Source organism: Poeciliopsis prolifica, unplaced genomic scaffold (assembly GCF_027474105.1).
Source record: "Poeciliopsis prolifica strain line A6 unplaced genomic scaffold, Auburn_PproV2 SCAFFOLD063, whole genome shotgun sequence".
NCBI classification, from domain to species: Eukaryota; Metazoa; Chordata; class Actinopteri; order Cyprinodontiformes; family Poeciliidae; genus Poeciliopsis; species Poeciliopsis prolifica.
Genome location: NW_026562438.1, coordinates 142,958 through 255,986, shown reverse-complemented (window position 1 = coordinate 255,986; position 113,029 = coordinate 142,958). Strand labels below are relative to the sequence as shown.

At 38.5% G+C, this 113,029-nt stretch overlaps 5 protein-coding genes, 1 long non-coding RNA gene and 3 pseudogenes across 8 annotated transcripts; 5 read left to right on the top strand and 4 right to left on the bottom strand.

Annotated features, from left to right (window-relative positions):
• Positions 1 to 9,526: 9,526 nt before the first annotated feature.
• On the top strand, positions 9,527 to 15,114 carry LOC129379995 (C-type lectin domain family 17, member A-like). The gene is made up of 3 exons (XM_055060960.1): positions 9,527 to 9,691; positions 9,791 to 9,906; positions 14,877 to 15,114. The coding sequence occupies exons 1-3, from the start codon at positions 9,527 to 9,529 to the stop codon at positions 15,016 to 15,018; spliced, it is 423 nt and encodes a 140-aa protein (XP_054916935.1). The 3' UTR covers positions 15,019 to 15,114.
• A 9,658-nt stretch (positions 15,115 to 24,772) lies between these two features.
• LOC129379994 (C-type lectin domain family 17, member A-like) lies at positions 24,773 to 30,268 on the top strand. Its single transcript, XM_055060959.1, has 3 exons — positions 24,773 to 24,937; positions 25,037 to 25,152; positions 30,121 to 30,268. Exons 1-3 carry the CDS (start codon positions 24,773 to 24,775, stop codon positions 30,260 to 30,262), a joined length of 423 nt encoding a protein of 140 aa, XP_054916934.1. The 3' UTR covers positions 30,263 to 30,268.
• A 3,067-nt stretch (positions 30,269 to 33,335) lies between these two features.
• On the top strand, positions 33,336 to 40,302 carry LOC129351044 (C-type lectin domain family 17, member A-like). Its single transcript, XM_055019812.1, has 8 exons — positions 33,336 to 33,384; positions 34,062 to 34,167; positions 35,682 to 35,752; positions 36,036 to 36,149; positions 38,033 to 38,158; positions 38,693 to 38,847; positions 38,959 to 39,074; positions 40,122 to 40,302. Coding segments are annotated over exons 2-8 (675 nt in total). The 5' UTR covers positions 33,336 to 33,384; positions 34,062 to 34,165; the 3' UTR covers positions 40,213 to 40,302.
• Positions 40,303 to 44,081: 3,779 nt separating this feature from the next.
• LOC129380034 (CD209 antigen-like) lies at positions 44,082 to 50,793 on the bottom strand (annotated as a pseudogene).
• Positions 50,794 to 55,266: 4,473 nt separating this feature from the next.
• LOC129379961 (CD209 antigen-like) lies at positions 55,267 to 65,182 on the bottom strand (annotated as a pseudogene).
• LOC129379993 (uncharacterized) lies at positions 64,629 to 83,296 on the bottom strand (annotated as a pseudogene).
• Positions 83,297 to 84,002: 706 nt separating this feature from the next.
• LOC129351049 (natural killer cells antigen CD94-like) lies at positions 84,003 to 89,275 on the bottom strand. 3 transcript variants are annotated; one of them, XM_055019820.1, is made up of 7 exons: positions 89,129 to 89,275; positions 87,571 to 87,653; positions 86,800 to 86,889; positions 86,548 to 86,733; positions 86,300 to 86,460; positions 85,071 to 85,189; positions 84,003 to 84,506 (listed from the first exon to the last, which is right to left on the bottom strand). In XM_055019820.1, exons 1-7 carry the CDS (start codon positions 89,194 to 89,196, stop codon positions 84,359 to 84,361), a joined length of 855 nt encoding a protein of 284 aa, XP_054875795.1. In that variant the 5' UTR covers positions 89,197 to 89,275; the 3' UTR covers positions 84,003 to 84,358. The 3 variants fall into 3 exon arrangements, with proteins under 3 accessions (XP_054875795.1, XP_054875794.1, XP_054875793.1); XM_055019819.1 differs by lacking the exon at positions 87,571 to 87,653 and having other exon boundaries at positions 89,127 to 89,275; XM_055019818.1 differs by lacking the exon at positions 87,571 to 87,653 and having other exon boundaries at positions 86,548 to 86,889; positions 89,127 to 89,275.
• Positions 89,276 to 97,892: 8,617 nt separating this feature from the next.
• LOC129351019 (snaclec mucrocetin subunit beta-like) lies at positions 97,893 to 102,354 on the top strand. Its single transcript, XM_055019783.1, has 6 exons — positions 97,893 to 97,991; positions 99,685 to 99,780; positions 99,901 to 100,053; positions 100,837 to 100,991; positions 101,068 to 101,165; positions 101,230 to 102,354. The coding sequence occupies exons 1-6, from the start codon at positions 97,934 to 97,936 to the stop codon at positions 101,390 to 101,392; spliced, it is 723 nt and encodes a 240-aa protein (XP_054875758.1). The 5' UTR covers positions 97,893 to 97,933; the 3' UTR covers positions 101,393 to 102,354.
• Positions 102,355 to 103,371: 1,017 nt separating this feature from the next.
• LOC129351040 (uncharacterized) lies at positions 103,372 to 105,665 on the top strand. The gene is made up of 3 exons (XR_008604682.1): positions 103,372 to 103,479; positions 104,641 to 104,721; positions 105,452 to 105,665. It is a non-coding gene; the product is annotated as an uncharacterized LOC129351040 (long non-coding RNA).
• Positions 105,666 to 113,029: the final 7,364 nt, after the last annotated feature.

Genomic DNA, 113,029 nt, shown 5'->3' with positions numbered 1-113,029 from the left:
AGACGATCTCACTGGGTCCAAAAGGACTGACCCACTTACAGGGTTAATTACTGTGCATTCATTTAGGGCAGCTGTGCCCTAAATGAATGCACAGATGCACTGTTGCTTTGTGCGTCTGTGTTTCTGAGGTTTGTGTTGCCGCCCATGACATGGCCAGAGAGGAAGCAACGACGCAATAATAATGGCAACGGTACTTGCTTTAGCATTTATAAGTATTTATAGTAATAGTAATGATATATTTTATTTAAAATGCTCTTTCAGGGCACATAAGGTCACCTCACAAAAAAAATTAATTTAAAAGAAAAAATTCCAAATAAAGAAAATAAAAACCCAAGTGAAATGCCTGTTTGAACAGCAGCGCATTCAGCCACCAGCTGAAAAGTTGTAAGGAAAAATATAAAAACATTCTGTTGATTAAATCCCTCTATTGATCCATTATGTTGCATGGAAAAAGCTTAAATATCAGTGTTAGGGAGACGATGTGATGTCATAATTGAGGCGTCTTGTATTTTGGAGATGCTGAGTTGGCAAAACTATAGCAACGGCAGTTAGCATTTAAGCTTGTGACAGAAAACAGTTACTTCTAATCTACAAAAATATATTTAAATACAATCAACGTCAGTAAAAAATTGTTTGTGACTTTAGAAACATTTTTGACAATGGTGTCTATCGATTACTGGTGAACTTGATCCACCTTTAAAAACAGAAATCAGCTCCTTCAGTGGTCCATGATAGCATAAAGAGCTAGCAGACTCCGGGCCGGTTTCCCCGTCAGGACCGCTGTACTGACCAACGGATCACTCCGCCTCCATACAGCGTTCTGTTTAACAGCGGACCGCTGTACCGACCAGCGGATCACTCCGCCTCCATACAGCGTTCTGTTTAACAGCGGACTCATTGGCTCTTTTCACACGGTTCTCCTGTCTGTTGGTCGCAGTCGGGGCTTTACAGCAAAATTCTCGAGCGGAATATAAATTGTCAAATTAAAGACAAAAGAATAAATGATAGAAATTGTTCACCGATAATCCGATTGTTTCGAACGGCTCTTTACTATGAACACAGGAACCGAGGACGAAAGTCGTTCTTTAGTTTTGCAATATATACTACACACACTGCAGTAGCTATGATTATTCTAAATAAATTATTTTTGATCGGCAAATAAGTAAAATATAAAGCACACGGAGTGCATGGTGAGGAGGGAGCAGCTTTTTTTCATTTCTATCTCGAGTTGATATTTTAGGCCTCCTGCATTTTCTGTATTTGTCCCTTGCACGTTTTTCAGCTGTTACAACTCTAATCCATTGTTAACATGTCACAACGTGTGTGTTATTAAATTCAGTGGAAGGTGATATGAGACAGCAAGGCCACCTAAACTAGAATGAAAAACAGGGAACTAACTGGAAGGGTGAGTCAGCAGCTTCAAAAACCAGCCGCAAAAAAATGTCAATAATTTATTTCTTTATAATTTAATGAATTCATGTTTAAAAATGCAGTCAGCTCTAAATAGCATGGTTAGAAACTAACTAATTCAAAACAAGTTTAATGCTTAAGAAAATATCTTAATACGTTTGATTATACTTTGAAGAAGGCTTTTTAAAGTTTTAATGTTTCACTGAAACTCTTGAACCAATCACCAAGAAATGTATTGTTTTGATAGCAGATAGACTCCATGTCTGCATAGCAGTTGAGGGAGTGCGGGCCTGTCTATCTGCAAAATCCTCTTTATAAATTTATGTAAGTTCACCTTATCGTAAAATGTCTACCCAAAATGTTCATGCTAGATCCAATATTTCATATGCACAAAGGTTAATGTCTCTATAGTTATGCTAACTAGACTTATATTCTCAACAATAGAGAAACGTTATCTAGAAAAGCTTCTCTATATATCTCTAAACTGTATCTAGAAAAGCTTGTCTAGATAAACTATCTAGAGAAGCTTTTTCCACATTTCCCACTCAAAGGACTGTTGGCCTCAGTTATTTCAACATCAAACATTGTAGATTTAAAAATCAATGGAATACCAACCTGGATTTTTACTCAAAATTATATGACTTATTTATCGTTAAACTTTATTTAAACAGATGATATAAATTGTTCTCCACTCATTAAAATAACATTTTCGAATTAGCCGCGATTTCTGACTGCAAAATGTCTTTGCAGATGAGGGACAGATACTTTGCTCTATTTTGTCGGAGTGGAGTGACATCTAGTGTTTGTAAATACGTGTTGCATTTCGATACATTTAAATGCACACCTAAATGGAAATGTACTTAAACATTTGCCTTTAGGTATGATAATAAATGTGACTTTATTACTAGAAAATAAGTATGCAAGTAAAATGTACTGCCACCTGCAGGTGGGAATTGGCATCACTTCAAACCAGTGACTTGACTATTTTATATGTATAAAACTAAAATATAAACAAATGTATCTTCTAACGACTCGTATGAAACTTAAATATTCACAAATTTAGTGAATTTGTAATTAGTAATTAACTACTAGGTGGTGCAAAGGTTGGAATGTATATAACTGTTAGAAATATTAAAAAAGCCTGTGAAAATCTATGAAATAATTAAATAAAATATAAACAAACGGAGACCATAGAGCATGCGCTCTGTGAGCTCTCATGATCTATTTTATTTATTCGCGGATTAAATAAATATAATTCTAAATTAAATAGAGTAATAGCCACTGCAGTGTGTTAAGACTTCCTAAAACAAAAACTACTGCTCTCACTGAGACTCGAGTCCTCTGTTCATAGTGTAAAACCTTTTAAAGAATCTAATTGTTAGTAAACGATCTCATTGCTTTTCTTCGCGTTTTGTAATTTACGCGACTGTTTCTGTTCCGCTGGAGAAATCTCGCTGTCTGCGGTTGTAACCTAACAAACGGCTTGAAAAGAGCACCTACGATGTGCACATCCGCCTGGAGTGCGCAGCGGTCCGCTGTTTGATAGAACACTGGCTGGAGGCGGAGGGATCCGCTCGTCAGTGCAGCGGTCCTGACTGCGAATCCGTCCCGGAGGCCTCGGCTGTCGGGGGTCGGTGAAGAAGCTGATTTCTGCTTTCACAGGTATGTCCAGTTGGCAACTTATAGGTACCACTGTTAAAAGTGTTTGTAAGTCCAGGATAGTTTGTTTCATTTTAACTTACGTTGACACAATTGTGAGTTTTCATGCAAACGGCAGTCAACAGTTACGACCCAATTCCTCTACAAATGTGCTAACGTTTAGCATTTCGAGTAACAGTAGTTCGCATTCAGACTGGCGACAGTTAACAGTGTCATGTAGGCTTGCCAACTGACCCGTATTAGCCGTCACATCCCGTATTTTAAACCAAATTGAAGTCCTCTGTACCGGACGCTGTTTGTCGTGTTTGACTGCAATTTGTGTTGACAAGCACTAGATGGCGCTCCGCTCCTTACAAACCGAGACATCGATAAATATATGAAGTCAAAAGCGCGGGCAGCTGTGCTTCATCTGCCAAAGGCTTTTCCTATCAAAGTCATAGCTAATTCAGACACATTTACTTTGACGATAAATTTGTAGAAATCTGCAAACTAAATTAGTTTCTATAACTGCAAAATGAAATGGGTTAAACATGTTCGTGGCTAAACGAGAGTCTGAACTTCTCTGAAGGTTTAGAATATCACTGCCTTTGATTAATACCAGTTATTGTTAATCAAATGCAACTCTCAACAGGTGGTTGTTAAGCCTTGATGTAAATGAACTCAATGTTTCAACTGTTGTACAGTTTTCAGGAAGTTTGTTCCAGATTGGTGGCGCATAGAAGCTGGATGCTGCCCCTCCATTTTTGGTCCAGGGGATGCAGAGCAGACCAGAACCAGAAGATCTTTAATGTATTTTGATGCTAAATCATTCAGTACTTTAAAAACTAACAAAATTATTTTAAAGTCTATTCTCTTAGCTACAGGGAGCCTTTGTCAGGGCTTTGTAGCTGGGGTGATGTGCTCTATCTTCCTGGTTTTAGTCAGAACATCAGCAGCAGCGTTCTAGATCAGCTTCATCTGGAGGATTGATTTTATTTATTTCTAAACAGACCCTTTCAGTAATCAGTGTGAAATGCATGGGGGAATTTCTCTAAATCTTTCTGCAACATTAGTCCTTTAACCCTGGAAATGTTCTTTGCATAGGTTGAAATCCCGAGGGCCTTGGTGAGTGCGGACCCCCTCAATCTAGGAAAAGTCTAGAACCCCCGCGGAAAAAAATCATACAAGAAACCTTGTATTTAAACAATATTAATATGAAAACGTAAAAAACAAAGAACGAAACAAATCTGACATTCACCAAAGAAAAAAATATTTTTTTTATGTCCCCCCCTCCTGCAACTCTTAGAGTAATGGTTTAGTCCAAAGTGTAGGAGGAGCAACAAAAGCCCTGTGGCACAGGGTCAGTCAGTCATTGAAGTCAAGAGGTAGTTGTGGCTCTGCAGCACAAACAAAAATCCCTCCAGTCAGTAAATACTGAAAGCAAAAGACATGCAAGACCTTTAGCTTGTTTTCACTGCTGAAGAGAAAGAAATGCATTAATAACAAAAATCAGACTGCAGTTTGTTATTTCATTACTTTGGCTGAATCATGTTAAACTGCCTTGTGATGCCTTGGAAAGCAAAACTGGCTACATTGCTTTGATAAGCATATGCAGATATCAACTATATTTAGCTCTCCAACTCTTCCATTAATGAGAAGAGTTTGAAACGGGGGAGCTAAGCGCTGCAAGTAGCCGACAGCTCAGTGTGGGGAGCAGAAAGCAGAGAGAGAAACAGAAATGTATGCCTTTAGTTCTTACCATCTTCAACACAGAGCCTCTAAAACCACACAGGTACACAAAAAAATCTGAATATTTTTCTATAAAAACCTTGGTGCTTTGAGCATTAAGTTTAAGTTATGATACTTCCCAGATATTCATTATTTTACAGACTTTTAGATTAAGTAAATAACATAAATTGTATTGCGAGCCACTACAATAAATCAATATTTATGAGGAATTTTATCAAATGGAGTTACTCATTAAAACTTTTTATCGTGAACCTTAAATTTTTGTAAAGGTGCAGCAGAAATTAGATCTGCGACACTGAATCAAACCCAGACTGTAACTTTGCCGACCCTCATCTCCAAATTGTTCTTTAAAACATTCTCTGTTTATTGAAAATAATGAAATGGGATTTCCTCCCTTGGTTCTTCAGGTGATAGAAGGCTGACTTTGTAATTATCTTTATGTTCTGATGCTGCATCAAATCCTGATGTCTCTTAAAAAGTGGAAGAGGAACCCACCTGCTTTCCTGTGAGCTACAGCTGAGATCGTTCAAGGAGACATTGGACATTTTCTAACGTCTCCATCATTTTCTCTGTAAAGGATGGAGGACAAAGTGGACGAAGAAATTTATTCTACAGTCACCGACATCCAAGACGAACCTTCTCCTCAAAGTAAGTAACTCTAGATATGTTTTATGAGGACTGAAAAGTAGCAGTGCTACCCACGTTGTGTTCGTTTTTCTTTTTACATCACAGATGAGCTTTAATGTCTTTGAATCATCCCAGAGCTCTCTCAGCAAATCAAGTTTAAGACAATTTAAGACCTTCATATGATGAAAACATAAACATGGAGAAGCTATTCTGCTGTGGCATAATAAAAGAACGTAAATACGATTTGGAGAATGGACTTATATTAAACTTATATACCTTATCAAGTTCATTGTTTCTTTCAGGTAAAGAAGAAGAAGATGATGAAGAAGAAGTGCAACAAGCACTCACCAAGTCTCGTCTGTATTTGGTGGGCGGTGTGATTTTATGTGGCATGGTAGCTGCAACAGCTGTCTACAGTGAGTTTCACATTACCACATCCATCCATCCATTCACTGATCTCCAGCTGCGTTCCGGGCGAGAGGCGGGGTACATCCTGGACAGGTCGCCAGTCTGTCGCACCACATTACCACAGTATACTTTGATTATCTTCGTATATGACGAGCTTTTAGGATCTCATCCTTGCTTTTCATTGTTTTAATCCTTTTTTTAATCCTTTCTCATCCTTAAATGTAAAATGATTTCTACATCTTAATCTTATAAATAGCAGTTTTTGGTCTTTGAATTACCGTATTTTGCAGACTATAAGTCGCTCCAGAGTATAAGTCGAACCAGCATTAAAATGCATAATAAAGAAGAAATTACATAAGTCACACCAGAGTATAAGTCGCATTTTTGAGGGGAATTTATTTGATAAAATCCAACAATAAGAACAGACATGTCATCTTGAAAGGCAGTAAAAATAGAATAGGGGCAACAACAGGCGAAATAATTGTACGTTATGCTAATGTTACATGACAAACAACGACCTGAGAACATACCTGGTATGTTAACATATTAAGAGTTATTCAGATAACTAAAGCATACATAACATGCTGACAAGTTTACCAAATCATCCGTGTCACTCCAAATCACAAAACACAATGAAATCTTCATCCTCGGTGTTGTTTTTAAACAACTCTGCTAACTCCAAAGGTAGAATAACAGTCCTGGAGCGCCCTCATGCGGTTAAGTGTGAAAATAACGTGATATCAAATAATAATGTGTTAATTTCCACACATAAGTCGCTCCGGGGTATAAGTCGCACCCCCGGCCAAACTATGAAAAAAACTGCAGCTTATAGTCCGGAAAATACGGTACTCATGTCATACAACATATTTTCCACTAAGTTCCTTTTTAAACAGTTTTTTAAGCTGGTTTATATTTGTACTTTGTTGAACTGCTCATTCAATCAGTTCCATAGATCTTCTCTATACTCTGATAAACAAAAACTCTTTGGTTGTTCTGGTCGCTGGCAGAGTAATGATTATCAGATTCATTCATGCTCACACCTGGTTTCACAAGGCCGCCTTTGTGAATTCCTTCTCATTTTCACAACACACCCGTTCTGGTGCTTTGGGCACAGTTAAACGATTTCAGCTCGCCAAGACAACAGAACCGCATTCGTTCTACCGGGATCTGATCGACCCACTGAATTAGATCAGGCCTCAATGCCTTTCGTTCAATATGGTGTATATATGTAAAGAAGCAAAAAAAATAGTAATAATACAAAGACAAGAAGACAGAAGAGAAAATTAATTAAAATAAAAGTAAAACAAATAAAAGAAGAATTAAAACCACCCATGCAAGATACTCTTGATTTTGACCCAAAACTACACACTCCTCCAAATTTTTCCAAAGTACAGGGTACTTTATTTGGAAAATGATGTCTACCCTATCTGGAGTTTTAACCAACCCCCGGACCCATCCCATCTAAATGTAATCTATTAACCATGGGTTCGTATTGATTCTGATGTTGTCAGATACTCAATCCCCCAAGCACTATAGTCTGGCTGCATGACATTAGACCCAAACACCACACACTATTTCTGAATTTCTCCAGGGTACAACCCGTTTTCCCACGGGGCTTTTTTTTGTGACTTGATCAGTTTCTGCCCAGAGTTTCAACTGTCCCAAAACAACTTAATTACTATCCATGGGTTCTCAACAATGCTTTTGCCAATAATCTTGTAAACCATATACTTTTTACCATTTTAATTTTCTCCAAAACAATACGACAAAGTGAATGTCCCTCTTTCAAAACCTTTCAAAATCTTGGAGGCCAGAAACAAACTTTCCGGCCAGCAATTGAGCTTTGCAGTTTGATATTTTGAAAGCAAACCGGCAGCAGAAATAAAACTTTCTGCCCACCATTTTAGTTGTGCATACACTGTCACCACGGTCTGGGATCTTCCGTGAGGAGGGGTCCTGATCTCAGAAGCCCAAAAACTAGCTTAGATGAGCCCCCAATTGTTGTAGTGCAAACATTTTTATCTCTGTGCACCGTTCAGCTTTGTTTACCAGTTTTGGGACCCCACCGGAACCCCTGGGTGTAAATTACCTTGAGAAATAATGAGATTTGTTTCTGTATAAAACAGGCTTTTAATGCAGAAAAGGATCAAATGTTACAAGTCATAAAAATGACACAGATGGAGTGACATCTGTCTCCAACGTTTATTGAAGATGTTGCTGCTATCAAACTACAGAAATGGCTGACTTAGGGAGAAGAATGCTATGTGACCTGGAGGGGACGGAGCATGAAATGTCTCACTCACATTTATAAAGGCCATATTAAAACAAGTTGCTTTAAAACGCGCTACGAAGTCTGTGGAGCTACAATAACGAGGAATTCAGACCAAAGCATTGCAGTTCTACTTTACATAAGCCGTAAGTCAAGGGTGCCCAAAGTCATCCTCGGGGCCGTCATCTAGCTTGTCTTAGCTCTCTCTGGTTTTACGTACCTGGATCCAACGATGGCTCATTAGAAGGCCTAAGAAGGACATGCACCTGCTGAAACGGTTGTTGCCACCATCAGGTAGAGAACTAAAACCTGCAGGATGCCGGACCGACTTTGGGCACTCCTGCCATAAGTGAATGATTTACATGGGAAAAAAAAGATTTAAAACCACTTCAAGTGGAGGAGTTTAAGGATCTTTGTGTCTTGTTCATGATGGATGGTTAGAAAATCAGCACAATTATTTCAAAACTTCCGACATAAAAACCTTGCTCAGGCATTAAATACTATAATTAGCATAAAAATCTGAGGACACAGAAATGTTGCATACAAACGCTAGTGATTCAAACCCTGAACCTTATGCTGCAAAGAAACAGTTCTACCGCCGTGCAGCCCCAAAAGTAAGAATGTGAAGAAATATTTAATAATTTCACTGTTCTTTGGTAAACTGAGAATACTGTCTGATATCCTGAAAAGATCTGAGAGAGAAACTGAAAGTGTGGTTTCTCCTCTGATACTGAGAGTCACTGACTTTCTGACTATTTTTGTGTGCTTTTATAGTGAGTATAAAGTCGACTGCGCTACAGGAAAGTATCGATGATCTTACAACAGACACACAGAACCTGATGGAGAGAGGATGACGTTGAAGGAAGACATCGAGCATCTGATAGAAGAGAGAGACAGGTTAAACAATTTCTAGATTGCCTTGAACCGTTTTTGACTATTTGTGTTATTTTTAAAATATGGTTCTAATTTTCAGTTATAAGTAGCTGTTCAAAACATTCCTAACCATTATAATCACAGGTCAGTCCTGATGTCTGACAGTAAGGTGAGCCGGGGATTTGGCTGGCTGGAGAAAAATGTACCCATTAGCAACAAGTTTAGAGTAAAGTCTTGATTTCAGAGAATATTGTTGTTTTTGAGAGAACCGAGAACAGAGCCCTGTGGTACGCCACTCTAACCAGAATGGTAGTTTAACTTAATCACTTTCCATTATTGATCTGCACTCTACCTTTGAAGTCTTTGATCAGTTTTGACGAGTGAAACTTTAAATATAGACACTGGGATTTTTATGCTATTTTTGTATAGCATAAAATAGCATGCTATTTTATGCATGCTATATATTCTTTCATGCTATATCAGAAAGAATAATATTCTTTCTGATATTATTTGACCAAAGTTTCATTTCCTTCTGCTCTCTCCCCTTGTCGAATGGAACCAGCTTGTGACTCATGTCCAGCTGACTGGATTCCCTACAACAACAAATGCTACCTGTTTTACGACAGGCCACCTCGTTGGAAGACCTGGGAAGAAAGTCGAAGGATCTGTCAGATTAGACGATCAGATTTGGTTGTAATTGATGATCTGGAGAAGCAGGTAAAATCTAACACTAGAAATCTAAAGCTTATCCCAAAGTTTTTGGAAAATTTGTTGCTTGAAGAAGATTTACGACAATCTAGAAAAATTTGTTCACAGAAATTTGTCGCCAAACACATCAAATACTACTATGATAAAGACCATGGATACTGGATGGGGTTGCAAGAAATTAACAAGACCTGGATCTGGGTTGATGGACGTGTAGACACTCTTGGGTAAGAACTATTATCTAAAAATATACAACCTTAGTAAAATATAAAATGTTTTACAAGTTTGTAGAAGAGTTAAATATACCATACTTTCCAGACTATAAATCGCAGGGTTTTTTTATAGTTTGGCCGGGGTGCGACTTATGTGTGAAATTATTAACACATTATACCACATGTATTCACACTGAACCGCATGAAGCCGCGCGAGGCCTGTGTTAATAATTTCAACATTGGCGGTGTCATGAAGTGGTGTGGAGGAGGTGGTGAGGCAGACACTGGGGGCCCAGGTAAGGTAAGGTGGTGAAGATTTAATCACAAAAAACAGTCCAAAACAACAGTCAACAAACAAGTCCGCGGCCAAGGCAGCAAGGCTGAGCTGAAGCCAGGGCTCGCACCGGTAGCAACTGGTCAAATAGGCGAACAGCACAAGCAAAACATGGACGTCAAACAATGACAAAAACCCGGCGAGGAACAAAGGACACGGGTGGGACTAAATACACTGAGGGTAATCAAGGGAACAAGACACACCTGGGAGTAATCAAGGGGAAGACAGGACAACGAGGAGAACTCAGGACACGGAGAAACTCAAATAAACACAACAGGCGGTAACTAATTCATAAAAACCGAGAAGGGCTTAGCAAAAATGGCACTGTTGGAACTATTTATTCTTTATCCATTTCAATTTCGTTTATTCTTAAACTTCTATTTTTTGTATTATTTACAGAGTTTATTTGCAGGTTAATAATTGTTGATTTTATTATTATTTTTTTATATGTCATTTATCTTATTTATTCTTTTTGTAGTCAGATGGGAAGTAAAGTGGGTCGGTCCGCTTTCTAAAATGTAGGGCTTGGTAAAGGACCAGCAGGCATTTGGGTTTAGGGCCTATGGTTTTTACCAGAGCAAGAGAAATAGATAGGACAGAGGTCGGCAACCCAACATGTTGAAAGAGCCATATTGGACCCAAAAAACGAAAAGCAAATCTGTTTGGAGCCGCAAAAAAGTAAAAGCCATATATAAGGCTTTTATATAAGGCAAAACAGGCTCTAGGTGTTTATATTAGCGTATTATCAAAATGACTAAGTGTATACAAAATTAGTATTCATGATTAAATGTTTATTTTCCCTGTAGTGCGTCCTGGAAGGAATGACGCATCACGTGACTCTTCTGTTGTACGATGGTGCTTTATGTTAACCTTCTGTTACAACATGAATGCATTTACAAAATTAAAGAAACACAATAAAGAAATCAGATTCTTGATATTATTTTTATTATGAAGAGCGACAGGGAAAGTGTCATTATTTTCCCTTTTTGGATCACAGAAAATCTGCCCCCAGTTTGCATAACGACGATCGCTCTTTGTGAATAATCACCGTTAAGCGTGTGATCAAAAAAACAACAAACGGAGTGTAATAAAACGGCAGCCTTTTGAAAACGTAAAGTATATAAAATCAATAGAGTTCAATTTATGTGCAAATGCCAAGCAAATCAGTGCAATAGTAACACACAGCAGCCATGAGCAACCCGACCTGAGCAACGACACAAAATAATGAAAAAAACAACACTAAATGTATACTGATGAAAATTACTGGATTGCTTATTGATGTATGTTTTCAGTTTTTTTTTTTTTTTTTTCCAAGTTTCGGCTTTCATTGAGGTGCGCTCCAGTTAGTTATTTGACAACTTGTCGCTGCAGAGTGAACATTCAGGCAATCCTTCCACACTGGCAACGAATGCAGAGGATTCGGTCCAAGAATTGTATCATTGAATGTTTCTTCTACACATTTTATAGCATTGGAAATCGTTAAGAATGATTGTGTCGTGTTTGTCCTCCTACAGAAACCATAATAAACCAAAAAATATATTTCCCAGCCCCATCTTTTCCCATTTTCAAACATTTTTGATGAAGCTCCAAAGAGCCACTAGGGCGGCACTAAAGAGCCACATGCGGCTCCGGAGCCGCGGGTTGCCGACCCCTGAGATAGAAAAACAAAGAGAAGTTTGAATGTTGTAATTGCTTGCTGAAAAGGAAAATATAAGCAACCAAGACAGTCAACAAGTTTGGACATTAAACTTCCTTTGGCTGCGTGAAGAATCTTGACTCCAGTGTTGTATAGTGGCTGATGAAAGTTTTTATTGGTTTGGTTTGACAACAATCGCCACTAGACACACCAAAAGGTAAATTATATTCTGCAGATTACAAGCTGCAAGTAGTAAAATATGCAGCCGAAAACAGTAATCGAGCAGCAACAAGAAAGTTTGGAGTTGGCGAGAAACTTGTAAGGGACTGGCAAAAACCAGAAGTTATTCTTACTGAAATGAAGAAAACAAAAAAAAAAAACAATCGCAAGCTAAAGCTAGGTGGCTCATGGGTGCTTGAACAATATGCTGTCATGCTGCAGGAGGACCTTCTTAATGTTATCACTCAGCAGTCTGAGATTCACTGTCCATCGCTGGGCGTCACTCAGCTTAGGGCTGACACCAAGTAAAGCAAAGATTGTAATGCGAGTTTAGCTTTATTCTACTCCTCATTTTGAACCCTAATCAGTCCAATTAGTCATTTGTTTATGTGTGTCGCAGTCTTGTGTGATTATGGTTATGTAAGCAGCAATGTGCATGTAAGCAGATAAATGACATAGATGACTCATAATCCATAACACTATTTTTGTTGCTTAATATAGCTAAGAGCAAACTGCAGCTGGGTTTTCTTGTGCCTTTGGGTCAGTGGTGCTGAAGGTGATTGAGTTCAGGCATGGAGACCTTCAGTCCTCAGTCTGTCCTCACTGTGGGACCTGAACCCTCTGGCTGATGCCACCAAGCCTTGCTGCTGGTCTTTTGCAGTCAGTCGATGGTTTTTGACCAGCTGCCTCCTTGGGAATGTGGGTGAGGGCCGTCATTGTTACATCAGGAAGATCAAGATAAAACAGCTGGTTTACAAAGGCAGGCCCATCTGAAGACATCTGTTCAGAGGGACGAATCATTTTAACCCTTTAACTGGCCACTCAACCATATGGTTTAGCACATTTTGGGTCTCTATCTCCATATGAGGAGTGCCTAAGTTAGCTTAACCTCATTGAGCCATCTCTGTCGCTTGGTTGAGGTACGATATGCTAAAGAAATCCACTACAGGGCTCTGCTTCTTTAAATAGTATTCTTCTACCCCTCTCCAACCAGGAAGTCAGAAACACAAAAAATCTGTCACAAATATTGACTGGTTGTGGTAAAACTTTGAAAGGCAAGAATAGTTTTCTGGCATATTATAGTGTTCTAGACATTATTAAACAGAATTATGTTACTTGATACCACCTAAAAAGCTAAATTAAAGGTCTAATAATTTTTTCAAAATATGCTTGACCAAACGGTTGATTTGTCACTTGATGCTAAATGTAGCAAATCAAGGTAATTTAGTTAACTTTTTTTTTTTGGTATAAAATCAAAAGTCATTTTCATCTATTGGTGTAAATAGGAAACAATAAGTGTTATTACAATGTTATACACTAAGAATAATTATAACATCATCCATCCATCCATTTTCTGGTTACCCTTCTACCTAACGCGGTCGGGAGTTGCTGGTGCTTCTCCAGCTGCGTTCCGAGCGAGAGGCGGGGTCATCTGGACAGGTCACCAGTCTGTCGCAGGGCACACAAACACAAACAGGACAAACAACCACACACACACACACACACACACACACACACACACACACACACACACACACACACACACACACACACATCTAGGGAGAATCTGGAAAGCCCAATCAACCTGACAGTCATGTTTTTGGATTGTGGGAGGAAGCCGGAGAACCCGGAGAGAATCCATGCACGCACAGGGAGAACATGCAAACTTTGTGCAGAAAGACCCCGGGCCGGGAATCGAACCCAGGACCTTCTTGCTGTATAACATCATCTTACAAAATAATTTTTGTAATAATTTCTTCCTTTGGGAGCAAAAGTGGTGCCAACACTCTGCAAAACGATAAAAGAGCCCCAGATGTCTGTTGTCTTTTGTGACAACTTCTTTACAAGTTTCAACTTGGTTCAGTACCTGCACACTGCCCTTGGTGTCAAGTGTATCGGCACCGTATGACCGAACTGCACTGGTGGAGCTCCATTGATGACAAAGTCCTGATGCAAAGGGGTCGTGGGACCTGTGACTTTAGGGCTGCTGAAGGGGTTCCTCCAGTGAAGTGGTTGGATAACAAATGGGTCATCTTGCTTAGTAAAGCCTATGGGATCATGCCCTTTTCAACAGTGAAACACTGAAAAACTGTTGCACTTTAGTACAGAAAAAATCAAGATGGGAAAACTAAAAATGCAATATTTCCTTGTTCGATGCAATGTTTTCCTTGGTTGAAATTAAAACTAGTGTTGTGTAGCATTTTGACAAACATAAACTGTATCCAATGCCCCAGACATTTTGTTGTTGTTAATTTCTTTATAAATTTGCATTTTATTTTAATTTATCTACTGTACTAGGTATTTTTATTACATCATGTACTTAAACCTTTAAGTGACATCTCAACCATTTGGTAGAGATCAATATTTTAAAAACCACAGGGTCTGTTGAAAAAAAAAATATTGATTGTGTTTATGAGTCACCCAAGGGTAAAAGAAATACAAAGAAAAATTTTCACAGGTTTTTTCTTGGTGTGGTTGTAATACTGTCATTGAAAGTAGAATTTCATGTTGAATTTGGATCAAATACATTTGTTAGATTAATTCTACTTAAGTAGATAATTTGTTAAAAACTTATAAAAGTTTCTCAACAGTTTTAGATGCAATTGTGAAAACAATAACATCTAAATCTGTAAAGTACATACAACTCTTAATTTAATACTAGTCTGGCTTCTTTTTTAAATACTTCTTATTGGTATAGAGACAAAACATGTAGATGCTGCCAGTTATCAGTTTGATGTTAGTGGGCTGCTGTGTGATTTTATTTTATGTTCTGAGGTTAATGTTTCTGTTTTCAAGGTTCTGGATAAAGGAGAACTTCACCATTCTGCAACCAAAAGTTCTGGTGGTTCCAAGACTAAATCCCTCAGAGAGCTGGAAGAAAGAAATGAATGAGTTTCAGAACAAATTCATCTGTGAGCGTGACGCTCGCAAGCCTTAATGTAACTGACTGTTCTCTTAATGTTTCATGCAGGAATATCAATTGTGTCATGTGTATATACAATGCATTTCATCATGACTTTCATCAAATGCTGGTCATGTGATGTCGTCATTCTTATTGTTTATTCTTATTGTTTTTGAACTCTCACTTGATGAACCTTACAGCTGCTTTCCACTTCTCATTGGACACACTGAAACTAGGAGGGCTTTGTCAAGAAAATCCGAGATCATCCTCTTCCCCATGCTGGAGATTTTAGTTAACAGTAACAATAAATAAAGTTACCTTTAAAATAAGTCACACAAATTACATCTAGACCCAACAGTAGGCCCAGACTGCAATATAAAAAATCTGGTTGTGTATGTTGTTTTTATCTCCTGCAAACTCAGCTTTCATTATACTTATTTTTTCTATCTAATCATAAGAAATTATAGTCAGAGAGAGAGATGAGACAGGAAGAGCAGGTTTCCTGGAAAAAGAGGAAGTAAGTTCCAGCTTGCAGCTGTAAAAAAATAGCTGAGACCAGTCCTTGTTTAAAAGCATAAACGTTTTAAAGGATAAAATCTAAACATTTTGAGTAATTAGATAAGATTTAAAGTAAAGTACTTATATTAATATTGGTTTACTTATAACAATATTTACACTTGTGGGAAAACTTACAAGTAAAACAAGTAACTGTAACTTTGGTATCAAATAAGAAAAGAGTAATAAGTTGTGATTATCATAAAATTATAAATTAATGCTAAATTAAGAAACTAAAAGGTTTATGAATGTGATTTTAACATTGAACTTGAAATGGTGTAAAACATGTAACTGCTATTAAAGATCACTGATGATGTGTTGGAGGTGGACAGTAGGTGAAAGGTCAGGGGTCAAATGGGCACTAATGGGAAAGCAGAGATGACCAAGACCTTATTAGGAGATAGCTTGTTGAACAACTTAAACATGTCAGAGACATGGGAGGAAGATTGAGCAACCCTGAGACATTAGCCAAGACCTCAGGACAAAATGTCTCTAAGACAGTGATGGATATGAGTTTATCTGTCCAAACAGTTACCCAATAAAGCACAGCAACAGTGTTAGCCAATGAAAATGCACTGAAAGCGGGTATAAACCCTATATAAGGGGAGAGCAAAAGAGGAATCTTTGGTTGGATCCTACAGGCAGCTTCGAGTCAAGACCGAGATGGACAAAGAACTCTGCAGCTGAAGAAGAGCCGGGGCCACAGGGACGAAGACTGGCCTGCGCACGGGACCAACCCATCAGCCCCGCAACATGTGGCTTCAAATCGGACTTCTCTCATCAGCTGGGTTCAGACCCCAAGGACAAAGATGAAGACCAAGATGAAGATCAAGACAAAGACCAAGTCCTGTGTGACCTCATCATCCATGCAGAGATGACAGCTCATCAGACCAACAGAGATCCCTGCCTTCATCAATCAACCTCCTCTTCCTCCTGCTACAACACCTTCTTCATCATCGATCCAGTTCTGGGGTTCGAGACATCAAACTCCGTCCGTCTCTCTAAAAGGTTCCCTTTTTAGTTCTTAGTATCAGCGTTAGGGAAAGATAGGCTAGATGATTTATTTTACTTATTTGATTATTTCTGCTACTGAATTAAGCTGTACTGACCCTTGCAAAATTGCTTTACTAATAGAATATTTAGCATAAAGGAAATCTAAAAGATGTTGTGGACATTCAATTAATGAGTCGCCTCAAAGTTCTTTGATGGTAGTAAAATAGCTGTGATGTTTGATTCTGGGGAGGTAAAGTAGGTAATGTTTTATAGGTTGCTTTAGCCCAAATTTAAAACAACATCCTTGGGACTCGCCCGAGTCACTAAAACCAACCTGATTCAGTAACAAGTGCAAGTCGTATAAAAGAGAAGGAGCGACCGTTAACAGATGTGCTCTGTGGAACTAGTTGGCTGTATGCTGCTCAGTCTGGCTAATTCACAGGGGGAAGAAGGGTGGCACATCTGGAAGTAGGCCGTTAGTAGTCAGGCGAATCCTTTCTGGAAACCAGCTTAAACAGAGTTTACTTCAGTTCTGATAGGGTAAATCCCAGCAGATTTAGGAAACTCAATTTACCCGTTAGATGGAGAGCTGGTAGCACACATCTCCCCTCTCAGAAGAGGAAGTAGTGACTGAGAGAATAGAGAGTGAAGGGGTGGGGGGCCTGTGTGGATCATAGGATGCGTCTTACAGCTTGAAGAAAACTTAAATATGAACAAATGTATCTTCTAACTACCCGTATGAAACTTAAATATTCACAAATTTAGTGAATTTGTAATTAGTAATTAACTACTAGGTGGTGCAAAGGTTGGAATGTATATAACTGTTAGAAATATTAAAAAAGCCTGTGAAAATCTATGAAATAATTAAATAAAATATAAACAAATGTATCTTCTAACGACTCGTATGGAACTTAAATATTCACAAATTTAGCTGATAATTTGGCAACCTTTGCACCACTTTAGGTGGTGCAAGTATACTTAAACATTTGCCTTTAGGTATGATAATAAATGTGACTTTATTACTCGAAAATAAGTATGCAAGTAAAATGTACTGCCACCTGCAGGTGGGAAGTGGCATCACTTCAAACCAGTGACTTGACTATTTTTATATGTATAAAACTAAAATATAAACAAATGTATCTTCTAACGACTCGTATGAAACTTAAATATTCACAAATTTAGTGAATTTGTAATTAGTAATTAACTACTAGGTGGTGCAAAGGTTGGAATGTATATAACTGTTAGAAATATTAAAAAAGCCTGTGAAAATCTATGAAATAATTAAATAAAATATAAACAAACGGAGACCATAGAGCATGCGCTCTGTGAGCTCTCATGATCTATTTTATTTATTCGCGGATTAAATAAATATAATTCTAAATTAAATAGAGTAATAGCCACTGCAGTGTGTTAAGACTTCCTAAAACAAAAACTACTGCTCTCACTGAGACTCGAGTCCTCTGTTCATAGTGTAAAACCTTTTAAAGAATCTAATTGTTAGTAAACGATCTCATTGCTTTTCTTCGCGTTTTGTAATTTACGCGACTGTTTCTGTTCCGCTGGAGAAATCTCGCTGTCTGCGGTTGTAACCTAACAACGGCTTGAAAAGAGCACCTACGATGTGCACATCCGCCTGGAGTGCGCAGCGGTCCGCTGTTTGATAGAACACTGGCTGGAGGCGGAGGGATCCGCTCGTCAGTGCAGCGGTCCTGACTGCGAATCCGTCCCGGAGGCCTCGGCTGTCGGGGGTCGGTGAAGAAGCTGATTTCTGCTTTCACAGGTATGTCCAGTTGGCAACTTATAGGTACCACTGTTAAAAGTGTTTGTAAGTCCAGGATAGTTTGTTTCATTTTAACTTACGTTGACACAATTGTGAGTTTTCATGCAAACGGCAGTCAACAGTTACGACCCAATTCCTCTACAAATGTGCTAACGTTTAGCATTTCGAGTAACAGTAGTTCGCATTCAGACTGGCGACAGTTAACAGTGTCATGTAGGCTTGCCAACTGACCCGTATTAGCCGTCACATCCCGTATTTTAAACCAAATTGAAGTCCTCTGTACCGGACGCTGTTTGTCGTGTTTGACTGCAATTTGTGTTGACAAGCACTAGATGGCGCTCCGCTCCTTACAAACCGAGACATCGATAAATATATGAAGTCAAAAGCGCGGGCAGCTGTGCTTCATCTGCCAAAGGCTTTTCCTATCAAAGTCATAGCTAATTCAGACACATTTACTTTGACGATAAATTTGTAGAAATCTGCAAACTAAATTAGTTTCTATAACTGCAAAATGAAATGGGTTAAACATGTTCGTGGCTAAACGAGAGTCTGAACTTCTCTGAAGGTTTAGAATATCACTGCCTTTGATTAATACCAGTTATTGTTAATCAAATGCAACTCTCAACAGGTGGTTGTTAAGCCTTGATGTAAATGAACTCAATGTTTCAACTGTTGTACAGTTTTCAGGAAGTTTGTTCCAGATTGGTGGCGCATAGAAGCTGGATGCTGCCCCTCCATTTTTGGTCCAGGGGATGCAGAGCAGACCAGAACCAGAAGATCTTTAATGTATTTTGATGCTAAATCATTCAGTACTTTAAAAACTAACAAAATTATTTTAAAGTCTATTCTCTTAGCTACAGGGAGCCTTTGTCAGGGCTTTGTAGCTGGGGTGATGTGCTCTATCTTCCTGGTTTTAGTCAGAACATCAGCAGCAGCGTTCTAGATCAGCTTCATCTGGAGGATTGATTTTATTATTTCTAAACAGACCCTTTCAGTAATCAGTGTGAAATGCATGGGGAATTTCTCTAAATCTTTCTGCAACATTAGTCCTTTAACCCTGGAAATGTTCTTTGCATAGGTTGAAATCCCGAGGGCCTTGGTGAGTGCGGACCCCCTCAATCTAGGAAAAGTCTAGAACCCCCGGAAAAAAATCATACAAGAAACCTTGTATTTAAACAATATTAATATGAAAACGTAAAAAACAAAGAACGAAACAAATCTGACATTCACCAAAGAAAAAAATATTTTTTTATGTCCCCCCCTCCTGCAACTCTTAGAGTAATGGTTTAGTCCAAAGTGTAGGAGGAGCAACAAAAGCCCTGTGGCACAGGGTCAGTCAGTCATTGAAGTCAAGAGGTAGTTGTGGCTCTGCAGCACAAACAAAAATCCCTCCAGTCAGTAAATACTGAAAGCAAAAGACATGCAAGACCTTTAGCTTGTTTTCACTGCTGAAGAGAAAGAAATGCATTAATAACAAAAATCAGACTGCAGTTTGTTATTTCATTACTTTGGCTGAATCATGTTAAACTGCCTTGTGATGCCTTGGAAAGCAAAACTGGCTACATTGCTTTGATAAGCATATGCAGATATCAACTATATTTAGCTCTCCAACTCTTCCATTAATGAGAAGAGTTTGAAACGGGGGAGCTAAGCGCTGCAAGTAGCCGACAGCTCAGTGTGTGGGAGCAGAAAGCAGAGAGAGAAACAGAAATGTATGCCTTTAGTTCTTACCATCTTCAACACAGAGCCTCTAAAACCACACAGGTACACACAAAAAAATCTGAATATTTTTCTATAAAACCTTGGTGCTTTGAGCATTAAGTTTAAGTTATGATACTTCCCAGATATTCATTATTTTACAGACTTTTAGATTAAGTAAATAACATAAATTGTATTGCGAGCCACTACAATAAATCAATATTTATGAGGAATTTTATCAAATGGAGTTACTCATTAAAACTTTTTATCGTGAACCTTAAATTTTTGTAAAGGTGCAGCAGAAATTAGATCTGCGACACTGAATCAAACCCAGACTGTAACTTTGCCGACCCTCATCTCCAAATTGTTCTTTAAAACATTCTCTGTTTATTGAAAATAATGAAATGGGATTTCCTCCCTTGGTTCTTCAGGTGATAGAAGGCTGACTTTGTAATTATCTTTATGTTCTGATGCTGCATCAAATCCTGATGTCTCTTAAAAAGTGGAAGAGGAACCCACCTGCTTTCCTGTGAGCTACAGCTGAGATCGTTCAAGGAGACATTGGACATTTTCTAACGTCTCCATCATTTTCTCTGTAAAGGATGGAGGACAAAGTGGACGAAGAAATTTATTCTACAGTCACCGACATCCAAGACGAACCTTCTCCTCAAAGTAAGTAACTCTAGATATGTTTTATGAGGACTGAAAAGTAGCAGTGCTACCCACGTTGTGTTCGTTTTTCTTTTTACATCACAGATGAGCTTTAATGTCTTTGAATCATCCCAGAGCTCTCTCAGCAAATCAAGTTTAAGACAATTTAAAGACCTTCATATGATGAAAACATAAAACATGGAGAAGCTATTCTGCTGTGGCATAATAAAGAACGTAAATACGATTTGGAGAATGGACTTATATTAAACTTATATACCTTATCAAGTTCATTGTTTCTTTCAGGTAAAGAAGAAGAAGATGATGAAGAAGAAGTGCAACAAGCACTCACCAAGTCTCGTCTGTATTTGGTGGGCGGTGTGATTTTATGTGGCATGGTAGCTGCAACAGCTGTCTACAGTGAGTTTCACATTACCACATCCATCCATCCATTCACTGATCTCCAGCTGCGTTCCGGGCGAGAGGCGGGGTACATCCTGGACAGGTCGCCAGTCTGTCGCACCACATTACCACAGTATACTTTGATTATCTTCCTATATGACGAGCTTTTAGGATCTCATCCTTGCTTTTCATTGTTTTAATCCTTTTTTTAATCCTTTCTCATCCTTAAATGTAAAATGATTTCTACATCTTAATCTTATAAATAGCAGTTTTTGGTCTTTGAATTACCGTATTTTGCAGACTATAAGTCGCTCCAGAGTATAAGTCGAACCAGCATTAAAATGCATAATAAAGAAGAAAATTACATAAGTCACACCAGAGTATAAGTCGCATTTTTGAGGGGAATTTATTTGATAAAATCCAACAATAAGAACAGACATGTCATCTTGAAAGGCAGTAAAAATAGAATAGGGGCAACAACAGGCGGAATAATTGTACGTTATGCTAATGTTACATGACAAACAACGACCTGAGAACATACCTGGTATGTTAACATATTAAGAGTTATTCAGATAACTAAAGCATACATAACATGCTGACAAGTTTACCAAATCATCCGTGTCACTCCAAATCACAAAACACAATGAAATCTTCATCCTCGGTGTTGTTTTTAAACAACTCTGCTAACTCCAAAGGTAGAATAACAGTCCTGGAGCGCCCTCATGCGGTTAAGTGTGAAAATAACGTGATATCAAATAATAATGTGTTAATTTCCACACATAAGTCGCTCCGGGGTATAAGTCGCACCCCCGGCCAAACTATGAAAAAAACTGCAGCTTATAGTCCGGAAAATACGGTACTCATGTCATACAACATATTTTCCACTAAGTTCCTTTTTAAACAGTTTTTTAAGCTGGTTTATATTTGTACTTTGTTGAACTGCTCATTCAATCAGTTCCATAGATCTTCTCTATACTCTGATAAACAAAAACTCTTTGGTTGTTCTGGTCGCTGGCAGAGTAATGATTATCAGATTCATTCATGCTCACACCTGGTTTCACAAGGCCGCCTTTGTGAATTCCTTCTCATTTTCACAACACACCCGTTCTGGTGCTTTGGGCACAGTTAAACGATTTCAGCTCGCCAAGACAACAGAACCGCATTCGTTCTACCGGGATCTGATCGACCCACTGAATTAGATCAGGCCTCAATGCCTTTCGTTCAATATGGTGTATATATGTAAAGAAGCAAAAAAAATAGTAATAATACAAAGACAAGAAGACAGAAGAGAAAATTAATTAAAATAAAAGTAAAACAAATAAAAGAAGAATTAAAACCACCCATGCAAGATACTCTTGATTTTGACCCAAAACTACACACTCCTCCAAATTTTTCCAAAGTACAGGGTACTTTATTTTGGAAAATGATGTCTACCCTATCTGGAGTTTTAACCAACCCCCGGACCCATCCCATCTAAATGTAATCTATTAACCATGGGTTCGTATTGATTCTGATGTTGTCAGATACTCAATCCCCCAAGCACTATAGTCTGGCTGCATGACATTAGACCCAAACACCACACACTATTTCTGAATTTCTCCAGGGTACAACCCGTTTTCCCACGGGGCTTTTTTTTGTGACTTGATCAGTTTCTGCCCAGAGTTTCAACTGTCCCAAAACAACTTAATTACTATCCATGGGTTCTCAACAATGCTTTTGCCAATAATCTTGTAAACCATATACTTTTTACCATTTTAATTTTCTCCAAAACAATACGACAAAGTGAATGTCCCTCTTTCAAAACCTTTCAAAATCTTGGAGGCCAGAAACAAACTTTTCCGGCCAGCAATTGAGCTTTGCAGTTTGATATTTTGAAAGCAAACCGGCAGCAGAAATAAAACTTTCTGCCCACCATTTTAGTTGTGCATACACTGTCACCACGGTCTGGGATCTTCCGTGAGGAGGGGTCCTGATCTCAGAAGCCCAAAAACTAGCTTAGATGAGCCCCCAATTGTTGTAGTGCAAACATTTTTATCTCTGTGCACCGTTCAGCTTTGTTTACCAGTTTTGGGACCCCACCGGACCCCTGGGTGTAAATTACCTTGAGAAATAATGAGATTTGTTTCTGTATAAAACAGGCTTTTAATGCAGAAAAGGATCAAATGTTACAAGTCATAAAAATGACACAGATGGAGTGACATCTGTCTCCAACGTTTATTGAAGATGTTGCTGCTATCAAACTACAGAAATGGCTGACTTAGGGAGAAGAATGCTATGTGACCTGGAGGGGACGGAGCATGAAATGTCTCACTCACATTTATAAAGGCCATATTAAAACAAGTTGCTTTAAAACGCGCTACGAAGTCTGTGGAGCTACAATAACGAGGAATTCAGACCAAAGCATTGCAGTTCTACTTTACATAAGCCGTAAGTCAAGGGTGCCCAAAGTCATCCTCGGGGGCCGTCATCTAGCTTGTCTTAGCTCTCTCTGGTTTTACGTACCTGGATCCAACGATGGCTCATTAGAAGGCCTAAGAAGGACATGCACCTGCTGAAACGGTTGTTGCCACCATCAGGTAGAGAACTAAAACCTGCAGGATGCCGGACCGACTTTGGGCACTCCTGCCATAAGTGAATGATTTACATGGGAAAAAAAAGATTTAAAACCACTTCAAGTGGAGGAGTTTAAGGATCTTTGTGTCTTGTTCATGATGGATGGTTAGAAAATCAGCACAATTATTTCAAAACTTCCGACATAAAAACCTTGCTCAGGCATTAAATACTATAATTAGCATAAAAATCTGAGGACACAGAAATGTTGCATACAAACTCTAGTGATTCAAACCCTGAACCTTATTGCTGCAAAGAAACAGTTCTACCGCCGTGCAGCCCCAAAAGTAAGAATGTGAAAGAAATATTTAATAATTTCACTGTTCTTTGGTGGTAAACTGAGAATACTGTCTGATATCCTGAAAAGATCTGAGAGAGAAACTGAAAGTGTGGTTTCTCCTCTGATACTGAGAGTCACTGACTTTCTGACTATTTTGTGTGCTTTTATAGTGAGTATAAAGTCGACTGCGCTACAGGAAAGTATCGATGATCTTACAACAGACACACAGAACCTGATGGAGAGAAGGATGACGTTGAAGGAAGACATCGAGCATCTGATAGAAGAGAGAGACAGGTTAAACAATTTCTAGATTGCCTTTGAACCGTTTGACTATTTGTGTTATTTTTAAAATATGGTTCTAATTTTCAGTTATAAGTAGCTGTTCAAAACATTCCTAACCATTATAATCACAGGTTCAGTCCTGATGTCTGACAGTAAGGTGAGCCGGGGATTTGGCTGGGCTGGAGAAAAATGTACCCATTAGCAACAAGTTTAGAGTAAAGTCTTGATTTCAGAGAATATTGTTGTTTTTGAGAGAACCGAGAACAGAGCCCTGTGGTACGCCACTTCTAACCAGAATGGTAGTTTAACTTAATCACTTTCCATTATTGATCTGCACTCTACCTTTGAAGTCTTTGATCAGTTTTGACGAGTGAAACTTTAAATATAGACACTGGGATTTTTATGCTATTTTTGTATAGCATAAAATAGCATGCTATTTTATGCATGCTATATATTCTTTCATGCTATATCAGAAAGAATAATATTCTTTCTGATATTATTTGACCAAAGTTTCATTTCCTTCTGCTCTCTCCCCTTGTCGAATGGAACCAGCTTGTGACTCATGTCCAGCTGACTGGATTCCCTACAACAACAAATGCTACCTGTTTTACGACAGGCCACCTCGTTGGAAGACCTGGGAAGAAAGTCGAAGGATCTGTCAGATTAGACGATCAGATTTGGTTGTAATTGATGATCTGGAGAAGCAGGTAAAATCTAACACTAGAAATCTAAAGCTTATCCCAAAGTTTTTGGAAAATTTGTTGCTTGAAGAAGATTTACGACAATCTAGAAAAATTTGTTCACAGAAATTTGTCGCCAAACACATCAAATACTACTATGATAAAGACCATGGATACTGGATGGGGTTGCAAGAAATTAACAAGACCTGGATCTGGGTTGATGGACGTGTAGACACTCTTGGGTAAGAACTATTATCTAAAAATATACAACCTTAGTAAAATATAAAAATGTTTTACAAGTTTGTAGAAGAGTTAAATATACCATACTTTCCAGACTATAAATCGCAGGGTTTTTTTATAGTTTGGCCGGGGTGCGACTTATGTGTGAAATTATTAACACATTATACCACATGGTATTCACACTGAACCGCATGAAGCCGCGCGAGGCCTGTGTTAATAATTTCAACATTGGCGGTGTCATGAAGTGGTGTGGAGGAGGTGGTGAGGCAGACACTGGGGGCCCAGGTAAGGTAAGGTGGTGAAGATTTAATCACAAAAAACAGTCCAAAACAACAGTCAACAAACAAGTCCGCGGCCAGGCAGCAAGGCTGAGCTGAAGCCAGGGCTCGCACCGGTAGCAACTGGTCAAATAGGCGAACAGCACAAGCAAACAACATGGACGTCAAACAATGACAAAAACCCGGCGAGGAACAAAGGACACGGGTGGGACTAAATACACTGAGGGTAATCAAGGGAACAAGACACACCTGGGAGTAATCAAGGGGAAGACAGGACAACGAGGAGAAACTCAGGACACGGAGAAACTCAAATAAACACAACAGGCGGTAACTAATTCATAAAAACCGAGAAGGGCTTAGCAAAAATGGCACTGTTGGAACTATTTATTCTTTATCCATTTCAATTTCGTTTATTCTTAAACTTCTATTTTTTGTATTATTTACAGAGTTTATTTGCAGGTTAATAATTGTTGATTTTATTATTTTTTTTATATGTCATTTATCTTATTTATTCTTTTTGTAGTCAGATGGGAAGTAAAGTGGGTCGGTCCGCTTTCTAAAATGTAGGGCTTGGTAAAGGACCAGCAGGCATTTGGGTTTAGGGCCTATGGTTTTTACCAGAGCAAGAGAAATAGATAGGACAGAGGTCGGCAACCCAACATGTTGAAAGAGCCATATTGGACCCAAAAAACGAAAAGCAAATCTGTTTGGAGCCGCAAAAAAGTAAAAGCCATATATAAGGCTTTTATATAAGGCAAAACAGGCTCTAGGTGTTTATATTAGCGTATTATCAAAATGACTAAGTGTATACAAAATTAGTATTCATGATTAAATGTTTATTTTCCCTGTAGTGCGTCCTGGAAGGAATGACGCATCACGTGACTCTTTCTGTTGTACGATGGTGCTTTATGTTAACCTTCTGTTACAACATGAATGCATTTACAAAATTAAAGAAACACAATAAAGAAATCAGATTCTTGATATTATTTTTATTATGAAGAGCGACAGGGAAAGTGTCATTATTTTCCCTTTTTGGATCACAGAAAATCTGCCCCAGTTTGCATAACGACGATCGCTCTTTGTGAATAATCACCGTTAAGCGTGTGATCAAAAAAACAACAAACGGAGTGTAATAAAACGGCAGCCTTTTGAAAACGTAAAGTATATAAAATCAATAGAGTTCAATTTTGTGCAAATGCCAAGCAAATCAGTGCAATAGTAAACACAGCAGCCATGAGCAACCCGACCTGAGCAACGACACAAAATAATGAAAAAAACAACACTAAATGTATACTGATGAAAATTACTGGATTGCTTATTGATGTATGTTTTCAGTTTTTTTTTTTTTTCCAAGTTTCGGCTTTCATTGAGGTGCGCTCCAGTTAGTTATTTGACAACTTGTCGCTGCAGAGTGAACATTCAGGCAATCCTTCCACACTGGCAACGAATGCAGAGGATTCGGTCCAAGAATTGTATCATTGAATGTTTCTTCTACACATTTTATAGCATTGGAAATCGTTAAGAATGATTGTGTCGTGTTTGTCCTCCTACAGAAACCATAATAAACCAAAAAATATATTTCCCAGCCCCATCTTTTCCCATTTTCAAACATTTTTGATGAAGCTCCAAAGAGCCACTAGGGCGGCACTAAAGAGCCACATGCGGCTCCGGAGCCGCGGGTTGCCGACCCCTGAGATAGAAAAACAAAGAGAAGTTTGAATGTTGTAATTGCTTGCTGAAAAGGAAAATAAGCAACCAAGACAGTCAACAAGTTTGGACATTAAACTTCCTTTGGCTGCGTGAAGAATCTTGACTCCAGTGTTGTATAGTGGCTGATGAAAGTTTTTATTGGATGTTTGGTTTGACAAACAATCGCCACTAGCACACCAAAAGGTAAATTATATTCTGCAGATTACAAGCTGCAAGTAGTAAAATATGCAGCCGAAAACAGTAATCGAGCAGCAACAAGAAAGTTTGGAGTTGGCGAGAAACTTGTAAGGGACTGGCAAAAACCAGAAGTTATTCTTACTGAAATGAAGAAAACAAAAAAAAAAAAACAATCGCAAGCTAAAAGCTAGGTGGCTCATGGGTGCTTGAACAATATGCTGTCATGCTGCAGGAGGACCTTCTTAATGTTATCACTCAGCAGTCTGAGATTCACTGTCCATCGCTGGGCGTCACTCAGCTTAGGGCTGACACCAAGTAAAGCAAAGATTGTAATGCGAGTTTAGCTTTTATTCTACTCCTCATTTTGAACCCTAATCAGTCCAATTAGTCATTTTGTTTATGTGTGTCGCCAGTCTTGTGTGATTATGGTTATGTAAGCAGCAATGTGCATGTAAGCAGATAAATGACATAGATGACTCATAATCCATAACACTATTTTTGTTGCTTAATATAGCTAAGAGCAAACTGCAGCTGGGTTTTCTTGTGCCTTTGGGTCAGTGGTGCTGAAGGTGATTGAGTTCAGGCATGGAGACCTTCAGTCCTCAGTCTGTCCTCACTGTGGGACCTGAACCTCTGGCTGATGCCACCAAGCCTTGCTGCTGGTCTTTTGCAGTCAGTCGATGGTTTTTGACCAGCTGCCTCCTTGGGAATGTGGGTGAGGGCCGTCATTGTTACATCAGGAAGATCAAGATAAAACAGCTGGTTTACAAAGGCAGGCCCATCTGAAGACATCTGTTCAGAGGGACGAATCATTTTAACCCTTTAACTGGCCACTCAACCATATGGTTTAGCACATTTTGGGTCTCTATCTCCATATGAGGAGTGCCTAAGTTAGCTTAACCTCATTGAGCCATCTCTGTCGCTTGGTTGAGGTACGATATGCTAAAGAAATCCACTACAGGGCTCTGCTTCTTTAAATAGTATTCTTCTACCCCTCTCCAACCAGGAAGTCAGAAACACAAAAAATCTGTCACAAATATTGACTGGTTGTGGTAAAACTTTGAAAGGCAAGAATAGTTTTCTGGCATATTATAGTGTTCTAGACATTATTAAACAGAATTATGTTACTTGATACCACCTAAAAAGCTAAATTAAAGGTCTAATAATTTTTTCAAAATATGCTTGACCAAACGGTTGATTTGTCACTTGATGCTAAATGTAGCAAATCAAGGTAATTTAGTTAACTTTTTTTTTTTGGTATAAAATCAAAAGTCATTTTCATCTATTGGTGTAAATAGGAAACAATAAGTGTTATTACAATGTTATACACTAAGAATAATTATAACATCATCCATCCATCCATTTTTGGTTACCCTTTACCTAACGCGGTCGGGAGTTGCTGGTGCTTCTCCAGCTGCGTTCCGAGCGAGAGGCGGGGTCATCTGGACAGGTCACCAGTCTGTCGCAGGGCAACACAAACACAAACAGGACAAACAACCACACACACACACACACACACACACACACACACACACACACACACACACACACACACACACACACACACATCTAGGGAGAATCTGGAAAGCCCAATCAACCTGACAGTCATGTTTTTGGATTGTGGAAGGAAGCCGGAGAACCCGGAGAGAATCCATGCACGCACAGGGAGAACATGCAAACTTTGTGCAGAAAGACCCCGGGCCGGGAATCGAACCCAGGACCTTTTGCTGTATAACATCATCTTACAAAATAATTTTTGTAATAATTTCTTCCTTTGGGAGCAAAAGTGGTGCCAACACTCTGCAAACGATAAAAGAGCCCCAGATGTCTGTTGTCTTTTGTGACAACTTCTTTACAAGTTTCAACTTGGTTCAGTACCTGCACACTGCCCTTGGTGTCAAGTGTATCGGCACCGTATGACCGAACTGCACTGGTGGAGCTCCATTGATGACAAAGTCCTGATGCAAAGGGGTCGTGGGACCTGTGACTTTAGGGCTGCTGAAGGGGTTCCTCCAGTGAAGTGGTTGGATAACAAATGGGTCATCTTGCTTAGTAAAGCCTATGGGATCATGCCCTTTTCAACAGTGAAACACTGAAAAACTGTTGCACTTTAGTACAGAAAAAATCAAGATGGGAAAACTAAAAATGCAATATTTCCTTGTTCGATGCAATGTTTTCCTTGGTTGAAATTAAAACTAGTGTTGTGTAGCATTTTGACAAACATAAACTGTATCCAATGCCCCAGACATTTTGTTGTTGTTAATTTCTTTATAAATTTGCATTATTTTAATTATCTACTGTACTAGGTTTTTTATTACATCATGTACTTAAACCTTTAAGTGACATCTCAACCATTTGGTAGAGATCAATATTTTAAAAACCACAGGGTCTGTTGAAAAAAAAAATATTGATTGTGTTTATGAGTCACCCAAGGGTAAAAGAAATACAAAGAAAAAATTTCACAGGTTTTTTTCTTGGTGTGGTTGTTAATACTGTCATTGAAAGTAGAATTTCATGTTGAATTTGGATCAAATACATTTGTTAGATTAATTCTACTTAAGTAGATAATTTGTTAAAAACTTATAAAAGTTTCTCAACAGTTTTAGATGCAATTGTGAAAACAATAACATCTAAATCTGTAAAGTACATACAACTCTTAATTTAATACTAGTCTGGCTTCTTTTTTAAATACTTCTTATTGGTATAGAGACAAAACATGTAGATGCTGCCAGTTATCAGTTTGATGTTAGTGGGCTGCTGTGTGATTTTATTTTATGTTCTGAGGTTAATGTTTCTGTTTTCAAGGTTCTGGATAAAGGAGAACTTCACCATTCTGCAACCAAAAGTTCTGGTGGTTCCAAGACTAAATCCCTCAGAGAGCTGGAAGAAAGAAATGAATGAGTTTCAGAACAAATTCATCTGTGAGCGTGACGCTCGCAAGCCTTAATGTAACTGACTGTTTCTCTTAATGTTTCATGCAGGAATATCAATTGTGTCATGTGTATATACAATGCATTTCATCATGACTTTCATCAAATGCTGGTCATGTGATGTCGTCATTCTTATTGTTTATTCTTATTGTTTTTGAACTCTCACTTGATGAACCTTACAGCTGCTTTCCACTTCTCATTGGACACACTGAAACTAGGAGGGCTTTGTCAAGAAAATCCGAGATCATCCTCTTCCCCATGCTGGAGATTTTAGTTAACAGTAACAATAAATAAAGTTACCTTTAAATAAGTCACACAAATTACATCTAGACCCAACAGTAGGCCCAGACTGCAATATAAAAAATCTGGTTGTGTATGTTGTTTTTATCTCCTGCAAACTCAGCTTTCATTATACTTATTTTTTCTATCTAATCATAAGAAATTATAGTCAGAGAGAGAGATGAGACAGGAAGAGCAGGTTTCCTGGAAAAAGAGGAAGTAAGTTCCAGCTTGCAGCTGTAAAAAAATAGCTGAGACCAGTCCTTGTTTAAAAGCATAAACGTTTTAAAGGATAAAATCTAAACATTTTGAGTAATTAGATAAGATTTAAAGTAAAGTACTTATATTAATATTGGTTTACTTATAACAAATTTACACTTGTGGGAAAACTTACAAGTAAAAAACAAGTAACTGTAACTTTGGTATCAAATAAGAAAAGAGTAATAAGTTGTGATTATCATAAAATTATAAATTAATGCTAAATTAAAGAAACTAAAAGGTTTATGAATGTGATTTTAACATTGAACTTGAAATGGTGTAAAACATGTAAACTGCTATTAAAGATCACTGATGATGTGTTGGAGGTGGACAGTAGGTGAAAGGTCAGGGGTCAAATGGGCACTAATGGGAAAGCAGAGATGACCAAGACCTTATTAGGAGATAGCTTGTTGAACAACTTAAACATGTCAGAGACATGGGAGGAAGATTGAGCAACCCTGAGACATTAGCCAAGACCTCAGGACAAAATGTCTCTAAGACAGTGATGGATATGAGTTTATCTGTCCAAACAGTTACCCAATAAAGCACAGCAACAGTGTTAGCCAATGAAAATGCACTGAAAGCGGGTATAAACCCTATATAAGGGGAGAGCAAAAGAGGAATCTTTGGTTGGATCCTCCAGGCAGCTTCGAGTCAAGACCGAGATGGACAAAGAACTCTGCAGCTGAAGAAGAGCCGGGGCCACAGAGCCGAAGACTGTCCTGTGCACGGGGACCAACCCATCAGTCCCGCAACATGTGGCTTCAAATCGGACTTCTCTCATCAGCTGGGTTCAGACCCCAAGGACAAAGATGAAGACCAAGATGAAGATCAAGACAAAGACCCAAGTCCTGTGTGACCTCATCATCGATGCAGAGATGAAAGCTCATCAGACCAACAGAGATCCCTGCCTTCATCAATCAACCTCCTCTTCCTCCTGCTACAACACCTTCATCATCGATCCAGTTCTGGGGTTCGAGACACCAAACTCCGTCCGTCTCTCTAAAAGGTTCCCTTTTTAGTTCTTAGTATCAGCGTTAGGGAAAGATAGGTTAGATGATTTATTTTACTTATTTGATTATTTCTGCTACTGAATTAAGCACTACTGACCCTTGCAAAATTGCTTTACTAATAGAATATTTAGCATAAAGGAAATCTAAAAGATGTTGTGGACATTCAATTAATGAGTCGCCTCAAAGTTCTTTGATGGTAGTAAAATAGCTGTGTTTGATTCTGGGGAGGTAAAGTAGGTAATGTTTTATAGGTTGCTTTAGCCCAAATTTAAAACAACATCCTTGGGACTCGCCCGAGTCACTAAAACCAACCTGATTCAGTAACAAGTGCAAGTCGTATAAAAGAGAAGGAGACCGTTAACAGATGTGCTCTGTGGAACTAGTTGGCTGTATGCTGCTCAGTCTGGCTAATTCACAGGGGGAAGAAGGGTGGCACATCTGGAAGTAGGCCGTTAGTAGTCAGGCGAATCCTTTCTGGAAACCAGCTTAAACAGAGTTTACTTCAGTTCTGATAGGGTAAATCCCAGCAGATTTAGGAAACTCAATTTACCCGTTAGATGGAGAGCTGGTAGCACACATCTCCCCTCTCAGAAGAGGAAGTAGTGACTGAGAGAATAGAGAGTGAAGGGGTGGGGGGCCTGTGTGGATCATAGGATGCGTCTTACAGCTTGAAGAAAACTTAAATATAAACAAATGTATCTTCTAACGACTCGTATGGAACTTAAATATTCACAAATTTAGCTGATAATTTGGCAACCTTTGCACCACTTTAGGTGGTGCAAGTATACTTAAACATTTGCCTTTAGGTATGATAATAAATGTGACTTTATTACTCGAAAATAAGTATGCAAGTAAAATGTACTGCCACCTGCAGGTGGGAAGTGGCATCACTTCAAACCAGTGACTTGACTATTTTTATATGTATAAAACTAAAATATAAACAAATGTATCTTCTAACGACTCGTATGAAACTTAAATATTCACAAATTTAGTGAATTTGTAATTAGTAATTAACTACTAGGTGGTGCAAAGGTTGGAATGTATATAAACTGTTAGAAATATTAAAAAAGCCTGTGAAAATCTATGAAATAATTAAATAAAATATAAACAAACGGAGACCATAGAGCATGCGCTCTGTGAGCTCTCATGATCTATTTTATTTATTCGCGGATTAAATAAATATAATTCTAAATTAAATAGAGTAATATCCACTGCAGTGTGTGAAGACTTCCTAAAACAAAAACTACTGCTCTCACTGAGACTCGAGTCCTCTGTTCATAGTGTAAAACCTTTTAAAGAATCTAATTGTTAGTAAACGATCTCATTGCTTTTCTTCGCGTTTTGTAATTTACGCGACTGTTTCTGTTCCGCTGGAGAAATCTCGCTGTCTGCGGTTGTAACCTAACAACGGCTTGAAAAGAGCACCTACGATGTGCACATCCGCCTGGATGCGCAGCGGTCCGCTGTTTGATAGAACACTGGCTGGAGGCGGAGGGATCCGCTCGTCAGTGCAGCGGTCCTGACGGCGAATCCGTCCGGAGGCCTCGGCTGTCGGGGGTCGGTGAAGAAGCTGATTTCTGCTTTCACAGGTATGTCCAGTTGGCAACTTATAGGTACCACTGTTAAAAGTGTTTGTAAGTCCAGGATAGTTTGTTTCATTTTAACTTACGTTGACACAATTGTGAGTTTTCATGCAAACGGCAGTCAACAGTTACGACCCAATTCCTCTACAAATGTGCTAACGTTTAGCATTTCGAGTAACAGTAGTTCGCATTCAGACTGGCGACAGTTAACAGTGTCATGTAGGCTTGCCAACTGACCCGTATTAGCCGTCACATCCCGTATTTTAAACCAAATTGAAGTCCTCTGTACCGGACGCTGTTTGTCGTGTTTGACTGCAATTTGTGTTGACAAGCACTAGATGGCGCTCCGCTCCTTACAAACCGAGACATCGATAAATATATGAAGTCAAAAGCGCGGGCAGCTGCTTCATCTGCCAAAGGCTTTCCTATCAAAGTCATAGCTAATTCAGACACATTTACTTTGACGATGAATTTGTAGAAATCTGCAAACTAAATTAGTTTCTATAACTGCAAAATGAAATGGGTTAAACATGTTCGTGGCTAAACGAGAGTCTGAACTTCTCTGAAGGTTTAGAATATCACTGCCTTTGATTAATACCAGTTATTGTTAATCAAATGCAACTCTCAACAGGTGGTTGTTAAGCCTTGATGTAAATGAACTCAATGTTTCAACTGTTGTACAGTTTTCAGGAAGTTTGTTCCAGATTGGTGGCGCATAGAAGCTGGATGCTGCCCCTCCATTTTTGGTCCAGGGGATGCAGAGCAGACCAGAACCAGAAGATCTTTAATGTATTTTGATGCTAAATCATTCAGTACTTTAAAAACTAACAAAATTATTTTAAAGTCTATTCTCTTAGCTACAGGGAGCCTTTGTCAGGGCTTTGTAGCTGGGGTGATGTGCTCTATCTTCCTGGTTTTAGTCAGAACATCAGCAGCAGCGTTCTAGATCAGCTTCATCTGGAGGATTGATTTTATTTATTTCTAAACAGACCCTTTCAGTAATCAGTGTGAAATGCATGGGGGAATTTCTCTAAATCTTTCTGCAACATTAGTCCTTTAACCCTGGAAATGTTCTTTGCATAGGTTGAAATCCCGAGGGCCTTGGTGAGTCCGGACCCCCTCAATCTAGGAAAAGTCTAGAACCCCCGCGGAAAAAAATCATACAAGAAACCTTGTATTTAAACAATATTAATATGAAAACGTAAAAAACAAAGAACGAAACAAATCTGACATTCACCAAAGAAAAAAATATTTTTTTATGTCCCCCCTCCTGCAACTCTTAGAGTAATGGTTTAGTCCAAAGTGTAGGAGGAGCAACAAAAGCCCTGTGGCACAGGGTCAGTCAGTCATTGAAGTCAAGAGGTAGTTGTGGCTCTGCAGCACAAAACAAAAATCCCTCCAGTCAGTAAATACTGAAAGCAAAAGACATGCAAGACCTTTAGCTTGTTTTCACTGCTGAAGAGAAAGAAATGCATTAATAACAAAAATCAGACTGCAGTTTGTTATTTCATTACTTTGGCTGAATCATGTTAAACTGCCTTGTGATGCCTTGGAAAGCAAAACTGGCTACATTGCTTTGATAAGCATATGCAGATATCAACTATATTTAGCTCTCCAACTCTTCCATTAATGAGAAGAGTTTGAAACGGGGGAGAAGCGCTGCAAGTAGCCGACAGCTCAGTGTGTGGGAGCAGAAAGCAGAGAGAGAAACAGAAATGTATGCCTTTAGTTCTTACCATCTTCAACACAGAGCCTCTAAAACCACACAGGTACACAAAAAAATCTGAATATTTTTCTATAAAAACCTTGGTGCTTTGAGCATTAAGTTTAAGTTATGATACTTCCCAGATATTCATTATTTTACAGACTTTTAGATTAAGTAAATAACATAAATTGTATTGCGAGCCACTACAATAAATCAATATTTATGAGGAATTTTATCAAATGGAGTTACTCATTAAAACTTTTTATCGTGAACCTTAAATTTTTGTAAAGGTGCAGCAGAAATTAGATCTGCGACACTGAATCAAACCCAGACTGTAACTTTGCCGACCCTCATCTCCAAATTGTTCTTTAAAACATTCTCTGTTTATTGAAAATAATGAAATGGGATTTCCTCCCTTGGTTCTTCAGGTGATAGAAGGCTGACTTTGTAATTATCTTTATGTTCTGATGCTGCATCAAATCCTGATGTCTCTTAAAAAGTGGAAGAGGAACCCACCTGCTTTCCTGTGAGCTACAGCTGAGATCGTTCAAGGAGACATTGGACATTTTCTAACGTCTCCATCATTTTCTCTGTAAAGGATGGAGGACAAAGTGGACGAAGAAATTTATTCTACAGTCACCGACATCCAAGACGAACCTTCTCCTCAAAGTAAGTAACTCTAGATATGTTTTATGAGGACTGAAAAGTAGCAGTGCTACCCACGTTGTGTTCGTTTTTCTTTTTACATCACAGATGAGCTTTAATGTCTTTGAATCATCCCAGAGCTCTCTCAGCAAATCAAGTTTAAGACAATTTAAAGACCTTCATATGATGAAAACATAAAACATGGAGAAGCTATTCTGCTGTGGCATAATAAAAGAACGTAAATACGATTTGGAGAATGGACTTATATTAAACTTATATACCTTATCAAGTTCATTGTTTCTTTCAGGTAAAGAAGAAGAAGATGATGAACCAGAAGAGCAACAAGCACTCACCAAGTCTCGTCTGTATTTGGTGGGTTTGGGGATTTTTATTGGCCTGATTGCTGGAACACTCATTTACAGTAAGTTTAATTTCAACACGATATATATTTTTCTCTATGAAGAGGAGGTGGCGGGACATTGAGTCCGAGTGGACAATGTTCTGTGCCTCCATTGTCCAGGTGGTTCACCAGAGCTGTGGCTGCAAGGTTGTCGGTGCCTGTCGCGGCGGCAACCCTCAAACTCATTGGTGGACACTTTCGGTGAGGGAAGCTGTCAGGCTGAAGAAGGAGTCCTATCGGGCCTTTTTGGCCTCTGAGACTCAGAAAGCTGTTGATGGGTATCGGCGGGCGAAGTGGCATGCAGCTCGGGTGGTTGCTGAGGCAAAAATTTGAGTGTGGGAAGAGTTTTGAGAGGCCATGGAAAAAGACTTCCGCACAGCTTCAATGCGATTCTGGTCCACCATCCAGCGTCTCAGGAAGGGAAGCAGTGCAGTACTAACACTGTTTGTAGTGGGGATGGTGTGCTGCTGACCTTGACTCAGGACGTTGTGGACCGGTGGGCAGAGTACTTTGAAGACCTCCTCAATCCCACCAACATGCCTTCCATTGAGGAAGCTGAGTCTGGGGACTCTGGGTCGGGCTCTCCAATCTCTGGGGATGAGGTTGCCGAGGTGGTTAAAAGGTCCTTGGTGGCCGAGCCCTGGAGGTGGATAAGATTCGCCCAGAGTTTCTTAAGGCTCTGGATGTTGTAGGGTTGTGTTGGTTGACACGACTCTGCAATATCTCATGGACATCAGGGGCAGTTCCCCTGGATTGGCAGACTGGGTTGGAGGTCCCCCTATTTTAAAAGGGGGAGCGGAGGGTGTGCTTCAATTATAGGGGGCCACACTCTTAAGCCTCTCTGGCAAGGGCTATTTGGGGGTCCTGGAGAGGAGGTTCTGTCGGACAGTCGAACCTCGAATTCAGGAAGAGCAGTGTGGTTTTCATCCTGGCCAAGGAACACATTATCTGACGATCCAGGACCGCAACAAAAGGTTGGGGACCACTGGTTAAAAGCATTAAGATACAAGTGTCTAACAGTAGGAGGTATATTTGGTTTTGGGGCCCTCTACTTCTGCTAATAATGTGGACTGCTGCTATCAACAGTGAGATGATTAGTTCATCCACACACCTGATATTAACTTACTGCATCTCTGACATTGCTGTTTACATTACATCCTATATGCATGTGTCATGTAGGAGACATTAATCAGTCTATTAGCAGCTCCAGAAATTTTCTGGATAAAAATCACATTACTAAGACACATTAAAACAAGCTTTTATCTTGGGTTTTTCTTTTTCCTCTTTCTTTTCTCTGTCCCTGATGGATTTTGACCTTTTTGTGACATTGTTCAGCCAACTTATCTTCCACTGGTGCTTTGGCGGTTTGAATGAGCAATGCTCCTTGTAGCTCATATTACCAGTGAAGCATAACCTACCTGAGCAAGAGCAACTGGAAACAATGATCAAATATGTGTTATTGTAAAAAACAATCACAACTTTACAATGAAATTGTGTGTTTCTGTTAATATAGTCCCATAGAAATTACTTGAAAAATAAATCAGTTCCACTTGAGTGCACCCTAGTGGCCGTAAGCAGTCACTTCATTTGCCTTGGGCCGTTCTGGTAGGAGGAGTTATGAAGGTTGATGAAAAGTCAGGGACACTGAAGTGTCACCAAGAATCAATTTGACTTAATGCTGCTCAGCTTGAAACCTGTCAAAGTGTTCAAGTTTAATATGGCAGATGTAAAGTTGTGAAGAGGACGAAGTCTGGTTTGTGAACCTCAGGATCTCATCTTCTCATAGAGGAGGGCTTAAATCTTAAATAGGTTTACTGTTCTTTGGTTCTAAACTGAGAATACTGTTGGATATCTTGAAAAGATCTGAGAGAGAAACTGACTGACTAATTTGTGTTTTTCTTTAGTGAGTGTAAGGATGGTCACGGTGCTGGAAAATATCAATCACCTTACAACAAAAAGAATGCAGCTTATTTCGGAAACTAAGACGATGGAGGAAGAGATCGTCGAACTCAACCAAGAGATTGACAAAAGTGATTTGATTTTTAGATTACCTTTGGAACTCTTTATTTTCTGTTATCATCAATTCTTAACAATTTTCAAGAATTACAGTGGTTTGCAAAAGTATTCACAGCTCATAATGTGCTCAAGATTCAAATTAAATTTCAATGAATTCAATTTATTTATGTTCATTTATTCCATATATGGAATAGTTTAAGGCGTATGAATACTTCTGAAAACCACTTTACCTGATCATTATTATGTATTATATGGTGCAGAAGAACACTTGTTTAACAAGAAACTGGTTCAGTAAGATTGATTTATTAGCAACAGCGTTACAGCAAACTTTAGATTCTGGATAATTAATTTTTTTGAGCAAGCATAGAGCCAATTCTAACTAGAATAGTAGCTTCATTTAATCAGCTTTCAATATTGATCTGCATTCTACCTTTGTAATCTTTGCTTGAGAAATTTTGATGATTGAAACATTAAAAATGTACACTTTATTTCCATTTGATATTATTTTCCCCTTCTTTCTTCTCTTTCTTCTTGTCTAATGGATCCAGAGTGTGAACCATGCCCGAATAAATGGATTCTCTTCAAGAACAAATGCTACCTCTTTTACGACAGTCCACCACCTTGGAAGACCTGGGAAGAAAGTCAAAGGTTCTGTCAGAACAAACGAACACGTTTGCTTACAATTGGTAGTCTGGAGGAGCAGGTAAAATTTTAACGCCAACTGTAGTAGCTTAACGCTAATCTGGAAGTTTCTCAAAAGCTGAGGGTTTAAAATAAGAAAATTTATGACGATGTACAAAAAATCTATTCACAGGAATTTGTCAGCAAACACATAAAGTATTACCATGATGAATACCATGGGTACTGGATAGGATTACAACATGTTAGCAACTCCTGGACCTGGATTACTGGAAATGTAGACACTCTTGGGTAAGAACTATTCTCTAAAAATATACATGTTGAAATAGAAATATAAATATATTTGACACACTTGTAGAAGAGTTAAATAAACTGACTTCTCCAGGACTTCTTCTAAACCAAACCTTGGTGGACTATGAGATATGTTTGGGTTCATTGTTCTGTTTGGACGTCCAATGATGTCAAAGCTTACTGGGTTTCCTCAAGCTTCATCCGTCCTCAGACAGCAGGACAGTTTCTCCCAGGATATCCTGATTGACTCCATCTTGACCTCCACACTCTGCAAGTTTCCAGAGGAAGGGAAGCGGCCCCAGAGCATCATTGGGTCCCCGCCGTGCTTCACAGTGGGCAGGGTGTTCTTTTCAGCATGAGCTTCAGACGTCTGATCAGACTCAAGAAGTTCAGAAAAACAAAACCGTTCTTCATCCTCCTAATATAGCTAAGAGCAAACTGCATCTGGGTTTTCTTGTGCCTTTGGGTCAGTGGTGCTGAAGGTGATTGAGTTCAGGCATGGAGACCTTCAGTCCTCAGTCTGTCCTCTCTGTGGGACCTGAACCCTCTGGCTGATGCCACCAAGCCTTGCTGCTGGTCTTTTGCAGTCAGTCGATGGTTTTTGACCAGCTGCCTCCTTGGGAATGTGGGTGAGGGCCGTCATTGTTACATCAGGAAGATCAAGATAAAACAGCTGGTTTACAAAGGCAGGCCCATCTGAAGACATCTGTTCAGAGGGACGAATCATTTTAATACTGTCATTGAAAGTAGGATTTCATGTTGAATTTGGATCAAATACATTTGTTAGATTAATTCTACTTAAGTAGATAATTTGTTAAAAACTTATAAAAGTTTCTCAACAGTTTTAGATGCAATTGTGAAAACAAAGACATCTAAATCTGTAAAGTACATACAACTCTTAATTTAATACTAGTCTGGCTTCTTTTTTAAATACTTCTTATTGGTATAGAGACAAAACATGTAGATGCTGCCAGTTATCAGTTTGATGTTAGTGAGCTGCTGTGTGATTTTATTTTATGTTCTGAGGTTCATGTTTCTGTTTTAAAGGTTCTGGATGAAGGAGAACTTCACCATTCTGCAATCAAAAGCTCTGGTGGTTCCAGGAAAAATCCCTCACAGAGCTGGAAGAAAGAAATGAATGAGTTTCAGAACAAATTCATTTGTGAGCGTGACCCTCGCAAGCCTTAATGTAACTGACTGTTCTCTTAAAGATTTGTGCAGGAATATCAGCTGTGTCATTAATTTCTGTATACAAGGTATTACATCATTATTCTAGTAATCTGATGGTCATTTTATATTATCTTATTCTAAGTGGAGAGAGAAAACATGACTAATGAAAATCCTTTCAACACAGATGAATCATTTATGCAAAATCTCAAACATTAAAATGAAAATCGAGGCTTAATATGAAACAGAAATGCAGAATAACAACTGCCAGCATCAGAGTGAAAAAGTCTTTCCAAAGAGCAGAGAAGTGGCATAGCTAAATGTTAAATACATTTAAATTTATCTAAAATGAAACATAAACCTGAATTCATGAGTTGCTAAACAATTTGGACATTTAAACCACCTAAATGACCAAAAACACATGAAATTAGATGCAAAATACATTTAAGTTAAAACTGGAAAAGTAAAATAAGTTTAATGAAGCTTCAAAAACAAACTAATAACTAATTCAATTCAGACAAAATGTCACCTCAAGGCACTTTACAAAAAAATAATTTCAGTTCAGTCATAAGAAACATTGCAGTTGATTCAAGTTCTCAATGCAGGAAGTGATTTAAAAGGTTCCTAAGGAAACCCAGTGGACTGCATTGAGTCAACGACCAGCAACCTCTCACTCTGAGCATGTACATGGCGACAGTGGAGAGGAAAAGCTCCCTTTAACAGGAAGAAACGTCCAGCAGAACCAGAACCAGGCTCAGTACAGTCTGGAAGTCTGAGGTGACAGAGCAGGATGCAAAAGAAACGGAAGAACTAATTATTTTTGATGTTCATAGAAATAAAAAAGCTAGGCTTTATTTTTTTAAAAAGAGCAAAACAGTTTTCATACTGAAGGTATATAAACGGATACATTGAGACATAAATTAGTAGATTAGGTTGATGGAAGATGAAGTTTATGGAATATTTTATTCACAGCACAGATTAAACAGACTAAGCTGCATTTCATATGCAGCTTACACTAACAGGATTAATTAAATTGTAAGTTTTGTTTTGGTGTCTCAAAGATTCAAGTCAGGAACTCCACATTACATGTGACCTGTGGGACTTTCTCATTAGTGGCTGTCACTCCAGAATGAATGAATGATGAGTTGTGCCTTTACACTGAGGTTTAAACTAATTTAACGGTGTGTGTAACTGTGTTTTCTGCTAAGCTCATGCTGCTAATAACTGTTTTTGTATGATCATGGTTCATCAAGTTGATAGAGAAACTTGGAGGCTGAATGTGTAAAGATGAAGAAAAGTAAGTTTTTTTTCTGTTTGAACAGGATGTAAATCTGCAACCTAAGAATATAAGTATAATAACTTTAAGAGTTCAGATTACAAAAAGGCATGGTAGGTTTTGTATTTGGGAGAAATCAGAAATTATTTCATAAAGTGTCAACAAATAGTTTTCCTTTGATTTTTATTTTCTTTTTGTTTTAGACTACATTCAGCTCAATTAAAGAATGTTTTGGACCTTAAAGCTTCTTCTTTTCATCCTGACATTGATATGAGCGTCCTCTTATCAATGTGCAAAACCTTTCTTCTGCATACCTGCCGATGCCATTGAGATGATATTCACACAGTTGTGTTAAGTCTTCGTTTCTTTTTCTGCCATGTCCTCCAGGCATTCAGGGCTCTTATAAATGGTTGAACTGTAACACAGACCATAGATACAAACCTGTAGCATTCATTTACTGAGTATGATAATGCAATTAAATCTTATTTAATGCATTCAAAGAAAAATTAAATGTAAAGTACATTTGGGATTTAATTAGGAAGTTTATTTTGCAAAAGTTTAAAGAATCATCTTGATAGTTTGATTGTTGTGTTACCATGGCTATCATGGCATAGTCTTTGTGTTTGAGCTGGGTTTGTTCACAAATACATCGCAGCAAATAATAACCAATAACCAGTGACTTATTTTAAATTCAGCCAATTAACCTGGACTCCCTATCACAAACTTCACCAAATGTATGTGTAAACATGTTAGTGATGCTGAGGATTTTAGTAAGAGGGACAGGGGCCTAAATCATGATTCTGCCCAGGGCCCCATATTACCTTGGGCCGCCCCTGCATGAGCTGGAATCTACCTGGAATCCCCGGGTGCCCCTATGCCACTCCACTGATGTTTTTGGGACCTTTAGATTTGTTAATCATGGCATGTTTGGTTTTATGCTGCTGTTTTAATAATTGCTACAGTATTTTTGTGATATTTTGTGGGCTCCAAATGCAATGGGCCTAATATTCCTTTAACAGTTGAGGTTCTGCAGTAACTTCTATTACTGCAGAACCGCTCACCTCCAGCCAGATCCCGTCGGTAGTGTCTTTAAACCGCCTTTAGAAACGTAAAGGTGAAGTAGAGCAAACTGTGAGCAGGTTGTAATGGGGCTTTGAAAATATCCGATTTTAACTCCAGAACTCATAACGTAGAACGTCTACATTTTTAGTTGGAATTTGTTTTTATTGGCTCTTTTCTGAACTTAATGGTTGCAGTTTCAGTCTGAGGCTCGTGGACCGCCTCGCTCGCCCTCTTGCTGCTGCAGCGTAATCCTCCCCAGCTGGGTCACTGTGTTGGTTCCTTGGGTTGTCCTCACCGTCCATGTTGTCCACAGGTACAACCAGCATTAGACACATCAGTGTGGTGTCTTCTTATCTCACTGCTCTGAAGAATCTCCACAGGAGACCGAACCGACAGGGGTCACCAAGGTCAGCTTCGTGACCCCTACTGAACAGACCAAATGTCCAACAGGAAACCAAACATTGGTCCCTGAATGGAAAGGTTTCCTCAGTCATCAGTTCAAAGACTTAAAAACACATAAAACATGTTGAGTCCTGTCGCTTCACTAAAACTAAACCATTACCTGAAGAGGATATGAGGCCCAGGAACCTCTCCGACCCGTTTCTTCTGGAATTGGGTCGGATGTCGTCTTTAGAATCCAACAAATCAGCTTTGTGGTCGATCTGCTCGTAAAACTATAGGCCATCATTTCCAGTTCAACTCTGACAATAATGTCAAACACAGGACTAGCAGAGGCTAGTGTTAGCTCATGCTAAAAGACAAATCATGTTCATGCCAAACAACAATACAAAGCACACAAGACTGCAGATTTGTGACAAACCATGAGGACGGAGCCTTCCTTCAGTCCAGGTATTGTGGTAAATCCTGTCTGTTCGGTTGGTAGTTTAGAGGAATCCTTCCTAAGCTGATTGGTGCAAACTACAACTTTCTTTGGCAACATCACATTGACCTTGATGGCAAAAATACAATGAAGCTTTGTAGCTCTGTGAACCTTTTCCAGCAGCCATTGTACAGCGGTAGCTTGGAATGAAGTGGGCGGAGCTCCATTTGGGTTGCCAGGTGAGCGACTGGGTTTGGCTTGGGGTTGCTAGCTATGAAATTATGACGCATCAATTTAAAGGTTTTTGAAACAGTTTCAAAAACGACATATGAAACACTTTTCCCAAAAAACTGCTGGGTGTTTTGTTTTATTTTTGCCCTTATATTGTCTCTGGGAACAGGAGATGACCAAATGGAAAGATGGAAACATGCTAAATGTGAACTTTGCATAGTAGGAGACGTTCAATAAAATCAAGAATATAATGGACATCCCTGACCGTCTCTTCATGACTGCTTGGTCTTGGAAAAACAACATCTAACCCTGGCAGTGCAACACAGACGGTTTCAATAAGTGAGAGTTCATAAACAATGAGAATGAAGAGACAAAACGACCAGCAGATTATTAAGGTGGTGATGACTTGTATATAGAAATTCATGGCACATTTTGAAACTTTAGAGAACAGTTAGTTGGACCTCAGTCGAGCGTTATGCTCACAAATGAATTTGTTCTGAAACTCATTCATTGCTTTCTTCCAGCTCTCTGAGGGATTTTTTCCTGGAACCACCAGAGCTTTTGGTTGCGGAATGGTGAAGTTCTCCTTCATCCAGAACCTTTAAAACAGAAACATGAACCTCAGAACATAAAATAAAATCACACAGCAGCTCACTAACATCAGACTGATAACTGGCAGCATCTACATGTTTTGTCTCTATACCAGCAGCAAGGCTTGTGGCATCAGCCAGAGGGTTCAGGTCCCACAGAGAGAGACTGAGGACTGAAGGTCTCCATGCCTGAACTCAATCACCTTCAGCACCACTGACCCAAAGGCACAAGAAACCCAGATGCAGTTTGCTCTTAGCTATATTAGGATGAAGAACGGTTTTGTTTTTCTGAACTTCTTGAGTCTGATCAGACGTCTGAAGCTCATGCTGAAAAGAACACCCTGCCCACTGTGAAGCACGGCAGGGACCCAATGATGCTCTGGGGCCGCTTCCCTTCCTCTGGAAACTTGCAGAGTGTGGAGGTCAAGATGGAGTCAATCAGGATATCCTGGAGAAACTGTCCTGCTGTCTGAGGACGGATGAAGCTTGAGGAAACCCAGTAAGCTTTGACATCATTGGACGTCCAAACAGAACAATGAACCCAAACATATCTCACAGTCCACCAAGGTTTGGTTTAGAAGAAGTCCTGGAGAAGTCAATTTATTTAACTCTTCTACAAGTGTGTCAATATATTATATTTCTACTTCAACATGTATATTTTTAGAGAATAGTTCTTACCCAAGAGTGTCTACATTTCCAGTAATCCAGGTCCAGGTGTGTTAACTTCTTGTAATCCCATCCAGTATCCATGGTATTCATCATGGTAATACTTGATGTTTACTGACAAATTCCTGTGAACAGATTTTTTTTGATTTACTTCAAGTCATCAATTTTACAGAAACTTCCAGATTGGCTCTAAGCTGCTCCATGTGGCGTTAGATTTTACCTGCTCCTGCAGATCATCAATAACAACCAAATCTGCTCCTCTTTCCTTACAGATCGTTCGACTTTGTTCCCAGGTCTTCCAAGGAGCTGGTTTGTCGTAAAACATGTAGCATTTTTTTTGAAGAAAATCCATTCAGCTGTGCAGGGCTTACATACTGGATCCATTAGACAAGAGGAAATATCAGAAAGAAGTGAAACATTAGTAAAATAACTCCAAAAAGAACAAAACATAAATGTATAAAAGATATCCCAGTGTCTATATTTAATGTTTCACTCGTCAAAATTGATCAAAGATTTCAAAGAGTGCAGATCAATAATGGAAAGTGATTAAGTTAAGCTACCATTCTGGTTAGAAGTGGTACCACAGGGCTCTGTGCTCGGTTCTCTCAAAAACAACAGTATTCTCTGAAATCAAGACTTTATTCTAAACTTGTTGCTACTGAATCAGTTTTTCTCCAGCCCAGCAAAGGCCCTGGCTCACCTTACTGTCAGACCAGCACTGAACCTGTGACTATTAGGTTAGGTATGTTTTGAACAGCTATTTATAACTGAAGATAATAACATTTAAAAAAATAACACAATGACTAATCCAGAGTTTCAAAGGTAATGTGTAAATCTAATCACTTTTGTTGAGGCAGTTGTCTTTAACTGAAAAGGTGTCAAACGTCTGGATGAATTCCAGAGTCTCCTTCATCTCGTCTCTCTCTTGGCTCAGCTTGTCTTTCTCCTGAATGAGCCTTTCAATCTCTTGGGTTGATTGATTTCTTGCGTGGCTCAGCTCATCTTTCTCTTTGTATAACTGGTTCAGCTCATCTCTCTTTTGGCTCAGCTCCTCCGTCTGTCGGCTCAGCTCCTCCATCTCTTGTCTCAGCAGCGCTCTGTCTCCGTTCACTAGCTTCAGCGTAGATCTCATGCGGCTCAGCTCCTCCTTCTTTCGAAATAGCTCCTCTCCCGCTTTGCTCACTCGGCTCATCTCCTGGTTCTTTATTGTTCTTCTTTGCTCAGTTAATTTCTTTTTTTCTGTTGTAAGATAATCGATATGTTCCTGATGCATGTTAACCTTTACACTCACTATAAAAACACACAAATTAGTCAGAAAGTCAGTGAATCTATGTCTATCAGAGGAACATCAACATTTTAAATTTTTCTCTCAGATCTTTTCAGAATATATAGAAAGGTAAACTGATTTAATATTTTATTAACTCGCTTATTTTTGGGGGCTGCACGGTGGTGGAACTGTTGCCTTGCAGCAATAAGGTTCAGGGTTTGAATCCTTGGAGTCTATATGCATAAAGTTTACCAATGGACACTCTTGCCCATGTACCAGTAGAAATACGACACCAACCTGCCCAACAACCCTGCACTGACAGCCAAGTTTAGACAGTGGATGTTTCATTTCGTAATACTATGTATTGTACAATTTTACATTTATTATTCCAATTTTATTGCTTGTATGTCTGAAATCTTCACTTTAATTGGGCTGATTTTCACCAAGGTCCTTAAACTCCTCCACTTCAGGCAGAGACTACCGCCACCTCAGAGGGCAAAGGTCAGACTCATGGCCTCAGACTTAGAGGAGTTTACTGGAACCATGGGCTGAAGAAACCAGCAGAGACACATCGTCATTGAAAAAGATGAGATCCTGAGGTTCACCAACCAGACAGCGTCCTCTCCACAACTTTAGATCTTCCATATTAAACTTTAACACCTTTATGGGTTTCAAGCTGAGCAGCATTAAGTTAAGTTGATTCTTGGTGACACTGCAGTGTCCCTGACTTTTAATCAATGTTCATAACTCTGCCTGCTGGTAGACTCTTGTATCTGATGCTTTAAACCTCTAAAAACATGTTATAAAAGAAGATAATTAAAATATATTGGGTTGAAATTAAACTCACTGTAGACAGCTGTTCCAGCTACCAGGATACAAAAAATCCCCAAACCCGCCAAATACAGACGAGACTGAAGGGGTGATGGCGCTTCTTCTTCTTTTTGTTGTTGTTGTTCTTCTTCACCTGAAAGAAACAATAAACTTGATAAGGTATAGAAGTTATAATTCATCAGAAGGCCTGGATACTGGTAGAGGGGTATGAGTTATTTTCTTAGTCCCAGTTTAACAGGACAGGAAAATATGGAAAATCAGCTGTGACTGGTTTAGGTAAACACAGAGCAGACCGGACGGCCGATCTGCCTCTGAGCTGCACAACAGCGGAGAGAAGACGACTCCCTCTGGATTGTACTGAACAGTGTCTAGACCATTTATATTGGTAATAAGGAGCATCAATGGAGTATCTATTTAGGACACCCACCACTTGGGTAATACCATGGATCTTGCCATGTATCAGTAAGAGAGAGCAAGAAATAACTATGGATCCAACGCACTGTGTTTGTCTTGTTTGACATCTTTCTAAGGTTCAAGATTAAGATCTGAATGTTTGAACATGGGTTGCACAGTGGAGTGGTTGGTAGCACTTTTGCCTTGCAGCAAGAGCTGCAAACAGCTGTTGGAGACCAACCATGTAGACCAAAGAAGGTCTACTGTTCACTTGGTGGATGGTTTGGCGATTACTAATCTTTAAAAAGCCTGACCCTGATTCTGATTCTGGACGATACTAAAGTTTTTGTTGTCTGAAATATTGCTAAATATAGCAAGAATGTCGCTGAGCCTGCAACAGTGAGGTCAATATTGTTAACTGCAAATGTGCAAAGATGACCTGGTGGGCGATCGGTCAATCAAACCTGTCACTGTAGAGCAGAAGAGGACAGTGGCTGATTTTTAAATCGTTTCTGAGGTACATAACATCAGTGGAGAAGAAGATTGGCTTCACATGTAAGTATCGGCCAATCATCAATCTTCCAAAATTAAAGAAATAACTTCCAATACTTTGGCTGGCCAATAAATTGGTGCAGCCCTAGAAACAACATTAATATTAGTCCACACTCCAAATCATATTTACTTTCCTTTATTACGCCGCTGCATTGTAGCTACTCCCCTTTTTTTGTTTTTATCATGTGAAGGACTTTGAATTGTCTCGTTGCTAAAATGTGCTGTACAAATAACCCTGCCTTGCAAAGACATTTCTCCAATGATACAAGGAGATTAAGCCTCAAGGCCATGTGATGTAAAAAAACCCACACAGGAAATAATGATGTAATACGTACATTTGGGCAGTATTGTTACTTTTTAATACTCATAGAATATACAATGGAGTCACTTACTTTCATGAGAATATTTGCGATTGTGACTAGTGACTGAAGGATAGGAGTCATCGTCCTCGCTGCTGTCCATCCTTTAAAGGCAAAATCATAAAGATTCAGATTTTAGAAAATGTCCAACATGTGCTTGAATGATGTCAGCTGTAGCTCATTGGGAAGCAGGCGCGTTCCTCTTCCGCTTTTTAAAAGACGTCAGGGTTTGATGCAGCATCAGAACATTTCCAGGCTTATGGGACTAATGTTGCAACAAGATCTAGAGAAACCCATCCATGTGTTTATCTTTAGTTGTGTTGATTACTGCAGCTGTGTCTTCACAGGTCTGACTAAAAAAATCTAATCATCCAGACCGATGCAGCTGGGTCACTCTGCCCTGACGGTAGAGCATGAAACAGATAACCTGTGAAAGAAATTGATCTCCTCTACCTTCTCTGAGTGCTAACTACGGACAAAAAATCAGAACCAGGAGCCGTGTGTTAGCACTGTCAATCACAACCTTGCGTGGCGTTACTCAACCCTCTCCCCCACTGGCTTTCTGCTAAGCTGCAGTTAGTAGAGAATTTTGTGAATGCTCAGTATAGTTAGCATGGCCACCAATGACAGTGAAAAAATGTTAAAGTGTTTCTTCACTTTTAGCACACTGAGCAGCGAGTACATGAGGTTTATTGACAACCCTAGGACCCCCCCTCCTGGCTCTGATGGGTTGCTTTTGTCAGGAACAGCCATTTTTTTCAGACAGCAATTGCAGCTCAGGGAGATTTCACAGATTATCTGTCTCATGACAAACTGTCACAACATGGAGAGTTTTAACAAATATTTACAAAAGATATTATTTTAAATAAGCTACAAACTGCAGCTTCCAGTCAATCCACAAATCTTATGTATCAAAAACAGTCTAAAAATCAGACTGTCCTAAGAACCCACCTGTTTAGAGTTGTCTTTGATAATAACTTGAACATTGACAAAATGTAATGTTTATTGCTTGTTGTATTTTTTTAATGAATATGTTAAAAATATTTTTTTTTATAAAAGTTTCATACTGCAACTTTAAAAGAACTCAGTGTTTCAGCTGTTTTACAGTTTTATGGAAGTTTGGTCCAAGATTAGAGAAGCATTAAAAGTCAATGCTCCTTCCCCGTGTTTGGTTCTGGTTCTGAGGATGCTGAGCAAACCAGAACCAGACCTGAGAAGGTTGATACAACACAGCATGTTCGCCCAGGGCACAGAAAAGGCTGGGACCTATTGGTTACGCTCTGCAGACGACTGATTTGGGTATAAAGTATCTGATATGCAGCCAAAACTGCAATCAGTTTCTTCAGTAATGGCGGTTACATTCATTCAGCTTCTTTTGTTTTTACACAGACTGAAATGTTAATAAATACAATGAAACAATTAGTATACACAAATTTGGTTTACACTAATAATAGAAATACATTTTCTACATAAAACTATCAAGTCGTTTGGACTAAAACACCCTCTAAACGTGACTCCCCAACTTCTAAAAAGGTGCTAACGGTTGCTAGCTTTCACACTAACGGTAGTAAACAGTCACTACACATATGGTGACGTCATAGCACTCAGAGTGACAGCGGTTGGAGTTCAGGCTGGCGGCAGTTTCCAGCTGTTTTAACCGCCAGGTTTTCTGTCACTCAGGCTGAATCTGGAGTCACGAGACAGCAGCCTGCAATTAGTGTTTACAAACACTAGATGGCGCTCCAGCAAAGAAAATGAGACCATGCAGTTGCAAAAAGAACAAACTAGTCAAAGGGTTAAACCTCAGGTGTGATTAAAGCTTTTAGCAATTATGCAATAAAGTTTTCAAATGGACAAGAGGATGATTTAATCTCTATTGAATCATCCTCTTGGAGAATAACTTGATAATAAGCCTATTTAATAAACATGCTTATTTAGTAATGAAGCCTATTTAAAACTTAATTTATCATTAAGATTTAAGTAGAGCTTACTGACATAAGTTATATGCTTCTGAGTAAAATGCGGATTGGTGCTCTATTTGTTTTGAAGTTGCAGTCTTGCTTTTCAAACATCCTTCTTTTTATTACTGAGACCAGACCAGCTGAAAAACTGTAAGAAAAAATGTAAAAAATACTTTTACATGGATTCAACTCAAATGTTGGCGAAACAAATGAATATTGTCGGATGATGTCGCAGTTGTCCTGTATTTTGGAGATGTTGAGTTGGCGATCCTTTGCTAGCGGCAGTTAGCAGTTAGGCTCCCGCCAGCAAACTGACACTTCAAATACACACAAGTATCTCAACATACAATCGATTTAAGTAAAAAAAAAAAAATTGTCGTGAACTAACAAACACTTCTAACAGTGGTACATATAACTTGTGAGTTTGACCCACCTGTGAAAACAGAAATCAGCTTCTCTGGTCCAATGTAGCCGAGGACCGCTGTACTGACCAACGGATCACTCCGCCTCCACACAGCGTTCTGACAGCGGACCGCAGCGCACTCTCGGCGGACGTGCACATCGCTTAGAGCGGTCTTTTCAAGCCGTTCTTCGGCCTTTATTGTGACGTGTTCAACCCTTCAGAGTCAGACAAATTATGTTTCAAATCTGACCTAAACTGATTAAGACGTTTAATTATCTTTTAATCAATTCAACTGTATAATGAGAATGAAATATTTAATGCCAATGTAGTGGTGTAGAAATGTACATATTTCTACACAAATAGTTTCCAGGTGACAAGGTTCAGCTGAGTAAAGTGGGCGTGGTCTGTAAGAAGCCGTTGCGTCCAGGTGGACGCGTGTCTTCCTCGTGTCCCACTGCGTGTCGTGGGATCTGGCCGTGAATGGCAACAAATCGCCAAGTGTGGCGCATGCTGCTCTGATTTCCTGTGCAGGTTTTCTCTCTGCCTGCACAACAGCTGAGTTTCAGTGAGATGGTGGTGAAAGGCCGCTGCGCTGCTCTCCTCCTCCTCCTCCTCCTCATTGTGTTTGTGCGGCTCTGCAGGTAAGAATTAACGCTCATTCTAAGCTCTAGTTTGTTGCAGCTTTGTTTGAAACGCTGATTATCTTTCATAGGTCTCCCCCATATTCGGACCTTTGCTGCTCTTTTGTCTCCCGGATTTCTGCATGTTCATCAGATTCGGACTGTGGTGACGTCACACGCCCCGATTAAAGCGGTGTTTGGGGCGCAACCAGTCCGCCTCCTGCTGCGCGGCCAGCGGGCCACACCTGATTTTGATATTTAACCTGTATTTTCTATGTTTTTATTTGTTCCAGCCCTTTTGATTCTTCATATAACTGTTTATTTATTTGGGCTGACATTGTTTTTCTTGTATTAGGTTTCTGGTTGTTTGTTTTTCTGTTTGCAGCGCTGAGGCCGTGATGACGTGTCTTCCTCTTTGTGATTCCTGACTTTGGGTTTTCTCACTGCGTCTGATGCTTTCAGGGTTTTGTTTGCTGTGTTTGGTGGGGGCCCTCCCTATAGAGGCCCCTTCTGCCTGTAACCTCAGCCACTGTCGTTTCTTCTGTTTTCCTTAGTGTTTTTTTTTATAAGAACTGGTTTTTAAAAAATAACATTTTTAAAAGAATTTAATAAATAGTCTTTTATAAATTTGAGACTGTCTCAGATGTCTCTGTGTGGAATCGAACCTGTGTGCCTGAAAGAGATGGAAACATTCCCAGGGTGTTGAGCAACTCAACATTTGGGTCCAGAAAGTGAAATTGCATATTATTTCTGAGTATCGCCACACGATTATTTTAAATTTGAATATTTTTCTTTTGCCAATCTTGCTTTTCTAAACGGAATTATGGAAAAAAACACATTAGTTTCTGACCGACCTGACTGCTCCAGGATGAACTAAGCCTGACTGCTGGCCTTGTCTGAAGCAGGTCAGCTGCACAAGATAAAGTCCTGTTGTGAAAACCAAATTGAGGATTAATTCAGCCAGGATATGCATAAAATCCCAGCTTAATCCACGATCCTCGCTTTGGGAAACTGCCCTTAGACCTGCAAGATAAAAAATTCATTTTGAGGTTTTGCAACAATGAGTTAATTTAAAAATGAGCTGCAACTGTTTGAATGAAATCACTGAACTTTGTTTATATTTTAATGTGTTTCATAATATATCTTTTATTGAATCCTTTTAATAAAACTGCATCTTAAATGCATAAAGAACCGCTCATCTCCAACATGTCTGTCTCCAGGAGTCGTCAGGCGGGAGTCGGGTTCGGCCTGGACATGCCGCCAGTCCATCAGAGAGCAAAGGTCAGGACAAATAACCCACTCACACCTCAGGTGAATTTAGGACTAGAAGCTGGATGACCCAGAGCGAAACCTCACTGCAAGGCTACATCACTACCAACTGTGCCACTCTGCAGGATGCATGCATGTCTGACATTAAACCATAAAGACGATTGTTGTGGAAATGACAAATTTCCAAGCTCCGTTAAGAGAAAATCACTCAGTCAGGTTTATGTAATGCCATGTGCAAGAGATGAGAGCCTCAAGATGAGAAACTCATCAAAATGTCAGATTAAAGGTCAGACTCAGAGTTTGTTCTGTCAGGCAGAGTCCACACATGGGTTTATACCAAAGATAAGGAATCCTGAACAATGGAGAGGCAGTCTGGATCCTGAGCAGCTGCAGAAAAACATCTGGCTGTGGCTGCAACACAGACAGGTTCATCAGGTCAGAGTTCATAAACACTAAGGATGAAGAGACAAAATGACCAGCAGATTGTCAGCCATGGTGTTACACTTTACATGTAGAAATTCATAACAGAGTTGAGTATTCCTTTCACTGACTCGAACTTTAAGAGAAAAGTTTGTTAGTTGGACCTTATTGGCTTCATGCTCACAGATGATCTGCTCCTTAGAGAACCTCTATTTATGTCCAGCTCTCTGTGAGATCTTTTCCATAGATCAAAAGTTCTTCTGGTCCTGGAATAAAGATCCTCCTTCATCCCAAACCTTTAAAACAGAAACATAAATCTCAGAACAAAAAATAAATTCATACAGCAGCTCACTAAAAACAAATTAAGAATTGTCAGCATGTGACTATATGAATAGAAACAGATTTGAAAAGAAGCCAGACTCGTGTTAAGAGTTGCATCAGCTTGCAACATTTGATATTTAAGATTTAAATGTCTCTGCTTTCACAGTTGGATATAAAACTGTTCAATCTCAACAGCTGAGTAGATTTTTGGAAAAACTGAATTTTTAAAATATATTTTCATTGCAGAGTTGACAGTATGTTTGTGAGGGCACTTAATTCACAAAGACACTCCGATTAGAGAGTCTGAGAGCATCACAGCAGGAGTTCCTCCTCATACTGCATCTCTTCAGTGCCAGGAGGAAATTGCCTGCATCAAGGCCTGCTGGCCGGTCGACCTGGGCACTTGAATATCACTGCCCATTGTTTGCAGTCTTCAGGTAGAGGCCGATCCGACCACACTATGAACCCAATCGTATCTCACAGTCCAGAAGAAGTTCTGTGAGTTGTCATTAATTAATGTTTATTTAATTATGCATATCTTTCTATAATTATTCTTACCCAACAGAGTGCAGGTTCAGTGTTGTTAGTTTCTTGTAACTCTAGTCAGTATCCCAGCAATTGATGACAGAATTGTTTGGTATGTTTGCTGAGAAATTCCTGTGAACAGATTTTTGTTAGATTATCACTAATCTTCTTATTTCCAGCCATCACCTGAACAGAAATTACCAGACCAGCTTTGAGTTTCTATTGTAGAGGTGGCATTAGATTTTAGCTGCTCCTCCAAATCATCAATTCAAACCAAATCTGTCTTTGCCCAAGTCAGCATAGGACGACTTTTTCCAAAGAACATGCAACATTTTGTCTTGAAGAGAATCCAGTCATCTGAGCACTGCTGACTCTGGTTTCATTAGACAAGGAGAACGAACAGAAAGAAGTGGAACATTAGTGAAATAACATCAAAAAAAACAAATAGATGAAAGAAATCACTGTGTGTATATTTAATGTTTTCAATAGCTAAAATGGCTAAAGCAAAGATTTCAACGGTAGAGTGCAGATAAATAAATTAAGCTACCATTCTGGTGATGGACCACAAACACCAGTCCCCTGAAAGTCCGAGACGACACCAAACATTGGTCCCTGAATGGAAAGGTTTCCTCAGTCATCAGTTCAAAGACTTAAAAACACATAAAACATGTTGAGTCCTGTCGCTTCACTAAAACTAAACCATTACCTGAAGAGGATATGAGGCCCAGGAACCTCTCCGACCCGTTTCTTCTGGAATTGGGTCGGACGTCGTCTTTAGAATCCAACAAATCAGCTTTGTGGTCGATCTGCTCGTAAAACTATAGGCCATCATTTCCAGTTCAACTCTGACAATAATGTCAAACACAGGACTAGCAGAGGCTAGTGTTAGCTCATGCTAAAAGACAAATCATATTCATGCCGAACAACAATACAAAGCACACAAGACTGCAGATTTGTGACAAACCATGAGGACGGAGCCTTCCTTCAGTCCAGGTATTGTGGTAAATCCTGTCTGTTCGGTTGGTAGTTTTAGAGGAATCCTTCCTAAGCTGATTGGTGCAAACTACAACTTTCTTTGGCAACATCACATTGACCTTGATGGCAAAAATACAATGAAGCTTTGTAGCTCTGTGAACCTTTTCCAGCAGCCATTGTACAGCGGTAGCTTGGAATGAAGTGGGCGGAGCTCCATTTGGGTTGCCAGGTGAGTGACTGGGTTTGGCTTGGGGTTGCTAGCTATGAATTATGACGCATCAATTTAAAGGTTTTTGAAACAGTTTCAAAAACGACATATGAAACACTTTTCCCAAAAAACTGCTGGGTGTTTTGTTTTATTTTTGCCCTTATATTGTCTCTGGGAACAGGATGACCAAATGGAAAGATGGAAACATGCTAAATGTGAACTTTGCATAGTAGGAGACGTTCAATAAAATCAAGAATATAATGGACATCCCTGACCGTCTCTTCATGACTGCTTGGTCTTGGAAAAACAACATCTAACCCTGGCAGTGCAACACAGACGGTTTCAATAAGTGAGAGTTCATAAACAATGAGAATGAAGAGACAAAACGACCAGCAGATTATTAAGGTGGTGATGACTTGTATATAGAAATTCATGGCACATTTAATGAAACTTTAAGAGAACAGTTAGTTGGACCTCAGTCGAGCGTTATGCTCACAAATGAATTTGTTCTGAACCCGTTCTCTGCTGGTTTCCAGCTCTCTGAGGGATTTAGTCTTGGAACCACCAGAGCTTTTGGTCCTAGTTGTATCTCCACGTCCTTCATCCAGAACCTTTAAAACAGAAACATGAACCTCAGAACATAAAATAAAATCACACAGCAGCTCACTAACATCAGACTGATAACTGGCAGCATCTACATGTTTTGTCTCTATACCAGCAGCAAGGCTTGGTGGCATCAGCCAGAGGGTTCAGGTCCCACAGTGAGGACAGACTGAGGACTGAAGGTCTCCATGCCTGAACTCAATCACCTTCAGCACCACTGACCCAAAGGCACAAGAAAACCCAGCTGCAGTTTGCTCTTAGCGATATTAGGAGGATGAAGAACGGTTTTGTTTTTCTGAACTTCTTGAGTCTGATCAGACGTCTGAAGCTCATGCTGAAAAGAACACCCTGCCCACTGTGAAGCACGGCAGGGACCCAATGATGCTCTGGGGCCGCTTCCCTTCCTCTGGAAACTTGCAGAGTGTGGAGGTCAAGATGGAGTCAATCAGGATATCCTGGGAGAAACTGTCCTGCTGTCTGAGGACGGATGAAGCTTGAGGAAACCCAGTAAGCTTTGACATCATTGGACGTCCAAACAGAAACAATGAACCCAAACATATCTCACAGTCCACCAAGGTTTGGTTTAGAAGAAGTCCTGGAGAAGTCAGTTTATTTAACTCTTCTACAAGTGTCAAATATATTTATATTTCTACTTCAACATGTATATTTTTAGAGAATAGTTCTTACCCAAGAGTGTCTACATTTCCAGTAATCCAGGTCCAGGTGTTGTTAACTTCTTGTAATCCCATCCAGTATCCATGGTGAATATCATGGTAGTACTTGATGTGTTTGCTGACAAATTCCTGTGAACAGATTTTTTTTGATTTACTTCAAGTCATCAATTTTACAGAAACTTCCAGATTGGCTCTAAGCTGCTCCATGTGGCGTTAGATTTTACCTGCTCCTGCAGATCATCAATAACAACCAAATCTGCTCCTCTTTCCTTACAGATCGTTCGACTTTGTTCCCAGGTCTTCCAAGGAGCTGGTTTGTCGTAAAACATGTAGCATTTTTTTTTGAAGAAAATCCATTCAGTTGTGCAGGCTTACATACTGGATCCATTAGACAAGAGGAAATATCAGAAAGAAGTGAAACATTAGTAAAATAACTCCAAAAAGAACAAAACATAAATGTATAAAAGATATCCCAGTGTCTATATTTAATGTTTCACTCGTCAAAATTGATCAAAGACTTCAAAGGTAGAGTGCAGATCAATAATGGAAAGTGATTAAGTTAAGCTACCATTCTGGTTAGAAGTGGTGTACCACAGGGCTCTGTGCTCGGTTCTCTCAAAAACAACAGTACTCTCTGAAATCAAGACTTTATTCTAAACTTGTTGCTACTGAATCAGTTTTTCTCCAGCCCAGCAAAGGCCCTGGCTCACCTTACTGTCAGACCAGCACTGAACCTGTGACTATTAGGTTAGGTATGTTTTGAACAGCTATAACTGAAGATAATAACATTTAAAAAAATAACACAATGACTAATCCAGAGTTTCAAAGGTAATGTGTAAATCTAATCACTTTTGTTGAGGCAGTTGTCTTTAACTGAAAAGGTGTCAAACGTCTGGATGAATTCCAGAGTCTCCTTCATCTCGTCTCTCTCTTGGCTCAGCTTATTAATCTGTCGGGTCAGCTCATCTCTCTCTCGATTCAGCTTATGTTTGTCCTGGCTCAGCTCATCTTTCACTTGGCTCACTTTGGTAAGCTCCGCTCTCACTTGACTCATCTCGTCTCTCTTGAGCAAAAAATTTTCCTTTTCTACACTCAGATGTGCTATTTCTTCCATCGCCTTGCTCATCTCAGCTTTCACTCGGTCCAGCTCCTCTTTATTTCGGAACATGTCCTCTCCTTCTTGGCTCATTTGGTCCAGCTTGCGCATCTTAATCGTCGTTCTTTCCTTAATCAGTTTCTTTCTTTCTGTTGTCAGATCATTGATACTTTCCTGTTGCATTGTCATTTTTATGCCCACTATAAAAAAACACAAAGTATTCAGTCAGTGAAGTCAATGAATCTATCTGTATCAGAGAAGCATCAACATTTTCAGTTTCTCTGTCAGATCTTTTCAGGATATCAGACAGTATTCTCAGTTTAGAAACAAAGAACAATAAATTGATTTAATATTTCATTAACTTGCTTATCTTTGGGTGCTGCACGGTGGTAGAACTGTTGCTTTGCAGCAATAAGGTCCAGGGTTTGAATCCTTGGAGTCTATATGCATGAAGTTTGCATGTCCTCAGATTTTCTCTGGGTACTCCGGCTTCCTCTCAGAGACCAAACTCATGACTTTCAGGCTAATTGGGCTCTCTGAATTGCCCTCAGGGGAGAGTGTGTGCGTGGTAGTTTGCTCTGATAGAATCCGCGTTGCTCCATCACAGAGCAACACGGATCCTATCAGCCTGCTTTGACAACCAGTGGATGGATGGATGTTTAATGTGCTAATATCGTGTACTATACAATTTTATTGCTAATTACACTATTTTATGCATGTGTGGAAATAACAAAATGACCAATCCAGAGTTTCAAAGGTAATGCATAAATCTAATCACTCATGTCGAACGTCTTCACTTTAATTGGGCTGATTTTCACCAAGGTCCTTAAACTCCTCCACTTCAGGCAGAGACTACCGCCACCTCAGAGGGCAAAGGTCAGACTCATGGCCTCAGACTTAGAGGAGTTTACTGGAACCATGGGCTGAAGAAACCAGCAGAAACACATCGTCATTGAAAAAGATGAGATCCTGAGGTTCACCAACCAGACAGCGTCCTCTCCACAACTTTAGATCTTCCATATTAAACTTTAACACCTTTATGAGTTTCAAGCTGAGCAGCATTAAGTTTAGTTGATTCTTGGTGACACTGCAGTGTCCCTGACTTTTAATCAATGTTCATAACTCTGCCTGCTGGTAGACTCTTGTATCTGATGCTTTAAACCTCTAAAAACATGTTATAAAAGAAGATAATTAAAATATATTGGGTTGAAATTAAACTCACTGTAGATGATTATTCCAGCTGCCATGACAACGAAAATCCCCAAGGACCCCAAGAACAGACGAGACTGAAGGGGTGATGATGGCTCATCTTCTTTTTCACCTGAAAAACAGTGAAACTGTGGTTGAATCAAACCCTTTTGAGCTGAGCTCCAGCCAACACAGGAAAAAGCTACACAAGAAAATTGATTCCTTGTGTTTTAAGCCCAATGCAATGCTCAGGAGGAGCGCTGATGTCGCGGTGGGACAGCGGGGTTGTCCTGTCACACAGTCCATTCTGAAAACATACATGAAAAACCTTGTTGCAGAAGCGCACACCGGGTCAGTGTGACCCCGCTAGTCTGCGCACAGAGGTAAAAACTTATGGGATCTAAACAGGACTGGGTTACTTGAGTAATTTCTTTCCAGTAGAGAGTTTTACTATACTGTACTTTTTACTTTTATTTGGGCAACTTTATGAAGTATTGCTACTTGAGTAAAAATGTTCAATTAAATAAAGCATAATAATATTTAACCAAAACTTCACCAGACACAGACTTGCAGTTTTTGTTAAAGTTTCATAAGTTTTATTTTTGAAACAAATTGATTTTGAATCTTTTTTTTCTTTGTCTAATTTTATTTGGTAACAATATTAATAATTTTCATTCTGATCTTTGAAATAAGGATATTTCTACATAGCCCTACATTTTGGTCAGTCCTGATTATGTAATTCTTAAACATTAAATGATTGATAATTTGATCAGTTTCTCAGTCCTGGAGTAGCTTTTTTTTTTTTTTACCAAATACTTGTTAACTCTTGCTTCAGTAATTTCTTCAGTGGCTACTTTTGTACATTTACTTGAGTAAAAATATGTTGAAAATAAGTTGAAATAGTTCTTTTGTTACCTGAGTGCAATTTTTGGACATTCTGCTCCCCTCTGGGTCTAAATATGTTGGATAATGACGACGATGCCGGGATCGTCAGCGCTGGTATGGAGCAACTGTTTGCGCTCAGCATTATATGACATTAAATATAATGCAAGGAAGCGTGACATCATGACTGTCAAGAGCATTGAGTAATTTCTTTCCAGTAGAGAAGTTTTACTATACTGTACTTTTTACTTTTATTTGGGCAACTTTATGAAGTAAAGTTGCCCAGTTACTTTTATTTGGGCAACTTTATGAAGTATTGCTACTTGAGTAAAAATGTTCAATTAAATAAAGCATAATAATATTTTAACCAAACATTCACCAGACACAGACTTGCAGTTTTTGTTTGTTTCATAAGTTTTATTTTGAATTTGGGCAACTTTATGAAGTAAAGTTGCCCAAAGAAGAATTTGGGCAAAATTCTTCTTTTCTTTGAGCTGAGCTCCAGCCAACACAGGAAAAAGCTACACAAGAAAATTGATTCCTTGTGTTTTAAGCCCAATGCAATGCTCAGGAGGAGCGCTGATGTCGCGGTGGGACAGCGGGGTTGTGAAGACAGCGGGGTGACTTCACTCCCTGACTTCACACAGTGAAGTCAGGGAAAATTATCTTTCCCTGACTTCACTCTGTCTGGCAGCAGTAAAGTCAGAGAGAAACATTTGGGACGTTTCATCACTGCTGACCTCAGACTCTGCAAACACATTCACACTCTGTTCAAAGCTCAGCGAGGCTCTTCACTGAGTTTATATGATAATGGATGATCCTTTTATTGTTTTAGTGGCCTTTTGTTGTTGTTTTGCCTGTTTTTGTTTATTATAAACCATATATGTACCATATAAAGTTTGATTGATTGACTAATTAGATAAGCCGATCTCTGAAGACCACAGGAGGAAAAAAGTTGCATTTAAGTGATAAATGTTCTTTGACATTTTATGTTTAGATATTATTTGAAAATATAATTATTATTAAAAAATAAAGTGTTTAAAGTAAACTTAAATTCAGCTTTATTGAAAATATATAAACATTTGCATTTTAACAGTTAATTTGTTGATGAAAAGTATTTTTTGTTAAGACTGAATAAAATTTGATCTACAAGAAAAAATTTTTTTTTCTAAATACTAGAAGAAAATTTAAAATTGCTAGGTTGGCAAAAAAACTGTGTACATGTTTACTGTATGATTTCATTTTTCTTGCAATCACAGCTGGTGTTTTTTTTTTTTTTTTTGTAAAAACAATGGATCTTTTTTACTGTCCTGCACTTTTTATGTTTCATCAAGAACTTTGAATTGTTGATGAAATGGGATAAACAAATAAAACTGCCTTGCCAAGAGATTTCTCTGATGTTGAAAAGCGTTAAGTTATATGAAAAAACCGACTATAACTTATTTAAGAGCATTTGGATAGTACTGTTACCTTTCAATCCCCATAAATATATAAAATATATTGAGCCACTTACTATTTTTGCTACTGAGTGTAGAATAGGAGTCATCATCCTCGGTGCTCGACATCCTTTACAGAGAAAATAATAAAGATTAGAAAATGTCCAACGTCTCCTTTGATGATGATTAATCAAACTGAATACAAAATTGTGGGATAGGGTGCGTTGAATATTGGTGAGATCATAATGAACCACTTCATGTATACAGATGACATGGTTATGTGAGTGCTTGTAGTGCTGGTCTTCAACAATCATTAAAAACCTCCCAATATGGTCAGGAGTTTGTCAGTAATTGTAAATATCTTTGTTTTATTCTAGATAAAAAAAACTTTCTTATAAAAATCGCATAGCTAATCTATTACAAACATTGAAAATGGAGATTGGGTTTTATTACAGAAATTGATCTTGTTTCGCTCTCAAAGCTAGAAGTAAATTTAGCAGCGACATTCATGCCACTCCTGGATTATAGAGATGTTTTAAATATGAATGCTTCGACCAAATGTCTTCAATCATTGAATACTGTGTATCATCGTGCTTTAAGGTTTATAACCGGTAGCAGACGTTTGACACGTCATTGTGAGTTCTATGCAAAAGCTGAATGGCCTCCTTTAAGCATATGGAGAAACAATCACCTGATGATTCTGATTTATAAATCTGTACTCGGCCAAACTACAGCATAAACTCTCTATAACATAGATCTCTTAGTTCTTTTTCTTTATGCTCTAACATTTTTTTAAACTGAAAACACATTGAACGCTCCAACACACTAAATGTAGAATCATTCCGTGCATTGGAGCATTCAGTGTGTTGGAGCATTCAGTGTGTTGGAGCATTCAGTGCATTGGAGCATTCAGTGTGTTAGAGCATTCGGTGAGTTGGAGCATTCAGTGTGTTAGAGCATTCAGTGTGTTGGAGCATTCAGTGTGTAGGAGCATTCAGTGTGTAGGAGCATTCAGTGTGTTGGAGCATTCAGTGTGTTGGAGCATTCAGTGTGTAGGAGCATTCAGTGTGTAGGAGCATTCAGTGAGTTGGAGCATTCAGTGTGTTGGAGCATTCAGTGTGTTGAGCATTCAGTGTGTTGGAGCATTTAGTGTGTTGAGCATTCAGTGTGTTGAGCATTCAGTGTGTTGAGCATTCAGTGTGTTGGAACATTCAGTGTGTTGGAGCATTCAGTGTGTTGGAGCATTCAGTGTGTTGAGCATTCAGTGTGTTGGAGCATTCAGTGTGTTAGAGCATTCAGTGTGTAGGAGCATTCAGTGTGTTAGAGCATTCAGTATGTTAGAGCATTCAGTGTGTTGGAGCATTCAGTGTGTAGGAGCATTCAGTGTGTAGGAGCATTCAGTGAGTTGGAGCATTCAGTGTGTTGGAGCATTCAGTGTGTTGAGCATTCAGTGTGTTGGAGCATTTAGTGTGTTGAGCATTCAGTGTGTTGAGCATTCAGTGTGTTGAGCATTCAGTGTGTTGGAACATTCAGTGTGTTGGAGCATTCAGTGTGTTGGAGCATTCAGTGTGTAGGAACATTCAGTGTGTTGAGCATTCAGTGTGTTGGAACATTCAGTGTGTTGGAGCATTCAGTGTGTTGGAGCATTCAGTGTGTAGGAACATTCAGTGTGTTGGAGCATTCAGTGAGTTGGAACATTCAGTGTGTAGGAGCATTCAGTGTGTAGGAACATTCAGTGTGTAGGAGCATTCAGTGTGTAGGAGCATTCAGTGAGTTGGAGCATTCAGTGTGTTGGAGCATTCAGTGTGTTGAGCATTCAGTGTGTAGGAGCATTCAGTGTGTTGAGCATTCAGTGTGTAGGAGCATTCAGTGAGTTGGAGCATTCAGTGAGTTGGAGCATTCAGTGAGTTGGAGCATTCAGTGTGTTGAGCATTCAGTGTGTTGAGCATTCGGTGTGTTGGAGCATTCAGTGTGTTGAGCATTCAGTGTGTTGAGCATTCAGTGAGTTGGAGCATTCAGTGAGTTGGAACATTCAGTGTGTTGAGCATTCAGTGTGTTGAGCATTCAGTGTGTTGAGCATTCGGTGTGTTGGAGCATTCAGTGAGTTGGAGCATTCAGTGAGTTGGAGCATTCAGTGTGTTGAGCATTCAGTGTGTTGAGCATTCGGTGTGTTGGAGCATTCAGTGTTGAGCATTCAGTGTGTTGAGCATTCAGTGAGTTGGAGCATTCAGTGTGTTGAGCATTCAGTGTGTTGAGCATTCAGTGAGTTGGAGCATTCAGTGAGTTGGAACATTCAGTGTGTTGAGCATTCACTGTGTAGGAGCATTCAGGTATGACATTGACTTCATTCACACTGCAGCCCAAACTGACCCAATCCGATTTTTATGCATTTCTGCCTTATCTTTCTTATCTTTCTATGACAGTCTGAACCACAGATCTGATTTTTACAAGTGCAACCCAGGCATCTTGGTTATTTGGCTCTGAAGAAAATGTGTGTTGAGTTTTTCAAAAGCCATTGATGCCAAATAAACATCACTATTCTGCACCCTGATAAACTCAAGTGGGAAGAAAACATCCACCATGGTTTGTTCACGCACTCAGTTTCACACAGTATTAAACTCCATCCCCACTGCAGTCAAACATCTGGTTCAAAATACAAACATTAAATCAGCTGACCTTCAGTTTCCAGCTCTTCAACTGTTTGGATTTAACCTCTTGGACAAAAGCAATTGTAACAAACGAATACGTCAGCATCTAACTCATATTATATTTCCTGTCCAACCAAATAAAACTCCATTTTAAATTTATTTTCTGATTCAGAGGTTCCATCCAGGGAACTTTTAAGACAAAGATTCAACTTCGACATTAACATCTGTACCTTTTGTGACAACGACATTGAAACAACAGATCATGGTTTTTTCTATTGTGTGCAAACTGCATCATTTTGGAGAAACTTTCAGGACTGGATCTCAACAAAACTTTCCCTCCATCATCCCTTAAAAAGAGAGGATGTAATATTTGGAACCACCCACAAAGACACAAAAACCGACCTCTTCTTAACAACCTGCTGATTCTCACGAAATTCTTCATCCACTCCTGTCAATGGGGAAATAGAAAACCGGACTTTTCAGCCTTTAAAAACCTTCTGATGGAGAACCATTTCAGAACCTTAAAATTGATTTTTAAAAAAAGCAGGGAATTAAACTTTTAGACGCCTATAACTACCTGACTTTATTTGAGAACTAAAGCCCTTTTGTCTTTTTTCTGTCTTTTTCTTTTTTGTTCTGCGATCCCTCTGTTTGATATCTGACTGGTTTTATTTATTCAACTTTTTTTCTGTATTTTGTTATTATCTTTTAGTTGTATGTGTGCCTTAAGCCTGTGAAATTTAACTTCTCCATGTATGTATATGCCACGTGATTTTGTATAAGTAATTAATTAAAAAAATTAAAGAAAAACATCCACCATGACGGACGATAATGAGTTTTTACTATCAGCATCCAATTTTACTTCCGCAAACACTGAGCACGCTCTTTACGTGTGACGTTACTGCGCATTCTACTGCGCATGCGGGACATTTTAAGCTCGTTTGGTTTGCAGTTCGCACACGGGAGATCACGGTCGCATTTATTTGGAAATGTGAACGAGCATACACAAAAAAAACAGAAAAAAACGAGTTTTCACTATAAATCAGAACTGAGGATTAAAGCCTGCAGTGGGAACTCAGCCATTTTGTTCAATGTACTGAAACAGGGACGATCAGAAGCGGGACTTGCTGCCTCCTCTGTCGCTGTTCAGCTTGGGATGAGCGTCTTCCAGCTGATCGCGGCTCTTTGTGAGAGTTTTCGTTTCTGATTAGGTGGTGGACTGTCGAGCGGACATTTAAAAAACGCGCGGATGGCGGAAGCGTCAAGGTGTGTCGCGCCTGTCTCTAGGCAACCAGGACAGCAGCTCCTGCTGGCAGCGGGCAAATAGGGCAGGTGGAAACCCTAAATGCAGCTAAAATGTTAGGTTGACAAGAAATATTGTACAACGATGTCACAATTGTCCTGTATTTTGGCAAACTCCACATTAGTAATTAGCATTTAGGCTAGCGACAGGAAACGGCAACTTCTAAATAACTCAAAATACAACCGATGTCAATAAAACGCTCTCATGCTGCCCTGAACTTACAAACACTTCTAACAACGGCTCCTATCTGTGACTTCCACACTTAACTCACCTGTGGAAACAGATAACTTCGGGACGGATTCGCCCTCAAGCCGGGCAGCTCCACTGAACTGACCAACGTCTCTATCTAACCACGGACTCGCTGCGCTCTCGGCGGATGTGCACATCGGACGCGAGGTTTTCAAAGCGTTCTTCGGTTACGGCCATATTCGTAGCCCTACGTCACCAGAGACAAAGTAAATTGTTAAACAGTTGACAGAGTTGGGTGGTACCGAGTTACATTTACTTGAGTCCCTTTCTGTTAAAAAAACAAACAAACAAACCCGAAAAGGACAGAAAGAAAGAAAAGAAACGTTTAGGAGTATTTCAGCTCCGATGTACTTTTTACTTTTACTTGAGTAAAATGTATTACTCTGGGTCTCTATAGTGAATATTCCCACTGTTAGTAACTCCACTTTAACAAAAAACTATTAGTTTTTGTTAAAATTTCTCAAGTTCTGTATTTAAAAAAGATTAGAAAAATAATTGTTTGTCTGGTTTTGTTATTCATATGAATTGTTTTAATTTTGGTCTTTAGAATACAAAATAAATATTTAAAATACAAACTTTGTTTTGGTCTGTCTGATGATGTCAATTTGAAATATTAAATGATTGAAGTGAGAGGAATGCGCCAACATGTCAGGCTGCCTCTCTGGGAATGTCCTGCTGTTTAGAATATCTTCACCTCTTTCCCATTTTGCCAGCGTTTCATTCTGACTCTCATATTGACTTTCTAAAATCATCTTTCAAAAAAGGAAAAAACAACTAAACTGAGTCACAAATGTTCTCAAAACTTATTTTATACTCTCATAATTTACACTGACAAAATTTAAATCTTTTCTTAAACAATTTCCAAGTTTTTTTTTCTAACACTTATTTCTGCACCTTTAGTTAAAATGGATGTGATATTATTCCCTCATCAGAAACATCCCTGGAACGTGGCTTTGGTTCATCCATGCATGTTTGGGAAATCCTTTAATCTCGCAGACATTCAACGTTCGGACGCCTCACAGAACAGCCCTCTTCTGCGACTCCTCTAAATAGCCAGCAACATTAGCAAACACCTGATGGAACTGTGCGTCTGCTGAGCTCATCATCTGAGCTGCTTCTCAATGCAACGCTGGTAAAAATGTTGGTAAAGTTTCAGAGTTTCAGAAAGAGCAGAAGTTGAAAACCAACAGAAACCCGATTGCAAGGAGTTAAAACTGCAGAATGTAACTTTGATAAAAAATCTTTTTTTTACATATTTATTAAAACGGTTAGTATGAGATAATCTGTGGTTCATTGGATCCTTTACCAGTTTAGATGTCAGTTTATTTTTAGTTTGTCCAATAATTAATTTATTACACTGAGGGTCTCACCAGAAAACACAGGATTTACTTTGAGTTTGTTGATTGCAGCACTGGAGCCGAAGAGCCCGTCCTCTTCTGTCTGAAAGCCTCAGCGAGGTTCCAGGCTGGAGCTTCGTGCTCATCCAGCATCCAGCCGAGGGAGCCGGCCAACGCACCGTATTGTTGTGAACAGTTCAGATCATAGATCAAACGTTTTCTCTGTCAGGATAAGAAATCCTGAACAATGGAGAGGCAGTCTGGTTCCTGAGCAGCTGCAGAAAAACAACATCTAATCCTGGCTGTGCAACATGATGGCTTCATCAGGTGAAAGTTCATAAACAATGAGAATGAAGAGACAAAACACCAGCAGATTATCAGTCATGGTGTTATACTTTATACATAGACATTCAGGACACGGTTGAGCTTTCCTGTACAAGCTTTGAGGGAACAGTCAGCTAGATGCACCTTCGGAAAGCTTCATGCTCACAGATGAATTTGTCTTGGAAGAAATTGTCTGCTTTGTTCCAGCTCTCTGAGGGATTTCTTCCAGGCATCAGCCTGGCTTTGGGTCCTGGACTTTTGAGCTGCTCCTTCATCCAGAACCTTTAAAACAGAACCATGAACCTGAGAATAGTCATGTGCTGATCTGTCTTTTATTTTGAGTCAGTGTTGTGATCCAACACTTCAAAAATACATTTAAAACCTTATTTATCATTTAACAGAATGCAGAGGATAATTTCAGTAAAAGAAAATTGGACAACATGAAAACTATAATAACCCTTAGAGCTGTGGTAAAAGTTATCTTAGTAATCGAGTAATCTATCTATTATTCTGATGATTGAGTAAAATTTGATTTGATTTATTTATCTTCAGTCGATTTAATGGATGAACTCTTGCCTTGCCCAGAATTTATAGCTCTTGATTCCATGTGAACGACTGGATTTGGTTCCTTCGTCACACACAGAAACATGTACCAGCTCTGCACCGCCACGCTGCGCTCCACCAGAGAACGGGATGATACGAAACTTATTTTCCGGGTTGTCCGTAAAGCGACATTTACCTGGAGCACCAACTGCAGGTCAGTGGATAGACGGGTGTTCAGTCTATCCGCTGACCTGAATAAATCTTCCCCGCCGTTCGCTCTGAACCGGCCGCCGGCAGCAGCAGCTCCGAGAGGAGAAAGGCTGCCGTACTCCAGACATCGTTCCACTTATTTAAAGATGCTTCTTGGGCTAAGAACCCGACTCTCTTGGGCTAAGAACCCGACTCTCAGAGTACTGGATGCTCTAGGGCTCAAGACGAAAACACTTCATCTGACACAAGGTTCTGGTCATCTTCGTGTCCAAAGTTATGACCATCATAAATGCGTCTGGTTCCCATTTCTTCTGGTCCAGACATGCCATTTGTTCTGACGGCTGCTAATTGATCTGGTGCTGCTACCACCTGGACAATGTGACCTCACTGACCTACAGGAAGCAGAGGAAGCAGGTCCAGGCTCTGGCCAAAGGGTTCTGGAATCGCTGGCATCAGGAATACCTGACATCACTACAGCCAAGGCAAAAGAGGCATGTGGAGAAGCCAAACCTGTCGGGACACGCTGTGCTTCTTAAAGATGCTCATGTCAAGAGAAGCGAGTGGCTCATCGTAGTGGTGGTGAATCCCTGCAAAGGCTTTAAAGTTTGTAAAGTGGTATTGGGTTTTAAAAAAGTTTTTTCTGGATTTGTCTCTGAGGTTGTTTTACTTATAAAAGGGGAGCAGGTGTTATAAAGGTTTATGTTAGACTGGGAGAACAGCATTCTGTCAGTACATCACCAAGTATAGTAGGACCCCTAGTGGTCACAATTTTTACTGCAGTGTTATTTTGTATCTTTAGTTTCCCTGTGTGGCGTTAAACCCTTACGTCCTAAACGAAGCGCTGGCGATGCAGACAAATCAGCAGGACCATCATTCCGCCACACTTTGTTTTATCGGAAAACTTCCAACATTTTCTGAAAAGGGAGACATTTCAGCCGATATCGAGTTATTACGATAATTTCACTCCCACCTTATCAGGGAATGAATTAATGTGAAGGGCACGCTTTTAATAGATGATACACTGCGAAATTACTCGTTACATATGGAAAGTTCCAGTTGTTATAGATAAATGTGCAAATATATTTACTCACATTTAAAGAACTGTCTACAATTAGAATATGCAAAAATATCCAGGCGAACATTTTAAATTTAGGACATAAAGAGCTTTAAGCTGTGAGAGGAGGCCAAACAGAAACAGTTTCTTACTCTGCATCATATGTGAGCGTCAGTATAACTGACCTGATCTCGTATCGCACATGAACAAAGATCATTTTTATACCTTTTGTTTGCTTGAATTCATGAACAGTTGCTCCAGTTTTTAATGAGTGTTTTAATGAAACAAATGTAACCGAGACGTATTTGTACGAGTTGTTTTTTTTGCATTGAGTCTTCAGTAAAGCTTTGAAGGGAATCTTAACGAGCTGCTTTTCTGGACTTATCTGTTGATCTCTCCTACACACACAAGCAGAGGCAGAATAAGGATGAGCTGCGTCTCGAAGGCGCCGTCGGGTCCAAACACACGTTTTGCACGGATCAATTGTTGCCACAGGAGGTTACAGCATTTCTCAAACATGCATGAAAGAATCAAGGCAAAACTCCAGGAATGTGTTTGATGAGGGAATAAACATGAGGAAAAGCTGCTTTTGCATGATGAAGTGTATACTTTTTAGATAAAACAGTAGATCTTACCCAAGGTGTCTACATGTCCATCAACCCAGGTCCAGGTGTTGTTAGTTTGTTGTAGCCCCAGCCAGTATCCCCACTGAATATCAGAGTAGGATTTGACATGTTTGCTGACAAATTCCTGTGAAAAGATTTTTTTTAGATCACCATTATTGTCTTTGAGTAAGAAAGTTCTGGATTAGCTCTAGATTTCAAGCACAGGTGGCTTTAGATTTTACCTGTTCCTGCAGGTCATCAATAACAACCAAATCTGCTCGTCTGTCCCGACAGAACCTTCGACTTTGTTCCCAGGTCTTCCAAGGAACTGGGTCGTCGTAAAACAGGTAGCATTTCTTCTGAAAGAAAATCCAGTCACGCAGGCACGGCTGGCATCCTGGATCCATCAGACGAGGAGAAAACAGAAAGAAGTGAAACTTTGGTCAAAATGATCTCAAGCAGAAAACTGGAAGATGATTAGATGAAGCTACTGTTCTGCTTCTGAGTGGCATATATCCTCTCCTAAACAGTATTTGTACTGTTTCATTTAGAACAGCAGAGATAAAAACTGCTGTAAACATGTAAGGAGCTGAGAATGAAGCAGCTCAGACCCTGGATCACTAATAATGGCCACGTATGTTTTGCAAAACTGTTGATAATTGAAGGCTACAGGAAAAATAATAAGATGAATAATCCACAGTTTCAAAGGTCTATAAATGTAATCACTTTTGGCAGGACAGTAGTCATTAATTGGAAAGATGTCAAACTTCTGGAGGAATCCCAGGGTCCATTTCAGGTCCTCTCTCTCTGGGGTCACCTCCTCTCTCTCTGGGGTCACCTCCTCTCTCTCTGGGGTCACTTCCTCTCTCTCTGCGGTCACCTCCTCTCTCTCTGGGGTCACCTCCTCTCTCTCTGGGGTCACTTCCTCTCTCTCTGGGGTCACCTCCTCTCTCTGGGGTCACTTCCTCTCTCTCTGGGGTCACTTCCTCTCTCTCTGGGGTCACCTCCTCTCTCTCTGGGGTCACCTCTTCTCTCTCTGGGGTCACTTCCTCTCTCTCTGGGGTCACCTCTTCTCTCTCTGGGGTCACCTCCTCTCTCTCTGGGGTCACCTCTTCTCTCTCTGGGGTCACTTCCTCTCTCTCTGGGTCACCTCTTCTCTCTCTGGGGTCACCTCTTCTCTCTCTGGGTCACCTCCTCTCTCTCTGGGGTCACCTCCTCTCTGTCTGGGGTCACTTCCTCTCTCTCTGGGGTCACCTCTCTCTCTAGGGTCACCTCCTCTCTCTCTGGGGTCACCTCCTCTCTCTCTGGGGTCACCTCCTCTCTCTCTGGGGTCACTTCCTCTCTCTCTGGGGTCACCTCCTCTCTCTCTGGGGTCACCTCTTCTCTCTCTGGGGTCACCTCCTCTCTCTCTGGGGTCACCTCCTCTCTCTCTGGGGTCACCTCTTCTCTCTCTGGGGTCACCTCCTCTCTCTCTGGGGTCACTTCCTCTCTCTCTGGGGTCACTTCCTCTCTTTCTGGGGTCACCTCCTCTCTCTCTAGGGTCACCTCCTCTCTCTCTGGGGTCACCTCTTCTCTCTCTGGGGTCACCTCTCTCTCTCGGGGGTCACTTCCTCTCTCTCTGGGGTCACCTCTTCTCTCTCTGGGGTCACCTCCTCTCTCTCTAGGGTCACCTCCTCTCTCTCTGGGGTCACCTCCTCTCTCTCTGGGTCACCTCTTCTCTCTCTGGGGTCACTTCCTCTCTCTCTGGGGTCACTCTTCTCTCTCTGGGGTCACCTCCTCTCTCTCTGGGGTCACCTCCTCTCTGTCTGGGGTCACTTCCTCTCTCTCTGGGGTCACTTCCTCTCTCTCTGGGGTCACCTCCTCTCTCTCTGGGGTCACCTCCTCTCTCTCTGGGGTCACCTCCTCTCTCTCTGGGGTCACCTCCTCTCTCTCTGGGGTCACCTCCTCTCTCTCTGGGGTCACTTCTTCTCTCTCTGGGTCACCTCCTCTCTCTCTGGGGTCACTCCTCTCTGTCTGGGGTCACCTCCTCTCTCTCTGGGGTCACCTCCTCTCTGTCTGGGGTCACCTCCTCTCTCTCTGGGGTCACCTCCTCTCTGTCTGGGGTCACCTCTTCTCTCTCTGGGGTCACCGCCTCTCTCTCTGGGGTCACCTCCTCTCTCTCTGGGGTCACCTCTTCTCTCTCTGGGGTCACCTCTTCTCTCTCTGGGGTCACCTCCTCTCTCTCTGGGGTCACCTCTTCTCTCTCTGGGGTCACCTCCTCTCTGTCTGGGGTCACCTCCTCTCTGTCTGGGGTCACCTCCTCTCTCTCTGGGGTCACCTCCTCTCTGTCTGGGGTCACCTCCTCTCTCTCTGGGGTCACCTCCTCTCTCTCTGGGGTCACCTCCTCTCTCTCTGGGGTCACCTCCTCTCTGTCTGGGGTCACCTCTTCTCGCTCTGGGGTCACCTCCTCTCTCTCTGGGGTCACCTCCTCTCTCTCTGGGGTCACCTCCTCTCTCTGGGGTCACCTCCTCTCTCTCTGGGGTCACCTCCTCTCTCTCTGGGGTCACCTCCTCTCTCTCTGGGGTCACCTCTTCTCTCTCTCGATTCGCTTGGTTCAGCTTCACCATCTTTCTTTCTTCTATCAGGTGCGTTTTTACTCCTTTAAGGTCTTTAATCCTTCCCTGCTGCTCTCTCATGTTTACATTCACTATAAAAACACACAAATTAGTCAGAAAGTCAGTGAATCTGTCTGCATCACAGAAGTATTTTCAGTTTCTCTCTCAGGCCCTTTCAGGATATCAGACAGTTTGCCGTAGGATAGAACAAGAAGACATTTAACTGAGTTTAGTATTTCATTAAGTTATTTTTGGGGCTGCCTCGCAGTTCCACTGCTGCCTTGCAGCAATAAGGTCCTGAATTCCTGGTGTCGGGATCTTGGGTTGCTAGTTTGTTTTGTTCTGTGTTTCTTAGTTTTTTCTATTAGTTCTGCATTGTTTCTACTTATATTTCAGTTAGTTTTTAGTGATTCTAGTTAGTGTGTTTAGTCCTTTTCTTAGTAATGGTGCGTTTAGACGCTTCCGGTTCGACATTTGCACTTTGACTGCAGAGGCTTGACATTCATCAGATGCGTTGGATGCGTTGGATGTGTTGGTTGGATGCGTTGGATGTGTTGGTTGGATGCGTTGGATGTGTTGGTTGGATGCGTTGGATGTGTTGGTTGGATGCGTTGGATGCGCTGCAACGGCCCTCGATGTGCCTCCACATTGACTTTGAATGTAAACCAGACACGTTTGGTGTGAACGCGTCATTCCTCTTATTTTATTGTCTCTTAAGTCTTTATTCTTTAGTGCTACGTTTATTATATAATGCCCTGTGATACTCTCCTCTACCCTGCACACAGTTTCTAATCAGCCATGAGTTTCTTGTTCAGGAAACAGTAGCAGCTGTTTTTCCAGTTGCAGCGTCTTCCAATCCATGGCTTCTTGGTTCTGACCGGAACCAAGGAGCTACTCTAAAAGCTACTCTAAAAGCTACTCTAAAAGCTATTTAAAATGTATTGTATTGAAATGAAACTCACTGTAGACGATATATCCAGCTACCAGGATAGAAGAAATCCACAAACACCCCAAAAACAGACAAGAGTTGCAGAGTTCTGATCTTTCTTCTTGTGCTTCGCCTGAAAGGAACAATGAACTTGTTAAGGTATAAAAGTTATAATTCATCAGAACTGTGCCGATAGTCGCTCCATCATATCAAACACAAAGGCTGGGACGGCTATCTGGGACAGTGTTTACTGATAAAAACACACACGCTCATAGCTACAAACACAGCCCTCCTGCTGGGCCCCTCCTCTTGCAGCCTGGTTCAGATGTGATGCGTGAGGTGGCTGCCGGTCACTTGGGCAGACTGAGTGGGTTTCAGCTGGTTTCCCACATTGTGCACTGAACCTTATGAGAGCCATTAACTACAAGTCTGCATCAAGCTCTAGTAGTGAGGCCTTTGAATATAATATCCCTTTTCTTCTCTTGTCTTCTTGTTACTTTAACCAGAAGTGAAGCAAAACAGGTGGCAGAATAAACACCAGTAGAATAAAGAGCTGTGCAACTGTGTTCATAATGTCTGACAGCCTCTCGTTCTTGGACGATCGATACTGTGTGACAGAGCAAGAACTCTCTCAGGGTCAACATCTCGGATTGGCACCTGAGTGTACGGATTTGTTTTCCTTGGGAATATTTTGTCAAATATTCAAAATGTATCAGGTACTTCTACAATAGCTGTTAAATAGATTTTGTTTGTATTAATGGTCATTACTCAACTACGTACTGATTACTGTTGCAAAAGGAAAGTGGTGTGCACCGATTGCAGTTCTCTGGCCGATCACTGATTTTTGATAGACACAACTCAGTGCAGCTCAAATGTTTTACAGTGTGGGTGTTAATGTTACCTGTTAGTCTTCATAAAGCATGTATTGAGTCACTTACGGCTGTCATTGTGTGTAGAAGTGGAGTCATTGTCCCCGCTGTTCTTCATCCTTTAGAAAGAAAACGAGGATTAGAAAAGGTAAGTATCTTTTGTTTGAAGCTGAAGCTCATCGGAAAGCAGGCGGGTTCCTCTCCCCCTCGTCAGGATCCTCAGAATCTGCTTCTGTAAAAACCTTTCTTATCAAGCAGCTGAGTGGCAGTGTCTCGTCGACGTTTCTGCAGTTCTCCTGCTCTTAATGTATCAATGTATTTCATTATCTTTGCTCTTGTGCAAGAGACTTTCATTTAAAAAGCTCGACCTGATGCCTCCTATGGTGAGCAGCCCCGTTACATTAACTCCGTCCTATTTTCTTCATAAAAACGCGCGGATGTAGAAAGCGTCAAGGTGTGTAGCAGGCAACCAGGACAGCGGCTGGTTGTCCTGGCAACAGACCGGGACCTTTCAGATTAAAGTTACCTTTAGTGTTAAATATCTTCCGGATATTGGTGAAAATACGGAAAAGTCGGTTCAATATGGAATGCAACCTAATTAAGTACCAAATAAAGGACGATTCCGCATTTTTCGGGACGGCTGGCAACCCGAGAAATGACTCAGGTGTTCCTGGGAGACATATTCTACGATGACGTCACAGTTGAGCTGTCCTGCATTTTGGAAGTGCTAAGTTGTCAAGCGCCTCCAAAATGCTAACTGCCGTTAGCATTCAAGCTAGGGCAGTGAACAGTCACTTATAAATATCTCAGAATATAATTGACGTTGATAAAATGCTGTCCTGAACTTATTCACACTTCTAACAACAATGTCTATCTCTCAGTTCTTCACGTGACTCACCTGTGAAAACAGAAACCAGCCTCTTCTACGCCCTCTAGGTCAACCGATCGCTCGGTCGCGCTCTATTTAATGTCGGACTCGCTGCACACTCGGCGGATATACACAACGTACGCGCTCTTTTCGAAACGTTCTTCGGTCCCGGCTGCGGCGGACCGTTATTCCTTTTAAAGCTAAAACTGATCAAATGTGTAATTTATGGTAGTAAAATCATTTTCTGCAGGGCGACAAGGGAGACAAAATAATGAACCAACAAAATGATTTTTCATATTTTATTAGACAAAAAAACAAGCGTGCAATGGTTCATTACTAAAGTAAATACAAATCTTAAAACATAATAACTACAAAAGCAACAAATACATGAGAAATGATTGAATGTGTAGCATTTTATAAGTGTACTGCATTAAAAATAATTATTTACTCTAATGAGCAAAGTTAAAGGCTATCAATGCAAAATAATATGTTGCTTAATGTGAAGAAGTTCTAGTTTTAATAAGCTCTTCCTAATGAAACACAAACATAATCACAATGGTAAAATAATCTCTATACATATATGTATAAATTATGATGGGCATATGACATCATAATTTATACCAAAAGTTACTGAAGAAAAGCAGTGTGTGATAAAAGTATTGTAAGGTAGATTTCTGGAAGTGGCATACATCAGGGATCTATACTTGGTCCAAAACATGAAGAGAGCTGAAACCAGATTCCTGTGGATTCCAAAAAACCATGACAGGCTTTATTCCTGCAGGAATCCTGCTACATGAACCCGGAAAGAGCTTTACGCTCACAGATAAATTTGTTTGCAAAACCATCATCTGCTTTGCCTCAGCTTTCTGTGGGTTTTCTCTTCCCCTGATCCCCTGGGATCAGCAGCGCTTTTGGACATGAAGTACAGAGATGCTCCTTCACCCAGAACCTTTACAACAGAAACATGAACCTCAGAACAAAATAAAATCTCAGCTGTTGATATCGAACTGATAACATCAGTATCATATTAAATCAACAAAAATTGCTTGTGCTTGCAAGACTGGATTGTAAATATCTAAATATTGTTGTTTTTACAGTTACATCTAAAACTATTCAGACCCGTCCCACAAACAGAGATTAAATAATCCATCCTGAGGACTTTGACTCTTCATTTACTTTGAACTGAATTCAACTGAAGTCGGATTAAACATACAGCACATGTTAGAGTGGAAATCAGATTGAAACCACATCAGCAGCCATTCTGATCATCATCGTTTCTTTCAGGTCGAGCAGAAGAGGAAGCATCAACACTCTGTCTCTGCTCTCTGGTGCTGCTGTGTTTTATGATGTTTTCTGCACTCATAGCTGCAAGAATTGTCCTCACCATGCAGAGTGAGTTCCACTTCAACAAAACAAAATCTATATAGCTTCCTGTAGGTGGGAGGAGTTGTGACCATTAGTGAGGGACGCCGAAATGACGCCCTGAGTCAGTTTGGCTTAATGCTGCCCAGTTTAAACCCACCGAGACGTTAAAGTTTCAGAAGAAGAGAAAACTGTGATATCCTGAAAGACAAACTGAAAATGTTGATGCTTCTCTGACATGGACAGATTCACTGACTTTCTGACTTGTTTTTTCTTGTTTGTACAGTTGATGTGATGATGATCAAGCAGCAGGAAACTATCAATAATGTTATCAGAAAAAGCCACCTGGAAATGTGCTGGTTCATAGAGGAAGAAACTAAAATGTTTCAGTTACATTTTTGTTTTGTTTGATTCTTACCCAAGAGTGTCTCTTCGTCCGTCAACCCAGATCCAGACGTTGTTAGTTTGCTGTAATCCCATCCAGTATCCGTGGTGTTTGTCATAGTAGAATTTGATGTGATTGCTGACAAATTCCTGTTAGCAGATCATCTTTTATAAACCTTCTTATGTCAAGCCATCAGTTTTACACAAAACCTTCCAGATTTGTTTCTAATTCTTATATTAGTGTATCGGTGGTGTCAGATTTTACCTGCTCCTCCAGATCATCAATAACAACCAAATCTGCATGTTTGTCCTGACAGAACGCTCGACTTCTTGTCCAGGTCAGCCAAGGATGCATATTGTAAAATAAGTAGCATTTTCCCTGGAAGAGAATCCAATCTTTCTTGCACAATTTCCACTCTGGAGTCATTACACAAGAGGAAAAAGCAGAAAGAAGTGAAACTTTGGCAAAATAAAATAAACAAACAGAAAAAAAACAATATATATGTGAATATATGTAATGTTTCAGGCGTCAAAATTAGTCAAAAGTTTTCAGAATTGGACTGAAATTCAACAGTATTGGAAGGCAATTAAGTGAGGTTACTATTCAAATTAGAAGTGGCGTACCACAGGACTCTGCACGCAAAATAAAAACAATATTGTTTGGCATAAAAAAGCCAATAAATCTGTTGCTAATAAATCCTTTTGTCTCCGCTCAGTTTGCCCTGGCAGGTGTAAAAGTAAACCTGCGATAACAATGATCAGGTATGTCTTGAAAACCACTTTATAAGCACATACTGAAAAAAACAAAAAAACAAAATAACTAATCCAGAAATTTAAAGTTAATGTAGGAAACTAATGACCTTTATTAGCCATGAAGTCTGTTGCTGGAATGTTTTCATATTTCAGGATGAGTCCCAGTGTCCCGTTCAGCTCTTTGTTCTGTTTCTCCATCATTTTTCGTTCTTCAATCAGTCGCTCGTTTTCTGTGTGTCACAGAACCTACAGACCCATTTGGGTCTGTAGGTTCCCAAATGGAACCTACAGACCCTGTAGGTTCCATTTGGGAACCTGTAGGTTCTGGTCGACTCCGCATCTCCAGAATCAGAACCACACATTGCAGAGGCGGCATTGCATTTTTATTCTTCACTAATCTGGAAAAAACTTCCAGAAAATGTGAAAAAAGTTGAAACCCTGAGTTAATTTCAACCAAGGTGAAAACATACAGTGTAGAGTTGAATCTTCTACTTATAACTGAAACGTCATTAATTTTAGTCAGTACTCCAAATCATATTAACTTTCCTTTGTTATGTCTGCATTGTAACTACTCTCCTTTTTATGTTGTCTTTGTGTAAATAACTTTGAATTGTTGCTGAAATGTGCTGTAACTAAACCTGGCTTGCTGAGATAAAAACAATCCCCATCACATCACATTTGAATGTTCTGTGAAATCTGTAATTTATGTGTAGTCACTTACTTTCTGAAGGTTTTCCATTTTTGATATTCACATTAGAATAACAGTCGTCATCCACTTTGCTCTTCATTCTTCACACAGAAAATAGTAAAGATTTAAACATGAGAAAAATGTCCAGCAGCTGCTGGAGCGATCTCAGCATGACAGCTGGACGGCTTCCTCTTCCTCTTCCTCTTGTTAAACCTCTGAGTGTGAAGCGGGATGAATGCAGCATGTCACCACACATGCTGCCGTGATGATTCACCACTGCAACAGTTTGCAGTGAGTCGGGAGCAGTCGCACGTTCATTTGAAGCAGTTTGAGCTCAAGGTAATTAAATATCCAAAAAGCTTCTACCACATGTGAATAACCGTAGAATCAGCTCCTGCTTGCATGTTTCCAAAATTACCCCCATATAACAATAAAGATGCAATTTATTTAAAGCTGCACTATGTAACTAAAGATAATCATTGAAAAAAAAAAAACGGCTCTTCATGTCTGATTAAATGCACCAAAACAACCAATCAGAGCCTAAAACCGTTAAATAATACCTGGGGTTAAAGAGCAGCTGGCAGGAAGAGAAACAGGATGAACCTCTGGAATTATTTTACTGTTGTAGACAAAAAAAAAAAAATAAAAAAATTCCAAGCATAATTTTAAAAATAGTAATTTATTACTGAAGCAACAGCAAGCCTGATGAGATGTATATTTTAACATCGATATGAGGTTATAGGAAATGGAGACAGTTTAAAAATGTTCAGCATTCTTTTAACAGCCCTTAAAAGATGGCTTTGTATTTTTTAATTATGACATTTATCAAAAATATATGAACAAAATTAATTATAGTTGAAACCAGAAGTTTACATACAATGTAAAGAATACTGTTTGATTCTCCACATGAAGATTGCCTGACAAAAATCTCCCTAATTATTCTGGTTGCAGGAAATATTTTGGTCATCATAAAAGACCAAAAGAGGAAAAGTTGATTTTGGTTTCACATCAGACAGAGTGAAAAAAATGCATGTGTATTTTTATAGTGTAAATTTCTGGAGTTTAAAAGAAAAGAGTTAAATGGACCAAATAACAGCTTCATGCTCACAGATGAATTTGTTCTCAAACTTCCCATCTGCTTTGTCCCAGCTCTCTGTCAGATTTCTGTTTGGGATCAGAAGTGCAAATGGACGTGACAAACTGAACGTCTTCTTGTTCCAGAACCTTTAAAACAGAATAGTGGACCTCATTTAGCAGCGAACTGACATCAAACTGATAACAACTGTCAGAAACTAAACATTTTATCACAATATCAATGAAAACACAAGAATTAAATGTATTGAAGATCAGATTGTACACATTTAAATGTTCTTGTTTTTACAGCTGCATCAAAAAATATTCTACACCAAAAACAAATCAGGTTTTTGGCAAAATATCCTCAGGACAGACTGAGGACTGAAGGTCTCCATGCCTGAACTCAATCACCTTCAGCACCACTGACCCAAAGGCACAAGAAAACCCAGCTGCAGTTTGCTCTTAGCGATATTAGGAGGATGAAGAACGGTTTTGTTTTTCTGAACTTCTTGAGTCTGATCAGACGTCTGAAGCTCATGCTGAAAAGAACACCCTGCCCACTGTGAAGCACGGCGGGGACCCAATGATGCTCTGGGGCCGCTTCCCTTCCTCTGGAAACTTGCAGAGTGTGGAGGTCAAGATGGAGTCAATCAGGATATCCTGGGAGAAACTGTCCTGCTGTCTGAGGACGAATGAAGCTTGAGGAAACCCAGTAAGCTTTGACATCATTGGACGTCCAAACAGAACAATGAACCCAAACATATCTCACAGTCCACCAAGGTTTGGTTTAGAAGAAGTCCTGGAGATCCTGGAGTTGTTGTCACTCAGTATATTTAACTCTTACAAGTTTGTGGAAAATATATTTACATTTGACCAAAGTATGTATATTTTTAGAGAATAGTTCTTACCCAAGAGTGTCTACATGTCCATCCACCCAGATCCAGGTGTTGTTAACTTCTCGTAATCCTAGTATCCGTGGTCTTTGTCATGGTAGTATTTGGTGTGATTGCTGACAAATTTCTGTCAGCAGATTATTTAAAATTTTTATAAACCTTCTTATTTCAACCCATCAATTTGTTTTAAATTCTTGTGTTAGTGTATTAATGGTGTCAGATTTTACCTGCTCCTCCAGATCATCAATAACAACCAAATCTGATTGTTTTTCCTGACAGAACGCTCGACTTTGTTCCCAGGTCTTCCAAGGAGATGATTGTTCAAAAAAAAAGTAGCATTTTCCCTGGAAGGGAATCCAGTCTGTCCGGCACGGTTTACACACTGCACACATGAGACAAGAGGAAAAAGCAGAAAGGATCAAAACTTTGATAAAATAATATGAAACAGAAACAAAAATGAGGACATCAAGCAAAGACATCAGGGCTACATTGCAATTCTGTAATATTAGAAGGTGATTAGATTGATCTACCTATTGAGTTCAAAGTGGCGTACCACAGGGCTCTATCCTCAGTTCACTTCTAATAAAAACAAAAATTGTTTGAAATCAAAGCTTCACTGTAAAGCTGTTGCTAATGAATGAATTTTACTGACAAGAGAGCTTAAGGGATTTTACCTAACAGTCAGGTTTGTTTTAAACAACTGTTTATAACGAAGATTTGTTTTTAAAGTTAGAATGATCCAGAGTTTAAAGTTGGTTTAGAACATTAATCACCTTTGTTAGAACAGTAGTCTTTTACAGGAAAGTTGTCAAACTTCTGGATGAATCCCAGAGTCTTGTTCAGGTCGTCTCTCTCTCGGCTCAGCTCCTTGTTTTTGTTCTGCATTATTTTATTTTCCTCAGTCACTCGCGCTTTTTCTTTGATTAGGTTATTGATTTCTGTCTGCTGCGTGGTCATCTTCGTGCTCACTGTGAAAACATAAATTAGTCAGAAAGTCTGTCTGCATCAGAGAAGCTTCAACACATGACATTTCTCTCTCAGGACATCAGAAAGTATTTTAAGTATCAGAAGACAATCGGCTTTATTGGCCAAATTAAGGAACAAACAAGGAATTTGACTTTAGGTTTCAAGACTGAAGTTCAGTCATAAACCGTAAATACATAAACTTTAGAGGACAAAAGGACAAAGCAACAATACGTTTATCTGTTTTAAGAAAATGTCTTGCTTTATAAGAAAAGGTGGCGGAGACAGTTCATATTTGATTTAACTGTATTTGATTTAGCTGAAGCAATTCCAGAGTTTGAACCCCAACATAAAGTCTGTAAGAGCCAAAAATGTAGTTTTGTAATATTGTTCATTATTGTGCAGGAAGGATTATCGTGTACTTTTTGTATATTTAGATATTTTCTGAACAATAAAACTTTCTTTTATTTTTGTGCAACACCGCCATCTAGTGGAAGTAACTGAAACTTCATATGAAATGTGTTGCGTGACAGGAGGTCAGGAAGAAAACGTAGTGACGTATTCAGTTTGGCTCCATCCAGGCTTTTTTCAATAGTTATAAGTGTAAAGCCGAGCTGAAATCTGCTCAAAGAGAAGGTGAAGTTCACTGTTAGTCTTTGTGTGGATTATTTGGATCAGAAACGCTCCAGCTGAACACCAGGAGAAGGTAGCAGGTTCTCATGTTTGTGTGGATATTCTCCAGGTACTCCAACTTTCTTTCATAGTGCAAAACATTTCTCTTTACCCCTGTAGCTGCGTTTCCAATATAAATGTGTGCAAATCTTTGCTGTTAATATCAAATTTCGCAGTTTGCACTATTTCCATTAAATAAGATTTAAAATTAAAATCACATGAATAAGCCTGCTCACCCAATAAGTTATTAAAAATTACGGCAGCAGTAAATGTAAACAAATAAATGAGATATGTTCATTTATCAGCCATCAGAGGAGACGTTGGCGTCTTATTTAGGCGCTGGAGACACAAACTCCTTATGCTTGGCAGCAGCTACGATTTGGGGAGAGAACTTTGGATTTGTTTAATTGACATATCAAACTTTTTATGAATTATAATCCTATTACAGCTCTGGTGGAGCCAGCTGTCAAAACAAGCAAGCAAATAAAAACAAACCATCATCCTACCACTTTCTTTGTTGTTTCCGCCAGTAGTAACATCATTGCAGTTTTGCAAAATGCCTATATTAATATATGACCAAAAAGACCCAAAACATTTTAATCTAAGTTTCTGTTTCCATTAAGCAATTTTTTATTTATGTAATGTAAACACAGCTACTGTTGCCCTGTGATGATATACTTGAATTACATTATTTATCATATTAGTACGGATATTTACACATTGCATTTTTTGTTGTTTGCAAATGTTTTTTTACTTGATTTCAGTCTTAAGTCTTTACTTATGCAGCATCATTTTTAGTGAAAAACTAAACGCATAAGCCCTGAACATGCTTTGTACAGGAAGCTAAATGAGGTTTATTTTTTATTGAGGTGAAACTGACTGTAGACGATGATGGTGATGCTCACGACCAGCAGGACACAGAGAATCCCCAAACACACCAGCGTCAGACGAGAGTGGCAGAGCGCCGCTGTTCCCTCTTTCTCCTGGCCTGGCAGGAGCAATGAAAGGCACATTAATAACTTTAACATGGTTAATATTGAGGTTTTCAACAGCGTTTATTTTTGTCTGCTGTAGGAAAAGTGTTACATTCAAGAACTCGCTAATAAGATTTAAACTCTTTGATTGAACGTTTTGACTCAAAGTAAGATCACAAGTAAATGTTTTAACCGTAAACGATGGTTTTAACATTCCTTCCTTCATAGGAAGATGCTTCATCTTCCTATGAGATACATGTTTTACTCTACTTTTTTAATTTAATTTTATCCATTTTAAAACCTAACGTGACACAGTGTATGTTTTGTATGGAGGCCCTGAAGTGCAAAACAAATCACACAACTACAAAATAAAGAAATCACAAAACATTAACTAAAGACAATTACAATGAAAATAAAGCAGACAACCTCATCATACTTTTAGTTTGTTTAAATACTTCGCATTTTGTGGCAGTAACTTTGTACCCTTTCTTAAACTTCTTCTTCCTCTTCTTTTTGTTCTCTTTTTCATTGTATAATCTTGATATTAATAATAAAACTTTATTAATCCCATAAGGAAATTGAGGTAGTCTGTCTGTAGCTCACATCAATTCTTATCCACACAACATTAAAAATCCTTAAAAGGTCCTGTTACTGCTACTATTTGCACATTTAGTAACAAATCCTGCAAGTTGTGGGCTGGTGTCACTTTGCAGGAGTTTTAATGTTTTCCCTGTGCAGCCTGGGTTCCCTCCATTGCTCGGTAAACTCATCTCTGTAATTGACGGATGGATTATAGTTTTACCTACTTGTTTGAGCAGGAGCAGCTTTCTTTATATTCACTTCAGAGTAAACGGTTGGATCCTCCTGAGTGTCTGAAGCACAGAAACAGCAGATGATTCACTTCATCCAAATTATAAGGCACAAAATACTGAATGATTTCTTTTGTATAAGAGATTTCACTGATAAAACATGATAAAGGCTTTTTACATGTGATGTAATAAAAGTCCAGTTTAACTTTCTACAGCAATGTTGCCTCCTAAACCTCATGAAATGGTCTCTTACCTGTCGGAGAAGGTTTGCTACTTTTGATATTGACTGTAGAATAGCAGACTTCGTCCCCGTTGTTCTCCATCTGTCACACATAAAATAACTGAAAACTGATCAGAAAAATGCCTGACAGCTTTTAAATGCTTCAGCTGCAGCTCAGGCTGGTTCCTCTTCCTCTTCACGTAATTTAAAACAACCCATGCGTCTAATGCTTATTGATAACCACCTTGTGGATATTTTCTTGCTCAAACTGTTCTAGGAAACACTCTTAATTAACTTCTCTAACAAATATTTACTCACCACTGTGACACAACAAGCCGACACATTTCAACATGTGCAAAGCTGCTGCAGACAAACCCTGAGGCTGATTTCAAACCTGATACTTCGGTTTGATTGGAGACCAAAATTACAACATTGGTCACATTTTCAGCTGCATAAAAGTGTCTAAATCATCATCAATCCAAAACAAAAACAGGATCTTGCACAGTTGCTGTTTTAATTGACTGGTTAATATTTTTGCAACTTTTTAAAAGGATTTTTTTAAAAACATTTTTAATTAAAGAATAAAACTTTGTCTTACACCTAAATACATGCATGTTTTAATAAGATTTTATTTGCAAAATCAGAAATTATTGGTATATTCTTGAATTGTGGACCAAGGGGCCAAACAAATCCGCTAGAGGGCCGCAAATGGTCCCTGAGCCTCAGTTTGGACATCCCTGTGCGAAAAGATGATGAGGTAAATTCAGAAACGTTTTAGAAAATGTAATTGTTTATTTTACGAACATGAACAAAATGAGCAGCCAGAACATATTTCATCAGATCTTCCTCAGGCAGAGAACACGAAACGTTTAGCATCAGATATCCTGTTAGGATGGAAAACATGCAGAGCTAATGTAAAACACATCATCAGTGTGTGCAGGAAGCAGTGGAGCTTCATCTTCTCAGAGTAAATCATGTGCCTGGTTTAACATTTATGCACAGAAATGAGATTTATGGTTAACAGAAGTAAATCCAGAGATCCTGTCTGAGGCGTTTAATCAGATCCTTTTAAATAACATCCACAATAACGAACACAAACTGGAAACAGAAAATTTTAACAGCTTAAGTTTTAAATAGTCATAAATATGGGTTCAGTGTGTGGATCCTAATCGGGTCGGATCAGGACTCTGGTCTCACAGATCCAGCGGTTCTTCATGTAGCAGCTGCTTTTGGCCCAGTTGGAGGAACGGTTGTGATGCGGGTTGATTAAACCACAGGAGAGTCGATTCGCAGCGTCTTCCGTCGACCAGAAGCTGAAGAGTGAAAACACATGGAGTCACTCCGGTTCTGCTCAAACCCGAAACTCTTCAACCGGCTGCTTGTTTTTAACCAGCGAATCAGAAGAGATACCTTCTGTAATGCTGCATCTCTTTATGCCATTTGAATGAACAATTATCAGGGCTGAAACCAATAATCAACCAAAAGCCTTTTAATCCATTAGATTAAAGAAAAATAACCAAACTATCAAATTAATTTTGTAAAAAAGAAAATAAATAAATTGGTATAAATTAACTGAAATTGTTTGAAGTGATTAATTTTCTGATTTAGAGTTTGGAGAAAATATTTTTACCTCACTGACAACAACACTGAGGAGCCAAATTATCCTGTGCAACCATTTTCAAAAGGTTTTAAGCAACAATTTTCTTAGAGGTCTTTAATTTTCACGGTGAAGCAGGAGGAGATGAGTGACGATTTCATCACCTCCACTTTTCACCTCCTGCTTATGAAACTGCTGAGGATATTTCAGTGGCTCCCGGAGGTGAAAGGAGGAAGTTGGGAAATGCAGAAGTTTTTCTTGTGTTTGCGTTGACGCTTACGTCACAGAGAGGTTCCGGCCGTCTGCCCACGTCCACACGTCCTCCTTGTCTTTCTTCAACCCGATCCAGTAGCCGTGATTATTGTCGTTGTATTTTTCTGTTTTGTTGTTTATAAATTCCTGCATTTGTAATGAAAGGAGATTAAAAATCTTAAAAAACAAAACAAAACTGTGCCGTTTGTAAAGTTACACAGTAAAAAAATTATCAGCAAAATCATATTTTTACCACATAATTCCTACATTTATAAATTTCAGAGTTCTAAACTAAACATTTAATTCACAAATTAAATATTTATAGGAAGCTCAATATTTAGTTTCCAACAAAATGTTTAAACTATTAAATATTTATTTTGTAGCTAAAAATTTAGATCCAAATTAAACATTTGATTTGCTAGCTGAATATTTAGTTCAAAACTAAATGCTTTTTTCTAAGTAAACATTTAATTTCCAAACTAAATATTTTTTAAACTAAATATGTAGCTCACACCTATTTATTTAGCATGCTAGCTGAATATTTAGGGCTAAATTATATAATCTGTAAATATACAATTTATACATTTTATAATAAATATAACTAAACTAAATTAATGTATAGCTTAATTTTCAAACTAAATATTTAGCATGCAAACGAAACATCTAGGTTCCTTGCTAAATATTCATGTCATTGCTAAATATTTAGGTCTAACTGAGATGGACAATAAATTAGTTTACCGATAAGCGGAAGTGGAATTTCAAAATAAAAGCTTGGTTTCTACGACTTAAAAAAACATTTTGTACAGGTCAACATAACCAAGGTTTTATTTTGATATTTCACTTCCGCTTATCGGCAAACTTGTTTACATATCAGCTAAATATTTAGATTGAAACTAAAATATTAGGTTGGCAAAATAAATATTTAATTCAGAGTTAGATATTTAATTAGAAAACTAAAAATTTAGGTCATGTCTGAAATTTTTTTGGGGAACAAAACATTTAGCTTCCTCACTAAATATCTAAATTGAAAGCTAAATATAATAGCTTGTAAATTGAATATTTTAGTTTGAAAATCTTACATTTATAGATGTAGGAGAAACTGGATGAAAATCTGACTTATGAAAAAACATTTTTTCTCTGTTAAATCAAAGCATTGCTGTTATTTTTTACTGTGTAACGTTAAAACGACATCCCATATAGAAATAATGAAAAATGTAACAGTTAAAAAACGTTGGATGTGTTTGTTAAAATCTTTACCTGCTCCTCCTGGCTGTCGATCACCGCCAGCTTTGCTTTCTCTTTCACACAAAACTCCTGGCTTTGCTCCCAGGTTTTCCAGTTCTTGCTGAACTCGTCTTTTGTAAACAGGTAACAGTTTGACTGAAACATCGCCCAGTCGTTCGGGCAAGGCTTACACTCTGTAAAACAATAAATAAAAAGCTCCAGATGCCTAAAGGCTGTAAAACATTTAGCAGTAATGGTCTATTAAACCAGTATCTTCTAACGTTTCTGTGGGCAGCGTTCAGCAGCAGGGAAGTTGTCGTAATCGAGGATGACGTCGAGAGTCCAGTTGAGTCGGTTTCTCTCTCGGTGCAGATCTGCTGTTCGTCTCTGTAAAGCTGCTCTCACCGCCGCCAGCTGCAGACTCTGCTCTGCTAAAACGCCCATCTGTCTCCTCTGCTCGTGTGTGACTGCAGTCAGGTGTTTAAAATGTTTTACCTGCACAGGTAGAAGCTCAGAGAAACAAACAGACTTACAGACACTGAGGACGATGATGGCCAGGAGCAGGATGAAGCAGATCATCCCCAAAAACAGCAGAGGGAGAAACCGAGCTCTCTTTTCATTTTCTATGAAAAACAGATCAATAAAAAGTCAAAATCTTTCAGTTTTAATACATAGTTCCTGCAAGTCTGAACTGGAAGTGATCCGCGCCATTTTGGTAGGCAAAGCAAACAAAACTGAATAATTGAGACGACAAAAAGAAAGTATCAACACTCTGGACCAATGTGCAAGAGAAATATACATCAACAAAACGGCTGCTGTTGGGATCGACACATTAGAAAAGAAGATATAAAATATATTGACGATGTGGTTAATAGTGGACATTCATCGCATTTCTACAGGATTTACACACAGAAGCCAAAAATTATGCTCTAGTACTATAGCACTACTTCAAGTAAAAGTAAAAAGTACAGAGTAGTAAAAGTACTCCTAACCGTACATTTTTAAAAAGTTGCTCAAGTAAAAGCAAATAGTCACATTTGATGTGGGAACTCTTTGTGTGTGTCGGCTACATGCTAGCAGGTAAACGCTGCATTAGCTAAGCTAACTTTGCCAGTAACTGTTCCAGTAAACATCACTGAGTTTATCCTCGTGTGACACAGAGGTGGGAAAACGTCTCAACAGTTGTAATGCACTCGGATTGTTTAGAAAGGAGAGGCGAGAGCTAAACTTGTCTTATTTATTGTTGTCATAGCAACCGCCTGCCAAAATGGCTGCCAGTTCATGGAAGTGACGTCACACGGGACCTGTTATGATCGGTTGTGTTTCCTGCGTCTCCTCCTCTGTCTTCACCTCATCGTAAATTATTTCTTTGAAGCTCGATTTTCTAAGAAAAAAAAACAGAAACAAAACAATAATATATAAATGTTTGACTTTTTGTTTTAAAATGTTTAAATTTTTCTGTCATTTACATATTTTTTGTTCTCTAAAACCTAAAAAACACGGTGTTTGTTTTAGGGATTAATAACTGATGTGAAATGTAGAAAATAACTTTAAAGGAAGAACATTCTGACTGTGGCTAAAGCTTTGCTGTGGTTTATGTTAAATTCAGTCTTTTTGTTGAAAATCGCTTCCCAGTGTCATTTGATTCTCTTCCAGCCAATGTCCGACCCCTTTTACTCTTAAAGCTGCTCATTTTTAACTAGAAATAGATTTTTTTGGGAATAAGGGTACAGATCAATACATTCTGAAGGAAAACTTTAATTTCTTTTTCTTTCTGAATGATAAAGTATGGGAAAAAATCAATAAACTAATAAATCAATGTAATTTGAAATATCAGGTGAGAAGGCAGTGAGTGGGCAGAATCCAGATGTGATGAGAAATAACTCCAGTTATTTTTGGAACAGAAAGAGGAGCTGCCATCGTTCATCCAGTGTGCTGCGGGTTGAAAACCTCACATGAATGACGAGCCATTTGTTTCTACCTTGCCATGGAGAAATGACGGTTTCAAGAGGTGTGACGCTTCTGTAAAGGTGTCAGTCTGAGCTGCGAAATGTGCAAAAAGGCAAATTTCTAAAATGATTTAGAGAAAGACGAGAATGAGCCGATGGAACCAAAGGTTATTACCGCCAAAATATAAATGTGTAGATAAAAAAAGGATCAAATTTCAGCCAAAAAACTTAAATTTTGAGATTAACCTCAGACATTGTCGAAAAAAACATAAAAATTTCTGAGCTCCATTCTGAGCTAACATTCAGTTAAAATTCAATCTTGACATTCATTCAGAAATGTTTTTGAAAAATGTGGACATTTTTGCAGAATCTTTCATCTGTGTTGATCCTGACACGGAGAGGAGCTCCTCTGACTCTGCAGGTGGCGATCAGATCATCATGGCGAATTACCTGCAGCACCTGAAGTTATGCAGGTAATGATGTCAGAAATGATGTTGTTATATTAACTGTTACTACAAAGAAAAACGTTTTGCTCTGTTTTATGAGGATTATATCAGGAGAAAATAAATGCTTTGTTTTCTTGTTCTGTGTTTGAATAATGTGTTTTTCTGCTGCTCATGTTTCTGCAGACAGAAATGAGAAGGAAATAAATGACTCAGTAATGATGCATTCGCTGAGCTCAGACTGGAGAGACAATTATAGCTCCCAATAAAACCAGTTTGAGCTTTACTGGGAGGTGACCAGTAAATAATTATTTCTGCCTTTTAATCAACAGAAGATGTTTGTGTTCATCCTAATTAAGAAGTTTAGTTGTAAAACTCAATAGATGATAAAATAGCAGTGTTCTCTCTTCAGCTGTTATTTTAAACGTTAGTCACTGCTGTGTTGAACGAATATAAAACCAATCTTACCTGAGCCGATCTGTGTGGAGACACCATTAGTCTTAAAAGTCACGTTTGCATAGTTCAGTTCTTCCTCCATGATTAAAAACCGTTTAATCTCCTGGAGTCAGATAAAGTTAAATCTCCGCAGAGACGCTTCAGTCTGAGTGTTTTCAAGCTCTGAGTGGAGACAGGATGTTCACTTCTGCTTTTCAGACAAAGTTATGAAACCAAAGAGGGAATTTAGACGAAATGTTCATCAGAGACCAACTGGGAGGGAAGAAGCTGTTTCTGGTGACGCTGGCCTGAAGGGAAAAACGGTTTGTGTCCAGGATGTGGGGGTCTGCAGAGATGTGACCATTTTACAGACCTCATGATGATTCTCTCTGCAGAGAGGATTGTAATAATCACCTTCATTACATTAAACTACTTTCTTCCATTTCATCTTTCTTTTAAGTTCTAATTGGTTGGTGGTCAGAGGCTTCTTTAGATGTGCTGCAGCACAGACCTCTACAGAAGATCTTCCATATATTCATCTATTAAACTCTTTGCAGAAATGTACTTTGAGTTACTATGAGATGTCAGTTTGGTTGAATTCCTCGTAATAATTGAAAAACTGATTGAAAGCAGACTGGGAATCTTTGCTCAGACTTTTCTAAGTTTAGCTCAATAGTTTGAAAAGTGGATTTTATAGTTTCTTTATGAAAGTGACAACATGAATTTGCTTTTACAAAGCAACTTTATATAGTTTTATGAAGTTGTTTTCTATAAAACCTCATTTTTTTATAACTACAAGCAAAAAACTGTAGTGATTTTTTCTCAGATAAGAACTTGGTGCTGTTTGAGTTTACTGCGAATTTTCTATAATTCAATTATCAAATTTATACGCTAATGTCCAAAAAGTTGGAATAATTGAATTTTCTTCTCATGAAATGTTTTTGATGGCATTCAGAGAAATAACAGGAATAACAGAATTAAGAAGAAAAACACAAATTATTCAGAGTAATTCATTTATTTGTGCAGTTTTCCCAGCAGATTATTATTAGTATTGATAACAGCTGCATTGCTAGTAAGTAATCTAGATTAAAAAACCTCTCAATAATAGATTTTGTGCTGAAGTTCAGCACAGAAAACCTGAGGTTGTTGTTCCAAGTAAGTTTGTTTTATTTAAAAATAAAAACTGATGAAGTTGGATGAAGCAAAATGGAAATATCCTCAACTGCTTTTTTCAGACATCTGATGTACTTTAATAACTTCAGGGTTTTAACTTGCATGATATTTTAAAGTATTCACATGTAAAAAAAGATTTCCATGTAAATATAATCATCCTGTAGTTGAACTGTTGAGTCATTTTTTCCTGTTTTCTAATCAGAAGCTGAAGCTGCTGCAGAGCCTCGTTTCCTGCGGCTGCTCGTTTTTGTCTCCCCCTGGTGGCAGTTGTCATCATTACAGTCCATGGTGAGTTTCTTGTTTTCTTTTTATTTATTTTCTTTTTATTTACATGTTAAAATCCGTGCAGGCGTCTTGCAGAAATCCTGTCCTGCATACTACAGCACAGTGTAGTATGCAGGGTGTTTTGTCTCAGTTTTTAAGAACAGAACTTAATTTTTCTTTGTTTGATTTGTTTGTAATTTGATGTTACAGATGATGCATAATAATCACAATTCACTTCAGTGTTTTCTTTTGTCTTTATTTCTCCTAAACATGTCACACAAAATAAACGAGTGTTGTTCAGAAATAATCTTGTGGCAACATTAATGCTGCAGGAGTCAGTTAAATATGCAAAATGTAAAAATAATTAATTACTCTTATGATTGTTCTTATTTCTATAATAATGCTACTAATAATATAAAATAAAATTCTGATTATTGTTATTACTCATGTATAATATAAAACAACAATATTCTGACATTATTATAAATAAAACAATATTATAATATAAAATAAGTTATTCTATTTTCATCCAAACAAACATTTCATAAAGTAATAAAGTCTTTCTTTTCTTTTTCTTTTTTTTTTTTTTTTTTTTTTTTTTACCAAAAGTGATTTTAAATTACTAATTTTCATTACCAAAAGATGATCAAAGCAAAATTATTGTAGGAAGAAAACAATATGAACTTTGCACACATTATTTATAATTTTTATTATCATTATCAGCTGCAGAAGAAAAACATCAGAGTTGAACATTCGCAGTACAAGAAGGGATTTAGAAAATGTAATGATTTAAAGAAACAATGAAAAGGATTCAATTTTTCTATGTGTTTTATAATCATATAAATTCAAGGATGGAGAATTGAAGGAAAAGTAAGCTTTTTAGTCTTCAAATCAGCTTTTTTTTTTTCTAAAATCCTGCTTTATTTTTAACAAACTGGCTGCTGCTGTTTGAGCTTGTTGTGAGATTTTGCATCTTTCATGACAGGTGAAGAAGATCCAGACTCTCATTTTGGGTCGTTGTGTTTTAGAAATCGTTTCTGTCTTCCTGGTGGCGAGATGAAAACATCAAATAATAAGATACTTCAGCTTTTCTTAATTGTCTTATGAAGTAAAATACTTCAAATGTTTGTACATGTATATTTATTATAAAGAGAAATTCAAAATGTTTCATCTGAAGCCACATTAAGACATAAAGAGATAATTATAAAAATAAGCATTTAGTGCTTTCTAATTATATTGTGCCAAAGGTGAAATATTTAACTTTTCAGTTTTCAGAGTTTCAGTGTGTGTGTGTGCGTGCGTGCGTGTGTGTGTGTGTGTGCGTGCGTGTGTGTGTGTGTGGTGCGTGTGTGTGTGCGTGCGTGTGTGTGTGTGTGTGTGTGTGTGCGTGTGTGTGTGTGCGTGTGTGTGTGTGTGTGTGTGTGTGCGTGTGTGTGTGTGTGCGCGTGTGTGCGTGCGTGTGTGCGTGTGTGTGTGTGCGTGTGCGTGCGTGCGTGCGTGTGTGTGTGTGCGTGCGTGTGTGTGTGTGCGTGTGCGTGCGTGTGTGTGTGTGTGTGTGTGTGTGTGTGTGTGTGTGTGTGTGCGTGGGTGTTTGTGTGCGTGTGTGTGTGTGTGTGCGTGTGCATGCGTGTGCGTGTGTGTGTGTGTGTGTGTGTGTGTGCGTGTGTGTGTGTGTGTGACTGTTGGGCTCCTCTGGACTTGAGTACAAACCTTTAAACATTTTACTTTCTACTTCATGAAACACAAAACCAGAGCAGCGTTTTAGTGGTTGGAGGATTTATCTTTTGTTTTTGGTGAGTCATTTCTCTCACTCGGCTCTCAGGTTTGTTGTGGTTGTATTTACCCAGAATGCCCTACACTGTTGCCATTTTCTGCTCTTGAGAGGTCTCTGGTCCGGTTGGTGTTGTCATGGAAAAAAATCTATTTACAAGCACCGTTCAGGTAAAATAACTCAATCAGGTTTATTCATGTATTGAACAACCCAGAGAGCTCATAAAACGATCAATAATCAAACAAGTCTGGATGAAAAGCTCTGCCAGGCAGAGACTTATGCAAAGATGAAGGATCCAAAGCGCGGGAAATGGTCTGGTTCCCATGCAGCTGTGGGAAAGAACTTCCAACCTTGTATATGCAACCCAAATAGTTTCATCTTAGTGGGACCATAAAGAACTTCGATAAAACGTGTAACAATACGACTAGCAGATGAGACCTTATTGGGTTTATTTCACCATGGTGATCAGATATGCATTTGAACCTCAGCTCAGTTCACTTCAACCAAACTAAACTTGCTCACAATCCCCGGTTTGAAGGTAGACCAGAGTTCAGAACCGGACTTTCTATGCAAACGGACTGGAGTTTTATCCAAGTGGACTATATGAGCCCTTAGGCTGGTAGACGAGACGGTTCTGCCTACCAGGCCACAGAGGGACGGATGCTCTGGGCCTCGCTGCTCAAGCTAAAATCACACCTATCAAAAATAAAAGGTGTGAAAACCGCTGAGGTCGAAGTGAGAAACTGCTCGAATGTGTGTTGCCTTTAGCTTTCATTGCTGAGCTGAGAGTATCAGGATCCAGCGTAACAACAGACCTGTCAGTATTAAAACATATTTATCTGCAGACCTTTGAGACTTAAAGATGGCTAAAAACTCATATGGAGAGATTTATGAAAATGTTCCAAGAATTTCAAATGGTGAGTTTCTCATCTGTGATGTTTGTGGTAAAATACAAAAATATAAATGTGCATTTTGTTTGTGTGGTTTTTGGTGAAAGACTGGATGAAAAGCAGATTGTTATAAATGTTTTGTAACATATTTAGATTTCTTATTGAACCTATTTTTGGGTAATTAAAAGTTAGTGGTAAACTTGGTCAAAAAATATTCTCCACTGAACTTCCATTTTCCTCTTTTCTTAAATCTGTGTTGTTTTACGGTAAAAATAATGAAATTCTACACCTAAAACAACTAGATTTACTGTTTTCTTTAGCCTTTTCTTTCTTTTAAAAAGCAAGAAACCATTCTGTCAGTGCAAAATTCTGATAATTGAATTTTTCTGTGTCTTGCAGAGAGAAAAGAGGAAACATCAATAACTTGTTCCAGGAGTCTGTTGGGTTTGTGGATAATTAGCTTCCTTTTGGTGGGAAGCGTCGTGGTCAACATCTGGAGTAAGTCTCCATTATTTATCCCATTTTAATCTACTAAACTGTCGTTAAGTCAAAGGGATTATTATGAAGCTACAGCTGTCACTTTACAAGTACAAACCTGTGTAATTACTTGTGTGTATGTCTGTATTTTTACTAATTTTATTTAGATGTTTGGTGACACGCAGCAGAAAAGTTGTCCATGAGTGGAAGGAAAATAATTTATGGTTTTCAAACTGATTTATACACAAAACTGAAATAGAACTGCAAGCAGTCATGCTGGGTTCTTCGCCCGCTCCCACCCTGCGCCGGCTGAGTCGGACATTTTTTAGGGTGCTTTTTCGTCACTAAAGATTTTAAATGCAGAACAACATTAAAAGAAGCGAAGTGTCGCACCCAGTGTGAACCAGTGCCCTTCGCTGCTAAACGTTGCTGCATCACTTCAGGCTGGTGCTGAATCTGAAGAGGATTTAGAGCAAAACTATGTGAAACTGAAATGAGACAACGGAAAAATACTTAGTATGCAAATCATACTATGGCTGAAATAAATGTGGATTTAATACATCATGGAGGAAAATCTCTGCCACATAATGATAATAAAAAAATGACATCACTTTAACTTATCTACACCAACTTAAAACCATGAAATTCACCCAAACTGTATAACTGGCAGCACAGATATGATGTTGAATTAGTTCATTTCAACTTTGATTTCCATCAAAATCAGAGCAGCCTAAATATGCAGCTATGTGACGAATAAAAGCATGTCAAAAATATCCAATGGAAAGACATAATAATAAGAAGAAGAATGGAAAATGAGAAGGATTCGCTGCTTCGCTGGCAACATGGACAAAAGGTTCAGGACTTGTGTTAGCATTTAACATTTAGCATCTGCAGCTATTTGACGAATCCTCTGATGTCCAAACTGCACATCTCTGGCAATTTACTTCACTTAACTTAGTAGTTTTCTAATGCACAGTTTCATTTGGATTAAAACAAACAAACTGCCTGCGTTGCAACACTAAATTCACTTAATTCTCCTGCGTCACTTGCAGTGTGTCTTCAGATGTACAAACAGAAAGCAACTTTCCAGGAGCAGGAGATGAAGATGGAAAAGCTACAAAATGACAGTGAAGTGCTGACTCATCAGATGTACAAACAGAAAGCAACTTTCCAGGAGCAGGAGATGAAGATGCAAAAATTACAAAATGACAATGAAGTGCTGATTCATGAGAATCATGACCTGAACTTATGGCTGAACTTTTTTCTGACAGTCAAAGATGCTAAAGTCTCAAAATACTGCAATGGCAAAAGTGAGTTGGTATCATGTGACCTTCCTGAAAACACGACTGACTCCTAATTGATGCTGAAAGTCGCTCTGTTTCTCCCCGTTTGTTTCACGCTGGCAGAGTGTCGGCCGTGTCAGGAAGGATGGGTTGAGTTTCAGAAAAAGTGCTATCTGTTTACTGAAGAGCAACCCTGGAAAAGCTGGGAGCAAAGCGATGAGCACTGCAAAAGCACATCCGCAAATCTGGTCGTTATTGATCACCTGGCAGAACAGGTGAGCTCTAGGACTGCTGCGTCTTTGAAAGTTACTTTTTTAACTTTTAAAATATAATTGTAATGATTTTAAACTAAATGATTTTCAGGAGTTTCTCAGTAAACAGATTAAGTTTTACTATGACAAATATCATGGATACTGGTTGGGCTTACGTGAAATTAACCAGAGCTGGGTGTGGACTGACGGACGTAATGACACTCTGGGGTAAGAAATTTTAATTAAAAGTAAAATAAACACAAGAAATAAATAAGATGGAATACCTACTGTTTGTCGTCACCTTCCTAAAATAATCACAGAAATCAATTTTTTGGGGAAAAAGTTGGGATTATTATTTCAGAGAGGCAACAAAATGAATGTTTGAATCAAGATTAAATTCACCTGGTCAGTTTATTTTGAAACAAAATAATTACGACATTGACCAGAAATGGGCAAAGGAGACAAAACCTTTACTCAAGCAAAAGTAAAACAGTATTTGGTAAAAAGTAACTGATTAAATTACCGATCTGTCAGGATGACATGACCAGACAGACTGAAATAAAACATTAACTGGAAATGTTGATATTTTAAGGATAAAATGGATCACATGAAAAAGCACCTTGCTAAAAGATGATATGTAATTAAACTTGATTGATTGATTAATGTGCTGTACATAGAAATCCACAGTAAGTCAGTTTTCTGAAGTATTTTGGAATTTAATTCCTCAGAAAAATCACAAATGTGATGTTTTACTCTTCGTTGCTCCTAATATCAGTTCTGAACATGACCTTGTGATTTTCCTCTATCGTTTCTGTTTAAATTAATTGATTTTAGAACCAGCAGAATTTAACATCCACTGATGTTTTGAAGGTTCTGGATGGGATCAGCTTATGGTACCTCTGGTCCGTTTGCTCTGCTGATCCCAGGAAAAACTCCGACAAAGAGTTGGGACACATCAGACAACGGCTTTCTGAACAAATTCATCTGTGAGCAAGAAGCCCTAGTGAAGCTTGAAACTAGAGCCAGGTGACCTTTGACCTAATGCTGGGGTTTACAGAAACACCTCTCAAACGTCTGCTCCCTAAATGAGCGTTTCTTGATCTCCCGCTGCAACAGCGAACAGTTTGCAGCTCGTTGAGACGCAGCAGTTCATCAGTCTGTGGTTATCGGCGGTGCTGGAGCAACGCGACTCGAGTGAACGATAAAACCACAAGACAAAGGCAAAGAAAAAACATTTTAACTCAGTTTGCGTCTTTTAATTTGTCTTTGTAAAAGGTGTTGCATGATATTGATCTCAATATGTGTTAAGATGCTTGATGGTTTTCACAGCTTTTACTCATTTTAAATAATATTTTTGCTGATATCTGCAGATTAGCATTTTTTAAAAATCTGTTTTTATTCTTGTGTTTGTTGAATCTTTTTGATTGCTTGTCACTTTGCTGATGTAACAAAATTTGAGAAACAATAAAGGAACTTCTATCCTATTTTATTATATTCAAAGTTTTTCACTCATAATCAGACTTTACCGCTTCCAAATATGCTTTTAATTATTTTGTGGACTTGAGTGCATCAATTTAATTTAATGTATTTTGTTGAGAAGGCAGGCTGCAGTGAACATATTACACTGAAAACATTTCTAACGTCACAAACATGAACCATTTGGTCGGTTTGGAAACTGAGAAAAGTTTCCATTCCACTTAAAGAAATCACACCATCATCCTATCTTGGTGTCGGTTTCTAAGAGTTTATGAGGAAGTAATTTATCTATTTCTGAAGTTGGTTCCTCTTACAGATTCAGTACCTCTGCATTTATTTTCTGCTTCTTTCAAAGTTTCACTTTAAAAATGTTTGTAGTTTCTGTAAATATTAAGGAGCAGAAATAAAAAAAACTGATTTTACTACAAACTATTGAATCAAAGTTTTCTAATAATCTGTTTATGTGCAGATCGTAAAAATCTGTACCTGATAAATATTTTGTCATAATATTCGTGGTTTGGTCATTTTTTAAATTTTGGTCAACATCCTATGATAAAAACTGCTGTAAAGTGAAAAACAGAAATAATTACAGTGAGTCTATAAATCAATCAAGATCAACAAAATTAGGCTTTTTTGACAAAAAAATGTTTCAAAAAGAAAAAAAAAACTTTAACACTGCAGGATGTAACTTTTATAAAATATAATATACAGATATATATTTACATATTTGTTGAAAATCACAATGATAGTTTGTTTTGAGACAGATAATCTATGAGAAAAATAAAGTTCCTCTATTTTCCAATATTTTCTTAGCGCTGTCAATCATGCTGACGACACTGCAGCTAGCAGAGTCTGCCACGAATGCTAACGCTAGTTAGCATAGCCACTGATGTCGGCAGGATAATGAAAAGGTTAATGAAAGGTATCAGTCAGGGGATGGATACTAAAACATCTGCGTCTCTGTCATGATGGCCTTCGTCTTCTGCTGAACAATCTCAGAATTTCTCTCCAATCATAAAGTTATTACATGGATTTCTGTTTGCTTAACTTGCTAAATTGTATTTGTAGTTAACCTTCACGTAAACTGCAGGAAGGTCAGATGTTTTTCCACACAATGGACAACCTGTTTGAAAGGTCTGTACAACAGGAAGAGAAAACTTTGCTTTGCATAAAGTATCACTGGGTTTTTTTCCTGGTATCATGATGAGATCGGCTCTTACTTTTCTTTCTGCTGTCAGAGTAAAAACCTTAAATTATGTCGGCAGAAATCAACACGAAGAAAGTTCAGGAAAACGCAAAGACGCCTGGATCAGGTAAGAGACCAGCAAATGTTTCAGCATCTGAACAACTCAGTTTTAAATTAGGAGGAATGATAAAAAAATATATGTATATATTCTGTTGGTGATTAACATTTTATCCCTGGAGAAAAACCTCTAATATCTGATATATTCCTGAAATGTAACCAGCAGGTGATGTATTGTTTGCATTTACTGAAGCTTTTTGAAAGTTTTTTCTTCATTTTTATGACTTCTGGATTAAATTGGATTGAAACTTTGCCTGGTTCAAATAAATTTATTGCTAGCGCTTTTAAAGCTAGCTACAATAATTAGCTGCTTTATTATGGGAATGTGGGAAACCAGCTTTTAAATGTACATTTTGAAGAGGTTTAAATAAAAGTACATAAAACCAAGAGAATAAATAGACATAATCAATAAATCAGCAATTGAAGTTGCTGATTTAGACCAAGACTCAGATGAATGATCAGCAAGATTTAGAAGAACTAAAAGATTTTTAATCTGCAGATCAATAGGAAACCAATGGGAACGACTCAGAGAGGCTTAATAATCGAATTAATTACAGAGACATGAACAGAAAACCAGGGGAAAACTAAACAGCCTCTAGGAAACGCTAGAAAACACAAAATAAAACCTGAAAAACGGGAAGTAAAGCCTGATGACAGATGAACAGATAAAACCTGATGCAGAAAAGCAGCTTATGACGACAAACACAGAAAAACATAAAAGGAAGCGACAAATGATTAAAACCCAAAGAAAAACAACTGCAACCTGGACTTCTAGTAAAAACCAGAGTCAGTCGGATCATTAAAAAGAATAAACTACACTGATAAGGTGGGAATTGGAAGAATAAATGATTAATTTTTTCAGTTTTGTCTAAAATAATGTTGGGTTTAACCGTTATGTGGATTAATGGTCAAATGATCAATAGTCAGAATCCCAAACTTTTTTTTCCAAAAACATGTTTGTGTCCAATGATTGACTCTATTTCTAAATATTACAGTAAATATTTTGTGAAATTATGTGTTTTTTTTACCTTTTACAGAATTTATATCATATAAATTATTTAAAATGTATTTTAATTTTTTTCTGTGCAGAAAATCCTACACAAAAAACACACATTAAATTGCTTTATTTAAAATTTGTTTTACATTTCTCTCTTTTATCTTTTTAAGAAGGTGAATATGTAAATGAACTGTTCATATGTAAATGAACTGTTCATACGTAAATGAACTGTTCAATTCAATTATAAAAGCTGATTGTGCTTATTAAACCAAGCAGATGAAGTTTCAAACAGAAGAAAAATTTCTAATATTTTAATTTCACTTTAAATGGGTCAATTTAACCAACAACGTAATTGAAGGATTAAGATGACAATTACATATTTTTAAAAACCTCAGAAACCAAACAGGCTCATGCTTCTGTCTTCAAATACTTTTTCTGGTTTAAACATCAGCCAGAAAAATCTGAAAAAATATGATTTATGGATTGAAAGATAAATATTTACAATTTCTTAGCATCATAAATCAGTATTGGGGACATAAATCCTGAACTGTTGTCATATTCAGATGATAAGAGTTTAAACTCTAATGCTCTGTGAAATAAATAGATTTATTAAATTGCTGCTTTTGAAACTTTTCTGCTGTAATACGGAGCCAGTGGTTGTAAAAGCAGTAATATTTATTATATCTGGTTTAATTCCCACCAACAGACAGGAAAACAGAAGTTTGTTCTCGCTTCTGTCTGCTGCTGGTGTTGGGTATAACCTTCGTCCTGCTGGCGGCGAGCATCAGCATCGTCACCTGGAGTGAGTCTCAGATTCATCATCGTTTATTATCCCTTTTTAGCTTCAGTGCCCCTCTGCAACATGCTGCAGTAACCAGAGGTTAAAGGTCACATAATGACAGCGTGTTTCTGTCGTTTGAAGGCTGTTTAGAAATAAAGAAACAGAAAGCGAGAGTCAGCAGGCTGGAGCTGGCGTCTGAGCGGACATGCAGAGAGAAGGAAAAGCTCAACCAGAAGCTCAGATTCATCCTCACAGCCACAAACTTCTCCGTGAGAAACTTCTGTCCCGCTGGAGGTGAGAAACTCCATTACATATGATTCGATGATTATTCAAGGTTTGAACGAGGAGGATACTGAAATTTGATGTAAATAGTTGCTGTGGTTCTAAGTGTGAAATGTCTTGCCATATTGACAGTGGATACGGCAAGACAGTTACTTAATAATGAAGTGCAGCAGTCTATGATTGTTTTCTCCGGAACGTAACTCTAAATTATTTGAGGAAAATTTGCTTTTTCACAGATTTATTTTTCTGATTTTCTGATTGAAAAAAAACTGTTTCCTAGCAACCCCGACAGAGTTCTGGTAACCCAGCAACTCCAGCCAAGCCCAACCGTTACCTAGCAACTCAATCTGAGCTCCAGCACGTTTGGTCAGCTGGTTTTCAAATTCAGAAATAGTTTATTGATCCCAAAGGAAAGTAAAATAAAGTAGCTTATTGTAGATGCTGATGGCTGAAGGCAGGGCACTCAGTATCGGCTGCTGTTGACTTTCCACTTGGTTGTGCAGCAGGCCCCACTTCTGCTTTTCGAAGAGGTACTGTTGCGTAATTGCAGCCATTTTCACATGTAGGTTGGCCCAGGAGCAGCTCATTTGGATTTAAAGTGACAGAAGCCTTAAAGAGTTCGGCCTGGGCAGAACTGAGCAGAATTTAATCTCTTCGTCTAGGAGGGATTCTGGGCACAAAATGTTCTGTAGCTCATAAATCTCTCCCTACCTGTTCAAGGAAGCATAATAGGTCACCTTAAGAAGCACAGCATGATAAACTCTGCTGGGGATGCTCTGTGTTAAACTGTGACAGCTGCAGAGTGCCAGCTGTGTCCGGACGGATGGTTCTGGTTCCAGGAAAAGTGTTACTGGATCAGGAACGACACCGAGCTGAACTGGGAAGAAAGTCGTCGGTTCTGTCAGAACAGATCTGCAGATCTGGTTGTAATTAATAATCCACAGCAACAGGTGAGCTGGAACACCAATATTAATATATGAATGATTTAAAGTAACCTGAGCATCTAATGACAGCGTTTCTCCACAGACTTTCATCAGTAACCTGAGCAGCAGCTTCTACTGGCTGGGCCTGCAGCACGTTGACGGCAGCTGGGTCTGGATCGACGGCTGCAAAGACACTTTAGGGTGAGAGTTTATAAAAAACCAACAAATAAAATGATGTTTTATTTGATGGTGTTTCTGTCTACAGGTTTTGGATGAACGATGTCGAGCCGCTGGGTTCGTATGCGGAGGTTTTGGCCTGGAGGAATCTCTCAGACAGCTGGCTGCCGACGACGTCTTCGACCTTCAGCAAGGTCGTCTGTGAGCAGGAAGCCTTCAGCGTTCTTCACCGGGATATTTACACCATCTGAACTAAAACACGTCATAGTTTAAAGTTTCATCATGATATTAAACATCTTGCCTTTCATTGGTGGTTTAAATGACCTCATCTGGTAATTAGAGGAAATAAACTGGATATTGATCCGTTAATGATCATGTATGAATTATATCTGCATTGTTGTTGTTTTAAAAGTATTTTTTTTCTATTTGTCATTACACCTAAAAATATGTAGTCAATATAAATAAGCAGTAAAATGACAGAAGAAAATCAGTTAAAAGAATCTCAGCATGTAAGATTTTTACAGTTTGAAAACAGTAAATTGTACATTAATTTTATGAGTTGTATTCATGTTCATTTTAGGGAAAACATTTTGTTTTCCAGTAAAACATTTACACTGGCACCATTCTACACTCTAAAGTAAACAATGATGATGTCGTCTAACCATGAAAAAAAAGTTTTACCTTTAATTTTACGGTGGATTTGTTTCAACCGCATTTTACTGAACAATTTACTGTTTTTATAGTGTATCGCTAGACGTGCTCATGGTTTTCAGTAAATGATTTACTCTTATTACTTTTAGTGTACAAAAAATATGTGAAGATTATTTGTCCTTTTGAAGATTCTTCATATTTGTGGCTTTCATGAAAATTTAACACAAAACAGAAACGTCTGCATGGAGTGAAGCATGTTAACCTTCTAATATACTGGTGTCTCCAATGTTTTAGTCTTTTCTTTAGTTTTATTTAGACTTTAGTCTTTTGTACTAAAGTCTAGAAAAGACTAAACTAATCTAGTGTGGCAGAGCTGCTTCATCCTGCTGCCACCAGAGGGCGCTATCCTACATGATTTGTTATATTAAAAGTTTGAAAACCAATTTTGTTCATAAACTCAGCCTAAAGTAAAGAAATAAATCAGATTAGACTTTATTCACTGTGTAGTGAATAAAAAAAAGACTAAATTTAGATATTTTTGTATCATTTTATGCCATTTATCTATTAGCATTCAGGCTTTATTTCTTTGATGACAGTTTGCTCACATAAATTAAACTTGTGATTTAAAATACTCTATCCTGTGTCTGTCTTGAACATACTGCAATTATGAAGTTGTTTATTTATAACATTTGTTTGTAATTAAAGTTTTTATTGACGTTCTGAATATTATCACATATGAAGCACAAACAGAAACAGAAAAGCCTGGTGAAAACCTTCAGTAACTGGGAAAAACTGGCTGTGCAGGAAATCCAGGAAGCTTCATCCTGACGTTTCCCACGGAGGCCGTAGTTCTTCTCAGTGAGTCCAAAGCGGCCCAGTCCCGGTTCCCCTTCATGTTGCTGACCCCGGCTTCATAGGAAGCATCAGATTAATCCACTCATTTAGCTTGGGACACTTTGTGTCCTCCACTGTCTTCAGATGGTCCTGCATGCTGTCATCAGACCGTAAAGAAACCATCTGGGTGTTTAGCTTTTCGGATCCGTCTCCCACTGAACCAGTTCTGGAGTCCAATGGATCTCTGAGCCGAGCCAAGATTTTACTCCAAAAGGTGAAACCAGAGAAAAGTCGCAGAAACAGGGCAATATGTTCCCACCTCAGTCTGACATTCCCAACATATAATGTCTGCATTATTTCCATTCTGTTGTCTGTGGATCATTAATTATTTCATGTTTTGACAATAGTTTGCATGTTTGCCAGTGGATTCTTCCCTCAACACAACATCATGTCATGTTTATTTGTTTACTAGCTGATCAAGACAAGGCATGCAAAATCCAAAAACAACAGGACTGGAAAATAGCAAACATGCTAATTTTTTTCCCATTTAATCAGATAAAGACTGAAGATCAAACATTTGATACTAATGTTTGTCCTTCAGCCTTATTTACTTATGGTCTGATGCAAATCATTAGTTCTTGAATAATCAAATCAAAAGTCAGAATAATTCTCCTGAAGTTCCTGTTTTTCAGTGATAAAACCCAGAAACTGTTTCCTGTGAGTTCAGTCTTGGTTCCTGCAGAGGAAGAGGAGACGTTCTTCGCTGCTGGGATCTTCGTCTTGCATCCTCGGCTGCAGTTTCTCATTTTCTCTGAGCGTTTTCAGCCGTCAGTGATGAATATCAACATCCTGGGTAAGAAAGTCCTCAAAAACATTTCAGGTTTTATTATTTTCTGTCAGAAAACAATAAAATATTTATTTCAGTAACCAGATTATCACACACAATATTGTTATGTTACTATTTAGCAGTGAATTTAAATAGACAGAGAGTCTAATGTGTGAAATGAAATAAAAGTGTCTTTAATTAAAACTGAAGTTTGTTGGGCTGCTTGAAAAAAACTCCATTTGGATTTTTAACACCAAAAAGAGAAAAACACCATTTTTTTATCTTTATGTCCTTTTAGCCACATTTAGGACTTTAAACATAAATTAACGTGTTATTAATATTAAGGTAGAAAAACAAACAGATATTTAAAACTTTAAGTAGCATCCTGTCATCAGACTTTCAAAATAAAAGTGTTGGGACGTCAACGTCCTGACTGCTTCTAAAATTATGAATGAATTAAATGTGAGATTTTTGATCTCGAGCATTTTAAAGTAACGTTGGTCCAAAGTATAAATAAACTTTATTCACATCAAATTATTAATGAAATAACATCAATTTAACACAACCTCCCCAAAAGACAGAAAAAGAAACATTTAAAGTATATTTTAAAATTAAAAAAATTATTGCCAGGCTTTTATATTCTGATGAAAAGTTACTTATAATTTAATTTGATCTTATTTCAAGTTTTGCACCAGAAACCAGAAATATTTCAGATTTTATGATTCTGCAGAAACTTTTCAGATTCACATTTAACGTTACTTTAATTCCAGCTCTTTCTTCCTTTTTATGATTTATATTTGATTATTTTCATTTTATATCTAAATATGTATTCAAGTCTAAAAATTCAACAAAATAAAGTTTGGACTGGATTGTAAATAAAATGATGAATTACTTGATTGCAATGGAAAATTATTTAATTTAGAAAATTCTGTTGTTTTGATTTAATTCAATAAATCAATTTATTTTAAAATTTGACACATTTATGTTTATAATATTTACTGAAAACATAAAGTCTCTTATTTATTTGTTTCTTGTATTGTTGTTTGAATGCATTTACTTTGAATGTATTTTATTTGAATGTTTTTTTTAAATAAATATATATTTTCTGTGTTTGAAGATAAAATATTGTGTGTCTAAGCCGTAGCAGCAGCAGTTGAATTATATTTGATCTTGTTTTATTCTTTGCAGGTACCAAAGTCCATGTGGCCTTGGTGGTTTTTGGGCTGTGTGTCCTGGTGCTGTTTGGGTGCGTTGGGGTAATCTCTTGGGGTAAGTCCTATTTGTCCTCTGGACAAAGACTTTGGTCATTTCCTTTATGACTTTAGGGATGACAGCCCAGCTGCTGTATGTCTGCACCATCCATTGTAATGTCCACCAACTTATGGCAGCTCTGGCCTCCCGTACTTTCGGCCGATCTCAGATAAGATCATCAGGATCAATGTGTGGAGATGCTGCATGGTGGCTTCGTGTTATTTGGCTGATGCTGCACTGAGATTTTGTTTCCTTTGCAAACTTTGTGTTCACCTGGCTGACATACTGGATGGCAGGACTTCTCTACTACTGTAAAAATGTTTCCTGTCTTTGTGGGATTAAAGTTAGGTGAACATTTAGATGCAAAAGGAGGAAATATTGAGAAATGAGGCGCCATCATGCAGCGTTGAACACCAAGCATCGATTTATCACTGGAACACACTTCCTGTTTGGTTTTCAGTTTTTATACAAACATGATTTGAACCAAAAGTCCAAGTCAGTTCCTAAATCATTTGTGAATTTCTAAAGATGAGTCATTAATGATTCAAGAAACATGACTGTAGTTCACACTTTGCTTTTTGTCAAACCAAAGTTTAGATGATAATAAAACTCCTTGTTGATGATCAATACATTCAAACATGTTAGATGATGACTGTCAGAAGGTTAAACAAATAACCCAACTTATGAGCAGTTAAGATCCTTGTTCTGATTTTCTTTTTCTGAATAATTTGTTTCCTCGCATTTACAGGCGGTTGGAAAATAAACCAACAGGATGAAAAACACTCAGAAGACACAACATATTTAAAGAGTCTGGCTGATAAGCTGAAGAATGAAAATGAAAATCACAGAATGAAACTGAGAAACTGAGCAACCAAATTCAGAACCTGAATGAAAAATTACAGAATGAAACTGAGAACCTGAACCAGACAATCCAGTTAATGCAGAAATTCAAAACCTTCCTGTTCAATAAGTACTGCAACGGCAAAGGTGAGTCCATAACTCTGAGATGTTTTGTCTCTTTGAGACATTGAGACACGTCTTTAAACATCTGGGATGTTTATGAACAAAGAAAGTGAATGAAAAAAACACTGTAAAACAGAATATAGTCAAAAAACTTCAAATAATATCAGCAAACGGACAGGAAGACGTGAAACATTAACAGATAAAATGTCACTGAAGAGCCTCAATACAAACAGAAACTGTCTTTTAGTTTAAATTAATACATTTTTGTTATTTTCTGTCTCCAGAGTGTCTGCTGTGTCACAAAGGTTGGATCTTCTTCAGTGATTCATGTTACTTTATCAGTAATGTTTCTTTGACCAGGAATGAAAGTCGTCGTTTCTGTCAGTTAAAATCTGCTGATCTGGTTGTTATTAATAATCAGCAGGAACAGGTGAGCTCTGACACCAATCATGTTACAAATTCAAAATGTCAGTGTGGGACAAAACTTTACCTTCTTGATGATTTTCAATGTTGTAATTAACAGGAATTCATTTATAACAACATAAATAACGGATACTACTGGTTGGGGCTGCAAAGAAGTGGGAGCAACTGGGTTTGGATTGACGGTTATGTCGACACACTTGGGTAAGAGATTTCACACAGAAAACAAAGTAAAGAAAAATTAAGTATTACTCATCATTGCATCTGTTACGTATCATTGTGTTAAAATAGCTCAGTTAAAAGAAACTATTTGATTTTACATTTTCTGATGTTTGTGTTTCTCATTTAAAGGTACTGGAGATGGTATGACTATTACTATTACTATAATGGTGCATGTGCAGTGATGTATCGATCAGGGTATCCCACAGCGAGCTGGGGAACGTCATATTCATCTTCAAGCACATACCGCCCCCTCTGTGAGCTGAAAGCCTTCACAGTGTCTCTGAATTAACTCTGTTGCTGTTTTAAATACACATATATATATAAAGATTCATTGTTGATTGTTCTTTACTATAATTCTGTTTGATTCAGTCAATATATTTCATTAATTTACTAAATTTACTAAAACTGCTAATCAAAGTGTCATTAAGGGGCAGAAACCCCAGATGAAGGATTTTAAATAAGTTTATCTGAGAATTAAAACAGATTATATTTGATTCATTGACACATTAAATTAAAATGATTAAAACACGTTTTATAATCCTACAAGTAAATTATAGATTTTATATGTACTTGATTTTAGTTACTGTTAGAAACATTGTTTATGTTTGTGGGTTTTGTCACAAGTGTAATCTTTGATTTATTCTTAAATAACAATATAATCTTTGGCCTGGATTGCAAATCAAAACCAAAAATTAAAAAAATTATGCAAATAAAACCGTTCAGAGATCAATAAACTTTAGATTGATGAATATTTAACACAACGACTGGAAGATATTTTAAATATAAAAATAAAACATAGAAATAATAATAAAACGGACAGTGGCGTCGAAAAACTGTCCCTGAAATAAAGATCCAGTTGAGACGAAAGCAGCAGAATGAAACTTCTGTCATCATGTTTTTGGTAAAAAGAGAGAAAGAAAAGAGAAAAAATAAATCATGCAGTTGGAAATTATTGAGCTCATTTTATTGATTTATTGCATCAGGCCAGTTTGTAATAGTAAAATATTTTGATAATTTTTTATTCTGGTTGTGTCTCTTTGCTGATGTGGCACCAGAATCTCCTCTGTGGGTCAATCAAGGATGTTTTTTCTTCTTTATGTAATCATGTTTTTATTGAATACACTTTATAGAAAACGTTTTTGTGTAAAATATGAGATTTGGATTTAATGGGGTCTTTGACTATTTAGTAAAATGTTTTTGCTTCTTTTCTGTCGTCACATGATTGTAATCAGTTGATAGTTTCTGTTTTGCCTGCTGAGCTTCATGATAATATTGTTTAGTACAAATAAAGTGAGATGCTGATGTCGTGTCTCAGCCTCTTCATTGTCAGCATCACATGTCTGCAGTTGGACCAGTGATGGTTCACACCACCAGTCTGGGTCCAGATCTGCCTCTGAAAACTGGTTTCCTGACTCGGGTCGGGTCGGTTCCCCTCACAGACCAACAGACTCCGCTCTCCTTCTTCTCAGTCACACCTGGTTCTTATCAAACCGAAGTTCAAGTTGCTTTTCTTCTTTTCCTCTCAGATCTTTTAAGCGCTGACACGCTGCAGCTTACATAACCATGTTTATGTGTGACAGTCGTATGCAAACAGACTGAACTGACTGCACCACCCTTTAGGGAGGATCAGTTTGCAGAGAAGAATAAAAAGCTCAACTCTTCAGGCTTTGTCTCTCTTGGTTCCGTCCATCAGCTGAGCTCAGTGGCCCGGCGCCGGACGGTGAACGTAACATCTGATCCACTTGTACGACATGAACAGCTTGTAACATTTGATCATTTTTCAGCATTAAAGCCTGAAACCAAATGTCTTTATTATTCACAGTGATGAATAATATCACTGTAAATAATATTATTTATTATTTACAGCATTAAATAAATAATATTTCAGCATTAAAGCCTGAAACCAAATGTCTTTATTATTTACAGTCAGGGGTTCTGGTCGGGTTCTGGACCTGGTTAACAGACCTGGTGCAGCACAGGTTTCTTTTCAGTGATTAAATTGCTTTGCTCTCAGCATAAGTTTATTATTTTAATGTCTGAACTTGAGTCCATCCTGTCTTAACCCCCCGACAGGATGAGATACAAAATAACAAATATTAGCTCCACTAGAGAACAACAAGATGGAGTCCAGGAGATAATCAGCAGCAGGGATACAAACCGGACCGAGTCCAAATGTTTCCAACTGCAACAAATACATCAGGACACAAAAATGCAAAAATAAATAGAAATAGTTTTTTTTAAAAACATAAATAAAAATGTTTTTATTTTTAAATATTTTTATTAGCCTGACTGCCAGCATCTCTTCTGCAGTGAACATTTCACAGCCAGGTGAAGTGAGCAGCGTTTGCTCATCCAGCTGCAGAGACGCTCAGTGCAGCAGATTCAGCTCATCATGCAGGGCCGGTCCAGGGTCCAATGAGGCCTTGTGCAGAGTTTGATTTAGGGGCCCCTCTTGCTGCTAAGAACATCAGCACCTTTAACATCATTTCACCTTAAACTTAGTAAAATCTGGGAGAAGGCGCCTGGTTTAGTTTGCTGGCCAATCAAATGTAATTGTATTTTTCTAAGATGTTTTTATGAACAGTTAAAACTCAAAGATTAATGAGAGCATCAGATTGTTGCTCTGGCAACAAAACAATCTAACTATGAAGATTGTTCTTAAAATATTAATGTAAATGATCATTTAAAATCTTTTAATTTATCTATAGATGAAACCATTGAATGAAATTTATCAGCCTTAGTTCATTTATGCTTTGGGCCGGTTCTAAATGTCATCAGCATCACTCCGTGTTTTTAGATCCACTAACTGATGAATTAATTTGGATTTAACAAAAGTGCAAATAATTGATTCTTGTAATAATTTAATTGTATTTTTATGTGATGTTTTTAAGACTCTGTAGTTGAGGGTTTAAGTGTTTGCAGTGTTTTCCAGTAACATAATTAGCCAGTAATATTTTACATTTCCTGTCTAATGATCATCTTTTAAACCAAACCCCAGTGGACGCTGTGGGGCCCCGTCCACCGGGCTCAGCAGGTTTTCTGGGCTAAACCCTGTTGATGTTCCTCAGGGTTTGTTTGGAGACAGTTTCTGTTCTCAGATCTGATCAGCTTTTTCCTTCCATCCTGATTTTCATCGTGACATCTGGTACTGATATGCACTTCAGCCCCGGCGCAGCCTGCAGCCATCACCGCCCTGGATGAGAGATAACACTGAAAGGTCGTCCTTTCATCAAAACTTTCCCCAAGAGCAATGCAAAGAATGTCGTGACAAAACCTCCCAGGTTGAGAGATGCAGGTTTGATAACAGACATCGCTGCCAGACGTTTCTTTATTTCCTCTTTCTCACTCGCAGATTCCAGGATAATGAAATGTTTTATTAAACTGAACTAAAATGTCAAGAGACTGGATGAAAAGTAACCAATGGACAAACTGTTTGTTGCTGTACTTAGAATAAAAACAGGAACATTTTTTAAAGAAAGTATCAACCAGATCATGTGACATCTTCAAGCTTTTTGTCTTTTTCTTCTGTTGATTCTGATCTGAAGTTTAAAAATTTACTGAAAAGTTTTCTGATCTGGAGACAGAAACAAACTCCTGAAAAATGATTTAATGATGAAGAACCAATGCGGAAAAAAGTTCTTAAAATGAGGAGAAATTTAGTAAAAATGTCACAAACACAATTTAAGAAAAAGGTATTAGATAAAAAGCTGATATTTATTAACTGGATAAAGAGACACTGATGAATAATTTCTATATTGTTTCATTAAATTCCTGAGGAAAACAGTGAATATGAGGGAAATTATATCCTGATGCAGCCAGAATTATTATTAAATTAAAGATATTAATATTCACCATGTTTATTTTTAGCTTTTAATCCAACTAACCTGCTCAAATAATTTATTATTTTTACTCAGGAACAAAAACAAATGAACTGAACATGAAATAGAACAGAACCGTTTCTGAATCATAACTTGAAGTATTGGATCCTAATGTACCAAGCAAGTCTGCATATCTGCTAAGAAATAATTAAGTTATAATGTAAACAAGTTTTCCACTTCAGCTTGATGAGGTTCTATTATCATTTAATGGTATTATTAAAGATAAACAAACATAACTTTTTGGTTTTGAACATTATGAAGTTCTGATCCGAACAACTCAGACTCAGGAAGCCAAACCAGATGTGATCAGATAAAATGACCCAGGTCACTGCTATGTAACGTGGTTTTGCTTTTTTATGGGTTTGAAATAAAAGTTGAGTTCAGCCCTCATGAAACCTGATTTTTTTTTTTTACACCAGCATCAGAATATTTCAGTTTCAGATGATCTTTCATGTTATTCACAGACAAAATGTCCAGAAAGGATCTTCTTAGATAAGAGACAAAAGTGCAGCAGAAATTTGCATGTGACCCAGGATGCAGAGTTTCATGCAGAGTTTCATGCAGAGTTTCATGCAGAGTTTCATGCAGCGTTTCATGCAGAGTTTCATGCAGAGTTTCATGCAGAGTTTCATGCAGAGTTTCATGCAGAGTTTCATGCAGAGTTTCATGCAGAGTTTCATGCAGCGTTTCATGCAGAGTTTCATGCAGAGTTTCATGCAGAGTTTCATGCAGAGTTTCATGCAGAGTTTGGTGTTCGCTGATGCATGTCACAGAAATCACTCAGCATTTTGTTGATGTTTGGCTTCCTGAATTACTGCCATCTGTTACAAAATCATGTCCAAGTATTTCAGTCACAGGTCTGGTTTTCCTCAGTTCCACTGGATAAAAAGTGTAAATAAATCAGTAAATAAATAATATTCTTCATCATAATGAGAAGAGTCTGTACAGACCTGAGTGGCTTCATTACTCATTATATTATTTCTGTTTTACGCCAATAATCCTATTGTCTAAACTGTTTAATCAACTGAAGAGTAAAACTATTTCCTGCTGACACATCGACAACAGAAGAACATTATTGGCTCTCTATTTACTCTGGACTCTCAAAATAATTTACCCTTTTTAGTGCAATATTTTATGAAGATTCTCATCGCATAATATAACACTGAAAAAGTGTGATTCAACTTTTATATTAAAACAATTAAGTCACAAGTGTTCAAGTTAAGTTTATCCAAGTAAATATATTAAGTTTATAAATCGTCACATTGAACAAAAGGAAATAAATTATGTTTGACAAATCAACTAATTTTTTAAGCTGTAACTCCATTCTTTAATCTAAATGGAGCAAAATACATAATTTTAGTGTCAAAGTGGTAAAGAAGGCACATTGATAGGAAGCGGTATGTGGCCCTCTGGTGGCTGAAGCAGGTACTACAACGGCAGTGAACGATGACATGTTGCATCAACAGGTTGGAGGAGATTTACTTTAACTTAAAGACTCTACGGTTTCTCTGGCATCAAATGCAGATCATTTAATTACATTCATTGGAGTAAATCTTTTCTCTTTGATGAATTTGTGTCATCAAGAAGAAAACAAACTAATTTTTATCTAAAACTGTCAGCACGACTTTAAACCTAATTATAATTAAATCTCTCTGAGGTCAATGCAAAGTCAGTTTGACTTAAAATCATGCTTAGAACGTATTCAACAACAATAAAGGTTAAACTACAACGTGTTCCAAATTTTTATGCAAATTGAATTTAAGTATTATAAAGACTACACTTTCTGTTGAAGTTATAAATGTTATTGTGTGTTCTTTTTTTCCTCCGAAGAGTTTTCAAGACGCTAGTGGCTTGTGTTTTTTACAGTAGGCAGACAGGAAAGAGGTGGGAGGACATGTGGCAAAGGTCACTGGGACTGGGAGTTGAACCAGCGACGTCCGTGTCTAGACTTAGACTTGACTTTATTTATCCCTTGGGAAGACCCTCAGGAAATTATAGTTACCAGCAGCTCACAGGCAAAAATGTGGCACACAGTAAGCATACACAAAGAATTCAAAAAAATACAAATTAAATACAAGGTACACAGTAAATATAATAAGAATATAAATACAAAACAAAGAATATAAATACAATTTATTGTATTTATAGCTTTCGGAGGCCTCCAGGCGTATGGCGCTTACCCCCTGTACCTCCACAGGGGCAATTGTGTGTTTGAATCAGTATAATTAATTTCAGTTTGTCTGGTGGACTCAATTAAAGGAAATCTATTTAACAAGGATGATCCACATTATTAAGCAGGCCACAGGTTTCAAGCAATATGGGAAAGATAAAGGATCTCTGCTGACCAAAATCATCAGATAGTGTCATGCTGTATGACAAGGTCTGAAAACATCAGATTTTTAATGAAAACTGAAGCGTTATCATTGTATGGATAAGGAGAGAAGAGATTTGTGGCTGATTCAGAACAAAGATATGTTTGTACAGATAAAAGCATAATGAGGAAGGTTTCTGTTAGACTAATTCATCGGATTAAGAGAGCAGCTGTTAAAATGTCTTTACAAAGCAGCAAACAGTTATTTGAAGCTGCTGGTGCCTCTGGGTGGAGGATCCTTCAGAAACTTGTGGTGCATGAACCGACTATTAGGCTCCCCTAACCAGAGCTCACAAGCAGAAACGGTCACACTGAGCCCAGCCGTACATGAAGATTCATTTTCAAACAGACTTGCTCACTGATGACTGCTGTGCAGATGGACGCAGTAGTGGATTGGTGGTGGACGGCCACCACATCCCAACACGACTATGACGTCAGCAAGGAGGTGGTGGAGTCATGCTTTGGGCTGAAA

Excerpts from the sequence above, each read along its gene's own strand:
- LOC129351019 (XM_055019783.1), top strand. The coding sequence starts at position 97,934 with ATGTCGGCAGAAATCAACACGAAGAAAGTTCAGGAAAACGCAAAGACG. Across the intron at positions 97,992-99,684 it reads CGCAAAGACGCCTGGATCAG|ACAGGAAAACAGAAGTTTGT; the intron begins GTAAGAGACCAG and ends TCCCACCAACAG. Across the intron at positions 100,054-100,836 it reads AAACTTCTGTCCCGCTGGAG|CTGCAGAGTGCCAGCTGTGT; the intron begins GTGAGAAACTCC and ends AAACTGTGACAG.
- LOC129379994 (XM_055060959.1), top strand. The coding sequence starts at position 24,773 with ATGGAACCAGCTTGTGACTCATGTCCAGCTGACTGGATTCCCTACAAC. Across the intron at positions 24,938-25,036 it reads TTGATGATCTGGAGAAGCAG|AAATTTGTCGCCAAACACAT; the intron begins GTAAAATCTAAC and ends ATTTGTTCACAG. Across the intron at positions 25,153-30,120 it reads GGACGTGTAGACACTCTTGG|GTTCTGGATAAAGGAGAACT; the intron begins GTAAGAACTATT and ends TCTGTTTTCAAG.
- LOC129351044 (XM_055019812.1), top strand. Across the intron at positions 36,150-38,032 it reads TGCTGGAACACTCATTTACA|TGAGTGTAAGGATGGTCACG; the intron begins GTAAGTTTAATT and ends GTTTTTCTTTAG. Across the intron at positions 38,159-38,692 it reads CAACCAAGAGATTGACAAAA|AGTGTGAACCATGCCCGAAT; the intron begins GTGATTTGATTT and ends TAATGGATCCAG.
- LOC129351049 (XM_055019820.1), bottom strand. The coding sequence starts at position 89,196 with ATGGAGGAAGAACTGAACTATGCAAACGTGACTTTTAAGACTAATGGT. Across the intron at positions 86,890-87,570 it reads AACACAACCGATCATAACAG|AAAATGAAAAGAGAGCTCGG; the intron begins GTCCCGTGTGAC and ends TGTTTTTCATAG. Across the intron at positions 85,190-86,299 it reads TCGACAGCCAGGAGGAGCAG|GAATTTATAAACAACAAAAC; the intron begins GTAAAGATTTTA and ends TTACAAATGCAG.
- LOC129379995 (XM_055060960.1), top strand. The coding sequence starts at position 9,527 with ATGGAACCAGCTTGTGACTCATGTCCAGCTGACTGGATTCCCTACAAC. Across the intron at positions 9,692-9,790 it reads TTGATGATCTGGAGAAGCAG|AAATTTGTCGCCAAACACAT; the intron begins GTAAAATCTAAC and ends ATTTGTTCACAG. Across the intron at positions 9,907-14,876 it reads GGACGTGTAGACACTCTTGG|GTTCTGGATAAAGGAGAACT; the intron begins GTAAGAACTATT and ends TCTGTTTTCAAG.